The 144,179-nt window shown below is 33.3% G+C and overlaps 1 protein-coding gene across 1 annotated transcript; it reads right to left on the reverse strand.

The window, feature by feature from the left end:
• Positions 1-24,321: 24,321 nt before the first annotated feature.
• On the reverse strand, positions 24,322-86,796 carry CNBD1 (cyclic nucleotide binding domain containing 1). Its single transcript, XM_082363211.1, has 2 exons — positions 42,648-86,796; positions 24,322-41,218 (listed from the first exon to the last, which is right to left on the reverse strand). The coding sequence occupies exons 1-2, from the start codon at positions 42,806-42,808 to the stop codon at positions 40,822-40,824; spliced, it is 558 nt and encodes a 185-aa protein (XP_082219337.1). The 5' UTR covers positions 42,809-86,796; the 3' UTR covers positions 24,322-40,821.
• Between the last annotated feature and the right edge of the window lie 57,383 nt (positions 86,797-144,179).

Here is a 144,179-nt window from a genome sequence, read left to right on the forward strand (position 1 = left end):
TGTAGGAGTTGTTCCACATGTAAATGTATTTCTGATGTATTTGTGGGGAGGAAGGTGATCTCCACATCTTACTCTTCCTCCGTCTTGAAGCTCCTCCCCAGTAACAGATGTTTGTTGTTTACCAGAGCCAATCTTTTCAGTGGTGAAAGAGATATCAATAATTCTAATATTTTTAATGTGAATCACAATAAAATCTGAGATAGTTTCAAATGTCTGAAATAGTGACTTGGGTGTATCAGCCAGAAAATTGAATGTAGGCTTTCCTTCTGCCATTGATATTGTTAATCACATTTCATGCCCAAGTAAATTGTTATATCTCAAGAATGGAGTTTTCAAAAGGTGCATAACATGAGTAATGCTGATGATGTCTCTCTTTCTTTATTCCTTCCATGTGTTACTGTTTTAGAATATAAACCATGCAGTTGTTTACTCATTTAGGTATCTCACAAAATCATAGATTAAGAAAATCTGTAACCCTGTTTTAGGCAATAATAAACCATTAACAAATTATTACTAAATACATGCCATATACATTTGTGATATTTTAAAAAATCAAAGAAATGGTTGTATCCCATAATCTTACAATGTTTCTCTCAGGCATATTACCCTAAAGAACATTATATTCTCTTCTTTAATGCCCTTGCCCTCTGCTCAGATTCATCCCCTATACTTTTTGACATAAAAACTTCCATCAGAGTGGCCTTCCTGCCCTGTTCTTCTTCCCTGTTGATCAAATACCCTCCCTGATGCTGGACTTTTGTCAGACAGTTCTGTACTGGATCCATCACCAGAAAGCTGACAGCAATCCACTCCCTAATAGGACTCTTGGTTGATCTGGACATTTGAGGTATATACTACAAAACCAAACAAAAAAAACCTTGTCAATAAATCATGGTCATTTACTGTTGAAATAGTACTATTTGTCCTGTAAGTGAATCACATGATGGGGGTTGAGCAGGTGGCTTTCACACTGGGTCTGATACCCTAATCACTATTGACAACAAATTTTTCCTTAGATTAAATGCATTCAGGGATCCAAAAGAACTGTGAAAACACAAATCGTGTGTGCTGCAGCACATAAAAAACACACCTTAAAATTGTGGTCGAGATATTCACTGGATTTACTTAGAAAACACACAGTCCCTTACTCTCAATAGTAGTTGGAGGAGGAGGAGAAGGAGGAGGAATAAAGATAACAGTGATAATAATTTTTAAAACATACTTCCCTTCAGTGAGGGCCTGTGTTGTGTGAGGCGTTGTGCTATGTAATTAACATATAATATTTCATTTAATTGTCAGAAGAATAAGAATATAGGACATTAAAGCCTCATTTTATTTCAATATAATTATCTTTAAAACCTCAATAAGCCTCCAATATATTTGTTTCTGGTTTATCGAGTTGACTAGAAACCACACCCAAAGATGATATTTATGCACAGTTTTTGAATGTGGGACTTTCTGCTTCCTCACAGCAAGACTTTCTGCACTAAGCACACTCTAGTTCACAAATTAATAGCTTCAAACCGAGATAAATCAAAACGTAGAATATGATTCTATTCTCCAGGCTACATTCCAGAGACTTCTTCAATGAGACAGAATTATTCTTCAAGAATTACGTAAGGAACATTTAAAAAAAAATGCTCAAACTACTTTCTAAGAAAAATTAATTAAATAAGAATTTCAGGGGCTGGAAGCAAAGCATCATTATTTTTTAAAAAACAATGTGCAGCCAAAGTTGAAACCACTGGGTTAACCAGAGATATTTGAAAGAGGCTTAAGTGTTCAGACTTATATTTTAAGTAATCTAATCTTCTGAGAATTCTGTCTCAGTTATCAGACATTAAATTTGGATTACAATGTATTTCCCAACAATTCAAAGAATCAAATTATCAACGGTGAAAATGTTTATTATAAAAACTGTCTTTTCTTTATTCTTTGTGTCCAGAGAGGCCTAAGCTTGTCTCTTTCTTGGAAAATATATATGATGGTCATAATAATTAATCAGCACATTGCAACATCCTGATATTTTCCTAACAAGTCCTTAAAGACATTGCTTTTATTCCAAATGTACAACAAACCATAATTTAATCAAATATGGAAAAAAATTTCAATTTTCTACCAGGAATAATAGAGTCCTTCAGCAAATCAATTCTTCATGGAAGGATGTATCTCTGCCAGCCATGGTACCAGATTCTTTAACAGCATTCTCAGTTGTAAATGAGAGAAATTAAATCTGGTTAGCTTAACAGAAAAGGCTTGTAGTGAAAGAGTAATTGGTAGCTCATAAAATCTCTGGGAGTCCTGGAGAATCACTCCAGGTAGGGACAAAGGAAGGTAAGGTTTAACTGGAATCTTGCAACAGGAACAACCTACATAAGATGACATTGCCAGTGCCATGATCACCAATTATTAATTTGTGAAGTAGAATCTTTTCTTTTATTCTTTTCTGACATCATTACTCTTCTCCCTAGAAAAATGTATCTGGAAAAGGTCTGATGTAAATAATTTAATATCAGTGAGAATTAGTTATAGATTACTCCAGTTCAGCTGAACCAATTATAACATTGAAATATTTCCTCACCAACTGAGTTAGATAACCATTGTAAAAGCACCCTAAGTATCCTACAAGCACCTCAGCTGCTCTAGACCCCAGATCTCCCACTACTAAATACATGATGATTGGCATGTCAAGGATCCTTCAAGATCCTGCTCTGAGTACTTTCTTCCGAACCGATCAGGGTTGGGCTCTTCCAAGTGTTAAATATTTGAATAACACTCCTTCTCTTCCCATCTGACTGAATCTTTGGCACTGGGAGCTGAAGAGTGATTCAAGACAACACAGAATGTAAGTGTGAGTCCAGGGTTTGGAACCTAGCAGGCTCATTCTAGACTCAAAGCTCTAAAACACGAAATCCATATTATTTACTTTCTTCTAGATAAGTTTATATCACATTAAGTGAATTTCCCTCACAAAAATTACAGATTGAAGAGGGGGGAGGCACTGGGGAAAACTGGAAAGGGTATTAGGAGGACTGTTTAAGTGACCTTAAAACCATATCATATATCAACATATACATACTGCCGAAGCCTAACAATGCCTTAGGACACAGACATCCTTTGTCCTAGCATCCTTAAGACTAGTGCATATTTGGCAGCTGCTTTAAAATTCTCACTTAATTTTCATGATTTATATTTATACATAAAAGGAACACCAATAACAAAAATAACTGTTGTCTATTGAATTATCACAGGTTAAACTAGTGAAATAATTAAAATGAGGCATGAAAAGAAAACAGAAATATATTTGCTCCATTTTAATAAACAAATAAATGGAAATAAATAATTTTATTTTAGTATCTTTAACATCAAGGGGGGGAAAATCTCTTTGATTTAATTAAAAAATTAATGATTGAAGAATAACAATCTGACAAGTAGAAAAAGTATCCCACTAAGGGAACAATTTTCTCCTCATAGGCGAATAAGTGGGTTTGAAAGTACAGCAGTAAAATCTGTAAGTCTGTTTTAGATTTACTGTCATTCTTGGTCTAAAAGAATATTAATGATAGAATTAAAGCCTGATAAGTCATAAGAAAAACTTTAAGAAAGGCAGGTAGAAGCCTTCAGGCAAAATATGTTTACAGGTTAATGTACTGAGCATGGTTGACATGGTGAATTTAAACTTCTAAGACAGGGGAATTATATACAACCCTATAGCCCTCCCTGAGACTTAGAGTGATGAAAGGCATGCTTGATATACAATAAAAGGAGGATGAATCAGGTTTAAAGAAAGACGGATTATGTCAAGAAATCTATAGTTTTATGGAAATGTTTGCAACTGAGAGTAAATCTATGTTGAACAGCACTTTAAAAAATTGAGAAGGATCATAAGAATATATACTTGATGCATTTTAACTTAACTCAAACAGGTAGAGAAAGTGTTTATTACATTTTTGATACAGATAAACAAGCTGGCTTACAAACAGGCTCACATAGAACTAGGTAATTTCTATTTTCTCTGGCAATCTATTTTCTCTAAAAAAAAGTGCCCAAGATATGTCAACACATAGGGATAAAATGAGGTAATTCCAGAAATGGAAAAACAGTTTAATTATTACAAAGTTTAACTAACAAAATCCAAACATAAATATTTAGACTTCTCCAGGAAATAGATATTTAAGAAGATATGATAATATTTCAGATTTATTACTATAACAAGGGAATACTTGAAGAAATGTGTTTGCCTATAACACAGGTATAATCCAGACCATAAAATAAAGACATTGGCATCTAAAAACTTAGAGGATATTGATGATTATAACTTAATCATCAATTTATGATGATAGTATAATTGAAGCCATGACCACATTTGCATCTATGAAGTTATTCTATGTTTCAATAAAAGGAAGGAAATCTACATGGAATTCTGAGGACTATGAATGCAAAATGTAATTTTGCTATATTGTAATTTTACTATATCTTCAACACTAAGCAAGAAAGAGATAAGGTCTGTTTGTTGCCATGAACTGTCTGGTAAACTACATAAACTGTAGAGGTAAACTCTGTTTTGTGGCAGAGTTATGTTTCATTTATATTTCCCAGCACTGAGGCATAATAGCTTTTGAATATCATTTATTTTGCTCTGATTTCACTTTTACACTCTTACAAAACAAATAATAGTTTGGCTTTATAACAGCACAGTGGCAAGAGCATTGGATCAAAGTGACAGATCAAATAACACATACAACTAGGAAAGTGGGTACACTAAAGGAGTTATGCCAACATTTCTAGTCATGGGATGCAGTTTACTACTCTGACTTATACAAATATTATTAACATTACTTGCTCAATTCATGGGTAAGTAAAATTTACAGCTCTGGAAGAAATAATGCACAAGAATAAATAAAATATGTAGAAAATGAAAAAAAAGAGGATGAAGTGGCCCTGACAAATATAGAGTTGCACTATAAAATAAGAGTAATTAAAACAGAGAGATAACTTTTCAAATAATAAAGCAACAAATCAAATAATCAAGAGTCCAGAAACAGACAAAATATATATATTTTTAAATATTTTCACCTAAAACCGTGATAAAATAATGGGCTATTAAAATACACAATACTAGGGCAATTAGCTATACGTGATTGTTGGGGGTAGAAATGATCCCTGCATTACATGAAAAGAAATTCTGGATGATTCAAAGAACTAGGTAAACAAATAAAAACTATAGCACATTCATTACATTAATAAAAGGGAGTGGTTGAAATATCAGAAAAACAACAATGGATGGTCTGGAGAAAATATTTTCAGTATATAAAACAGGAAAACTTTCAGTACTACTAATATAAGAAAAATTCATATGAGTATGAAAAAGAGACAATCTAATGAAAATAGACAAGAACTATAAATAGGTAAGAGCAGAAAAAGAACTACAAATATCAAATGCATGTATAAAAGGTGTTTCACAACATTAATAACTAAGGGAATGCAAATCAAACTGGTAGACATTTGATTCTTATTATTCACAGTATTTATGTTCTATAAAGTTGCCACATAAACTGAACAATTACTCCTCAGGGAAATACAAGGTTAGGTTTCTGTGAACATCTAGTCACAACATTTTCAACAACTCATCAATATATAACATTGTTTTATGGATATTTCTGTTTAAAGACATATTATTTAATAAATATTGTTAATTGATTCATTAACATTGAACTCACAGCCAACAGCACGACAACTCATGTATTACTGAAGCTTATCTAACACACATATTGTCTCCCTAAGGCACATCACAGCCTTCTTGCACTTAGAAGCACCAAATATCACGTTAGCACTACACTTGGGGGCCATTTTAAACAACAAAATCACCAAGAAGCACAAAATATGGAAAACGTGGCACTAAATAGACTGCAAAAATTACACTTATTTGCAGTATGAGAACTGAGCATCATCTTGTTCCTCCTCAGCTGGGAAAGTGTATGTTGGGTGATTCCAAATTTCCATTGCCCTGAGTATGTCTATGAATAATCCCAAAATCACCATGAATATTGATTTAGGGGTTAAAAATTAATTTTAGTGACCAGGCAAGTTCACAAATAGGGAATATAGGGATAGTGAGAATCATTTAAAATCATCTGATGAGCAATGCCTGAAATAATTATATACTCAATATTGCATGGGGAAACAAGGATCTGAATACTGTGCTGGTGGAGTTACAAATTTTATAATGTGCATGCAGTATGACTAAGTAACACCACTTCTAGATCTTGCCTATGGAAATATCAATGTATATAAAACATAAATATGAGTGCTAATATCAGGAACATTTCTAAAAGCAAAATTTCATAAACAAAATAAATGTTTAGACAAAAAAGAATATTAAAATGAATTATAGTGCACCCATCCATACTATGGTATATACTGTAATCATTTCAAAAGAATATCTTCGATCTATATATACTCAAAAAGTAAGACATCTTACATATATCACTAAGAAAGGAAAATTGAAGAGCAATATGTATAATTTATGTTAATGAACCTAACTTATGTTAATATTTAAAATTTTGAATATACAGTTGACCTTTGAACAATGCAAGGGTTAGGGGTATCGCCCCTCATGCAGTTGAAAATCTGCATGTAACTTTTTTTTTTTAATTAATTAATGAATTAATTTATTTATTTATGGCTGTGTTGGGTCTTCGTTTGTGTGCCAGGGCTTTCTCTAGTTGCGGCAAGTGGGGGCCACTCTTCATCGCGGTGCGCGGGCCTCTCATCATTGCAGCCTCTCTTGTTGCGGAGCACAGGCTCCAGAAGCGCAGGCTCAGTAATTGTGGCTCATGGGCCTAGTTGCTCCGCGGCATGTGGAATCTTCCCAGACCAGGGCTCGAACCCGTGTCCCCTGCATTGGCAGGCAGACTCTCAACCACTGCACCATCAGGGAAGCCCTGTATGTAACTTTTGACTCCCCCAAAACTTAACGACTAATAGTGTACTATTGATGGGAAGTCTTACTGATAACATAAAGAGGTAACACATATTATGTATGTTATATGTATTATATAATATATTCTTACAATAAGGTAAGGTACAGAAAAGAAAATGTTATCAAAAAAATCATAAACAATGGACTTACATGGTGGTGCAGTGGTTAAGAATCCGTCTGCCAATGCAGGGGACATGGTTCGAGTCTTGGTCTAAGAAGATCCCACATGTTGTGGAGCAACTAAACCCGCAAGCCACAACTACTGAGCCCGTGAGCCACAACTACTGATCCCACGTGCCACAACTCCTGAAGCTCACATGCCTAGAGCCCATGCTCCACAACAAGAGAAGCCATCACAATGGGAAGCCCACACACCACAACGAAGAGTAGCCTCAGCTTGCTGCAAATAGAGAAAGTGCATGCGCAACAATGAAGACCCAACACAGCCATAAATAAATAAATAAATACATAAAAAGAACATCATAAGCAAGAGAAAATACTTCACAGTAGTGGACTGTATTTATTGATACTGTAAATTTACATTGTCTGTTTATAGGATGAATTGTGTCAGGACTTGCTTTAATATTGTCTTATATGATACAAAATATTATAGATTTTATACATATTACTAACACTATACATCAAAAATGAAAAGATAATGTGAAAAAATTCATATTTATTTACAGTTTAATGATTCATGCATTGATAACAAAGAAGCAGCAATGTGATTGCTTTATTGTAGCCTAGTGTGATCTATATGATTGATTCACAGTAGCCTTGCCTAACACTAATGAATGAATTGTTGTAAACTTTTATGGCATAACAGTATATTACATTCGTATTCATAATACAGTATTGGAAGCTATGTTACTTTTTTTTTAAAAAATCTCCTGTGATGATAGGCTGATACACAGTTTCTCCAGTTACGAGAGAGAAAAGTATCATGTAGACATAGTGTAATTATTTGAAAACCAAGTTATAAAACATTAAGAAAACTAATACATTATTAATTTACATTAAATATCACTCACCTTATGCCTAAGTGTAGGCTATCCACTTCAATACAAATGTTTCACATGATGTTCTACACTATTAATACTTAGGTGATGATGATGGAAAAAGTCTTATACAGTTCTTGCCACACAGTTATTATATTTCCACATGAAGACATACATATACACAACAGATAAGTGTATTCACTGTATGGCATGATGATTATTTACTAACCATTAAGTGGAAATGGATCATCACAAAAGTCTTCAGCCTCATGACCTTCACACTAAGTAGGCTGAGGAGGAAGAGAAAGAAGGGTTGGCCTTGCTGTCTCAGGGGTGGCAGAGGCAGAAGAGGTGGAGGAGATGGAAGGGGAGGCATGAGACGCAGGCACACTTGGTGTAATTTTACAGAAATACATCATAGTTTATGTCTGACTTTTTGCTTTTTCATTTCTCTAAAAATGCTTCTATATGGTACCAATCCCTCTTCCACTGTCTGTTTTAGTTTCAGTGCTCATATCATAAAAGGATCTATGTTTAAAAAGTCAAAAGCAGTCTTGAATAATCAGAACTCTTCTATCAGACTATCCAATGTCAATTTTTTGTTCCTGGCACGGCTTCTACTTTTCTTCAGCACTGGTTCAGAAGCACTTATCTCCATCAGGTTGTCTTCTGTTTATTCCTTTAATGTGTTGTCTATTAGCTCTTGAATTTCTCCAAGATCCATGTCTTGAAATGCTTCACCCCCCACATTTTTTTGCAAACCACATGATTCCTTGATTGGCTCTATTGTAAATCCTATGAAGTCATGGACAACATCTGGACACAGTTTTCTCCAGCAGGAATTTATTGTTTTGGGTTTGATGGATTTTACAGCTTTTACTATAACAGTGATGGCATCTCCAATCGTGTAATCCTTCCAGACTTTTATGATGCTTCATCAGGGTTCTCTTCCATAGAGTTGACAGTCCTTTGTAAAGAGCCTTAAAGGTCCTTATGACCCCCTGGTCTAAAGGCTGAATTAGAGACATTGTATTTGGGGGCAAGTAGACCACTTTGATGTCTTCAGTGTTGAACTCATGGGGTTCTGGGTGACTAGGGACATTGTGCAATGTCAAAAGAACTTTAAAAGGCAATCCCTTACTGGCAAGGTATTTCCTGACTTCAGGGAAAAAACATCAGTGGAACCAGTCCAGAAAAAGTGATCTCATTGTCCAGGCCTTCTTGCTATACAATCAAAAAACTGGCAGCTGGTGTTTATCTTTTCAAGGCTCAGGAGTTAGCAGCTTTTTAGAAAAGGGTAGTCCTGAACATAAACCTGACTGCATCTGTACAAAACAGTAGAGTTGGCCTATCCCTTCCTTTCTTAAATTCTGGTGCTCAGTTCTCTTCCTTACTAATAAATGTCCTTTGTGGCATTTTTTTTTTCCAGAATAGGGCACTTTTGTCTGCATTAAAAACCTGTCAGGCAGATATTCTTTCTCCTCAATGATTTTCTTAATGGCACCTGGGAACTCATCTGCTGCCTCTTGGTCAGCAGAAGCTTCTCTTCTTATCTTGATATTTTTAAGCCAAACCTCTTTCTAAAATTATCAAACCATCCTTTGTTGGCATTATATTATCCAGCTTTAGATCCTTCACCTTCCTTTTGCTTTAAGTTGTTCATATAATGATTTCACTTTTCTCAAATCACATTAGAGTCCACAGGTATTCCTTCCTTAGAGCAATCCTGCACCCACATCAAAACTGCATTTTTAATATGAGATTTTGAAAAGTAGTTTGCAAAAGTACAAGATTTTCAAGCCTGCTGGCAAGGCAACAGCAATGGCTTCACTTATTTCCTTTTCGTTTTTATACGATGGTCCTTATGCTGGATTCATTTATCTTGAAGTGGCAGGTAACCTCAATTGCAGACCTCAATCTATGGTACATATCAAGAAATTCAACTTTTTCTTGTAATTTCATGTCTTTTCTGCACTTCTTGGGAGCACTTCCAGCATCACTAGAGACACTTCATATGGGTCTCTTGGTGTTATTCAACGTTTACAGTGTTGTGCTAAAAATGATAAAAAATACACAAGAACCACTAGAGATCACTTTTTACTGTGATACCAATTTACTGGTGAGACCAACTGCTCACGTGGAGATGATTAGTATCACACAGCGTTTTAAGCAGATACCCGCAACAGTTGAGCTCATCGTAACAGCAACAGGAGATGCCTATGAAATTATGACAGCAGTACAATAGGTACTGCAGTTAATTTTATGCAGTTTTGATTTGACATTGAATCTGCACATTTGTTTGCATTTCTCTTGACTGTGAATGGCACCATGTATGATCTGTGTTTGTATGCGTAAGTTTTGATAAATTTTAATTTTTATAAGAGATTTGTGAATATTTTATGGTATAAATGATAAAATAGACTAGTATCAATATATATTTTGTGCACTCAATGCATACCTAACTTTTTCTTAATTTTTTTCAGTATTTCCAAGCTATGAAATTCTTCTGCAAGTTTTTTCAACTTGTTGCAAATCTCCAAAGAATTTTCCAATATATTTCTTGAAAAAACTCCGCATATAATTACATCCACACAGTTCAAACCCATGTTGTTCAAGGTTCACCTCTCTATATAGAATCATATAAATATGTGTTTAAAGTCGTGGAGAAAATAAAGAAAAAGAATTGCTTATCTCAAAGGTGGAAACTGGGGAGATTTAAAGAGAAATTTTACTACTTTTAGGTATGTTATTTATTTTTACTATTTAGGTAGTACCTTGTTGATTTTTTTCCCACAATAACAATTTTAAAAATAATTTTTGCTATTTAAAAATATATTACAGAAAGGAGGACTTACAAGGAATAAAAAATTATTTTTGCCCTTGAAGACTTTTGCTATAAAATTTAAAATTACAAAGTATTATAAGACAAATATCTAAGATGCCATGAGAAAGAGCAGCTGATTCTAAGTTGAGCATGGACATTTCAATGAAAGGAGGCAACATCCCAGGTCTAATAGAGGTTTGCTAAATGATTTAAAGGAAATTTCTATAGTTCTATAAAACTTATAATGTGGTGTTTGGAGAAAGTTAATTTATATGACTGCATAGATTATCATGTCACATTATAGATAAACACTCACAAAAGATTGAAGAAGGTTGTTGTATAACATAACTTCAGAGCCCTAAGGAAGGAATAAGCTGGGGGAAAATATCAATACACTTAGGCACCTCAATATGTCTTCTTCCATAAGCCTCCCTTTATTAGACTATGAGGTTTTTATCTGCTTTCCATTAACCTCTATGAACTCCTAAAATGTATGGAAAATGCTCTGTGGGCAAGCCTATGTAACATTCCTGCCTTGCCTCTGAGGAGAATGATCACTAGCTGTCATGAGATTCTGAAAGGGTTAAAATGACACATGCACACACCAAGGCTTTACACCACTACTTTACACAAAACAATTCTTTCCTTTTGCTATGTTCATAACTACGTTGTAAATGTTGATTACAGCATTTTAAAAATTGTTTGGCACTATTAGGACATCAATAAATGTTTCTTAAATGAGTGAACAATTCAGTATGTTATATTATGTATAACATAGTTTTAAAAAATGGATCCTCTCCCTTTTCTCTAGAACTATTCGAAAAGCCATAGAATTGCAGCAAAAAAAAAAAAAAAAGTTATTGACAAAAAAATCCTTGCCGATATCACAAGCATGCAAACAACTATGTACTGTATCTGCAGAATCTTTAAATTCACTTATAACTATTTTCATGCTAAATCTTTATCTAGAAGGAGTCTATACTCATATATGCCAACTTCAAAGAATATATTTAATTTTATGTTGTCATAGTCTCAAGTGAGAAATCATTAAGCAAAGTACTCTGAGCTGTTGATCTAAGTTTAGCAAACAAAGTGGGAACAAGGTTTTAAAACAGTATCATTTTTACTGTAATTCAATTAATTGATTTGGTGGTTTAATGTCCTTACTGAAAAGGAAATAAATAATACCTCACCTTGATTTGCGTCATCATGGCAGTAATGAAAACAATAGAGGTATTTCTTTATCCCTAGTAAAAAAATTTTCTTTTTTACTGAGTTAGCAGAGAAAGAGCCATAAAAAATTTAAAATCAAGATGGCTTAATCAAATGAATAATGAGTTTAATTATCTGAAACCTAAGCTAAATGTTTTAATTAAAAAATAACCAAAAAATAAGAATTTATGTCCCCTTTTGATATATGGATAGCCACTCACAAACTGGAAATGTAAAACACAGAGGTTCTTAAATCTTATAATATACCATCTAGGCAGGTTTTTAATCATCAGAGCCTTGGTTATACAGATAAGAGCAGATAAAAGAATATAAATTATTATTCTAGACTTTCCTATTAGCCACAGAGAGGAAGAGGGAATAAAAGGGAGAATGTAAATTGTAACTGCAAACAAGATTTTTAAAAAATAGGTCTGAATACACATATACAAAGTTAAACAATCCAACCACTTTTTACTCCCCAGCTCATAAATGATCTCTTCATTTAAACAGGTATTAGTTTTAGAGTTGGGAACAATTACTTGGCACTTATCAGTGCTTTGTATTGTTAAAAATCTTCTTATTTTATAGCACTAAGCTAGAATGTAATTATTCAAAGCAATTATGATTTTAAATAGTCCCCAGTATAGTAGCATATTCATAATATACTCAGTACAGATGATTATTATGTCCAATCAACAGATGAAAAAATACACACTTTGACCATGCCCACAAAAATAAACATGTAGTCTATAATTAGATATCATTATTATTATTGTTGTTATTATTATTTTAATTATTATTTTTATTTTTATTATACCTTTAACCTAGAAGTGGTTGTTTAGATCCTCTTCTCCATTCAGCTGGTCATTTATTCAAGTAACTTTATTACATATTGGGCTATAAGAAATCTAGAAGACAATATCTTTTACTCACTATTCCCTAATAGTCAATGTGTAATCCAGCCTTCTCACTTGTACTTACAAGTGCTTCACTGAATTTTGGTTATCTTTCTCTCTCCCGTCAGTGTATTCACATCTGCTGTCTTCGGGGTCTGGAAAAAGTCATACTTATTTTATAGCAATTCTATGATCATGCCAGTCCACAAGTAGTTTTCTTTCCCTCTTCCAAGGTATAGTACTTATGATTTCCACACTCATCTTGGCACTTACCATTTAGTCTATTATATCTCATATATTGATCCCTTATTACTTTTGAACTTCCTGTTATTTAGGTGTAACTGGCATTTTCTTCCAAATCATACTTACTTTCTATGAACCTCACAATCTCTTTGGGGAAAGAAAGGATAGTTTATATTTCTTTGAAATTCTCAAAGACTAGTTCTGATTATATATTAGATGCTGTCTAAAAATTTGAATTCATGTTAGGTAAAACACATTAATAAATAATAATTTAGTGTGTATGTCTACTGGCAAACCCTCATTTTTGTTATTTTAGGAAAGAATTAAGACTACTTGATCATATCGTATCTAATTAACAGCCCAGATGAAATGTTTCTGGAGGTAGAATATTACCGGAAGAGCAAGAAAAGTTGTCTAAGTCACAGTGTGAACTATGCATGAGTCTAATCTTGTCTTGCCACTTTTTCCTAAACAATGAACTGCTGCCAATCTGCTTACTGGAATTTGCTCTTGATAATGCCTAGTGTCTGTAGAGTTAACCTGCGTAGAAATGAATTCTTGATTCCATCCCCAATCTTACTCTACTCCCAATCTTCTAGATTCCAGTTAATGTCATCCCTATCTTTTCAATTCCTCTGCCCAAGAACTTATAGTCATTTCATAGCTCTGGCATCAAAAAAACCTGTAGGAAGAACTTCAAAATATGATGTTGAACATTTTTAAATGGTCATTTTTAGATTAAAAAAGTTAAAAGCCAGCAATAGATGATGTCTACCCATAACGTGTCCTGAATCAGACCATTTCTCATCACATTCAATGTTACCATTCTAGGCCAGGCCATCAGCATCTCTTTAAAAACAAAATAAAATAAGCAAATAAACAACAAATACCTAAGAGCTTTATTAAGATGTAATTCACATACCACACAACTAATCCATTTGAAAGAGAAAAATTCAGTGACTTTTACTATATTTACAGAGTTGTGCAACCATACCACAATTTAATTTAGAATATTTTTTATCACTACAAAAATAATTTATATCTTTTAGCAGTTACTCTTCATCCTTCCCCATTTTCTCTCCCAGCCCTAACAACCACTAATCTACTTTCTATTTCTATAGATTTGTCTATTCTGGACATCTCATACAAACAGGATTATATAATATGTGGTCTTTTGTGACTAGCTTCTTTCACTTAGCACAATGTTTCCAAGTTTCATCCATGTTGTAGCATGTATCAGCTCTTCACTCCTTTTTATTGCTGAGTATTCCATTGGAAGGTTATACCACATTTTGCTCCTCAGTTGATGAAAATATGAGTTGTTTCCATGTTTTGGCTATTATGAATAATACTGTTACAAACACCTAAGAGTGAAATTGCTTAGTCATGTAGTAAATATATGTTTAGCTTTGTGAAGAATTGTCAAGCTGTTTTCCAGAGTGGTTGCACCATTTTATATTCCCATCAGTTGTGTATGAGATTTCCCATTTCTTCATATCCTTGACAACATTTATTGTCTGTCTTTTAAAATTTTTGCTACCCCAGCAGGAAAGAATTGTTATCTCATTGCAGTTTTGATTTGCATTTTCTTAATCATTAATTACGTTGAGCGTCTTTTTATGTGCTTATTGCCCTTTTGTATCTCTTTGGAGAAATATTTGTTCAGACTATTCACTGATTTTTAATGGTGTTGTTAGCACTCTTTCAATATTCTGGTTACAAACACCTTATCATAAAAATTATTTCCAATATTTTATTGCATTCTGTGGATTGGCTTATCACTTTCTGGATAATATAATTTGCAACACAAAAGTTTTTAATTTTAATGAAGTCCAATATATCTTTTTTTTTGTTTGTTTTCCTTTCCTTGCTTGTGCTTTTGGTATCATAGCTAAGAAGGGTTTGCCTAACCCAAGATCACAAAGACTTACTCCCAAATTTTATTTTAAGAGTTTTATTAGTTTAGTTATTACATTCAATTCTATGGTTCTCCATGACCCATTTTAAGTTAAATTTTGCCTATAGTGTGAAGAGGGGTCCAACTTCATTTTGTGTGTGTGTGGATATCCAATTATCCCAGGATCACTTATGAAAATACTATTCTTTCCTTTTGAATTATTTTGGCATCCTGTCAAAAATTGACCATAACTATAAAAGTTTATGTCTAGATTCTCAATCCTATTCCACTGATACATATGTCTTTCCTTATGGCACTACTACACAGTTTTATAGTAAGTTTTAAAACTTGGAAGTCCTCCATATTTCTTCTTATTAAGATTATTTTGGCTATTCTGCATCTCTTGTGTTTCCACATGAATTTTCATAACAGTATGTCATTTTCTGCAAAAAATCAGGCTGGGATTTTGATAGGGATTTTGCTGAATTTGTAGGTTAATTTAGAGAGTATGCCTTTATTGTTTTCTACATGGACTTTCTAATGCCTTCGTAACTGATCGTTTTGCTTCAATCCTCGCCCTTCAAATCTGTTCTGCATATGGAACTAAAGTGATTTTTTAAAAAACTTCTCAGGTAATAGTCCTCATCTTTTTATAAACCCCCAAAGCCTCACCCAGAATAAAATCTAAGGTCTTTACCATAGTTTAATGGCCCCACATCAACTTTTCTCCTGCTGCTACTTTGATTTCATTTCTTACAATTTTCCCACTTGGTCACTCATTTGAACTACACTGAACTTACCAGTAATCATTCTATGCAGGCTCTACTTTAGATTTTTTATACTCCCCATTAACTCTGCACATATTCTTCCTCCTCCAGACATCCTGCACTTTCCTAAGGTCTCAGGTATATTATCATATTATTAGGGGGTCCTTCTTGATCTTTTTATATAAAATAGCATCTCTCCATCCATCTCTATCTTCTGATCTGCTTTATTTTTCTTCAGAGCCCTTACTACTGCCTGACATTTAATATATACATACTGTTTTTTTTAGTATTTATCTCCCCCAGTAAGTTTCGTGTAAACAAGATTTTTGTTTTGTTCATTATTTTATCTTTAGTGCTTAGACTAGTACCTTCCACAAAGCAGGCACTCAGTAAATACCTGTTGAAAGATGAACAAAATATTTTAAGACTATCTAATGGCTACAGATGAAATAGCCAATTTTATGAGGATTCTGTTAGACAATGTTATATACAGATAATACACAATTAAAACTTCTCTCTCTTACATTCAATATTATTGTATTATTCAAGCAGTGTGTACTTTAAAAGACGTGTCAAATGAATTTGAAGACTAAGTGAATGAGTCTTATTTGAATCTGATTTTCAGTAAGTCAGAAATACTAAGGTCTCATAATCATTACCAGTCTTGGCAAGCAATAAAATTTATATCACTATGTTCTAAAATCAAAGAATCATTGGTATCTCATAAACAGTATTTAGACTAAGAAGCCAAAGAGCCCTTAACTTCTTCAAAATTCTTCAAATTTTCACTTTGCATGATTTGGGCTGTACCACTGGACAAGTCATTTATCTTTTCTAACATTAGGTTGTGTTTCTTTAAAACAAAGATGATACAGCTTGGTGCTATTTATTCTCTCATATGCATTTGACAATATTGAAAAAGGTGACATAATTCTAAGCACAGGTTAATTTTTCTTGGGAACTGCCACTCAAAAAGGAAGAATTCCTGCAGTATAAAGGTTTCAGTGTACATAAAGAAGGATATATTAATGTTATAGTGTGAAAAATAACAGAATTATAAATGCATGAGAAGCATTGTGGGAAAGAAGGAAAGAATCAGGAGTCAAGAAGACCTTAGTTTAAATGCTGACTCTTTATTTTCCTAATAATGAAAAAGTTAAGCATAAAGGAACCTTACTTCTTTTTTTCTAAAAGGGGAATAGCAAACACTTTTAGAGCACCTAACAAAGTGCCAGGCGCATGGTATGTGCTTAATAAATGTGTGGTTCAACTCCTTTAATAGAACTCTCAAAAGGGCATGGCACCAGGTATCAAGTCATGGGTCTGATGAACAGATAGACTGAAACAAGTATCTTTATATGAGGCATGTGGGTTAACTTCTGAAATGAGTTGTTGAGAATTCTATTATTATTTTTAAATTAGCTGGTATCTCCATAATATAGTTACATTAAAAATGAATACTTTTCTACAAAATTGAATGTTAAAATAAAATGAAAAATTATGAGGCTTTTGAAGATCTCATAAATTGGGGATCAAATCAGCTATTCAATATTTATCTTTTTGCCTTTTAAATATTCCTTATAGGTTTTTTAAATTTCAAAAGTCAAATACGCTACTCAGTCCACATCCTGACAACAGAAGTTGACAACCTGGTGAATATCTTTCCACCCATTTGTGTATATTCATATAAATATTTACATAGAATTTTTATATTTTGTTTACTCTTGCTTTATATATATCTATATATATATATATCTATATCTATATCTATATATATATATATATATATATCCTGAAGTTTATTTTGGAAAATTCTTAGTATCAACAAATAGTATGACTATAATTCTTCATCCAAACCTAGAAAGGCTATGCTATTAAAACTCATATTTGGACAACAGTTCTAAACTGAGACTGTCCTGAGAGAACCAGAATGTATGTTCACAATAGATTGAACTCATAGTTGATAGTTCCATTGTGCTCTATAATACAGTTGTTCTGTAATTTAGCCACTGTTATTAACTGATGTTCATTGAGGTTGCATCTAGTTTTAGGCCACTTCAAAAAATAAAACAAACAAAAAGAAGTGATCTAATAAATATTCATTTTCCATTAATTATTTTCCTTTAGGAGAAAACCTTAAAATTGCACTGCTGAGTCAGGAGGTTTATGTTTTAAAAGAAAAACACTAACAATGTCAGATCATATTCTAAAAAGTATCTCACATTCCCTGCAATAGTATATGAGAGCACTTATTTCTCCATAAGGAAAGTCCATATTTCCATGGATTGATTTCTTGATCCTTTCTTCTGATTATTGTATTTTCTTGTGGTAAGATCATATCCCTTTGCTAAAAATATATTTTAAATTATTAATTCTTTTTCTAAATTTGAGTTATTCATTATTCCATACAAACATAAAATCATTTTATCTCATTACTAGCTAGTGGGTAGTTAGATATTCTTATGGAAATACTAAAACGCTGAACAGACCGTATTTAAATTACATGTATATTTTAGAAATGGTCACACTTTATGAAATTAAATTTTGCCTTCAAAACACAAATGATGTGTCTTTTTTTTTTTTAACATCTTTATTGGAGTATAATTGCTTTAAAATGGTGTGTTAGTTTCTGCTTTATAACAAAGTGAATCAGTTATACATACACATATGTTCACATATCTCTTCCCTCTTGCGTCTCACTCCCTCCCACACTCCCTATCCCACCCCTCTAGGTGGTCACAAAGCACCGAGCTGATCTCCCTGTGCTATGCAGCTGCTTCCCACTAGCTATCTATTTTACATTTGGTAGTGTATATATGTCCACGCCACTCTCTCACCCTGTCACATCTTACCCCTCCCCCTTCCCATATCCTCAAGTCCATTCTCTAGTAGGTCTGTGTCTTTATTCCCGTCTTGCCACTAGGTTCTTCATGACATCTTTTTTTTTTTTTTTCCTTAGATTCCATATATATGTGTTAGCATATTGTATTTGTTTTTCTCTTTCTGACTTACTTCACTCTGTATGACAGATTCTAACTCCATCCACCTCACTACAAATACCTCCATTTCATTTCTTTTTATGGCTGAATAATATTCCATTGTATATATGTGCCACATCTTCTTTATCCATTCATCTGATGATGGACACTTAGGTAGCTTCCATGTCCTGGCTATTGTAAATAGAGCTGCTATGAACATTTTGGTACATGACTCTTTTTGAATTATGGTTTTCTCAGGGTATATGACCAGTAGTGGGATTGCTGGGTCGTATGGTAGTTCTATTTGTAGTTTTTTAAGGAACCTCCATACTGTTCTCCATAGTGGCTGTATCAATTTACATTCCCACCAACAGTGCAGGAGTCTTCCCTTTTCTCCACACCCTCTCCAGCATTTATTGTTTCTAGATTTTTTTGATGATGGCCATTCTGACCAGTGTGAGAGGATATCTCATTGTAGTTTTGATTTGCATTTCTCTAATGATAAATGATGTTGAGCATTCTTTCATGTGTCTGTTGGCAATCTGTATATCTTCTTTGGAGAAATGTCTATTTAGGTCTTCTGCCCATTTTTGGATTAGTTTGTTTGTTTTTTGTTATTGAGCTGCATGAGCTGCTTGTAAATTTTGGAGACTAATCCTTTGTCAGTTGCTTCATTTGCAAATATTTTCTCCCATTCTGAGGGTTGTCTTTTGGTCTTGTTCATGGTTTCCTTTGCTGTGCAAAAGCTTTTAAGGTTCATTAGGTCCCATTTGTTTATTTGTGTTTTTATTTCCATTTCTCTAGGAGTTGGGTCAATAAGGATCTTGCTGTGATTTATGTCATAGAGTGTTCTGCCTATGTTTTCCTCTAAGAGTTTGATAGTGTCTGGACTTACATTTAGGTCTTTAATCCATTTTGAGTTTATTTTTGTGTATGGTGTTAGGGAGTGTTCTAATTTCATACTTTTACATGTACCTGTCCAGTTTTCCCAGCACCACTTATTGAAGAAGCTGTCTTTTCTCCACTGTATATGCTTGCCTCCTTTATCAAAGATAAGGTGACCATATGTGCATGGGTTTATCTCTGGGTTTTCTATCCTGTTCCATTGATCTATGTTTATGTTTTTGTGCCAGTACCAAACTGTCTTGATTACTGTAGCTTTGTAATATAGCCTGAAGTCAGGGAGCCTGATTCCCCCAGCTCCATTTTTTGTTCTCAAGATTTCTTTGGCTATTTGGAGTCTTTTGTGTTTCCATACAAATTGTGAAATTTTTTGTTCTAGTTCTGTGAAAAATGCCAGTGGTAGTTTCATAAGGATTGCATTGAATCTGTAGATTGCTTTGGGTAGTAGAGTCATTTTCATAATGTTGATTCTTCCAATCCAAGAATATGGTATATCTCTCCATCTATTTGTATCATCTTTAATTTCTTTCATCAGTGTCTTATAATTTTCTGCATACAGGTCTTTTGTCTCCTTAAGTAGGTTTATTCCTAGATATTTTATTCTTTTTGTTGCAATGGTAAATGGGAGTGTTTTCTTAATTTCACTTTCAGATTTTTCATCATTAGTGTATAGGAATGCAAGAGATTTCTGTGCAATAATTTTGTATCCTGCTAATTTACCAAATTCATTGATTAACTCTAGTAGTTTTCTGGTAGCATCTTTAGGATTCTCTATGTATAGTGTCATGTCATCTGCAAACAGTGACAGCTTTCTTTTTTCTTTTCTGATTTGGATTACTTTTATTTCTTTTTCTTCTCTGATTGCTGTGGCTAACACTTCCAAAACTATGTTGAATAATAGTGGTGAGAGTGGGCAACCTTGTCTTGTTCCTGATCTTAGTGGAAACGGTTTCCGTTTTCCAGCATTGAGGACGATATTGGCTGTGGTTTTGTCATATATGGCCTTTATTATGTTGAGGAAAGTTCCCTCTATGCCTACTTTCTGCAGGGCTTTTATCATAAATGGGTGTTGAATTTTGTCAAAAGCTTTCTCTGCATCTATTGAGATGATCATATGGTTTTTCTCCTTCAATTTGTTAATATGATGTATCACGTTGACTGATTTGCGTATATTGAGGAATCCTTGCATTCCTTGAATAAACACCACTTTATCATGCTGTTTGATCCTTTTAATGTGCTGTTGGATTCTGTTTGCTAGTATTTTGTTGAGGGTTTTTGCATCTACGTTCATGAGTGATATTGGCCTGAAGTTTTCTTGCTTTGTGACATCTTTGTCTGGTTTTGGCATCAGGGTGATGGTGGCCTCATAGAATGAGTTGGGGAGTGTTACTCCCTCTGCAAAATTTTGGAAGAGTTTGAGAAGGATAGGTGTTAGCTCTTCTCTAAATGTTTGATAGAATTCGCCTGTGAAGCCATCTGGCCCTGGGCTTTTGTTTGTTGGAAGATTTTTAATCACAGTTCCAATTTCAGTGCTTCTGATTGGTCTGTTCATATTTTCTATTTCTTCCTGGTTCAGTCTCGGCAGGTTGTGCATTTCTAAGAATCTGTCCATTTCTTCCAGGTTGTCCATTTTATTGGCAAAGAGTTGCTTATAGTAATCTCTCATGATCCTTTGTATTTCTGCACTGTCAGTTGTTACTTCTCCTTTTTCATTTCTAATTCTATTGATATGAGTCTTCTCCCTTTTTCTCTTGATGAGTCTGGCTAATGATTTATCAATTTTGTTTATCTTCTCAAAGAACCAACTTTTAGTTTTACTGATCTTTGCTACTGTCTCCATCATTTCTTTTTCATTTATTTCTGATCAGATCTTTATGATTTCTTTCCTTCTGCTAGGTTTGGGGTTTTTTTGTTCTTCTTTCTCTAATTGCTTTAGGTGCAAGGTTAGGTTGTTTATTTGAGATGATTCCTGTTTCCTGATGTAGGCTTGTATTGCTATAAACTTCCTTCTTAGAGCTGCTTTTGCTGCATCCCATAGGTTTTGGGTCATCGTTTCTCCATTGTCATTTGTTTCTAGGTATTTTTTTTATTTCCCCTATGATATCTTCAGTGATCACTTCGTTATTAAGTAGTGTATTGTGTAGCCGCCATGTGTTTGTATTTTTTACAGATCTTTTCCTGTAATTGATATCTAGTCTCATAGTGTTGTGGTCGGAAAAGATACTTGATACGATTTCAATTTTCTTAAATTTACCAAGGCTTGATTTGTGACCCAAGATATGATCTATCCTGGAGAATGTTCCATGAGCACTTGAGTAAAATGTGTATCCTGTTGTTTTTGGGTGGAATGTCCTATAAATATCAATTAAGTCCATCTTGTTTAATGTATCATTTAAAGCTTTTGTTTCCTTATTTATTTTCATTTTGGATGATCTGTCCATTGGTGAAAGTGGGGTGTTAAAGTCCCCTACTATGATTGTGTTACTGTCTATTTCCCTTTTTATGGCTGTTAGTATTTGTCTTATGTATTGAGGTGCTCCTATGTTGGGTGCATAAATATTTACAATTGTTATACCTTCTTCTTGGATCGATCCCTTGATCATTATATAGTGTCCTTCTTTGTCTCTTGTAATAGTCTTTATTTTAAAGTCTATTTTGTCTGATATGAGAATTGCTACTCTAGCTTTCTTGTTATTTCCATTTGCATGGAATATCTTTTTCCATCCCCTCACTTTCAGTCTGTATGTGTCCCTAGGTCTGAAGTGGGTCTCTTGTAGACAGCATATATATGGGTCTTGTTTTTGTATTCATTCAGCCAGTCTGTGTCTTTTGGTGGGAGCATTTAATCCATTTACATTTAAGGTAATTATCAATATGTATGTTCCTATTCCCATTTTCTTAAATGTTTTGGGTTTGTTATTGTAGGTGTTTTCCTTCTCTTGTGTTTCTTGCCTACAGAAGTTCCTTTAACATTTGTTGTAAAGCTGGTTTGGTGGTGCTGAACTCTCTCTGCTTTTGCTTGTCTGTAAAGGTTTTAATTTCTCCATCAAATCTGAATGAGATCCTTCGTGGGTAATATTGCTTGTAGGTTTTACTCCTTCATCACTTTAAGTGTATCTTACCACTCCCTTCTGGCTTGCAGAGTTTCTGCTGAAAGATCAGCTGTTAACCTTATGGGGATTCCCTTGTGTGTTATTTGTTGTTTTTCCCTTCCTGCTTTTAATATGTTTTCTTTATATTTAATTTTTGATAGTTTGATTAATATGTGTCTTGGGGTGTTTCTCCTTGGATTTATCTTGTATAGGAGTCTCTGTGCTTCCAGGACTTGATTAACTATTTCCTTTCCCATATTAGGGACGTTTTCAACTATAATCACTTCAAATATTTTCTCAGTCCCTTTCTTTTTCTCTTCTTCTTCTGGGACCCCTATAATTCGAATGTTGGTGCGTTCAATGTTGTCCCAGAGTTCTCTGAGACTGTCCTCAGTTCTTTTCATTCTTTTTTCTTTATGCTGCTCTGCAGTAGTTATTTCCACTATTTTATCTTCCAGGTCACGTATCCGTTCTTCTGCCTCAGTTATTCTGCTATTGATCCCCTCTAGAGTATTTTTAATTTCATTTATTGTGTTTTTCATTGTTGCTTGGTTCCTCTTTAGTTCTTCTACATCCTTGTTAAATGTTTCTTGCATTTTGTCTATTCTATTTCCAAGATTTTGGATCATCTTTACTATCATTATTTTGAATTCTTTTTCAGGTAGACTACCTATTTCCTCTTCATTTGTTAGGTCTGGTGTGTTTTGACCCTGCTCCTTCATCTGCTGTGTGTTTTTCTGTCTTCTCATTTTGCTTACCTTACTGTGTTTGGGGTCTCCTTTTTACAGGCTGCACGTTCGTAGTTCCCGTTGTTTTTGGTATCTGTCTCCAGTGGCTAAGGTTGGTTCAGTGGGTGTGTAGGCTTCCTGGTGGAGGGGACTAATGCCTGTGTTCTGGTGGATGAGGCTGGATCTTGTCTTTCTGGTGGGCACGTCCACGTTTGATGGTGTGTTTTGGGGTGTCTGTGGCCTTATTATGATCTTAGGCAGCCTCTCTGCTAATGGATGGGGCTGTGTTCCTGTCTTGCTAGTTGTTTGGCATAGGGTGTCCAGCACTGTAGCTTGCTGGTCATTGAGTGAAGCTGGGTCTTGATGCTGAGATGGAGATCTCTGAGAGATTTTCGCCATTTGGTGTTACGTGGAGCTGGGAGGTCTCTTTTGGACCAGTGTCCTGAAGTTGGCTCTCCCACCTCAGAGGCACAGCCCTGATGCCTGGCTGGAGCACCAAGAGCCTTTCATCCACACGGCTCAGAATAAAAGGGCGAAAAAATAGAAAGAAAGAAAGAAAGAGGATAAAATAAAATAAAATAAAATAAAGCTATTATAATAAAAAATATTAAGAAAAAAATTTTAAGAAAAATTTGTTTTTAATTTTTAAAAATAAATTTATTATTTTTTAAAATAAAAATAAGAAAAAAAATTAAGGAAAAAATTTATTAAATTTTTTTTAATTTTTTTAAATAAAAAATAAGAAAAAAATTACTAAGAAAAAATTCATTAAGATATTTTTTTTTTATTTTTTCAAATAAAAAATAAAAAAATTAATAAGAAAAATTTTTAATTTTTTTTAAAATAAAAAATAAGGAAAAATTTATTAAGAAAAAAATTTTTTTAATTAAAAAACAAACAAACAAACAATAAAAACAGGCGGACCAAACCCTAAGAGAAATGGTGAAAGCAAAGCTATACAAACAAAATCTCACCCAGAAGCATACACCTATACACTCACAAAAAAAGGAAAAGGGGAAAAAGTAATATATCCTGCTCCCAAAGTCCACCTCCTGAATTTGGGATGATTCGTTGTCTATTCAGGTATTCAGCAGATGCAGGTACATCAAGTTGTTTGCAGAACTTTAATCCACTGCTTCTGAGGCTGCTGGGAGAAATTTCCCTTTCTCTTCTTTGTTCGTAGAGCTCCCGGGGTTCAGGTTTGGATTTGGTCCCGCCTCTGCGTGTAGGTCGCCTGAGGGTGTCTGTTCTTCGCTCACACAGGATGGGGTTAAAGGAGCAGCTGCTTCGGGGGCTCTGGCTCACTCAGGCCGTGGGGAGGGATCGGTACGGATGCGGGGCGAGCCTGCAGTGGCAGAGGCCAGTGTGATGTTGCAGCAGCCTTAGGCGCGCTGTGCGTTCTCCCGGGGAAGTTGTCCCTGGATCACGGGAGCCTGGCAGTGGCGGGCTGCACAGGCTCCCAGGAGGGGCGGTGCGGATAGTGACCTGTGCTCGCACACAGGTTTCTTGGTGGTGGCAGCAGCAGCCTTAGCATCCCATGTCCAGGTCTGGGGTCCACGCTGATATCCGCGGCTCGCACCCATCTCTGGAGCTCATTTAGGCAGTGCTCTGAATCCCCTCTCCTTGCGTACCGCAAAACAAAGAGGCAAAAAAAAGTCTCTTGCCTCTTCGGCAGCTGCAGTCCTCTTCGTACTCCCTCCCGGCTAGCTGTGGTGCGTTAACCCCTTCAGGCTGTGTTCACGCAACCAACCCCAGTCCTCTCCCTGTGATCCGATCGAAGCCCGAGCCTCAGCTCAAATGATGTGTCTTTCCTTTTTCATTCTTTAATATTTTTTTAGTTTACTTCATATAGACCCAAAAATCTGTTATTAAATTGCTCATTTTTATTTTATATTTTATCTTGTCATTTCCATTTCTAAATAGATAATTTTTATTATAAAAACTATTAAGTTTTAAGTTTAAATATTTTACTATTAAATTACTATTAAAATTTAGTATTAATTATTAAGTTATATTGATATGGTAATGTTGATCTGGTGTACTGAGCTAGTAATTAAATGAGCACCCTTATTTATGTATGTAATCATAGCAAGCATATAAAGAAAGTTGGTTCTTTTTTCCTACTATTTCATGTTGTTGTTTTATTATATTATCTAAAATCTCCCAAAAAGTACTAGTGGGTGATGCTAGACGTTTTTGTCTTGATCTAGAGTTTATCTACAATAGCTTCAGCATCCCATCACTTTTGAGATATTTCCAATTGGTTTCTGGTAAATTATCTGTATCACATTTAAGTATTTTTCTTGTATTTTCCTTTTACTAAGAATTTTTCTAAGACATTGCTACCGGATTCTAGAAAATATCTATTTGCCTTTGTTTCTATAATTCTGTTTTAGATCCCTTATTTCCTTTTTTAATATTATCTTCATTCTTCATACACAAGCAGATTCATACATTAATATAAATTCACAAATAATACATTTGCTTTTAAAAAATTCTGTTCATCTTTTGAGGGTGAAATTATCTCTAAACTAATTCAATTTAAATTTTAGGATTACTATATTATTTAGTGATTTTTTTCTCATTTTTTTCTCATTAAGTTTTGCATAGTCTGAAGAGCTAATAGTTAAGAAGATTGTTTCTTAACTCAAGCTCCACATCCCTCACAGGTTTGTTACAGTGTCACCCCTAGACCCAGGCTGGTGAAATAGCCATTTTCTGCAATATTTCAGAAATCATTATATAGAGAAAAAAGAAACATGTTGGAACATAATATGATACTTAAAACTTCTGCTAACACATGACACACATCCTTGCATTTACATTTCATTGGCCTAAGTAATGCACATGACCATGCCTGAGTGAGTGGGCACTAGGAGTGAGACATATAATCCTCCCATGGGTATGAACAAAATATAGGTGACAAGAAATACCACCTACCCATTGTAAGAACTCATTTGAATATAGAAGTTAATATATATGTATGTATATATTTTGTTTTAATATAAACCATTTTGTTATGGTATCTCTGGTAGGCAAAATGATGCTCTCCTCCAAAAAGCCCTACTTCCTAATCCCTCGAGCCTGTGAATATATTATGTTAACATAGCGATGGAGTAGGGGAGAATTCAGGTTGCAGTTGGAATTAAGGTTGCTTGTCATCCCTCCTTAAAATAGGGGCATTATCTTGTATTATCCAGGTGGGCCTATTGTAATCAGAAGGGTCCTCAAAAGTGGACTCTAACACCATATACAAAAATAAACTCAAAATGAATTAAAGACCTAAATGTAAGACCAGATACTATAAAACTCCTAGAGGAAAACATAGGCAGAACAATCTTTGATATAAAGCACAGCAATATATTTTTGGAATAGAGGCAAATGGGATCTAATTAAACTGGAAAGCTCTTGCACAGCAAAGGAAATCATCTACAAAGTGAAAAGACAACCTGCTGAATGGGAGAAAATATTTGCAAATGATATGACTAATAAGGGATTAATATCCAACATATATAAAAGCTCATACAACTCAATATCAAAAAAAAAAAAACAATTAAAAACAGGCAGAAGAACTGAATAGAAATTTTTCCAAAGAGGAAATGCAGATGGCCAAGAGGCACATGAAAAGAAGTTCACCATCAACTAATTCAAAAAGATACATGCACCCCAATATTCATAGCAGCATATTTACAATTTCCAAGATATGGAAGCAACCTAAAAGTGCCCATCAACAGATGAATGGTTAAAGAAGAGGTGGTATATATATATACAGTGGAATACTACTCAGCCATAAGAAAAGACTGAAATTTTTCCGGAATATGCATGGACTTGGAGGGCATTATGCTAAGTGAAATAAGTCAGACAGAGAAAGACAAATACTATGTGGTATCACTTATATGTGGAATCTAAAAAATACAACATACTAGTGAATATAAAAAAAAGAAAGAGGCTCACAGATATAGAGAACAAACTAGTGGTTACCAGTGTTGGGGGAGGGTCAAGATAGGGGTGGGGGAGTGAGAGGTACAAATTATTTGGTGTAAGATAGTTTACAAGGGAGTATTGTACAACATAAGATATATAGCCTATATTTTGTAATAACTGTAAATGGAGTGCAACCTTTAAAAATTGTATAAATAATTTATAAATAAATAAATAAAATTCCTTCTGTAATTAAAAAAAATGTGGAAGAATGAGACAGAGTGTCAAAGTCAAAGAGACATTTGAAGATAGGACACTGTTGGCTTTAAAATGGAAGAAGAGACTACAAATCAAGGAATGTAAGAGGCCTCTAGAATCTGGAAAAGGGAAGGAAACATTTTCTCCTGGAACCTCTAGATGACATAAAAGCCTTCTGACACCTTGATTTTAGCCTAGTGTCACCTATTTCAGAATTCCAACATTCAGAACTGTAAGATAGCAAATTTTTCTTGTGAAGCCACTAAGTTTGCAGTAATTTGTTCCAAAAACAATAGGATTTAATACCTGGAAGTGAGTTGCTATGTTAAATATCTAAAAAATGAAAAGAGAAAAGAAGAGGCACTATTAAAGAAAATTTTGAAAGATTTTTTTTTACTGCCAACTCTACATAGCATCTAGAATTTTAATTTTTATGTTTGCAATAAGATAGAGATGGTTATGTTTTTATTTTCTTCCAGATTAAGTCAGCTATTCTAGCAACTTCAAGTTTCTTTCTTTCTCTAGTTATTCTACTTCCACTTCTTACATTTTATTTTATTTTCTTTCTTCTTTTCTCCTCTGAGCTAACCAAAGAATCATATTTGTCAGATCAGACTTATATGTTTACTAATAGTTCAATGATACAAGCTAGTAGCAAGCACAAGTAGAGCAGGGAGAGATTTGGACATCAATGACGGTTCCCCAGGCCATTATGTCATTCATTAGACATGTAATTTCTAACTCAGAATACCAGATGAGTTTTCCATATAAGATATGTCAGTTATTCCACAGAGCAGGAAGCATTAAGATTATGAAGAATTTTTAGTTTATATCTAGATAGGTGATCTTATTTAATATTTCCCATGAAATTAAACCTCACATATCCTAGGTTTGTTTACCATAAGCAATCTTAGCCAAAGACATCCTTCTAAGAGCATCCCACTGATAAGGACTCTTCCTACCAAATATCAATAGTTTATTTCTTAAGACCTCCAAGGAGATTAGACTGGGTCATCTGCCTTCTTTCTTTCCCTTAAATCGTCTCTCCAATAAAGATAAATAGATTACACGGCAATTGTTTTACCTCCTTCCTCCCCACAACCCCAGAAAACTCCTAAGTCTGTTTTGTTTTTCAGAACTGTCACTCTCTTGATACAATTTAGTTATAGCTGGATAAACACAATGGCATTTCAGGTACAGAAATAGAAATTCCCATTCAAACTACTGTTTGTTACATGAATTTGGTTACAGTTACCTCACATGACAAAAGTAATTCCTAGCAATTCTGTTTCAGGTGAACTGAGGAATGGCATTTTTAGACATCGTTATCTCCACTGACATAATTATATTATTAGAGCACTACGATTTCCCCTTATCTGACTCATATGCAAACCCATTCAGAAATATTTGTAAAACTCTCAACTGTTCAAGACACAGATGTGTGTAACAGAGCTCAAGTTCTTCTGCCATGAGTACTTTTCCTACATTGTACACAATCATTAACTATTTCCTGCTTTCTAAATATTATCTCATCCACCAGCCTTACTAGATACTTTCATGCTTATATCTGATTTCTTCATTTACCATTGATACACAATAATTCAAAATTTATATTTCTCAAAACTTAACACATTGGCATCTGCATCATTAGGCTAAAACCGGACTGCATCTTTGCTTCTTATTTCTTACCTGTATATACAAACCAGTGCTCTCTGAAGGAAGGTGTATGCTCTGGTTTCCTACACAAGATCATCCAATATGGTATGGAAAGAAAATATTAGAATTTCCTTTTGTTTTTACTTTAATCTCATACTTTAAAACAATCTTCTTTGTGTTTTATTATGACCATGATATATTAATACAAGAGCATATACATATTATATATGACTAAGTATACATTTATTGAAGTACACCTTCAAAACATATTCCCCTGATAAAATTGTGCTTTCAAAACAGTTTGAAAATCATTGCACCAAATTATTCCTATTTAAAAAAATAAATATATGAACAATCAGAAAGTTTTTATTCTGGAACATTTTTTTCCCCCAAAACTTCTTAAGAATTATGAAATATGTTTTATCTATTATTTTATTTTGAGTAAATTATCCCTAAATAGACAAAAATGAGTATTTTTCATAAAAGTTATATATAATTGGTATATCAATGTTTCATTGATTTTTCCTTGTTTAAAGAACTCCTCTTTAATATCTCTATATTAAAGCTGCTCCTCTAAACAAAAATTACTTTATTTCAAAATCTTTTACTTATTTATATTTTTTTTACTATAAAAACCCACTTTACTCCCATAAATAGTATTTAATATAACATGTATTTTTGTATTACATGCAGAGTAGAATGATACTACTTCTCAGGGCTATTCATACATAAGTTAAATGAATAAATACCAATGTTTAGTATTATATAACTGTGGGCCTAGAAAGCTGGTATCCAAGATGTGCTCTGACACATGTTAGACATATGTCCTCAGTTAAATTTTTTACTCTTTCTAAGGTTCCAATTTCTCCTCTATAAAATGAGAAGCCTAGTTAAGAGCATGGGCTTTGGACAGAACTGGGCCTGGATTCTGGTTCCATCACTGCAAATTCCTGTTTATTTGTACAAGTGGCTTACGCTTTATAAGCATTAGTTTCCTCTTCTGTAAAATTGGTTTAATAAACTTAACTCAAAGCATTATCATTAGGATTAAATGAAATAATGCAAATAAAGCAGTTTAATTTAGTAAATAATCACTAGTGTTAGCTATTTTGATTACTAATATGCAGATTTCTAGTAAATTATCCAAATATGACTATGCATGTCTAAAATGTGTGACACTTTTCTAAGCGTTTTTACCTGTGTCAGGATATTTCTAGAAAATAATTATTTCATACCAAGTTTTACTGTTAGAACGTTGGGCTCTAAGGGTTAGGGTAACTTCTTACAATCATAATTCACAGTAGATGATAGAACACAAATTAGAGCACTGAAGTTTTAACTGAAACACTCATGATATTCTTACCATATCATACTGTCTTCATCAAAGGAGAAAATTAATGAAGTGATTTTTATATAGGTCATAGAGGAGAGAAGATAGATATGATTTTGATATGAAGTTAGGAGAGAAAAAGGTCTTTTAGCATTGAGCAAAGGGTTATAGCAATGAATGGGAATGTCTGCTATGGGGGAAGAGACATTAAGGGTTCAACCTGATTGGATCAAACAATATGCTTTGAGATGGAGAGAATACATAATGCAGATAAGTAATAACAAATTGTACCATTCTCAACTGGAAAGTCTAGACTTCATTAGAAACAAATGGGTTCTTAATTTGAAAGACCCTGAGTTAAAAGTTAAATAGTTTCTTAACTAATTTTTAGAGCCTATAATATGATAATTTGAAATATATCTCTACAGCATGTGAAGTTTCCCAAGCTTATTGATCACAGTTCCTGTAGAAACCCTTCTTAAACTCTCTTAGAGCCTTTCCCTTACAACTAGAAAGTGATCCTATACCTTATCATGGTCTGGTGAACCTTACATCTTCTTACCACTGTCTACCTCTCCAGTCTTCTCTCTTTACTCCCTCCTTATAACTGCTTCAATCTTCTTTCTGATATTCATGCCATAATTGTTCCCTTCTCAAAACTTTTGTGCCTGTGCTTCTCCCTTCTGCTTAGAATGCTCATCTCCAGATCTTCATGCTACTAACTAGCTCTTTTTCAACATGCAGGTCTTACCTCAAATGTTACCTTCTCAGAGAGGAAGAGGACTCCACAGCTAAAGAAGTATCTCTAAGCATTCTCTAGACTATCACCTGTTATTTTTTTCTCACTCATCTGAAATAATCATTGGGTTTCCCATTTCTGTGTTTACTTGTGTATTGTCTATCTCTTCTCGCATCATAATATGAACTGATAGGATTGGGGTTCTTTTCAGATGTCATTCCCTTAGCACCTGGAAGAATGCCTGGATAATGCAGGTGCTCAAAATTATTTCCTAACTAACCAAATGATAGATGGATGAACCGATGGAGGGATGGATGAATTTGGAAATCCTTTACTCAACCCTCATTTGCAAATTAGAAAATGGCAAAAGGTGTCTTTCTAATTTTCCCTTGAATTACTCCTTCTGACCAGGTGACAAGAACATCTTCTGCCTGCAAAGTTACATTCATTCACCTTTTGAATTGGAAGCTGACCATACTCTGTAAAAATATGTAGACAGCATCTCAGTCACCAAAGACTTCGGCAAACTACCAAATTCTGTTTTATCGCTTTTGCTCCATTTTGATTTTTCAAGCCCCTTGACAAGGTATTCACCCACTTTTCCACATCATTTTAATCTCATTTCCTGATATTGTGCTTCCCAGATAATCTTCTCTGGAGTCCTAACTCTTATTCTCTTATTATGCATTCCTGATTCCTGCATCTGACTTCTCTGATTCACCAACTGAGTATCTGCTTTCTCCCTATTCACTTTCTGACTCAATCTTCTCTCAAGTCCCAGCAAAGCCTACATTCCCAGAGCACCTTAGTTCTAAATCCCTGTAGAGAACATTTGTTTATATATTTGTTAATTTATCTTTAGATATTCTGGTTTTTTTTTTTTAAATTTGTCTTATTTTACCAGTTCCAATAAAATACCAACACACCAGTGTTGTTGTAAAGATTGAATGAACCTATCAGAAAGATCTAGCACAGCAGCACAGCACAACACACAACACAAAATCTCAGCAGCCACAGAAATATCATCTCTGTTATTATTTGATGTTATGATTCCTTTCCTTACATAATTTCCTACATTTTCAGCCAACATATAGTTAAATGATAAGCTAGTAAATGTTTACAGAGAAAGAACAATTTCTCCTTCAAGAAATCTACATATCTCTTACCAACACCTTTCCAGTAGATCTAAGGCCTGAAAATAGATGGACATAGGATCATGAATGTATTTCCTACAAGCAAATCAGGAAAGTATGAAGGAAGAAATCAAGTACGGTTGTGGAATGAACCTTGAAACTTTTAAGTCAAATTTTCCTTCTAATATATGGTAACTATAAGCAATTTTGTGGGATTTTATATGCACTAAGACATTTAAAAAGTAAATAACGGATGAAAGTTTTGTCTTGCATGTTATAATGTATTTCATTTTCTTCTTTGAGACTTTGGAATGGTTTCTAAACTGATATTTCAATCTAATAGCTTTAATTCAGTATTTAAGATATAACAGCCTAAGAAAAGAGAATCTGTGTAATAACTATACTGAATATAAATACTTGCTTACAGTGAATTCTATGCCTTGGAAAAGATGACATTCATGAACATTCTCAGCAGATTTACAGATAACTTTGCCTGCAAGTATTTCTAGGTCATTTTCTATTAAACCTTGGTGGATGTTTATCTGACATAGTCTATTGGGGTTAATTTTGATTATTGATTTGTCTAACTTTTTGCTTTCTCTTTGAAATGTACTAAATTCTACTTACCTCTCTGTGTGTTAACAGACACCACACAGTATACTCTAGGGCACATGTTATGTTCTGGAAATATGTAACTAAATGATAAGCTGATTTAAAAATATTTTGTTAGGGGATTTTTAAGTGTACTAATTTTTTTTAAAGAGCTGAATTTATGTTTCCTCCGTCTCTTGTATATACAATGTTCTTATTATAAAAATATACCAAAATAATTCTAAATCTTATTCTAAAACTTAGCATATATCTTCTTTATGTACATACATTTTCTTATTCCTAAATGTGCCTTGAACTTATTTTTGAGTACATATTTAAATGCTAAGCATAAAAGAATTATAATGAAAGACATATTCATTTTATGTCCTAATTTGGGAAATTTTACTTATCTAAGAACTCCTCAGAAAATATTGCATTGTTGTCAGTTGTAAGACTCAGGGTAGCACTTGCTAGTTGCTATAACAAACTAAAATCTGGTTGCTTAATTCAACAAATATTTGTCACTTGCACAAGTCTAATACTGATGTTCCTGACTGAGCTATTCTTATGGGCAGCTCCATCCAAGAAGAGGATCCTAGAGTACAAGTTCCCACCATCATGTGATTCTGATATCTTGGAGCACTTCACTTCCAGACAGTGAGTGAGATCATGAAAGATAATATCTTTCATGACCAGGCTATAACAATTTCCCTCTATTTTATTAACCAGTTACATGTCTCCAACCTAACTGCAAGAGAGACTCTGGAATTTGACCTTCCTCTATGCTTAGAAAGAGAAAAGGGAGATTGTTAAACCTCTAGTCAAACTCTGCCACACAGGCATATTGTTCTAGAACATGGTAAAAGAAGTAAATATTGGCAATGAGAATAAAAATCCTCAGTGATAGTTTCTTTTACTGAAATTTTCCTTATTAGGATGTTGGTTTAAAAATCAGATTTTAAAATGTAGTATTTTCATTATTTGTGCATAACTGTACATAAAAGTGATTTTATCGAATTACTTACAAGACATATTTTACTCAATTAAATGCTTTCCTGAAAAATGAGTGACAGCCAATATTTAGTAGACAAGATGTAATATCAGAAATACTTCTGAAAAACACTCTGAAACAAGACATATAAAATGCAAAATAACTCTTCACTTTAATTATTATATTTCAGTGGCTATAATACATGTTGGATATAACTGCCTTGTACATATTGATAAAGCACAGTATTGCCTATATTTTGATTTTCTTTTTCATGAATTATTTGTAAGAGATCAGTATTTTGTAGGGGATTAGTTTTGCCAAATAATATAAATAGACAAAAGGTAAAACTACTATACTATGAAAGCATGTTTGGAATTATCAGAAGCTGTAACACTGAATTAATCAAGTATAAACTATTTTGTTTTCCAATAATTAAGTAAGCTTTTGCAATATAAATATTAAGACATCAGAAATGTAATCCAATTATAAGTTTATAAAATTACATTTGTGTATATGTAGATTTGGAGCCCTTCTAAAAATATTGAAGCATACGGTTTATGGAAAAACTAGGCCTGAAATTTTATGTGAACTAATTTGAAAACTATGTTTAAAAAATACAGGACTTTCATCAGTTTTGGGGTAGGTTTGAACTTGATATCTGATTAATATTGTATTATCTGCTAAACCAGCGAGGCACTCTGGCAAGGTTTGGTAATTTCCTATTCTATTAGCAAAAAATTTGTAATAATATCCTTTAATTTACAGACAATTACAATTCAATTATGAAGCATACAAAACATTTTCTATGCTAAGACAATACACTGCCTAAAACTTTATATGATCTGTCAAATTTTTGCTGAAAAGAAATTCATGTTTAAGGTCTTATATAATTATAAGATTGAAGGCTCAAAACCTATGAAGGTTAAAGACTAAAACTGAACTAATTATTGTTATCAAAATGTTTCATGTCCAGGTAAGCAAAAGATGCATGATGAACTCTGTTTGTGATAACGCATTAAAGCCAAAATTCTGCCTGGCTTCATTTCAAATTGTTATTTGTAGTCAGGGTCAATTATTTCAATATCACCTATGTGGTTGGTGGCTTCACCTAAATCTATTGAGCTGATACTTCTATAATTCTGGGTCAGTAGAAGTAGTACTGGTCATTAATCATCATCTTCAAAAAAATCTAGTTTCCAGTAACACTTGTTTTTTTCTTGAGAGAAAAATACCAACCAATATACAACCCCATTAATCAAAAACATATGTAAATTCTGCCTTTTTTACTATTGAAATAATTCATCCATCTACTTCTATATAAGATACTTGATGCATTTATATATTTTTAAATTAAAAATATATTTAAATTATGTTATCAGGTAAATACGTAATCATAACTAAAATTGATTAAAGTAGCAGAAATGAAAAATAGGGAAAGTAATGAAGAAATAATAACATGAGTTTATCTAGGTAAGGAAGCTACCACAAAGTCAAAAGTGACAAAGTGACATTGTTCTTTTTTTTTTTTCTTTCTTTTGGCCATACCACGCAGCATGCAGGATCTTAGTTTCCTGACCAGTGATTGAACCCATGCCCCCTGCAGTGGAAGCATGGAGTCTTAACCACTGGACTGCCAGGGAAGTCCCAAAAGTGACATTGTTCTTTCTGGGAATCTAGGAAAAGTAGAAATATCATGAATTGCACTGTCTCTAAAAAGGAAGCATGCCAGTTCACAAAATGAGAGGAACTTGTTCTGAAAATCTAATGAAAAATTAATGTAAGTAAATTAACTGAACTTAAATCATTAAAATATTAGGAATTTTAATAATAGGATACATTATTGATATGTAAGAGTATCAGAGATGAAAGAGACCACATATTTGTGGAGAAATAAAGTATTATGGGGACCAGGGGCAAATGGCAGAGGAGTAAGACATGGAGATCACCTTCCTCCCCACAAATACATCAAGAAAACATCTACATGTGGAACAGCTCCTACAGAACACCTACAGAACACTGGCAGGGGACCTCAGACTTCCAAAAAGGCAAGAAAATCTCCACGTAACTGGGCAGGGCAAAAGAAAAAAGAAGAAAAAAAAAGAGGCAAAGGAATCAGGATGGGGCCTGCCCCTCTGGGAGGGAGCTGTGAAGGAGGAAAAGTTTCCACACACTAGGAAGCCCCCTCACTGGCAGGGATGGGGGGAAGCTTCAGAACCTTGGAGGAGAGGACAGCAACAGGGGTGCAGAGGGCAGAGCGGAGAGATTCCCACATGGAGGATTGGTGCCAACCAGCACTCACCAGCCAGAGATGCTTGTCTGCTCACCTACTGGCCAGGGTGGGGGGTTGGGGGCTGGGTGCTGACGCTTGGGCTTCAGAGGTCAGACCACAGGGAGAGGACTGGGATTGGCTGCATGAGGACAGCCTGAGGGTGTTAGTGTGCCAAAGCTAGATAGGACGGAGTCCGGGAAAAAGCCTGGGCATCGTGGAGAGGCAGGAGACCTTTGTTGTGGTGTGCTCAATAGGTGGCCCACCATAGGAGCTTCCTGCTGTGTGCTCACAGATGGCAGGGCAACACCTACGTGAGCACAAGCACTAGCCACGGCTGTTATCTCGGACAACAGAGGCTGCCACCATTGCCACCAAGCGTCCTGTGTGCAAGGCAGGTCACTGCCAACACTTTCCCAGCAGCCTGTGCAGCCCGCTACTGCCAAGGATCCTGCCATCCAGGGCCAACTTCCCTGGGTGAACATATGGTGCGCCTCAGACTCTTGCAACTTCACGTCGGCCTCTGCTGCCGCAGGTACTCCTCGCACATCCTAATTGTGACTGCCATATCCCTCCCTCCCCCAAGCCTCAGTGAGCAAGTGAGCCCTAATCCGCCACTGCTTTTGCCTCCTCTTGCCTGGGAGGGGAACAGACGCCTGAGGGAGGCCCACACGCAGAGGCGGGGTGAAAACCAAAGCTGAACCACAGGGGTTGTGCAACCAAAGAAGAGAAACGGAATACCGCTGCATGACCACTGGATTAAATCCCTGCAATCGGCTTGGTAAACCCTACATCTATGGAATATCTGAATATACAATGAGAGTTCCCAGAGTTGAGGCTGTGGACTTTGGGGGCAAGTACACGCAGGTGTAAGGCCAGATCAGAGTCTGAGCTGAACCCACAGTGGCCACAGCAGGTGCATAGACTTACCTAGAAGTATTGGAGGACTTCCTGTGTAGGTAGGGATTGGCTGTGACTCACTGACGGGGCAAAGATACTGACAGCTAAGGCCACAGGAAAATATTACTACTTCTTTTTTGTTGTTGTTGTTCTTTTTTTATTTTTCTTTTAATTTTAATTTTTATTTACTTGTTCTTTTCTTTTCTTTTTTATGCTTTATTTTTAATTTTTTTTAAAAAAATCTTTATTGGAGTATAATTGCTTTACAATGTTGTGTTAGTTTCTGTTGTAAAACAAAGTGAATCAGCTATACGTATACACATATCCCCATATCCCCTCCCTCTTGCATCTCCCTCCCACCTTCCCTATCCCACCCCTCTAGGTGGTCACAAAGCACCAAGCTGATTTCCCTGTGCTATGTGGCTGCTTCCCACTAGCTATCTATTTTACATTTGGTAGTGTATACATGTCAATGTCACTCTGTCACTTCGTCCCAGCTTACCCTTCCCCCTCCCCGTGTCCTCAAGGCCATTCTCTACTCTGCGTCTTTATTCCTGTCCTGCTCCTAGGTTCTTCAAGACCATTTTTTTTTTAGATTCCATACATATATGTTAGCATATGGTATTTGTTTTTCTCTTTCTGATTTATTTCACTCTGTATGACAGACTCTAGATCCATCCACCTCCATACAAATAACACAATTCTGTTTCTTTTTATGGCTGAGTAGTATTCCATTTTATATGTGTGCCACATCTTTATCCATTCATATGTTGATGGACACTTACGTTGCTTCCATGTCCTGGCTATTGTAAATAGTGCTGCAGTGAACATTGTGGTACATGAGAATTCCAGATATCAGTAAAATTAAGGTAGTTGGTATGCATAATTTTAATCTAAATGACGTGAGGTATAAATTCTGCATCTGGACAAAAATATATTACCTTCATAAAAATAGTGATCAGATAAACTAAATTACCAGTGACATTATATGAAAAAAAAAGAATATACTTATATTGATTAAACTTAATAACCCTGTTCTCATTTTTCTTTAGATGCTCAAGGTAGTATCTGAGAAGCATGTACACAGATTACAAAACAAGTTATTTCCTATTTTCCAAAAGTTAACAACTAAATGAACAAAGGAATCACTCTTCAAGTCCTTTTAAATACTGTCAAACTAATTATTGAACATCTTCTAAGATTATATATAAATAGTTGTATATATAATTCTCCAGATACAATATGTAACATTTATGCACTCTTTTATGTTCCTTGGATTCTGTTCTACTTATCCCAGGTTGAAGTATAGTGAATTTATTGCTTCCTTTAGGTATTTTCTAAATATTATTGATAAACTGGATCATTTAAGTGATGTTAACTCTTCAATGTATTTTATATAGGTGCAGATAGAGTGTGAACTATATACCTGAGAAAATGTCTTTTTCTCATATGTGGATTACGTTGCCTGCACATTCTAATCTATAAAAGATTGTTAAATACAGTAAAAAAAATTTTGGAATTGTAAAATGGATTACTAGAAAACTAAATGTTTAATTAGTCACAAAACATGTCAGTGGCTTTATAACATCTGTCCCAAATGAATAAAATATAGAATGGAATTTAAAATATGAACAACACACACAAAAATGCAACTGAAGCTTATACTACACCATCTATTTGAATTTTAGTTTGGCGGATGACAAAGAAGATTCAGATACATGCTTGAAAGAAGCACTTTCATTTGTGAAATGTTGGTTTACATAAAAGAGTCCACAGTGTATTTATTTACCTTGCAGCAGTTAACATAATTAGTACAGGAAAAGAAAAACCTAGCCTATGTCAAGTGAGAATATTATAAATATAACTGGTGGTCTGTAATTATTTTTAAGTGATATGTACCTTGAGGGGTTTGGTATTTGAATTTCACAGAAGGAAAGAATATTAATCAATGCTATTTCAAATGTATACCTATTAAAAATGGATACATGAATTTGAAGTTAAACAAAATCAGAGTTAAGAAGGTAGAGCATACATATTCTCTGAGACATTAAAATTAAAACAAACCTTGAAATTCAGAAAAGAGAATTCAGTCAAATCATACACAAGTAATATGGAAAAATTTCTAATTGAGCTTATTTAAAGCAAATCTCTCACCCATGTTAATTTCTATACGTTTCTAGATCTTTTAACCATTTATATTTCATATTCAATTGCATATCCTATTTGAATATTTATAATGTTTGGAGGGTCAATCACAGGTGACTGCACAATTATTATTCTAATATCACTAGAGCTCTAAAATTTCAACATCATTTATTATTAGAAAAATGCAAATCAAAACTACAATGAGGTATCACCTCATACTGGTCAGAATGGCCATCATCCAAAAATCTACAAACAGTAAACACTGGAGAGGGTGCAGAGAAAAGGGGCCCCTCCTACACTGTTGGTGGGAATGTAAATTGGTACAGCCACTATGGAGAACAGTATGGAGGTTCTTTAAAAAACTAAAAATAAAACTACCTTAGCACCCAGCAATCCCACTCCTGGGCATATACCCAGAGAAAACCATGATTCAAAAAGATACATGCATTACAATATTCATTGCAGCACTATTTACAATAACCAGTATATGGAAGCAACCTAAATGTCCATCAACAGAGGAATGGATAAAGAAGATGTGGTACATATATACAATGGAATATTGCTCAGCCATAAAAAAGAACAAAATAATGCCATTTGTAGCAACATGGATGGACCTAGAGATTGTCATACTGAATGAAGTAAGTCAGACAGAGGAAGACAAATACCGTATGATAGTGCCTGTATGTGGAATCTAAAAAGAAAGGATACAAATAAACTTATTTACAAAACGGAACTATGGTTACGGATGTAGAACACAAATTTATGGTTACCAGGGGTTAAGGTGGGGAGGCAGATCAATTGGCAGATTGGGTTTGACATATACACACTACTATATATAAAATAGATAACTAATAAGAACCTGCTGTATAGCACAAGGAACTCTACTCAATACTCTGTAATGGCCTATATGGGAAAAAAATCTAAAAAAAAAAAAAAAGAGTGGATATATGTATATGTATAACTGATTCACTTTGCTGTACACCTGAAACTAACACAACATTGTAAATCAACTCTACTCCAATAAATTTTTTTTAAATAAAATAAAATTTCATATAAAAGTTTAAATACTGCAATCCATGGAGCTTCATATACACTTGACCAATTGGAGGAAAGTACACACTTGACCTGAACCAGAAACACTTAAGCAATGATTAAAAAAAAAAAAAAAAAAAATTCCAGAAAAGGAGAAAATGTTGCTATTAATGGTAACTTGGGAATTGGCAGAGAGATTTTAGTAATTTAAAATCAGTCTTTTAAAATATTGCTAATATATTCTAAAAGTAGCACAATTAAGTCAGATAGACTATGAAGTTATAAAGGCAGTTATCTGTAGATATGCTGTCTCTGTAAATAATATACATACACCCATACTTACTTGAGTGTCCCAATTTGTCTGCGAAATATGTCTACTCTTACCAAAAACTCATCAAATAAAATGGTATAACAGTTGAAATAAAAGACATTTATGTATTTACCAAGTAGGTCCTTATCTTCAATAATTGCCATCTCAACGTCTTTTCCAGTAACTATTGTGTATGTGAAAGGAACTTGAAGAAGAACACTAATCTCACCAAAAGACTCCTTCTCCTTAAGTTTACCCATATACACAAGTCTTCGTATTTTTTTCTGTAAGAGATATAGATAACTGATGTTTAATGAAACCACTTCCATATAATGGATAAATAATTTTGGTATATGGTATTTAAAATAAATTAGCAGTTTCAGGCAAATCAGAGAACATTTATTCATACATGTATTTAAATTATATTAGAAAAATAATAGATTGATGAGAACTTCAGCATATCTAAGACAGCTGAAGGCACTGTACTTTAGTGATCTAGAAATTAAATTGTGCTAATACACCAAGATGTTTATGAAATCTTGAACTCATTCCATTTTTTAAGGTCCTAGGATACTGTTTTGTAAGCATAATTTAGTATGTTTTGTGAACCACCATTTGTTACCTCAGTTCCAGCTGCAAGGCACAGTTGTTGAACTAACAGAGAATAATGAAAATAAGCAGAGAGTGCCAGGAATGACACTGATGAGATGATTAACTGCAAAAGATGAGATTCTACCCTAACTTTTTTGTATAAATTAAAAAAAGGAAAAATGGAAAGTGAGTTTGACTCAGGGAACTAGCAATTTAAGTCCAAATAAGGAATTTTGTGGAAAGGAGCTGACAGTAGTTTCAATATGTATAGTTCTGGAGAAAAAATTGTAACTCCAAATTATCTTTTCAGGGAGAGCCCAACAGTATTAAAACAAGAATGAGCTGCTGAGCAGTAAGATAAAAAAAAAAAAAAAAAAAAAGAATGTAGCCCTCAGGGTAGGACAGTGACAGAACTCAGAACAGGTGAAAGCCTTTACTAAGTACCCTGGGGTCAAAAGCCAATAACTAACGAATTGATATGCCACTTATATAAATGACAAATCTTTACACTGAATATGACTAGTACAGCAAAATTCAATGAAGTTTGCATATTAAATTGAATTACATTGAAGACTGCCTAACCAGCCAAAATGGATTAGTTCTAACTTTTCTGTCACTATGTATTAGTGTTTTGCCTATTCTAGAACTTCATAAAACTGGAATCATACAGAATGCACTGTTCTGAGGTTTACCTTTTTGCCCAACTTAAGGCTTTGAGATTCATCCATATTCTTGTATGTATCATAAATTCTTTTTATTGAGGCATGACATTCCAATGAATGAATATACCACAATTTTTCTATCCATTCAACTGTCAATGGATATTTGGATTACTTACAGTTTCTGGCTTATGAAGATTCATGTAAGTCTTTTTGTAAGCATCTATTTTATTTCTCTTGAGTAAATATCTAGAGTGGAATTTCAGGGTCATATATTAAGTGTATTTTAACCAATCTAATATGCTTATAGAAGTGCTTTGTTGTAGTTTTAATTTGCATTTCTCTGATAAATAATGATGTCAAGCATCTTTTAATGTGCTTCTAGTTTTTTCCTAAGTCTTACAATTCAATATATCTTACAACTTATTTTACATTCCTGCTTCTTACAACTCAGTAAAAAGAAGAAAATAAATGCAAGAAAAATTAGTCAAAAATTGAACAGCTATTTCACAAAAGAAGACAAGTAATAAATGACCAATAAACACAAGAAAACATGTTCAGTATCTCCTATTCATTAAGATAGGCTAATTGATTAAAAAGAATACATAAGTTTAAAACTTACCACTTTTCTTGATTGTGGTTTTGAAAGTCCTACAATACTTCTGTAAACCTTACAATATCCAGAATTAATATAAGCCACAAAAGAGATTATATTTCCACTTTCCACTATCACTGAAAACAAGAGACAATTCATTGTTTCACACATTTTTATAAGAAATTATTTTAGATATTATGACAATAAAAGTTGACATTTAATTCAACAACTATTGAGTAAATTTCTTAATGAATGACAGTTTATAGGCAGTCCTCTGTATATGATAAAAATTTACATCTGATATTTATATCAGCAACTAATATAGAAGTAAATATTGACAAGAATTTGGCAGTAAAATCAATGGTGTGCTAGTAAACTGTATGGTGGGGGAGAGGAAGATGAGTGTGGGGCAAGCCCCAAGCCGTAGCATTAGCTGATTTTCACGGTGTAGTTATTTCTACCATAGCTAGTTTGAAACTGCCAATGGTTTAACAACTGGCTCAAAAAAATCTCTGAATATTTATCATTTGGATCTTCAGAATTCAAAGTGTATAATAAAAAAATAAATAAAAGGTTATTTAATTGTCACTAGTCATTTATTTTGCTTAAATAAAAATTTATGGTAACTCTTCTACTGTCTTATATTTTGTTTCTTACAGCCAAACAATAATAATATAAAGTTATCTTCAAATATCAAAGTATAATATAGCTGTAGAATTATGTTTAAATTGTATAGACATGGGAATTTTTTCATAGATCCTACTCTTAAAAGTAAAGAGTAGTGTTTTGCCAAGATGTTGTATGATAGTAGAGGCTGTTTTACTTCTTTTAGTCAATCAGCAGGACATAAAGGAAGGTATAGAGTCTACTGGCAATTGTTACAGGTAAGAGAAGCATGCACTTAGAGTAAAGAAGCCCATTATTTTTAACTTTTAGAGCTGCACTACTGTAAATCTTTTCTTGAAAGTCAAGCCTTACATAGATCATAGAGAAGTATACATAATATCAAAGTGAATAAAGATCATGGGAATTTGTATTAAAAGTAAGGCAACAATGGAAAAGCTGAATCACTGCAGCAAAATCTATGAGGCAGTCTCACTCCTTATAGGGGACATTTGCTGCCTCAGTAATTGTCTATGGTCTCTGTACTAATCATAGAAAATGTTTATCTTAATGAAGACAACACAGCAAAACCGTTTTCATCTAGGTAAGCAGGCTGAATTTAATGACATTAAAAAAATGTCTCATCACACTTAAGAAATTTTAAATATTACTTTTTTGACTAGAAAAAGAATCATACCAATGCCTGTAAAGACTTAACACCTTTCTCTTGTGTTTCTTAATTTTATGCATTCAGCCTCTGAACCTGTTTCCCATTACAAAGAACTTATGCCAGTGATGTCAAGATAAATGTTGTCCTCTCCATACCCTTTCCTCTTGGGATGCATAGAAAACTATGAACAACATAGAAAGATCCAAAGGATTATAACAAAATTTTAAATGAAAATATTTAGTCATGGACTATATAAATGACATTTTATTCATTATTATTTAAAGGTAATATTCAGGAAATAAAGTTGATTTATATTTAAAAACAGAGTTTCAGTTTAGGAAGGTGAAAAATTTGGGAGATGGATGATGGTGAGAGTTGCACAACAATGTGAATGTAGTGTCACTGAACTATATGGTTAAATATGGTTAAAATGGTATGTTTTATATTATGTGACTTTTACCACAATACAAATAATTTTTTAAATAAGGTTTTAAAGAATCTCATCAAAACTCAAACTCATATTCTAAAACCTGAAAGCATTAGACCTTTATGAAAAGAACAAACTTGACTTTATCTTAAAAGTAAATTAGAAAGAGAAGAAAACCAGAAGGATTCATAGAAAGTGAATATCATGTATTGTTCTTTTCCTTCCTGTTGTTTTTCATGTGCCAGGAAATAGTCACAAGTCTAATAAAACTATTTTATTCCAATTTTCAGATCAGTTAGAAGAAGTCATGATAAGAAGGATAATTCCCAACTGGCTATTAGCATCAGCACTGGGACAGTTAAGGTCTCAGTTTAAATGGAAACTAGTGATTAGAAAGACTGTTAAAGGACATCTTCTTAATAAACTTAATAAACTCAAGTCCATTAACCTAACAGACCAAAACACAGTTTTGGAGCAGAAGTGTGTCTGAGTATCAGCAAGACTGATGCAGCTTCAAGCAGAACATGCATTAGCTTAATGGATACCAGTTCTCCTTGTAAAACTAGAGTACTAGAAAAAGAACAATATAAAAAAAAATAGTGCTAATGAATGCTATTTTTGAATTTTAATGTCAATTTGGGGAAGCATTTTTGAACATGTTTTCCTTATGAATATATTTTTTGCTTTCCTAATGTGTTAAGAAAGATCTTGGTTAGAAAGGACCTTGCATTTACTGAGTATTTCTATAAGGGTCCATACTAATGAAACTTTAACCAATATTAAACACTACTTATTTATTATTTTAAAATATATATTTATATGAAGATAAATAGCATTTATGGCTAAATGGAAGCAAATCCTGAATAGAAGTGCGTATCAGAAAAATTGAACACTGATTAATTATCTAATTTCCATTTATACTACACCTTCTGAATTCATGGCACATTAAGATAAGTCATTCTTCTAAAGTATGAGTACTATATGTAAAATACTGTCATGCATATTAAATACCTGCCACTTTGCATAAGAAATTAAAAATAAGTGAGCATTTCTCTAATCACACAAACATGAGATTTGGAAAAAAGTTGTACTAATTATTGATAGAGGAAATCCAGAGAAATATGGGTGGAAGAAATTTAAATTTTGAACACACCTCAGAAACTATTCCAAGAAAAGAATTTACTAATATAATACATTTATAGAATTTCACAGAAAATAACAGAGTATGACTTGTTACTTATTGAAAATTAGGGCAGATGAAGAAGGTCCAGACTTGGTGTTAAATTCCCTACACCCCTCTCTCCTTCCCCTTCTTCCCCTATTTTCCCCTTTCCTCCATCCCACGCTCCAAGATAGGACAAATACTGGGGCTTAGAGCCTTTTACAAGTCAGGGCAGAAGGGATTATGGAGATCTGATGCCCAGCCTGATAGCCAAGAAAGCCATACCCTCACCTCAACTCTCTTACCAGATTCAAATCTTCATTCAAATCTCACCCTCTCATGACTCTGCTAGTTTATCCTACAGTTTAACCTGCTCTTTCCAGCTCCCTTACCCCACTCTGCTTTTTTTCCTCATGGTTTTGTTATCATCTAACATACTATCTAATTTACTGATTTATTTCTTGTGCTTACTGTGTATTACATCTTCTAGCCACTAGAATGCAAGCTCCATCAAGACAAGGATTTTTATTTTTATCTTTCTTTCACTCATGTATTTGCAAAGTAGCCGTTCAATAAATATTTGATGAACAAATGCAAGGTCTCAATATTAAATTGCAATTTCCTCAAAAGGTTAACTGAGCACGAGAGGAAGCTCAGAATATGGTAGCTTAGGTTTTTATGGAACCAACTTGCACAACTAAAAATTCTGGCTGAAATACTTTTAAATATATGAGGTGGTAAAAGGCAAAAAAAACCAAAACAAAACAAAAAACCCCCAAAAAACCCTCAAAAGCCAGAAATAAAAGGAAAGTGCAGTCACAGAGGTAAGAAAGCCCTAGAACCAATGGCAAAGTCTGTCTGAGAGATCAGATGTGGACATCCTCCTTCATAAAACCTTCAAGAACAATATTCTTGGGGGGTGAACTTGAAAAAGCCCACCTTACAAAGAGAGTTCCTGAAGATATTTTCCTCTCTTACTTGTGGTGCTAAAAGGAATGGAAAAAGAGAAGAGAAAGTCTCTCTGAAAATTCCTAACCATAGCTCATGATATTGGGGCTAGAATCTACACCACCTGCGAGGCATCAAAGATTTATTTTTAAATTATATTGTTGATTTGCAACTCTAAATGCCTGGGAAAAAATTCTTTCTGGATAAATTAATGTTTATCCAGGCTTCAAAGAAGTCTAACAGATATGAAGATACTATTTTACGGAAAATGAGCCCTTAATAAAATATGTGTTACCAAATATGTTAGCAAACCAGCACCATTAATTATAGTCACCATACTGTTATAAACATAACTATACATATACTTACATTACTATAGATATTTTTATGTATTTATGTACACATGATATATACACATTTATAGCAACATCAGAATTAGGAAATATAAAATAAAACTATATTTATAAAAAAGCAAGAGACAGAATTAATCAGTTTGATTACCAAAATTATCCAGTGCTTTTGGAAAAACTATAATCAATCCAAACAAAAATATTAAATTAATTAAATATTAAACTAAAAAACTAATGCTATATCCTAAAATTTTATTATTAAAATTTAGCATTACATGTTTTTTTTTGCATTATAATTAAGGTCACATTTCAAATGGCCATGAATTTAAATATTAGTTTATTTGAATCAAAATTTAAAAATTAAAACAGTCACCTCTTCAGGCAACGTACCAATAGTCCTTAACTACTCTTTATCTTCAGTAGTCAACAGATTTAATTAATCTCTCCTGTTCTTGACACACTTTTTTGCTCTTCTCATAAGAACTTCCTTTTCTTAGTGCTGAGGATACCCTCAGACTATCCTCTATGTACTGTACAGAAAGAGTCAGTTTTTTTCTTCCCTAAAAAATGTCTCTTCCATTTTCCCAAAAAATGGACAAACTGGTATTTTTCTGGTATTAAACATCAATTCCCCTCCCTTAAAATATTGTATTAAATCTTAGACTTATTTAATTAAACTGGTGTTAGTGTCCAACTTTGAATTCTCTTTACTTTTCCATTCTCTCTCAGTAGATGATAGATGGATAGATAGATAGATTTTCTATAGACATATTTATGAACACAGATATTCAAAACGAGGGGTATGAATATATGGATATGGGTATATAGGGGTAGGGGTTGTGTATATAAAATATTTCATGGAATTCCATATTTCTCTGTTTCTTCTTTACATATACTCTGTCTTTTCATGGTATTTTGCATGATGTTCAGAGATCTGCTATACAGATTAAGGTTAATGTTACTACTCTCCTTACGTAGACTTTAGTGAGCCTGCTGTTTTCAGAATCACACATTTAGTTTTCTCTTTTTATTTGAACTTGGAGCACTAATTTGTAATACTGAATTTAATTTCCATCATGCTTGATGATTACTTTAGTAAATATAGGAAATGTATTTAACTGTGTCTACCACAAAGTAAATTCTGTATACAAGTTTGCTGCTTTCATACTAAATTTTGACCCTCAGGCTTTCCAGATATTCCAACCATATCTGGGCTCTCAAAAAAAATCTCTAAAGGAATGAAAGCACCATGAGCAAGAGTCAGCATAAACTCAAAACTATAAAAACAGACCTCCAAATACCTCAAACACTAGAATTACCATAATGTAAAATGCTTATATACGAAACGCTAAATAATACAAAGGTAATTTCTGGAAGGACTTGTGTAAAATAGAAATTTTTCTTACAAGTTTGGGAAAATTCATTAGATCAACTGACGGAGTGTGTTTTTGGTTTTTTTATGATTATTACAACAATTCCTTTTGGTATTTTCTAGTTTTCTAATTCATACTTCTCTTTCATTTGACATTTTATATTTTCTAGAGATGTATTTTTTCCATCTAGTTTTTCCATACGTTAGAATAGACTTGTTTATGACACATACTTCTGAAATCTTTATTGTGTCTTTATTATATTTCATGTGCTTATAATGCTTTTTCCAAAATGATTTTTTCTAAATGGCATTTTATTTCACAGATAGCTTGTTTCTGTGTAAATATTGCTTCTTAGTTCATTAATCTCTGTCTTTATTTCATTATTTTTTAAAATTCTTTTTTCTTGTTTTCTAATAAATGTATTTAACCCTACACATTTCTTCTCTCTACTGGCCTAACTATACCTCATACGTTCTGAAATATAGTGATTTTATTATGATTTGGTTGAGAGTTATTCTTAATTTCCTTTTTTAATCAGTGGGGTACAGCAACATGTATTTATTTCATTTCCAACATTTGGGACTATACTTTTTCTATTCTTTTAAATCAATTTTAAGTTTTCTTGTTTTGTTTTGTTTTACACTTGACTCTGTGTGACCATTATATACAATATATTTTTGTAATTATTCCTTATTTTTTATATGCTGGGGAAAAAGTTCTGTTGATGTGGAGTTCTTCATGTATATAAAATTTTGACTTTTTAAAATTGTAATGTTCAGTTTACAGTTGTTAATCTATTTGGTCTCTCATTTCCTGACAAAGTTGTGTAACCAAACTACAATGATTATGATTCTTTCTCTTTTTTTATCACAATAGTTTTACACTGCATTCTATCCTGCTATATATTACGGTTCTTTCATCAGCTTAACACACATAATTTAAATAAATGCATCATACCATTAATATTTTTCTGTGGCAAGATCTTCTATTTTAATTTTTCCTCTTTTACACTTGTCAGTATTTCCTAGTCAGCTTTCCATTTTAGTATGTATAAATTAATGTCATTATTTTTGAAAGACTCCATAGTATGGAGGTATCATAATTTAGGTCATCATTTTTCTTAAGTTGAGGTTTTAAACGGTTCCAAGTCTTGCTATTTAAAAATATGCTACAATAAATTTCCTTCCTGGACATCTGCAGATAAGTGCACAGTTTTCTATAAATTAAATTCCTTATAAAGCATGTAATAATAAATTCTGATAAATTTTGCTAAATCAGAAAATGAAATCTAATTATTGTTTTAATTGGCATGCCTTTGATATTTACTGAGGATTAAAGTTCATTTATTTATGTATTTACCACTTGCATACTTTTATGAATTTTCGCTCATACATACTGTCCATTTTCAATTTTGACACTTTTGGCTTTTTTATCTGTAGTAAGTCTTTATATATTATGGTTCTTTAATCTTCATCATTATATACATTGCAAATATTTACTTCTGGTTTCCTAAGAATGATTTTACTTGTTTACAATTTACCACATAATTTTTATGATTTTGTTTGTGGTCAAATCTGTTAAGAGTTTCTTCATAATATATGGATTGAGAAGATTATTACTAATAAAAATGATTATATATGGTTTCAATAGATTTATAGGATTTTGCATTTAAATACTTCCTATAATTTACAATTTGAATAATGTATGAACTAAGAATTTTCATCTCAAATGGATAGAAGTCCCAAAAACAATTGTTGAAAATTCTATCTTATCCTCATTGATTTGAAATGTCCTTGATTTCATGTATAAATTGATATAAAGTTATGAAGGTTTTTCTGAACTTTATTGTAATGCACTTTTTAAATTATTTTACTATTAGAGTATGTTTTGGTAACTGTGAGATAACTTTTCCCACTGAAATTTTACCAGATTTTCTTGGAACATATTAAATGTTTGCTCTTCCAGACAAAATTATGATGCTGAATATTTATGTTTGTCCCCTTCAGATTCCCTTTCTAACTTTCTCTACTCTGTTGGCTTTTTGTTGAATTTGGCCAATGAGAGGCAAAGGAAGGAGATAATAAATGAGAGAATTTGAGGTAGTTATTTCCCCCATCTTCCATTTTGATGGACTACTGTGTAGCAGAGGCTGAACACCTGTACCGAAGACCCCAATTGCCACAGTAAAAACCTGTAGCTACAATGTGTAGTCAGATGCTGATAATTCCTCCCTCCCCTTTCCCCTTCAGACTTAGACTTTGTAATGATTTCCTACTATTGGAAGTTCCTAGGTGCTTCACCATCTTTCGCTAGTTTCCCAAAATCTTACCCTCACTTTTGTAAGTAGTCCATTCCTTAGACTCTCTTTCATCATTCCCATCTAATATGCTGTCTATTTACTGCCAGAAGCCCAACTGATACCTAGAATTTTCTTTTCAAGTCCCATAGAGTATTCTGACAACATTTTCATTTCCATTCTATTCAATTCATATATTAATTTAGGTAGAAATATATGTTTATCATATTCCAGTCTAGTTTCTATTTTCCCAGTCTTTTTAATACCGTCCCCCCAAATTATATAGTTTGTCTCATAAAGGGTTTGCATTTTTCTCTTAGTTCATTTCTGGACATTTAAAAGTCTGTTGATATTTTAAGTGATGTGTCCCATTATTTTGCATAGTTTTTGTTGCTTATATAAATTATGAATTGTTGACTTAAGAAATGGAAATTGATTCTTGTTGATGTAGTAAAAGAGAAAGTTTTGAAGAAAGGATTGACATTTAACCCAAAGTCAATTACATTTATGGTGCCAGAGTCAGAATAAATCAAGCTTCATAATTGCCATACTTAGGATTTTTATTCCACAAAAGTAGTAGTGAGCAAATTTGGGTCAGGTGCCAGATCCACAGAGGATTTCTTTCTATGCAGTAGGGGTTGATCACCAAAGAAGAATTTATATGACATTACCAATGATTGACTATATATATGCTAAGTAAACAGAAACATTAAAAGAAAACATTTCAAATAACATAGTAAATGTGAGACTATCATCTTCCAAAAATATTTCTGATTCACTGATACCATTCTTTCTTTTACCTAGCACCATGATGCTAGGAAAAACATGCATATATATATATATGTGTGTGTGTGTGTGTGTGTGTTCGTGTGTGTGTGTATGTGTCTAGCTTGACTTTCAGAATCAAATTCTATTTTCTGCTGAAATGGCAAATTGACGTTATCTCACAGGGTTCTTTAGAGGACCAAAGAGATAATCTTTATAAATAGCAATAAATTAATAGAAGAAAATTATTTTCATATTTGTGTAGAAAAAGTTTCTTCGTTTTCACCTGACAATCAGATATTTTAGCCATAAATTATAGTTAACCATGGTAATTGTCCATTTAACAAGGATACACTGATTAGTGACTTCATTCTGACACTACCTAAACATCTACATTGATTTCAGTTCAATTACTTAAGCAATATTATTTTAGAGATGAATAATCACACACTAAATGGACTGGCCAACAAAGTACATGAATAGTATGATGCATTTAACATTTGTACATAGTACAGATTATAATTAAATTTATTCATTATTTGAAATACTGATTTACCTCATTAATTTCACAATAATTAATTTTGATTCAAGATAATATTCCATTTGGTATATCTTAATGTAATTTGGACAGTGTAGGTAAATTGTTTGAGTAAAGAAATTTATTTTATTACATACCTTCAGAACACCGGTTATTTATACTCAAATTAGTTCAATCACTCTATAAGATATTTATGCAAAAGTACATTTCAGTACACCTACTGGTGATCCAGCTTCATTTTTGTACACACTATTCTGACAAGAAAAATGTGTGAAGTTATTATTTAATATTTTTCAAAGCAACTTTAAAAAGATGTGATAAATCCTATTTTCATTTTTTTTAAATGGAATATTAATGTTTGATAATTAGGTTTTGTGAATTCTTTATATTAATCCTCTTTTATAATATCATTTGTTGATTTTTCTGAAACTATTGTTTTCCTCTTAATCTCATTACTTTCACATGTTAGACAACTCAATATAAATTTCATACCCATAGTTTCTTCTTATTGTTATCTCTATCTTTAACTTAATAATTAATCCATCTTAAATAATTTTTGTCACATGATGTCAGGTTAAATAGCTGACTAAAGTTTTCTCCCATGTGTACAGATTATTTTCTAACACTTTTTGTTTTTTTACAGAATTTCCTTTTTTATTTTGTCAGATATATTCAACATACTCAAAACCTAACTTTTATCCTATGCCATATTTGAATTTTAGAATTGGTAGGGTCTGATTAATATATTCTACATAATAAGTTAACAAATCTGTTTTTCTAATAACACTTTTTATTTAAAAAAATACTAGCCTTTCCCCACTGATGTATGATACTTCTTCCATTATATACTATACACTATTCTCCTATACACTGGGCTCTTTTATAAGCTAACAGTCTAAATGGAAGGAAATGAAAAAGTTGTTAGAGCTTTTATAAGAAATAAATTTACAGCATGTGTCAAAAATGATGTAATCTTTTAAACACATTGATGAAATGTATCTAATTCTAAGAATTTTTCTTAAGGAAATAATCAGGTAAGTATTTAAGTATATAAGTATTCAAAACCCTGTGTGTAAAATATTTTATGCAACTTAAATGACAATCAATAGGGAAATGTTTAAATAAAGTATGATAATCCATTGGATATATTATGCTTCCACTAAAATTCATAACTTTTAAAAACTGTTACTGACATGGAATATGCTAATTTTATAACGGCCAGTGGAAATGAGTTCCATTAACTCTATAGTATTCAACTTTGGTTAAAAATATGCAAAAGCCATTTGTTTCTGAATTAAAAACTTGGAAAAATATAGGAAAAGGTTGACGTCTGTAACAGTCAATGTTTTAAGAGTATAATTATAAGTAACTTATGCTTTGTAATCTTCTGTACAATAAATGTACACATTGTTTATATATTATTTTCATAATCACATTAAATAAAACATTTTCTAAAATAATTTTAGAACAACTGATTCATAATGTGGTCTCTGGTAGAGGTATACCATAATTACAGAATAAAAATACATTGCTTTTGAGCAATATGGTATAATAGGAAGCCTGAGACCCTCCTTTCTCCCACAGAGACACTGATTCTACAACAATCCATGGACCAATTCCATTTGTGAGAAATCCAGAAACTAAATAAGAGGCTCTTGTACTCCAGGTGAGCACAAAACCAGCTGCATCAAAGCTGGTAAAAAAATTCATGGCACCCTCGTGCCATAGTCTCTCCCCACCAGTAAAGCTCCATACAATCAGGAGAAAACTCCCAGCTCCTGATTTCTTCCTAGGAAGGGAAAGAGAAGGCTGGACTGTATGTACAAAGTTCTGACCTTTACGGGGAGCTGCCTGAGGGATTGGATTCTGCCTTGTCTCTCTGAGATCACTGACAGAACTCAGCATACTCTAGATGCCTGGTGGTCTCTGAGAACAAATAAGAGCTGGGTAGCATGCCGCTTCTTCAGAACACACATGGTACAGCAGACAAAGTCCAGAACAGCTTGATGGCCTCTCCCTCAGGAGAAAGAGAAGAGTGGTGCATGCATACAAAGTTCTGGCTTTTCAGTGGGTTGCCTGATTTATATCTTGCCTGAATCTAAGCACTAACAGGAATAGGATGCCAGGTTGAGGTCCAGTGAGAACAAAAATTTTTCAGTGTGCACCAGAATCTACAGTACCATGTATAGACACTATGTGGCACTCCTGATTAGAACTTGGCCAACAAGGCGATTAGACACACAAGCCTAAACAGAACACATCCCCAGAAAAGGCTTGAAAAATCTCTAGACTATCCAGCTGGGCTGACTGAAGAAGTTCCTCCCTGTGCAGAACCATGCCACAAAGACTGGGAGAAATAGTGGATTTTTCAAATTCCAAAGTTCCAGCAGAAGATAACAAGACATACAAAAAGCAGGGAAATATGGGATATTCAAAGGAACAAATTAAATCCCAAGAAAATGACCCTAAAGAAATGGAGAAATATGAATTAGCAGACAAAACATTTAAAATAACCATCATAAAGGTTTTTAATAAATTAAAAGAGAGCACAGACAGATAACTAACAGAAATTGGGAAAATGATGTATGAACAAAATGAGAATATCAACAAAGATAGAAACTATGAAGAAGAACTAAATAGAAATTCTAGAATTGCAGAATAAAATAACTGAATTGAAAAATTCACTACAGGGCCTTAACAGCTCTTGACTAGACAGAAGAAAGAAAGAATCAGCAAACTTGAAGACAGGACTTTTGAAATTACTGAGGCTTAGGAGCAAGAAGAAAAAGAAGAAAAATAAAAAAATGAAGAGAGCTTAACAGACTTGTGGGACATCATCAAATAGAATAACATATACAGTATAGGAATCCCAGAGGAGAAGAGAAAGTGGCAGAGAACCTATTTGAAGAAATAATGGCTAAAAACTTTTCAAATTTGAGAAAAAATGGACATACAAATTCAAGAAGCTCAATTCACTCCAACCAGGATAAATCTAAGAAGACCTACACAAAGACACATTATAATAAAACTGTTAAAAGTCATAGGCAAAGAGAGAGTTTTGAAAGCAGCAATAAAAAGCTACTCATCACATACAAGGAAGTTCTAGAGATCTGTTGTACAACATTATACTTATAATTAACAATAAAGTACTGAAAAATTGTTGTGTAGGTCTCATGGTTTGTGTTTCTTACACAATAAAAATATAGTGTTTTTAAGATTTAGCCTCTGAGTTACTAACAGTTTTTTTATTACTTCTCCATCAAAATATACCCTGAGTAATATGCAAACACACACACACACACACACACACACACACACACAAAATCTCCAATGAACAAAAAGTCTCAATTGAGATCTTGTTAATCAATCATTGACCTAAGGTAGATGGCATGTAATTTTAACTTTTGACAAAATAGTTTTCTCTGTTGCAACTCAAAAATTATGATTACATAAGATGTGTTTACAGAGACAACTGAAAATAGTATCAGAAATATTTTAGTCAAATTTCTAGAGGTATTGAAAATATGTTTTTTTCTAAGTTTGAAGACTCATCCTTCTATCTAAAAATGCAACTGTAGAAACAAAACTAACCAGTTAAATTATTAAATTTAATTAAATGATTAGCTTGGACCTCCTTTCTTGAACAAACACTTAAGTTTTTTAAAACGTCTGAAATACAGTTGACTTGACAAGGCAAAAAATGAAAAGTAAAGTAAATATAAGAGAAATTTACTGGATTCTAATTCAAAATATTTCATTTATGTCTTTAAGAGTTAAAAGAACATCTACACAGTGCCACATATGTAAAAAGCAAGCAGCAATCAAAATTTTTTGTTCACATCATGTGAAACTTGAACTTGATTTAGAAGGTGTCATTATTCTAAGAAACTTTCAAGCTGGTAGACATTTTTTTTAAATTTTATTCAGATCATTTTTAATTTTATTCAGATCGTTTTGAGTAGTGGAACTACTACTCAAAAAGAAAAAAGACTAAAAACCTGAAAGGACATCAAAATAAATTATACAGATTCATACACATTAACCTTATCACCTATTTCAGTGTAATACAAACATTTATAAGCTACGCAGAATCTGTTTCCTGATTGGTTGATTCACTCTCTATTATTTTCAAACTCTACAATTTTTACTGTTAATTTCTTTCTCACAGAGCAATGTTATTTTGCATCAGGTAGAATATGCAGAAGTTTTGCCTCAGTAGTGGGGAAAAATTAGACCCAAGCTAAATCTAAGAGAGATTAAAAGCAAGATATAAAAATATTGAACTGCTGTCAAGTACTGAGCAAAGTTCAAGAAAATTTGGAGAAATAGAAACAAAAATTCATCACTGAAAAAGTAAAATTTAGAATACTTGAAATACAATGCAGAATTACAAAACATGCATGCAGAAAAAGACAATGAGTATATAACTCATAATGAAGAGAAAAATAAATTAATTGAAAGCATACCAGAAGTCATATAAATGATAGAATAAGAAGATAAAGACATTAAAACCCTTATTATATATGTATCCTATAAACTAGTGGAAAGAATGAGCATTTTAAGTAGAAACATGGACAATATATAAACGATGCAAATCAAATTTCTAGAGATGAGAACTAAAATGTCTGATATGAAAAATATAATAGATATAATTTATAGGTTAGACACTGCAGACAAAAAGTTTAGTAACCTTAAAGACATGACAAAGGAAATTATCCAAAATGGAGCAGAGAAGACAAAAAGAGAATCAAACACACACATACATACACACACACACAGAACAGAACATATTGAGACATATGATAGGTTTAATTCATCTAATATACATGTTATTTGCATATCCAAAAAAGAATGAGTGAGCACTTGAAGAAATCATGTCTAAAATATTCCACATTTAATTAAAACTAATATTCCACCACATAATAGCAAAATAATTTTTTTTTACAAGTGTACATGGAACATGTACTACATAGACCATATTCTGGGCCATAAAAAAAAAAAAGTCTCAATAAACCTAGAGATTCAAATCATACAAAATATGTTCTTTGACCAAAACAGAATTAAATTTAAATTCATTAGCTGGCAAAATCTATAATATTTTGAAGCTTAATAACATATTTCCAAATAAACAATGGGTGAAGGAGAAATAAAAATGGAAAGTTAAAAAGAATTTTGAATAGGATGAAAACAAAAAGAGTAACACACAAAAATTTGCATATACATCTAAAGCAGTACTTAGAGAGAATAGTATTAAATGGCTATATTAAAAAAGAAGAAAGATCTCAAAACATAAACTTCAGCTTCTGGCTTAAGATACTAAAAGAATGAATTAACCACAAAATACACAGAAGAAAGGAACTAATAAATGTAGGAATAGAAATCAATGAAAGAGAAAACAGAAAAACAATAGGGAAAATCAATGAAAACCAAAGCTGGTTCTTTGAGAAGATTAATAACGTTGAGATATCTCTAGCCAACAGAGCACAAAAAAATTATCATAACAACCCTCAGATACGTACTATTATTACCTCCATTTTACAAACGAGAAAAATAATACACAGAGAAGTTACATGATTTGCTCAATGCCTCACAATTAGAAAGTAGTACATCCAGAATTCAAACCCAAATTATCTTCCTCCTCCAGCCATGATTTTAAATATATATTTTATTTTATAATGTATATTTATATAATTACAAATTCTATCAATATTTGTATAGCTATATCATTGTATATAGATATGATATAGTAAATAATTATACACAAATAAAATAAATCTCTACCCACTTTCTGGCACTTTTTCACTTTTCAATGTATCTTGGATATCTTTATGCATTTGCACATATGGTATCCCTCATTCTTTATATTAGTGGCAGACTCCCACCATAATTTATTAATGTTCTATAATTTATTAACCATCCCCTTATTGATGGATATTTGCTTCCCAGAGCAAAAAAAGTACAATAAAAATTACTACACATATATCTTTGAATAGACAAGAACACATTTACTGGTAGTATACATTTTCAGAAATAAAATTTGTTGTATAAAGATTGTTATTTTTTATAGATTTTGCCAAATTTGTCTTGAAACATGTTGTACCAACTGATATGCCTATCTAAAGTGCATAAGATTCTTGTTTACCAATGCTAGAAAATCTTCTTTATTAGTGAAATTTTGAATGTTTACAAACGTGACAAGTGAAAAATGTTAATTAAATAAAAATGAATATTTGAAATGATTAGTTAGCAAAGGTAAATTATGCAGGATTTTTCATTCCCTTATTGAGAACTGTCTTTTCATTCTCTTTTCTTCATTTTCCCTCTCTTTCTCTCTCTCTCTCTTTGACCACTCGAGATTTTACAATTGATTGGTAAGAGTCATTTTATATTAAAAATAACTTTTGTATAAGGTGTACAACAACTTTAACAGCTCTCTGTATATTAATACTTTATGGATCATATTCATGCAGAATACTGAATTTTTATTACTCTGAAATTAATATTTCAATATAAATTTTGAAATTTCAGTTTCAAAAAGGTATTTTACCTTTTTCTTTAGTCATGTTTAAAAGAGCTTCCCCCACCAAAGGTTAGGAAATACATTTGGCAATGTTTTCTTTTTTTTTTTTTAAACTAACATTTTATTTATTTATTTATTTATTTATTTATGGCTGTGTTGGGTCTTCGTTTCTGTGCGAGGGCTTTCTCTAGTTGCGGCAAGTGGGGGCCACTCTTCATCGCGGTGCGCGGGCCTCTCATTATCGCAGCCTCTCTTGTTGCGGAGCACAGACTCCAGACGTGCAGGCTCAGTAATTTTGGCTCACAGGCCTAGTTGTTCCGTGGCATGTGGCATCTTCCCAGACCAGGGCTCAAACCCGTGTCCCCTGCATTGGCAGGCAGATTCTCAACCACTGCGCCACCAGGGGAGCCTGCCAATGTTTTCTTATAACAGTGTTATGATATCCTAGATAACACAGAGGATTTTAATCCACCTGAATGTATTTGCCTCTGTTTACTACTTGTCCAACAATCAGGCATTTAATAAACTATATTTTCTCTACTCTTTTTCAATAACTCTTCTATATTATACTAAATTGCCCTATTTTTTCTACATCCTTAGTTTTTTGATTAATCTGCTTACCTAATAAAATATTTGATTTATATTACATTCAGTATTTTAAATGTATCTAAGTTTTTACTCGTTTAATATTTTGTAGACATTAGTATCAACATAATCAGCTTTCAAAAAAGTCTTACTGCTATTTTTTATTAAGTTCACATTGGGCTAATAAATTTACTGTGATTTGCAGTGATGTGTTTTCCTATTCAAGTACAAGTTATGACTCAATTATTCTTATTCTTATTTTATGTAACACAGTTGAGATTTATTTTTTTATAAAATACCTTCATATTTCTTATCTATTTCTATACATTTAATATTTTGATTATATATGTAACCTCTTCTTCATTTAAAATTTACAAATAATATGAAATAAATTTTAAATATTAATCTTGCAACTAATTACCTCACTTAATTCCATGTTTTCTAATGATTTTCTCATTGACTCTCCACAAATATTCAACTATATAATAATATGAATAAATAATAGTGATTTCACCTTCTTTTTCAAGTTCATGCTTATTATTTACTTTACTTAAAAATGTTAGTAAACTCATCAATTTAATGAGAATGATTCTGGTATTTACTATTAAGAATATACCTAACTTCTTTTTTGAGACAGATAATTTTATCATGTTGTGGAAATATTCATATATTCTTATCTTATTAAGAATGTGTGTCAGAATTTCCTCAAATGCTTTTTAACTGCCATGAAGATATTATGGTTTTTCTCCTTTGATCTATATTTTAGTGAAATACACTAATATCATTTTAAAAAATATTAAGCTAGTTCTCACTGAATTCCTAGAATGAACCAATTTTTTTGATGTATTATTCTTTAAAGTACTGCTAGATTATGTTTTACAATTTAACTTTTAGGGTTTTTATATTGATATTCACATTTGAGATCCCTACATAGTCATTTTTAAAAATTATCTTTGTCAGTTTTAGCTTCCATGTTATACTGAATTTGATAGAGAGCATTGGTATCATCTGCTCCTTGAAAACTTAATCTAATTAACCAATTTTAGGCATATTAAAATATTCATAATATTATTACAGTGTGCTTCTGGTACTCAGCAAGGATCTCTCCAATATTCTAGAAGAGGCTGCTATGATCAGTCTTTAAAAAAAAAAAAAAAAAGACAAAACAAAAACAAGAGTTTATACTAGACAATGCATAAAACAAAATGGAAGTTAAGACTTTTTTTTTTGTTGATGTATATTACTCAAATTATTTCTATTGCTGACAAATCTTTTCTAATGTCATTATATAGGAAAAGTGACTAACCTGTTAAAAATGTTAAATTTATATAACTAATCTATTTTTCTATCTCTTTCCATTTAAAAAATAATTTTTAAAAGCTGCATGTAACTTTTTTTAATCTAGTAAAGAGAACATCAGAACAAAATATAAGGTATCAGAGCTCCCTGTGATAAACAAAAATATCACTTTCTTCTTAAAGATATCCCAGGTTATGCAAGACACTGAATGAGTAGTTTAGGTGTTTTTTAAGTGATACTCTTGTGGTTCACATACATTAAAAACTATTGATAGCACCTTCATGATTGAAAGATTTGTTCAAGTATTGTATATTATATTTCTACCCTTTAAAACTGTGTCTTAAATATTTGCATGAATTAAATTAAATTAAATATTTACATTAATTAAATTAAATATGCATGAATTAAATAAGGGGCCAAAGTACTTCTTGAGACTAACTGCTTATGCACATAAAATTGTTCTGTGTAAAATGCCTGAATAATTATTGTCATATTATTCAAACATATGTCATTCATTCTTGAATAGCAACGTAAATTTGATTTATATTTTATATTCTCTGGCCAATATTATCTCCAGATAAGTTTCAGCAATATTTTCTAAAATAATATTTGTCAAGCAAACATAAGTGGATTAATATTAATATAGTATGTCCAAAAAGAAGCAAGCCTCTCAAGTTCAATAACACTTAGTTCTGTCTAAAATAGAAGTTAGGTACATGGTATTTTAATATAAAGCCTATCCAAACTTTCTGAGTGAAGAATTGACTACATGTTACAATAACACATTGGAAAATGGCACTTTCCTCATAAGCATGGTGAAAATTTAAATAATAAAAATAATTTTTAAAAAAAGTATGCCATTTGAGAAGTTTAAGTAGAACCGCTGTAGCATTTAAGCCTAAATTTATATTTTTCTCAGAGCAAATATTAATCTCATAGCTGTAGCTATCTCCTAAAAGCTCCTGTAAAATTTGGGAACCTAAAGAGATCAGACGAGAAATACAGGTCTTTGACATGGCTGCCCTCTACTGATCCAAGATTTGTCTTGTTTCAACAAAGGACTTTTATGGAGTATTTGAAACTTCTAAGTCTTCTAGAATTTTAGGTTTAATAAAAACATACAAATAACACTCTTTTTATTAAAGTTTGTAAATCAACATATGGACTTAAAGAGTAATTAATTGCCCACGTGGCTGTCATTGGCTGTAGAAATGCCAAAAATTTAAAATAGGAAATAAGAATACTGTAGTCACAGGTAGATTGTCCCTAGCAGTCTTATTTTTCTTTCTTTTTACAAGCCAATATCCACTATATTTCATAGGAGCTGAAGATCTGATCATTTTTTCATTAACTAGTAGTTTGGGAAACCTTGAATAAACATTTGTTTGGGATCCAAAGTATATAGCAATACCACAGATATAAATTCAGTAGTGTCAATATTTAAAGAGATAAAACTAATCATGTGGTTATTATCCTAAAAGAATAGAGAAGGTTGTGCATGTGTAACTCACACACAGGCATGAGAAATAGTTAAAGCAAAAAGACTGCAACCTTGGAGTAAGGTATCAATTTGTTAAAAATAGATTATTATCTCAAAGCCCTGATATGGCGCTTTGAGGAGGTAGAAAGTACAGGAGAGTAACTTGCTTTTAAAAAATGGGGAAAATCTTCCAGTCATCACTCACTCCAAGAAATAATATAGATGATAGATGTAGATTTTTCCTTTGTTGAAAGCATGGAAGCTTACAAAGCTCTTCTTATAATAAGCACGAGTAAGAGTCATTCTAGAGATTCCAGAAAATTCATGCAGGGGATTACATTTCGTGAAATCATATGAAGGCAGTTGCAAATATAAATACATGAAGCATATCACTAGAAACATGGCCTCTGAGAAATTTGGAGGAAAGTTTGTAATTTAAAGACGAAACCTAATAGCAAGATAACTCTTTTTTTAAGTACCAGGAAATGATAGGTCTTATGGGGGTTACAGGGGGATGAAGAAGCAGAAACGATTTGGGATCATGAGGAAATAGAATCACAAAGAAGACAAAGCATAGCTGGGCCCAAAATGAGGCAGTTCTCACTAATTCTGCCTGAGTGCTGCATAAATACTTTAAAGAAAGTTATGTAATACCACACTCCCACTTGGATGAAGCATGTGTTTTTGTTGTCTCAGCAGCTCTGTAGAAACACACTTATCCCCTTTCACAGTCCAAGTGGTTCAAGGAGGATTTTACCATTTTCCAGGGGCAGGGCTGTGATCCAGCTCCAGCTGAACAATAAATTCCAACCCCTATCCAGAGTGAATTGTTCAGAGCGTACATGCAACTCAAGCCCAGCCAGTGAGTCATACCAGATTTTTCCTGGAACAATCAGGAAAAGAGACTTTTTCACAGGGATTGTTGGCTGTAACAAAAATGTATCCTGTAGCTATTTTTGCCATAACATGAGAAACTTGCTAGAGAAGAAAACAAACAGAAAGCAAAACAGAATGAGGGACTAAAACAAATAATCACAGTGAAATTAGTTCAGATCTTGGATCCAGGTATTTCTGAAAAGAAAATTCCTGACTTCCCAGTTATAAGTATCAATAAATTATTTTTTGTTTTTTACTATTTTTTACTCTTGATTCATTGAGTTTGATTTCTGTAATTAAAATGCAAAGATACCTAATAAAATATATTAAAGTTAGAATCCATAATGTCTTCCTGGGCACTGATCTTCCTTGTTAGGCTCTGATCACTTAAATTTGTAACCAAAGTTCTCTTAAACAGACTCCTTTTAACATGTGTGCCAAGCTAAGTGACTCTGTAAACATGACACATGCTCTTGTCTAATTGAATATCTGTGGCTAGTAAGTGGTACTTTAATAGCCTCATGTGCTTCAATTACCATCAAATGAGTTGTTCTCTTGACAACAGTCAATTGTGTTTGTTAACAAATGCTGTTCATATTATTTGCATTTTTCATTGTAATTAAAATTTTATCAAATATTAAATCAATAAATATTCTATGTGTGAAAGAGTTCATGTTTCTATGAATCTATCTATCTAAAGATGAATCTATCAGAAATACTAACAGTTGTGAGTTGCAAAAGAAAATATCCTAATTAGATGTAGATAAGAGCCTGAGTAAAGCAAAACAAAATTTACTCTTCACAAAAGATTTTATTTCTTGTTCCTCTTTAAATGAATTAATACTAGAATTCATGGGTGTACAAAAAACATGCACATCTCTAATGTAGATCCATATTAATATGAAGAGGCCTTCTCCCTCCATCAAAACATGAGAAATAGGGACTATGTGGTAAAAATTTTAAATGAAATAAAAGGCTTAAACTGCTGATAAGTCATTTTATATGATTCTCTAATTTTGTTTCAATTAAATTACCACTTACTGGTCCTAACATACCAGTACATCTATAAATTTTCAGCCTCTTAGAAGTTAATATGCCTAGCTTTCAATTCAACAATTTACTGTATAACTTTAAATAAGTGTTTTCAGTTCTTCAATATGGATTCTAAACTCAGTGAGGACAGGTACTACTTCTAAAGACTCTAAAGAGTTCTGGGTTTTATATATTGTAAATACTTACTGATTCAGATATGAATCATTTTCATTATAACATTTTTTATGTCTAGTCTCTGTGCATGAAGAAATAAATTTTTGTAAAAATAAGCTTCCTTTCTTGAGAATAATATTAATAAAATTAATCCATAAATATTTTAAATATTTTGACATAAAAAGTATAATTATATTGAACTTTTGATGCATACCTATATTTTTTAAACTGCAAGTAGTGCTGACTTGTAGATGACTGATTTACATATGTTCTCTACATATTAACATTCACATAGTTAAATCAAGTGTCCAAGGGGCTAAGAAAATGTCTTGTTTCACTTCCACAATTTTTTTCTTCTAGTTTTATTGAGATGTAATTGACATATAGCACTGTGTAAGTTTTAGGTTACAGCAAAATGATGTAACTCACACACATCATGAAATGATTATCACAAGTTTAGTGAACATCCATCATCTCATATAGATACAATATTAAAGAAACAGAAACAAAAATATTTTTCTTGTGATGAGAATTTTAGGATTTACTCTAACAACTTTCAGTGTTAATTATATTTACATATCATACATTACATCCCTAGCACTTATTTATCTTATAACTGGAAGTTTGTACCTTTTGATTGCCTTCATCCAATTCCCCCTCCCCTTCCCCCACCTCTGATAACCAGAAATCTGACCTCTTTTTCTATGAGTTTGTTTGTTTGTTTTAGAATTATAATTGACCTACAACACTCTGTTAGCTCCTATTACACAACATAGTGTGATTTGATATTTCTATACTTTTCAAAATGATCACCACGATAAGTCGTTGTGATATGTCACCATATAAAGATATTACATAGTTATTGACTATATTCTCCACACTGTACATTTCATAATTGTGACTCATTTATTTTGCAACTGGAATTTTGTACCTCTTAATCTCCCTCACCTATTTCTTCAACTGTTTTTTGTTTCTCATTTTTTCTCCATATTAAGAGCCCTCATTTTTCCCTAGTTACAATGCTAATCCAAGATCAGGTCTATGATGCTGTGATGTTACAAGTACAAGGAGAAAAGGAGGGAGGGGTGGAAGCCCACTGCCACCTCACTGCAGGGGTTAGTGTGGCTGAAATCCATCTCATGTCTCCATCACCATGCTGTGTGCCCTGGCATAGGGCTGCATCTGCCAAGAGAAAGTTGTGCCTTTTTTAGTTTACACAGTGGTGACCTATGGTCTGGGGTAGTTTCCGTAGCTAATCGTCACTCTGTCTCATATTTAGACTGAGCCTTCTGTCCTCATTCTGGTCTCAAACAAGCCAGGGACCCAATAATCTTTACCAAATATACAATCCAAACTCCCTTCAATCTATTGTTTTCTGGGTAAAGTATTTGAGTCTAATTCAGGCTTGTGCGTACCCAAAGACTTAATAGTTTCATTTACACTACACTCTTAAGGCCTAAATGAAAAAAAGAAGGGGATAGAATGTTATGAGGATCTTTTTAACCATATGTCTATTTCTCAGTATTTATTACAGCAATAAAAGTTTCTTAAAACATCAGTTTTGTGTTTCCTTCTGAAAGAGAAAACAGGGTACATTCTATAAATGGCATGTGATCTAACCAGAGCATGGGTTCTAGAGAAGTCTGGCCAGAAGCAGATGCAGAGTAGTAAACATTGATGAAGGGAGGTTAATCCCCAGAGCTCACAATCACAAATTTTGTGCTGCCTGGAGTCTGACACACCTAACTCTGCTAGCACATAGGCAGTTGATTTTGACTTTTCTTAACATCAAAACACATCTTGGAGGAATAACGTAATATAATGGAAAGAGGATTCATTTTCTCATTAATCCATTCTGGATTTCAAATATGATATTTACTAAAAGTCTAATCTTTGAAAAATACATTTTTGAAATTTAGATTTCCTTAATATCAGTTTCCCTTAATAAAGTTTCCCTTTATTTAAAAATTATTTATAAAATGTTTTGAATATTCTTTTCTCAAATAAAAGATGCCTTTATAATTGTTATAGGATGTTATAGGATGCCTTTTAATATTAAGTTCCCTGATGCTTATAGAATACAATTTCATTTGTATAAATTCTACATTAATAATTTTAGAAATATTATAAATATCACTTTATCAGGCCATTAACATCTATGAAGATAAAGTTTTGTGGTATCTCACTAGATCTGTTTATTAGCATAATATAGTCTTTAAAAATGAAAATACAATATTACATGTAAATATATTTTCATTTTCCTGAGGTAATCTTACCTCCCCCACACACATGCACATACACACACACTTTCACTCATCTGTAAGTGTGTAATTCCAAAGAAATTTAGGACATTCAAATGTCACAGTTAGGAAAACAAACCTATAATGACATGGTTTACCTTCTTAGCTATAGTCACTTTTTTGGAAGTAGTCATAATGATTTATAAGATCTTTTAAAAAGCAGCCATATAGTTCATCTTTACTGTCAGTAGTTTTAAAAATCCAGTTCTGTAAATCTGTTACACCAAGATTTTTGCCTCTTTTCATGTTTTGCAATAGCAGGAATGGTATTGCATGTTTTGAATCTGTGCTGTCCAACATGGAGGCGCTAGCCATGGGCACCTGTTGAGAACTGGAAAGCAGAGCGGCTAAGCAGAGATTTGCTGGAAGTGTAAAACACACAGTGGATTTTGAAGATTTCATATATACATTTATTCTTAATAAAATGATGTAAAATATATAATCAGTAATTTTATGTTGATTGCCAATTGAAATTAGATATATTTAGTTAAAAATATAGTAGTTCACCCTTATCCATGGTTTTGCTTTCCATGGTTTCAGTTACCTGTAATCGACAATGGCCTGAAAATATTAAGTGGAAAACTCCAGAAATAAACAATTCATAAGTTTTAAATTGCACCTCGTTCTGAGTAACATGATGAAATCTCACACCACCCTGCTCTGTCCTGCCCAGTATGGGCGTGTCCTGCCCATTAGTCACTTAGTAGTCCTCATGCTTATCAGATCAACTGTTGTGTTATCATAGTGCTTGTGTTCAAGTAACCCTTATTGTACTTAATGATGACTCCAAGGTGCAAGAGTATTGATGCTAGCAATTCAGATATACCAAAGAGAAGCCATAAGTGCTTCCTTTTGGTGAACAGGCAAAAGTTCCTGAATTAATAAAGAATGAAAAAATATACTATGCTGAGGTTGCTATGGTAAGAACGAATCTTCTGTCTGTGAAATTGTGAGGAAGGAAAAAGAAATTTGTGCTAGTTTTGCTGTCACACCTCAAACTGCAAAATTTACAGCCACAGTGTTCGATAAGTGCTTAGTTAGGATGGGAAAGGTATTAAATTTGTACAGCAAGATATTTTGAGAGAGAAAAGCAACACTCACATAACTTTTATTGTAGTATATTGTTACAATTGTTCTATTTTATTATTTGTTATTGTTGTTCATCTCTTATTCTACTTAATTGTTAAGTTAAACTTTATCATAAGTATGTATGTATAGGAAAAAACATAGTATATATAGGGTTTTGTACTCTCCACAGTTTCAGGTATCTATTGTGGGTCTTGGATTTTATTCCCCCATCGATAAGGAGAGACTACTGTATATTAAATTTAATTTCATTTGTTTCTCTTTACTTTTTTTAAAGGTCACTACTAGAAAATTTAAAATTTATATGTCTTCTATTATATTTCTATTAGACAGTATTGTTCTAATATTTATACTTCTTCAAAATCCTATATATATATGATTCATGTAATCATATATATATGAATCACATTATAACCCTTTATGAATTATATGCTCAGTTTTACGTTTTTTAAATCCTATTTCTCTTTATATAGCCATCGGGAGTACAATGGAAAAGAATTCAGTCACCATTGGTCATTACAGTTTTACCAAACTATATAGATATTTCCACTGATTTCTACTTCGAGTCATTCTTACTTTTTTATTTCATCTTGTTAGACATACTCAGGATCTCACCATACACAAAAGGAGTCCTTTGGTCTAATCCATGTTCTTTTCCTGGATAGACTTATAGAAGAATTGTGGTTTGCTTTCATACAGTAATGAGGTGGGCCTTAGAATTTGGAAGTAAATAAATAACCTCTTTTTTTTCTTTTTTAATAGATCTTTATTGGAGTATAATTGCTTCACAGTACCATGTTAGTTTCTGTTGCACAACAAAGCGATCAGCCATATGCATACACATGTCCCCATATCCCCTCCCTCTTGAGCCTCCCTCCCATCCTCCCTACCCACCTCTCTAGGTCATCGCAAAGCACCGAGCAGATCTCCTTGTGCTATGCTGCTGCTTCCCACCAGCCAACTATTTTACATTGGTAGTGTATATATGTCAATGCTACTCTCACTTCACTCCAGCTTCACCCTCCCACCCCATGTCATCAAGTCCATTCTCTATGTCTACCTCTTTATTCCTGCCCTGCCACTAGGTTTATCAGTACCTTTTTTTTTTTTTTTTTTTAGATTCCATATATGTACCTTAGCATATGGTATTTGTTTTTCCCTTTCTTACTTACTTCACTCTGTATGACAGACTCTATGTCCATCCACCTCATTACAAATAACTCAATTTTGTTTCTCTTTATGGCTGAGTAATATTCCATTGTATATACGTGCTGTATTTTCTTTATCTGTTCATCTGTCGATGGACATTTAGGTTGGTTCTATGCCCTGGCTATTATAAATAGTGCTGCAATGAACATTGTGGTGCATGTCTCTTTTTGAATTATGGTTTTCTCAGGGTATATCACCAGTATTAGGATTGCCAAGTCATATGGTAGCTCTATTTTTAGTTTTTTAAGGAACCTCCATACTGTTTTCCATAGTGCTTGTATCAATTTACATTCCCACCAACAGTGTAGGAGGGTTCCCTCTTCACCACACCCTTTCCAGCATTTATTGTTTCTAGTTTTTTTGATAATGGCCATTCTGACTGGCTTGAGGTGATACCTCATTGTAGTTTTGATTTGCATTTCTCTAATAATTAGTGATGTTGTGCATCTTTTCATGTGCCTCTTGGTCATCTGTAGGTATTCCTTGGTGAAATGTTTCTTTAGGTCTTCTGCCCATTTTTTAACTGGATTGTTTGCTTTTTTGATATTGAGCTCCATGAGTTGTTTGTATATTTGGAGATCAATCCTTTGTCTGTTGTTGCATTTGCAAATATTTTCCCCCTTCGTGAAAATTGTCTGTTTGTCTTGTTTATGGTTTCCTTTGCTGTTCAAAAGCTTTTACCTTTAATTAAGTCCCATTTGTTTATTTTTGTTTTTATTTCTGTTACTCTAGGAGGTGAGTCAAAAAAGATCTTTGCTGTGTTTTATGTCAAAGAGTGTGTTTCCTATGTTTTCCTCTAAATGTTTTATGGTGTCTGATCTTACATTTAAGTCTTTAATTCATTTGGAGTTTATTTTTAGGTGTCGTGTTAGGTAGTGTTCTAATTTCATTCTTTTACAAGTAGCTATCCAGTTTTCCCAGGACCGCTATTGAAGAGTCTGTCTTTTCTCCATTATACGTTCTTGTCTCCTTTGTCATAAATTAGGTGCCCATATGTGCGTGGGTTTATCTCTGGTCTTTCTACCCTGTACCATTGATATATTTCTGTTTTTTTGCCAGTACCATACTCTCTTGATTACTATAGCTTTGTGGTATAGTTTGAAGTCAGGTAGCCTGATTCCTCCAACTCCGTTTTTCTTTCTCAAGATTGCTTTGACTATTCGGGGTCTTTTGTGTTTCCATACGAATTGTAAAATTTTTTTGTTATAATTCTGTGAAAAATGCCATTGGTAGTTTGATAGGGATTGCACTGAATCTGTAGATTACTTTGGGTAGTATAGTCATTTTCACAATATTGATTCTTCCAAACCAAGAACATGGTATATTTCTCCATCTGTTTATGTCATCTTTGATTTCTTTCATCAGTGTTTTATAGTTTTCTGAGTACAAGTCTTTCTCCTCCTTAGGCTGGTTTATTCCTAGATATTTTATTCTTTATGTTGCAATGGTAAATGGGAGTGTTTCCTTGATTTATCTTTCTGATTTTTCACTGTTGGTGTATAGGAATGCCAGAGATTTCTGTGCATTAATTTTGTACCCTGCAACTTTACCAAATTCACTGATTAGTTCTAGTAGTTAACTGGTGGCATCTTTAGGATTTTCTATGTATATTATCATGTCATTGACAAACAGTGACAGTTTTACTTCTTCTTTTCCAATTTATATTCATTTTATTTCTTTTTCTTCTCTGATTGTTGTGGCTAGGACTTCCAAAACTATGTTGAATAAGAGTGGTGAGAGTGGGCATCCTTGTCTTTTTCCTGATCTTCGTGGAAATGCTTTCAGTTTTTCACCATTGACTATGATGCTTGCTGTGCATTTGTCATATACAGCCTTTATTATGTTGAGGTAGGTCCCCTCTATGCCCAATTTCTGGAGAGTTTTTATCATAAATGGTGTTGAATTTTGTCAAAAGCTTTTCTGCATCTATTCAGATCATCATATGGTTTGTATTCCTTAATTTGTTAATGTGGTGTATCACATTGATTGATTTGCATATATTGAAGAATCCTTGCATCCCTGGGATAAACCCCACTTGATAATGGTGTATGATCCTTTTAATGTGCTGTTGGATTCTGTTTGCTAGTATTTTGTTCAGGATTTTTGCATCTATGTTCATCAGCAATATTGGTCTATGATTTTCTATTTTTGTGATACCTTTTGCTGATTTTGGTATCAGGGTGATGGTGACTTCATAGAATGCATTTGGGTGTGTTTCTACCTCTGCAGTTTTTTGGAAGAGTTTGAAAAGGATCCATGTTAGCTCTTCTCTAAATGTTTGATAGAATTCTCTTGTGAAGCCATCTGGTCCTGGACTTTTGTTTGCTAGAAGATTTTAAATTATGGTTTCAATTTCATTACTTGTGATAGGGCTGTTTATATTTTCTAATTCTTCCTGGTTCAGTCTTGGAAAATTGTACATTTCCAGGAATTTGTCTATTTCTTCATGGTTGTCTTTTTATTGGCATATAGTTGCTTGTAGTGTTCTCTTATAATCCTTTGTATTTCTGCAGTGTCAGTTGTGATTTCTCCTTTTTCATTTCTAATTTTATTGATTTGTGTCTTCTCCCTTTTTTTCTTGATGAGTTTGGCTAAGGGTTTATCTATTTTGTTTATATTCTCAAAGAACCAGCTCTTAGTTTTATTGCTCATTGCTATTGTTTTCTTCATTTCTATTTCATTTATTTCTGCTCTATCTTTATGATTTCTTTCCTTCTACTCACTTTGGGTTTTCTTTGTTCTTCTTTCTCTAGGTGTTTTAAGTGTAGGGTAGATTGTTCATTTGAGATTTTTTTGTTTCTTGAGGTGAGATTGAATTGCTATAAACTTCCCTCTTAATATCACTTTTGCTGCATCCCATAGGTTTTGGGTCATCATATTTTCATTGTCATTTGTTTCCATGTTTTTTTAATTTCTTCTTTGATTTCTTCAGTGATCCCTTGGTTATTTAATAGCACACTGTTTAGCCTCAATGTATTTGTGGTTTTTACAGTTTTGTTTTCCTGTAATTGATTTCCAATCTCATAGTGTTGTGGTCAGAAAAGATGTTTCATACAATTTCAATTTTCTTAAATTTTCCAAGGCTTGATTTGTGACCCAAGGTGTGATCTATCCTAGAGAATGTTCCATGTACACTTGAGAAGAAAGTGTATTCTGCCACTTTTGGGTGGAATGTTCTATAAATATCAATTAGATCTATCTGGTCTATTGTGTCATTTAAAGCTTGTGTTTCCTTATTTATTTTCGGTTTGGATGATCTGTCCATTGGTGTAAGTGGGGTGTTAAAGTCCCCTACTATTATCGTATTACTGTCGATTTCTCCTTTCATGGTTGTTAGCATATGCCTTATTTATTGAGGTGCTCCTATGTTGAGTGCATAAACATTTATAATTGTCATATATTTTTCTTGGATTAATCCTTTGATCATTACGTAGCATCCTTCCTTATCTATTGTAACAGTCTTTATTTTAAAGTCTATTTTATCTGATACAAGTATTGCTACTTCAGCTTTCTTTTGATTTCCATTTGCATGGAATATTTTTTTCCATTCCTTCACTTTCAGTCTGCATGTATCCCTAGGTCTGAAATGAGTCTCTTGTAGACAGCATATATATGGGTCTTGTTTTTGTATGCATTCAGCCAGTCTGTGTCTTTTGGTTGGGGCATTTAATCCATTCACATTCAAGGTTATTATCAATATATATGTTCCTTTTACCATTTTCTTAATAGTTTTGGGTTTGTTTTTGTGGATGTTTTTCTTCTCTTGTGTTTCCCGCTTAAAGAAATTTCTTTAGCATTTGTTGTAAAGCTAGTTTCATAGTACTGAATTCTCTTAGCTTTTGCTTCTCTGAAAAGCTTTTTTTTTTATCATCTTTATTGGAGTATAATTGCTTTACAATGGTGTGTTAGTTTCTGCTTTATAACAAAGTGAATCAGTTATACATACACATATGTTTCCATATCCCTTCCCTCTTGCATCTCCCTCCCTCCCACTGTCCCTATCCCACCCCTCTATGTGGTCACAAAACACTGAGCAGATCTCCTTGTGCTATGCAGTTGCTTCCCACTAGCTATCTATTTTATGTTTGGTAGTGTATATATGTCCATGCCACTCTCTCACTTTGTCACAGCTTACCCTTCCCCCTCCCCATAACCTCAACTCCATTCTCTAGTAGGTCTGTGTCTGAAAAGCTTTTGACTTCTCCATTGAATCTGAATGAGATCCTTGCTGTGTAGAGTAATCTTGGTTGTAGGTTTTTCTCTTTCATCACCTTAGGTATATCCTTCCACTCCCTTCTGGCCTGCAGTTTTCCACTGAAAAATCAGCTGATAACCTTATGGGGATTCTTCATATGTTATTTTTTGTTTTTCCCTTGCTGCTTTTAATATTTTTTCTCTGAATTTAATTTTTGTTAGTTTGATTAGTATGTGCCTTGGTGTGTTTTTCCTAGGGTTTATCCTGTATGGGTCTCTCTGTGCTTCCTGGACTTGGGTGACTATTTCTTTTCCCATGTTAGGGAAGTTTTCCACTGTAATCTCGTCAAATATTTTCTCAGACCCTTTCTTTTTCTCTTCTTCTTCTAGGACCCATATCATTCAAATATTGGTGTGTTTAGTGTTGTTCCAGAGGTCTCTGAGATTGTCTTCAATTCTTTTTATTCTTTTTTCTTTATTCTGCTCCTTGGCAGGTATTTCCACCATTTTGCCTTCCAGCTCACTTATTCGTTCTTCTGCCTCAGTTATTCTGTTATTGATTCCTTCTAGTGTATTTTTTATTTCAGTTATTGTGTTGTTCATCTCTGTTTGTTTGTTCTTTAGTTCTTCTAGATCTTTGTTAAACATTTCTTGTATTTTCTCATTTCGTACTTCCATTCTATTTCCAAGATTCCGGATCTTCTTTACTATCATTACTCTGAATTCTTTTTCAGGTAGATTGCTTATTTCCTCTTCATTTATTTGGTCTTGCTGGTTTTTACCTTGCTTTTTCATCTGTTACATATTTTTTCGCCATCTCATTTTTTTTTTTTTTTTTAATGAGTGAGATTGTGTTTCTGTTTTACTGGTTGTGTGGCCTGAGGCTTCCAACACTGGAGTTTGTCTGCTATTGGGTAGAGCTGGGTCTTGATGCTGAGATGAGGACCTCTGTGAGACCTCACTCTGATGAATATTCCCTGGGGTCTGGGGTTCCCTGTTATTCCAGTGTTTCAGACCCAGAGTTCCCACTGCAGGAGCTTCTGCCCGACCCCAGGCTCATGAACCAAGGTCCAGCAAGCCACTTGGGGTGGCGAAAAAGAAAAGAACAATAGCAAAGTAAAAAATAAAATTAGACTAGGAAACTAACAGATATGTTAGAAAGAATGTAAAAATAAAAATATAGATGAATCAACAACCAGAAGGTACATCAGTACCACAGTAGTAAAAAGGAGGAGGAGGGAAAAGAAAAAAAAGGTGGGGGGGACGACCTTGGCTGTGGAGAGTGGGGCTTAAGCAAGGGTGAGGTTTGAGCAGTTGACGGGGCCAATGCTCAGGACCCACAGGGCTGGAAGAGATGCTGGGGGCTGTGAGGGGTGGGGCTTAGGCTCAAGGAAAAGAAGGGGCCCAGGCTTGCCCTGCACCCTGGTCTCAGAGGTCAGGGGACATCACCTGGGAGCCCAGTAGTTTTCCTGGGCTTGATTGGACAGGGAAAATGCCTTCCTCTCCTCTATTGCTCCTCTGGTCTGGGGTGTGGGAGGGCCCCTCCTGCTTGCCCCTCTTGATCTCCCTGGCCTCCCTCCTATGTCCCCAAGGACCCACCCAACCTGGAGTGGGTTTTGGAGGGCAGAGGATCGGCCTGGGAGCTCAGCAGTCTCCCTGGGCTCGACTGGGTGGGATAGTTGCCCTCCAGCTCTTCTCTTGCTCCTCCCAGAGGGCCCCTCCTGCCTGCCACTCCTAATCTCTCTGGCCTCAGGAGCACCAATCTTGTCTGACCTTCAATTCTCCTCACCCCTCAGTGTCCCTACATCTTACCATTTCACTCTGGGGTTCCTTCCATCTCCTTAGGATTCAGAGTTCCCCACCAGTGGCCAGCAAATGCTCTAGTTGTGGGGAGATGCTAACTCTGTGTCTTCCCACACTGCCAACTTGACTCCTCCTCAATAACTTCTTTTTTATTTTCACTTCTCTTCTCCCTTAAAATCTATAACACATCACACACTAAATACCTAACTAACTACTTCCATTACTCTGGTGTCTTGTCTATGTTCTTCATATCTCTCCAAATGTGAAAGAATCTTCCAAACAGAAGTCATTCCATAAAACATATATTTTCAAATATAATGAAAACTGGCAAGGACTTATATTAATGCACTCCCTCAGGTGGGGAGATTGGATGGTGCATCACAAGATTTAATATAGATTGCTTTTTATTCATTAGATTGATTTTGGTTTTTAGAAAATAAATTACAATTATTTTTATTTATTTATTTATAAAAATAACTAGGTATCATAGAATATATTTGATATACTGAAAAGTACAAAAAAATCAATACTTTGAAGCATTGGTTATAAATAATATTTATATTACAGTACAAGAGTTAGTGTTTAAAGAAATTCTGCTCTGAAATTTTTGGAGATAATTTTGATTAAAGCAAATAGTATTATAATTCTGCATTTCTATAGATTTAAGTGTCCACATATTTGGTTTGCTTAGAGGAAATAAAATTTATTTTCATATACTTGATTTACTTAAAATGTGAGAAAATGGAGCTAGGTCATTTTTTTTTTTTTTTATGTGGAGCAAAGTACAGCTTTACTGCTAAATGTCATGAACTAGAATGTCAAAAATTAATTTGTGTTCATAGGAAAGATTATAATTTTGTAATGACAAAATAGAAAATACAATGGTCATATATGGGAAGTAGAAAGAGATAAAGTATTCCATAAAGAGCTCCAGCATTGCCTGGGTTGTTCATGAAGACTTCTATTTACTTACCGGGAATGTGAATAGAATTGGAATGTTTTATTATTAAATGATGTTTAATTGAATCCTATCTATTTTCAAGGATTTGCATTAATTAAATAAATGCTTGATTTATTTTTATTACTATCTAGTAGCTGGATAATTATTTAAATCAGCAGTAATTGTTTTTTTACTTTACATAATTGTTTAACATATTGTTCATCTTTATCTTACCATAATTAAATAAATTCTGAGTAAAAAATTAAACTAAATACTTCCTACAAAGTTTGTTTGGATTTATTCTGTGGGTATTAATATACCTTTGTCAAACTGCAAAATCAATTAAGAACAAAATCAATGTTTTTTATGATGTATAGTTGTACTAGTTTCCTGTGGCTGCTGTAACAAATTGTCACTAACTAGGTGGTTTAAAACAATATAAATTTATTCTCTGGTAGTTCTGGAGGCCAGATGTCTGAAATCAAGGTGTCAACATGGCTGTGCTCCCTCTGGAGTTCCCCTTTGAGGATACTCCATTCCTTCCCTTTCCTAGCTGGTAGTTGTTGGTTGGCATGCATTGGCATTTAGTGCCTTCTGGACACATCACTCCAATCTATTTGCATCACCTTCTCCTCTGTTTATATCTCTGTCAAATCTCCTTCTGCATCCTTCTTATAAGGATACATGCGCTGGCATATAGGCCCCACCTGGATGATCCAGGGTAAATTCCTCTCAAGAACCTTACAATTACCACGTCCTTTACCATATAAGGTAATATTCACAGGTTCCACAATTAGGAAGTGAATATATCTTTGGGGAGTTATTTTTATTCCTATCATAATAATAAAAGAAATAGTCTAACTGCAATATTTAAATTTGTATTGATCAAGCTGTTCAAAATGTGCGCAACGTTTTAAGCATGAGTGTTATGTCAAACAAATAAGAACTTCTCCGAAACGATTTTTTCAAGCAACAAATATCTTCGGATTTTAATAGCAGTGTGTTTTATTTTCTATTGGCAAAATTTTCAGAATATTGCATCTGGAATCTAATAAACTTAAAGCTTAATTTCAAAGATCTCATCTACATGGAATTAGATTCACATATATTTTATATGGGTAAATAGTTATGAAATAAAAAATTTTTCATAATAAAAATATTAATAAAATTATATTTAATGATATGCTAGCCATAGTATTTTTGAGGTAAATTATTAAAGCTTCTATGATAAAAACAGTAAAAGGTTTTTTCATAGAATGTTAATAAAATTAATAAATTTTACACAGTCATTACCCATTTCCATTATTAATTATTACTCTAACAAACAAGTGTATTATGACACCATGAGGAAACAATTTAAAAAAAAAAGAGGCAGCAGCTTCGTGGAAAAGAAGTTTCTTGAATTGTGAAAGAAATTATAACATAAAAATTTTGGATTATACTTAAGTGATCTTGACAAATAAATTTATGTAATGAAAATGCACATATTCTGAATTTGTATCTTTAGATGATCAATATCAGTTTAAATCCTTTAGTAGAAATACAAATTAATAATGAAGCTTAAAAGTCAAGTGGTAAGCAGGTCCTTCAGCAGCTTTAGGAACATTTGCAGATGGCAACATCCTATGAGCTTGGGCTTTAATGATCAAACTTAGAGGGAAGGAAAATTTTGTGCTTTTACAAGGTAGTGAGTAAGAACAAACACCGTACATAATACCAAGATTCTCAATGATAACATGAATTAAAACTATCTGTCCAAAGATGCAGCAAGTCATTTAGAAAGTTATGATTAGCTTGGGTTCTGGGTAGGAAAAGAAAGCAACTGTCCCATGAACATTTAAAATAATGGCTTATTTACATTCACAAATGTCTTGGGAGTGGGGATGGGATGGTCTGCATTTAAATACCTCTGGGAAATACTAGAAGAACTTTGTTCTACCTGTGAGGTGTTGGGTGAGAGCACAGGTTCATTTAAATCCATGCTTGAGAATACTGCCTGGTGACTGGAGTAAGAACATAGGCTAACATCCACAGATATACATATGCAGCAACAAAGTATTCTGGTTGAAATTAAAAACAAAAAAACACCAACACAAAACAAAACATGGTGTAGAATTCTAGCAGTGCTAGGGAGTACTGAAAATGTACTTGAAATGTTATATTCCATTCAATACCTAGAACAATTAAAATATCACTCACATAAATTCCTTCCATTAATAGTGTCACTACTGCCTTTTGTCTCTTTCCCTTGCATACCAAAATAGACTTCTACTTGTTTTCCTGGTTTTCTAGTGCCTCTCTCCTTTTAACCATACTTCATATTTCTCTGCCTGATTCACTCCTCTAAAATTTTTACTTCTTCGGACCTCTTCTATTCAAAACCTTTAATGATACCACATTAGCAATAAAATTAGGCACATGCACATGAATATGGCATTTAAAATGCATTGGATTCTCTATAGTTTTGACTGTGTTCCCAATGCTGATGAATAAGCACCTTATTAACTTATGAACTTGAATTGGGCTATTTGAACTGCTCTCTTGAATCAAGATGTGCAAACCCTGTATTGACTTATGTTATTTTTCCTGCCTGCAACTATCACTCCCAGCTACTGTCCAACCATGTCCAAACAATCCTCTCTCTCATTTAGTTTCTATTGCATCTGTTGGAAAATAGTAATTTAAGAATATTTTCATAGGTAATATATATGTCCATGAGACATTGAAATGTATTGTAATGTGTGATATTTGTGATGCATCTTATTAATTTTTGGGGGGTAAATCATATAAATCTATTTGTGGGTGATACACTTTGTATATTATAAATACACTAGGGGAGATATACCCATAATGATATAAAATAATTATTTTATATCATCTTATTAATTTAAAAACACACTTTTAAGGGGAGACCTTCAAGATGGTGGAGGAGTAAGACGTGGAGATCACCTTCCTCCTCACAATACATCAAAAATATATCTACATGAGGAACAACTCCTACAGAACACCTACTGAACGCTGGCAGAAGACCTCAGACTTCCCAACAGCCAAGAAACACCCCACGTACCTGGTAGGGCAAAAGAAAAAAGAAAAAAACAGAGACAAAAGAATAGGGATGGGACCTGCATTTCTGTGAGGGAGCTGTGAAGGAGGAAATGTTTCCACATACTATGAAGCCTCTTCACTGGCAGAGATGGGGTGGGAAGGTCGGTGGCAGGTGGGAAGCTTCAGAGCCACGGAGCAGAGCACAGCAACAGGGGTGCAGAGGGCAAAGTGGAGTGATTCCTGTACAGAGGATTGGTGCTGACCAGCACTCACCAGACTGAGAGGCTTCTCTGCTCACCCACCGGGGCAGGTGGGAGGTGAGAGCTGAGGCTTGGGCTTTGGAGGTCAGATCCCAAGGAGAAGACTGGGGTTGGCTGCGTGAACACAGTGTGAAGGGGACTAATGCACCACAGCTAGCCAGGAGGGAGTCCAGGAAAAAGTCCAGAACTGTCTAAGAGGCAAGACACCATTGTTTCAGGGTGCACGAGGAGAGGGGATTCAGATCACCGTCTAAAAGAGATCTAGAGATGGGTGCAAGCCACAGTTATCAGAGCAGACACCAGAGATGGACATGAAATCCTAAGGCTGCTGCTACAGCCATGAAGAAGGCTGTGTGAAAGCACAGGTCACTATCCACACCTCCACTCCCAGGACGCTGTTCAACCCGCCTCTGCCAGGGTCCCATAATCCAGGAACAACTTCTCTGGGAGAACACACGGTATGCCTCAGGCTGGTGCAACGTCACGCCAGCCTTTGCTGCTGCAGGCTTACCCTGCATTCCGCACCACTCCCTCTCCCTGACCTGAGTGAGCCAGAGCCACCTAATCAGCTGTTACTTTAGCCCCATCCTGACTGGGCAGTAAAGAGACACCCTCAGTTGACCTACCCACAGAGGCAGGCCAAATCCAAAGCTGAACCACAGGAGCTATGCAAACAAAGAAGAGAAAGGGAAATTTCTCCCAACAGCCTCAGGAGCAGTGGATTAAATCTCCACAATCAACTTGATGTACCCTACATCTGTGGAATAGCTGAATAGGCAACAAATCAAGCCAAAATTGAGATGGTGGGCTTTGGGAGCAACTGGAGACTTGGGATTTGCTTTCTGCATCTAATTTGTTTCTGGTTTATGTTTATCATAGTTTAGTGTTTAGAGCTTATTATCATTGGTAGATTTGTTTATTGATTTGGGTGCTCTCTTCCGTTTTTGTTTTTGTTTTTTAACTTTTGGGTTTATTTATTTATTTATTTTTTGGCTGTGTTGGGTCTTCTTTTCTGTACGAGAGCTTTCTCTAGTTGCGGCAAGTGGGGGTCACTCTTCATCATGGTGCACGGGCCTCTCATTATCACGGCCTCTCTTGTTGCAGAGCACAGGCTCCAGACGTGCAGGCTCAGTAATTGTGGCTCACAGGCCTAGTTGCTCTGCAGTATGTGGGATCCTCCCAGACCAGGGTTCGAACCTGTGTCTCCTGCATTGGCAGGCAGATTCTCAACCACTGCTCCACCAGGGAAACCCCCATTTTTTTTTATATGTATATATATTTTTTCCTTTTTCTCTTTTTGTGAGTGTGTCTGTGTATGCTTCTCTCTGTGATTTTGTCTGTATAGTTTTGCTTTTACCATTTGTCCTAGGGTTCTGTCTGTTGTTTTTTGTTTTTTTAGTAAGTTTTACCACTTGTTATCATTGGTGGATTTGTTTTTTGGTGTGGTTGCCCTCTTTTTTCTTTCTCTCTTTCTTTTCTTCATATTATTTTTTTATTTTTTTAATAATTTTTTTTCTATTTTTATAAATTTATCTAATTTTGTTATTATTTTTTCTCCTTTCTCTCTTTCTTTCTTTCTTTCTCTCTTTTCTCACTTTTCTTCTGAGTCATGTGGCTGACAGGGTCTTGGTGCTTTGGCTGGGAGTCACTTCTAAGCCTCTGAGGTGGGAGAGCCAAATTCAGGATATTGGTGCACCAGAGACCATCCAGCCCCAAGTAATATCAAACAGCGAAAGCCCTCCCAGAGATTTCAAGCTCAATCCTAAGACTCAGCTCCACTCAACAATCAGCAAGCTAAAGTGCTGGACACCCTATACTAAACAACTAGCAAGATAGGAACACAAACACACCCATTAGCAGACAGGCTGCCTAAAATCATAATAAGTTCACAGACACCAAAAAAAAAAAAACCATCATAGGACATGGTCCTGCCCACCAGAAAGACAAGATCCAGCCTCATCCACCAGAACACAGGCACCAGTCCCCTCCATCAGGAAGCCTACACAACCCACTGAGCCAACCTTATCCACTGGGAGCAGACACTAAAAACAATGGGAACTATGAACATGGAGTCTGTGAAATGGAGACCCCAAACACAGTAAGTTAAGCAAAAGAGAAGACAGAGAAATACACAGCAGATGAAGAGGCAGGGAAAAAATCCACCAGACCAAACAAATGAAGAGGAAATAGGCAGTCTACCTGAGAAAGAATTGAGAGTAATGATTGTAAAGCTGATCCAAAATCTTGGAAATAGAATGGAGAAAATACAAGAAATGTTTAACAAAGATATAGAAGAACTAAACAGCAAACAAACAATGATGAACAACACAATAAATGAAATTAAAAATTCTCTAGAAGGAATCAATAGCAGCAAAAGTGAGGGAGAACGGATAAGTGACCTGGAAGATAAAATAATGGAAATAACTACTGCAGAGCAGAATAAAGAATAAAGAATGAAAAGAATTGAGAACAGTCTCAGAGACCTCTGTGACAACATTAAGCACACCAACATTTGAATTAGAGGGGTCCCAGAAGAAGAAGAGAAAAAGAAAGGGACTGAGAAAACATTTGAAGGGATTATAGTTGAAAACTTCCCTAACATGGGAAAGGAAAGAGTTAATCAAGTCCAGGAAGTTCAGAGAGTCCCATACAGGATAAATCCAAGGAGAAACACGCCAAGACTCATATTAATCAAACTATCAAAAATTAAATACAAAGAAAATATATTTAAAGCAACAGGGAAAAGCAACAAATAATATACAAGGGGATTCCCATAAGGTTAAGAGCTGATCTTTCAGCAGAAACTCTGCAAGCCAGAAGGGAGTGAAAGGACATATTTAAAGTGATGAAAGGCAAACACCTACAACCAAAATTACCCTACCCAGCAAGGATCACATTCAGATTTGAAGGAAAAATTAAAACCTTTACAGACAAGCAAAAGCTGTGATGATTCAGCACAACCAAACCAGCTTTACAACAAATGCTAAAGGAATTTCCCTAAGCAGGAAATACAAGAGAAGAAAAAGAACTAGAATAACAAACCCAAAACAACTAAGAAAATGGTAATAGGAACATGGATATTGGTTACTACCTTAAATGTAAATGGATTAAATGCTCCAAACAAAGGACATAGACTGGATGAATGGATACAAAAACAAGACCCATATATATGCTGTCTACAAGAGACCCACTTCAGACCTAGGGACACATACAGGCTGAAAGTGAGGGGATGAAAAAAGATACTCCATGCAAATGAAAATCAAAAGAGAGCTGGAGGAGCATTCTCATAACAGACAAAATAGACTTTAAAATAAAGACTATTACAAGAGACAAAGAAGGACACTACATAATGATCAAGTGACCAAACCAAGAAAAAGAGAAAACAATTGTAAATATTTATGCACCCAACATAGGAGCGCCTCAATACATAAGGCAAATGCTAACAGCCATAAAAGGGGAAATTGACTGTAACACAATCATAGTAGGGGACTTTAACACTCCACTTTCACTAATGGACAGATCAACCAAAATGTATATAAATAAGGAAACACAAGCTTTAAATAATACATTAAACTAGATGGACTTAATTGATATTTACAGGACATTCCATCCAAAAGCAAAAAAATACAATTTCTTCTCAAATGCTCATGAAATATTCTCCAGAATAGATCATACCTTGTGTCACAAATCAAGTCTTGGTAAATTTAAGAAAATTGAAGGTGTATCAAGTATCTTTTCTGACAACAACACTATGAGACTAGATATCAATTACAGGAAAAAAACTGTAAAAATACAAACACATGGAGGCTAAACAATACACTACTAAATAATCAAGAGATCACTGAAGAAATCAAAGAGGAAATAAAAAAATGCCTAGAAACAAATGACAATGAAAACATGATGACCCAAAACTCATGGGCTGCAGCAAAACCAGTTCTAAGAGGGAAGATTATAGCAATACAGTCCTACCTCAAGAAATGAGAAACATCTCAAACAACCTAACATTACACCTAAAGCAATTAGAGGAAGAAGAACAAAAAAACCCCACAGTTAGCAGAAGGAAAGTAATCATAAACATCAAATCAGAAATAAATGAAAAAGAAATGAAGGAAACAATAACAAAGATCAATAAAGCTAAAAGCTGGTTCTTTGAGAAGATAAACAAAATTGATAAAACATTAGCCAGGCTCATCAAGAAAAAAAGGGAGAAGACTCAAATCAATAGAATTAGAAATGAAAAAGGAGAAGTAACAACTGACACTGCGGAAATACAAAGGATCATGAGAGATTACTATAAGCAACTCTTTGCCAATAAAATGGACAACCTGGAAGAAATGGACAGATTCTTAGAAAAGAACAGCCTTCCGAGACTGAGCCAGGAAGATATACAAAATATAAACAGACCAAACACAAGCACTGAAATTGAAACTGGGATTTAAAATCTTCCAACAAACAAAAGCCCAGGACCAGATGGCTTCACAGGCAAATTCTATCAAACACTTAAAGAAGAGCTAACACCTATCCTTCTCAAATTCTTCCAAGATATAGAAGAGGGAGGTACATTCCCAAAATCATTCTACAAGGCCACCATCACCCTGATACCAAAACCAGACAAAGATGTCACAAAGAAAGAAAACTACAGGCCAATATCACTGATGAACATAGATGCAAAAATCCTCAACAAAATACTAGCAAACAGAATCCGACAGCACATTAAAAGGATCATACACTGTGATCAAGTGGGGTTTATCCCAGAGTTGCAAGGATGCTTCAATATACGCAAATCAATCAATGTGATAAAACATATTAAGAAATTGAATGAGAAAACACATATGATCATCTAAATCAAAAGCTTCTGACAAAATTCAACACCCATTTATGATAAAAACCCTCCAGAAAGTAGACAGAGAAGGGACTAAACTCAACATAGTAAAGGCAATATATACAAACCCACAGCCAACATCGTTCTCCACGGTGAAAAACTGAAACCATTCCCAGTAAGATCAGGAACAAGACACGGTTGCCTACTCTCACCACTATTATTCAACCTAATTTTGGAAGTTTTAGCCACAGCAATCAGAGAAGAAAAAAAAATAAAAGGAATCCAAATCAGAATAGAAGAAGTAAAACTGTCATTGTTTGCAGATGACATGATACTACACATAGAGAATCTTAACGATATTATGAGAAAACTACTAGAGTGGATCAATAAATTTAGTAAAGTAGCAGGATGCAAAATTAATGTACAGAAATCTCTTGCAGTCCTATACACTAACGATGCAAAATCTGAAAGAGAAATTAAGGAAACACTCCCATTTACCATTGCAAAATAAAGAATAAAAGAGTTAGGAATAAACCTACTAAGAAGACAAAATACCTGTATGCAGAAAACTATGACACTGATTAAAGAAATTATAGATGATACAAAGAGATGGAGAGATATACCATGTTCTTGGATTGGAAGAATCAATATTGTGAAAATGACTATAATACCCAAAGCTATCTACAGATTCAATGCAATCCTTATCAAACTACCAATGACACTATTCACAGAACTAGAAAGAAATATTTCACAATTTGAATGGAAACAACATAGACCCTAAATATCTAAAGTAATCTTGAGAAAGAAAAACAGAGCTGGAGGATTCAGACTCCCTGACTTCAGACTATACTACAAAGCTACAGTAATCAAGACAGTATGGTATGGGCACAAAAAAAAGAAATATAGATCAATGGAACAAGATAGAAAGCCCAGAGATAAACACATGCACATATGGTCCCCTTATCTTTGATAAAGGAGGCAAGAATATACAATGGGGAAAAGATAGCCTCTTCAGTAAGTGGTGCTGGGAAAACTGGACACCTACATGTAAAAGGATGAAAAGGGAACACTCCCTAACACCATACACAAAAATAAACTGAAAATGGATTAAAGACCTAAATGTAAGGCCAGACACTATCAAACTCTTTGAGGAAAACATAGGCAGAACACTCTATGACATAGATCACAGAAAGATCCTTTTTGACCCACCTCCTAGAGAAATGGAAATAAAAACAAAAATAAACAAATGGGACCTAATGAACCTTAAAAGCTTCTGCACAGCAAAGGAAACCATGACAAGATGAAAAGACAACCTTCAGAATGGGAGGAAATATTTGCAAATGAAGCAACTGACAAGGGATTTATCTCCAAAATACACAAACAGCTCATGCAGTTCAATATCAAAAAAACAAAAAACCCAATGCAAAAATGGGAAGAAAACCTAAATAGACATTTTCCCAATGAAGATATACAGATTGCCAACAAACACATGAAAGGATGCTCAACATCACTAATCATTAGAGTAATGCAAATCAAAACTACAATGGGGTATCACCTCACACCAGTCAGAATGGCCATCATCAAAAAATTTACAAAAAATAAATGCTGAATAGGGTGTGGAGAAAAGGGGACCGTTTTGCACTGTTGGTGGGAATGTAAATTGATACAGCCACTCTGGAGAACAGTATGGAGGTTCCTTAAAAAACTAAATATAGAACTCCCATACTCCCCAGGAATCTCACTACTATGCATATACCCTGAGAAAACCATAATTCAAAAAGAGTCATGTACCACAATGTTCATTGCAAGTCTATTTACAATAGCTGGGACATGGAAGCAACGTAAGTGTCCATTGACAGATGAATGGTTAAAGAAGATGTGGCACATATATACAATGGAATATTACTCAGCCATAAAAAGAAACGAAATTGAGTTATTTGTAGTGAGTTGGATGGACCTCAAGACTTTGTACAGAGTGACTTATGTCCAAAAGAGAAAAATGAATACCATAGGTTAACACATATATATGGAATCTAAGAAGAAGAAAAAAAAAAAGGTTATGAAGAACCTAGGGGCATTACAGCAATAAAGACACAGATGTAGAGAATGGGCTTGAGGACTTGGGGAGGGGGAAAGGGTAAGCTGGGACGAAGTGAGAGAGTGACATTGACCTATATACACTACCAAATGTAAAATAGATAGCTAGTGGGAAGCAGCTACATAGGCTACAGGGAGATAAGCTCCGTGCTTTCTGTCCACCTAGAGGGGTGGGATAGGGAAGGTGGGAGGGAGATGCAAGAGGGAGGAGATTTGTGGATATATGTATATGTATAGTTGATTCGCTTTGTTATACACCAGAAACTAACACACCATTATAAAGGAATTATACTCAAATAAAGATGTTAAATAAAAAAACACACCTTTATATATTTTTTCTAATTGTTAATTCTTTGAGATCAAACCAAAACCTTACATTTAGTTCCGCAAATACTTGAGTTTATTTGATTTTAAATCCATTTCTTTTCACCTCCACAAAGCAACTACTTTAGTGTTTTGCACATAATAAATGTTTAGTAAAAATATTAATTGACTAAATGTCAAGAAATTCTGTAAAAGCACTTATTTACAAAAGAGATCATCTTTGATACAATGCACAACCAGGGCATTTCTCTTGGTTTCTGAGTACAGGCAATAAACTATTTTTATCTAAATTTAAACAGAAAAAGTTTTATTAGAAGATGTTAAAAGGCTATAGAAGAGCCATGGAACATGGTTTCAAAACTATAGAGTCAAAAGAACATCAGCCAGTGCATAAGTCCACCCACAGCATGGAGCTCTTAGAAGAAATCTGTCTCTTGCCAATCATCGGTAGTAATGCTAAGGGTGAAATCAGAACCACCATGCTTATAAGAGGAGCTGCTCCCTGACTACTTCCAAATGTTGTATAAGCATATCTGCAAAGCAAAGCTCAGGCCATAATCAAAATTAAAGTGCCACATTGTATCCAGGACGTGTAGTCTTTAGCTTTTCTTAGCCTTCACAGTAGAGGAAGGCAGATTAGAAGTGTCTGGAAGAGGCATTGAGGAATATAATCTGCAGAATCTACCATACTCAGAAATTATTTCTCGCAGAAATATTTATAACAACAATGTGTATTATGACAAATTTTAAAAGTAAGAAGGAGATTACACTTATAGTTTTCAGTCATTATCCCATTTCCAACTGCCTTATATTATAGAAAGTTGGTTGCATATATAGTGAGAGTTGAACATAATGACTAAAAATAAAAATGATTAGTTGATAGATTCAAAATTTTTTACTCCTGGTGATTTCTTGAAAAGAACAGACTTCCAAACTGCCTTTAATTAGTGTTGTTCATAGTACCATGCTAATGTTTGTCTTATTTAATGGCCTATCAAATTTAAACTGGCTTTTATTTTACCTAGATTATGAATTGAAAACACAGTGTTCTCCCATAATTCTTAGTGTTTGACTGATTGCAATGATATAATTTCCTTAAATTTCTACTCGATGATAGTAAAGCAAAAAATTTTGTTTTAATCAAAATTTAACAATGAAAGTAAGTTTAAATATACTAAGATTAAATCAGCAAATACTATTTCTCTCAATTAAAGAAAATATATGGTAAGTGTTAATGCAAACCTTTTATACTGAGCAGTAAAGAGTTAAATTATTTACTTCTGGAAGTAATATGTGATAACTTTGGTCTAAAGGCACACACCAACATCAAAACATTCATTCATTTTTTTCATTCAACATATATATCAAGCACCTACAAAGTCTAAGCACACCTTTGGACACTGAAAAATAAGATGAACACATTCCAGAGGGATTTTACGTCTATTGGGAAAACTGAGTCTTAAGTTATTAATTGTGACATAGCATGATTAGTGTTAAGATAAAACAGAGGTTAGTAAATTTTGGCCCATGGGCTAAATCTCGCTCAAGGCTTATTTTAGTACAGGTCTCCAGCTAAGAACATATTTTACATATTTAAGGGGAGGAGGAGGAGGAGGAGGAGAAACAGATGAAGGAGAAGGAGAAGAAGTAGAAGATGAAGCAGAAGCAACAACAACAGAGACTGTACATGACCAGCAAAACATATACTTACTACTTTTTTTACAGAAAAAGTTTGCTGAATCCTCAGATGTGGGATAAACAGAGATCTCTAGAAGCAAAGATACAGAAGTATAACCTAATTGGTCTTGGAAAAATTGTCTTCACAATAAATAAATTTGGTGAGATGAAGGTTAAGGAACTTCTCCAGGAAGTGGGAACAGCATGTGTAAAAACCTAGAGGAGGAGAGCACCACTAGAACTGATGAAAGTATAGAACGTCTGAAACATGAACAGAAAGGAGAAGAATGATTCAATGTAAACTTGGAGACTCAGACCTGGCCCAGATGCAAACGGACTTTTAAACAATATTAAGGATTTTATATTTTAATCTATTGATGATGGGAAGAAAAAATATTGGTAAGGAGATGAATGATAAGATAAATTTTACTTTAGTACCAGTTAGTATAGCTGAATGTATAGGGTATAGTATAACCGAGGAAAAGGAGAGTGGGAAGAGAGGAGAGGAAAAAAAGAATTTAAAGTGGTGACAGAAATCTGGTTCTGGGTAAGATGGAATAAGCACACAGGCATATCATAGTACAAATCCTAAAAGCCAAAGACAAGGAGAATATATTGAAGCAGAAAGAGAAAAATAACTCATCACTGACAAGTGAACCATAATAAGATTAACAGTTGACTTCTCATCCGAAACTATTTGAAGCCAGAAGACAATGGGATAATATATTCAAAGTGTGCCAAAAATGAAACAAAACCGTTTCAACAAAGAATTCTATATCTAACAAAAATATCTTTCAAAACTAAAGAAAAGCATTTCTAGTTAAATAAAACCTGAGATTATCCATTGCTAACACATACTCCTTAAAAGAAATGCTAAAGGAAGATCTTCAGACTGAAAGCAAAGAACACCAAACAATAATTCAAATCTGCTTGAAAAATCAAAAAGTGACACTAAAGGTAAATATGTAATTACAGAAGGTGGCATAAACATATATTTATTATCCTTCTTCTCTTACCTGTCTTAAACAATGATTTGTGAAATAACAAGTGCATGATTCTGATTTGGGTCTATAATATAAAAATGTAATATACTTGCCAATAACAGCACAAGGAGGTAGATAGGAGAAACTTATAATGGACTAAGGAAATGACATCAGATGGTAACTCGAATTTACAGGAATAAATGAAGATAACTTGATAGAGTAAATAAGGTGTTTAATATAGCAAACACTATAAATACATACTTGCCCTCTCTTTTTCTCACAGTTTCTTTAAAAGACATAAAACTACATAAAATAATAATGATAATTTATTGTTCAGTTTGTAACATATATGAATGCAATATGTACAATAATAGTGCACAAAGAAGGAAAAGGAAATAGAGCTATATATTGTAGCATTTCTACATCTAACTGGAAATAAGTTAGTAAAAATTTGAAGTAGGTTCTGATAAATTGAGATGTATATGGTTAGCCCTAGAGCAAATATTAGAGAAATAACAAATATAGTAAATTAAAAAATCAGTTTTTCTAGTCCAGCAAGTAAGGAGCTTAGGAGACACAACTGCATCCTAACAACAAGTAGAAAGCTAAAAAAAACTGAAAAATCAAGAATTCTTAACTCATAAGAGATATGAGGTCATAGGTCAAACTGCTGCCCACAAAATTGAAGAGACTAACAAGCAAATACAGAGAATCACAACTTACTAGAGCAGAAACCTCAATAAAAACCAGGATTGAGGTAGAAAGATCAGAACTGTAATTGACAAAATGCTGAAGGTTCACTGCAGACAAATCTGAGAATTAAAAACTCCAAGAGGACCCAGACAACAGAGAATCCTCATTCTTTTATGACTTTTACCTCCTGGATCTCTACCAGGTTCCTACAGTAAATATATAGAAAAATTCCTCATGCTTCTGGCATGAAATAGGACAGCACACTTTGTTCTTAACAAGACCTGCCTTTAGGAGAAACCTAGTTTGGTCGAGCTTAACCTAACAGGGTTTTATCAAAGGTTAACTGAACTGAAGAAAGGGAAATTCCTAACTCCAGTCCACTCTGGCCAACCTGCCCTATCTAATGGGGGCGGGGGGGAGGGAGGACTGAGAAGTATGTATGAAGTTCACATTCCAGAGGCATAGGCTTGCTATAAGACTGAGACCTCCTCCCCCTACACCTTACGACCATATTACTAAAATATATAATAGCAATCTGGTACCCAGTATATCATGCCTAGCTATCAAGAAAAAAATTTTAAAACATACTAAAAAGCAAAAGTCACAGATGGAAAAGATAGAGTAAGCATCAGAATGAGACATGCCAAGGATGTTGAAATTATCAGATTGGGAATTTATATACTAAGGGTTCTAATGAATAAAGTAGACAGCAAGCAAGAACAAATAAACAATGGAAGCAGAGAGAGGGAAGTCCTATTAAAAAAATAATAAAAATAAATGCTTGAATTAAAAAGAAATATAACAGAAATAAAGAACACCATTGATAGGGTTATCAGCAGACTGCACACAGCTGAGAAAGAATATGTGAGCTCTAGGATATCTAATCAGAAACCTCAAAAAGTGAAAGGCAAAGAGAAGAAAGACTTAAAAATAAATAGAGTAATCAAGAACTGTGAGACAACTGCAAAAGGTACAACATGCCTAATGGGACTATCAGAAGAAAAAAAAAGAGAGAAAGGAACAGGAGAAATATTTGAAACAGTAATGACTGAGAATTTCTCTAAATTAATAGTAAACACCAAACCATAGATCAATCCAGAAGCTCAGAGAACACGTAGCAGGATAAATGCAGAATAAATGTCCCCCCAGAAAACAAAAACAAAACAAACAAAAAACCAAACAACTACACCTCAGCATTTTATTTTCAATTTATAGAAAAGCAGAGATAAAGAAAAAATCCTGAAAGAAGCCAGAGGATAAAGCATCTTACATGTAGAGGATCAATGATAAAAATTACAACCAACTCCTCAGAAATTATGCAAACCAGAAGAGAGAGGAGTGAAATATTGAGAATGTTAAGAGAGAAAATCCATCAATGGAGAATTCTTGACTCTGCGAAATTATCCTTCAAAAGTGGTGGAGAAATAAAGACTTTCTCAGGCAAAGAAAAATTTAAGGAATTTGTTGCCTCTATATCTGCCTTGCAAGAAATGTTAAAATAAATTCTTTAGAGAGAAAGATAATTATATAGGCCAGAAACTCAGCTCTATATAAAGAAAGGGAAAGTCTCAGAGAAGGAATAAAGTGAAGGTAACATAAAAACTTTTATTTTTCTTCTTCTTAATTGATCTAACAGATAACAGTTTGTTCAAAATAATAATGACAACACTGTATTTGACTATGTATGCTTAGGAATATATATATATATATATGCCTAGCTATGTTACATATGAGTACAATCACTGACAGCAATGCTACAAAAGATAGGAGGGAGGAATGAGGATTATTTTATTATAAGATAGTCACACTACCTGTGAATCAGTAAGTGTTATTTGTAAGTGGACTTGGATTAGTTATAAGTGTACATCCTAAACTCTAGGGTAACCACTAAAAACAGTAAAAAACTTTTACTAAAAACAGTATAACTGACATGCTAAGAAAAGAGAGAAAATGGAATCATATGAAATGTTCAGTTAAAACCACAAAAGGCAGAAAATGAGTAGAAGCCAAAAACAGAGAACAAAGAACAAGAGTAACAATTAGAAAACAGTAACAAATATGGCAAATTTTATCCAAATATATCAATAATCACTTTGAATGTCAATGGTTTAAATGTACCAATTAAAAGACAGAGATTGTCAGAGTGTATAAAAAGAAAAGAGACCCAACAATATGTTATCTATAAGAAACCCACTTTAAATATAAAGACACATATAGATAAAAAATAAATGTATGGAGAAAATATACCATACTAACACTAATCAAAAGAAAGTGCAAATAGCTATATTAACTTCAGACAGAGCAGACTTCAAAGTAAGGAATGTTATGAGAGATAAAGAGGGCATTACATAATGATAAAGAGGTCAATTGTCCAGGAAGACATAATGATCCTTAACATATATTTGTTAACAACAGAGTGTCAAAATATGTGAAGCAAAAATTATAGAACTTCAAGGATAAATAGATAAATCCACTATTGTATTTGGAGACTTCAACTCCTCTCTCTCAAAAAGGGAAAGATCCAACAGGAGTTGAATTCAATACCACCATCGGTGAACTGAATAGAGGATATCTATAGACTACAACAACAGCAGATGACTCATTCTCCTCAAGGTCACATGGAATATTCACCAAGAGAGACCACATTCTGCACTATAAAACACGACTTAAATTTAGAAGGATAAAAATCATACAATGTGTGCCCTTAGACCACAATGGAATTAACTAGAAATCAATAACAGAAAGATAATTGGAAAATTTCAAAATATGTGGAGATTAAGCAACACACTTCCAAATAATACATGGGTCAAAGAAGAAATCTCAAGAGAAATTTAATAATATTTTGAATTAAATGTAAATGAAAACACAATTTATCGAAATTTGTGGGATGCAGTGAGAGCAGTGTTTTAAGGGAAATTTATGGCATTGAATGCATTTATTAGGAAAGAAGAAGTAGCTAACATAAAAAAAAATCTAAGCTTCCAACATAGGAAATTAGAAAAAGAAAAGCAAATTAAATCTTAAGTAAGCAAATGGAATAAAATAAAAAAAAATAGGGCAGAAATCAATGAAATTGAAAACAAAAATCAATAGAGAAAATCAACAAAATCAAAAGCTGGTTCTATAAACAACAATGAGCAAGGGGAATCTGAAATTTAGGATGCAATCCTATTTACCTTAGCATCCCCCAAAATGAAATACTTAGGTATAAATCTAATAAATATGTATACGATCTATACAAGGAAAACTATAAAACCCTGATGAAAGAAATTAAAGAGCTAAATTAAAGGAGAGATATTCTATGCTCAGGATAGGAAGACATTATCGTCAAAATGTCATTTCTTCTCAACTGGATCTATAGATTCAATTCAATCCAAATTAAATTCCCAAGTTTTTTTGTGAACATTGATTAACTGATTCTAAAGTTTATATGGAGAGGCAAAAGATCCAAAAGAGCCACCACAATATTGAAGGCGAAGAACAAAGTTGGAGGACTGGTACTATCTAAGTTCAAGACTTGTTATAAAGCAATGGTAATCAAGACAGTGTGATATCGACTTAATGATAGACAAATACATCAATGAAACTGAATAGAGTGCCGAGAAATGTACCCCATAAATATATCTAACAGATCTTTGACAAAGGAAGAAAAGTAATATAATAGAGCAAAGGTAGTCTCTTCAACAAATGGTGCTGGAACATCCACATGCAAAAAAAATGAATCCAAACACAGACCTTACACCTTTCACAAAACTAACTCAAAATGCATCATAGACATAAATGTAAAAAGGCAAAATTATAAAACTTCCAGAAGGTAACATAAAAAAAATCTAGGTGACCTTGGGTATAGTGATGTCTTCATTAAAGTTAAAGACTTCTGCTCTTCAAAATACACATTAAGAGTATGAGAAGACATGGAACACATTGGGAGAAAGTATTTGCAAAAGATACATCTGAAGAACACTGTTATCCAAAATATACAAATAACTCTTAAAATGCAACAATAAGAAAAATAAATCTGATAAAAAATGGGCCAAAGACTTTAACAGACATTTCATCAAAGAAGATATATAGATCATAAGCACATGAAAAGGTGCTCCAGTCACATGTCATCAGGGAAATTAAAATTAAAACAACAAAATACCATTGCAAATCTATGTGAGTGGCCGAAATCTAAAACACTGACAACACCAAATATTAGCAAAGATATGGAGCAACAGGAATTCCCATTGCGGTGAAAGTACAAAATGGTACAGCCACTTTGAAGTAGATTATTTTGCAACCTTTTTTAAAAATTTTTATTTATTTTATTTATTTACTTTTGGCTGCGTTGGGACTTCGTTGCGGCATGCAGTCTTCTCATTGCAGTGGCTTCTCTTGTTGTGGAGCACGGGCCTAGGCACACAGGCTTCAGTAGCTGTGGCTCGCAGGCTCTAGAGAACAGGCTCAGTAGTTGTTGGGCACGGGCTTGGTTGGTCCGCAGCATGTGGGATCTTCCCAAACCAGGGATTGAGCTCATGTCCCCTGCATTGGCAGGTGGATTGTTAACCACTGAGCCACCGGGGAAGTCCTGGTACAGCCACTTTGAGAGACAGTTTGGCCGTTTCTCCCAAAACTGAACATACTTCTATCATACTATCCAGCAATTTCATTCCCTGATACTTACCCAAAAGAGTTGAAAACTTATGTCCACACAAATCCTGCATGCAAATGTTTTTAGCAGCTTCATTCATAATGCTAAAAGCTGAATGCAACTAAGATGCCTTACAGTAGGTGAATAGTTAAATACACTGTGGTACAGCCAGACAATGGAATATTGTCCAGTGTTAAGAAGAAATGAGCTATCAAACCATGAAAAGATTTGGAAGAAACTTAAATATTAAAGTGAAAGAAACCAATCTGAAAAGGCTACATATATATTGTATGATTCCAATTCTGTGACAATCTGGAAATGGTAAAATCAAAAGAAAGCAGTAAAAAGATCAGTGGTTGCCAGGGGTTTAGGGAGGAGAAAGAGATGAAAATGTGGAGCACAGAGAATTTTTAAGGCAGTAACTATTCTGTACAATACTATAATGGTGGATAAATATCATTATACATTTGTCCAACCCACAGAATATCTAATACCAAAAGTAAGCCCTAATGTAAGCTATGGGCTTCGGTTGATGATGTTTCCATGTAGGTTCATTAATTGTAACAAATGAACCACTCTAGTGGCGTATGCTAATAGTAGGGGATAGTGTGCAAGACTGGGGTCAGGGTTTATATGGGAAATCTCTGTACCTTCTGCTCAGTTTTGCTGTGAACTGAAAACTTCTCTAAACAATAAAACCTATTAAAAATAATTAAATGAATTAATATGCTATATTACAAACTATTCACTTATGCAAAAGAAGAAAGGAGGAAGAAAAACGCATCATGATCAATGGCACCCCTAGACACAAACCTGTTTCTGGGATGCTCAAGAGTGTCCTTGGGGCTAAAAGTTTTGATACCCTGCAGAGTTAATTGATCTAGAAGGACTGATGTCAAAAAGTTGGGATTTAGAGCCTAGAACTTCAAATTTCCATTTTGTATAAATTCTGTGACTGAAACTCTCCATTTTTGGCTTGTGAAGACTAGAAAATTTTTTACAATTGCTATATTTGCATATTTTATCTTTTAAAACTAAATTTATTACTACATTTTTAGTATCTCTAATGATTATGTTTGCTATATTGTATCCAACCTGGAAAAGATGGAGCATACTGACATAAGCAGGATAACAATAAAATGTATACAAATGGTTCATTAATGTCGTTAATTTACCATTTTTTCTTATACACATGATACACATAGAAACAGGTTGATTAGTGAGATCAACTGGTTTCCATTTTCCATCCAGTCACACCTGGAAAAAATATCACCTGTGCAGACTTTAGCTGGTGTGATACAAACCAGACAGACCCAAATAACAAGCAACATTGTACACATCCATTAAACTCAATCTCCCTTTGCATATGAAGCAAAAGTAAGAAGACTTAAGAAGTTAACAGAGGAATAGTGTCAGAAATAAGTTTTATTTATTTCATAGATTTCCAGGTATTAATCCTAAATTCTATCAATCTTTTGAATAATTTCCTAGATGTCTCTGAAACTTCATCCAATATATTTTTCTAAAATAAGATCAAAACACAAGTAATTATGCTTTGGAAATCATACTACTGCTAATTTTAAGCCTATCAATAGATAATGAAAGTATAATTTGAGCTATGCCCTACATTTTCTGATAAAAATTCTAAATAAATCTTGAGTAAAGTGAAGAAGTATTATGTCTAATGTTTCTCTTTGATATATCAAGTTTGTCACCACCATAAAAGAAAATTAGTTAAGGTTGAAAGAACTTATTCTTCACCTAGGAATGTTTATTTATAAGAACATAGTATTTCAGAGCTGAAAGAAGCCTTGAGAATCATCTAGTGAAACTGCCATTCTTCCCTAAGGAGATTAAATGGTTTTTTAAACTGTATACGTATAAGGACCAAATATTTAAACAACCGGGAATCAGTGGAAGAATTATGTTACTTTTGACTTATACGATATAATCACAGATTGTTCAATGTGATAGTTTCCACCATTACTTTAAAAGCATTTACCAAAAAAGAACTTGAACCCAGCATGTCTAAGAAACTATGTGCCCACATTTTCTTAACTTTTTGATGCTAAATTTAAATATTTTAGATTGATATTTCAGACCGAAACACATATTATTCATCATTAGTAATCAAATACATTAAAACACATAATTATTCCCCTATTCCAAATCCCATATTCTTTTGGTTTACGTAGTTGAAAAAAATCTTTGATTATGGTTTCTTTCTTCCTCTAAAACCATCTCAAAAATATTAATGTCCTGATAAATTGGCAAGTTTCAGATTTTTTTTTAATAAAATAGCCCTGGAACTGAGGCATGGACCAAGAGTTAATATTTCAAATACAGAAGGGAGACCCATGGTAAATCCAAGCACCCAATTAAAAAAAAAAAATTCTATACAATAAATATACTGAGTTTAGAAATACTAATTCCCAGTTTTTTACATGTCAGTTTACTATTTGTCTTCTAAGTGTACTTTTGGCCAAAAAATGAATACAGCATTAGGAAAAATGTTTCATGAACAAAAATACAACATGACATTCAATTTTTATAAGCAAGAAGAAAATATATATTTGGCTAAATATGGGCTACACACTGTATTTCAAAAGATGATAAATAAAATATAAAAACAAGCACAGGAAAGAAATTTGGAACAAAGTCAGGAAAGGGTGCATAGTCTCACTAAACTGAACACGTTTATTAGGGAGTCTCAGCTTTTGAAGCATAGTTATTTATTTTTTCCAATAAATGAATCTTCTGTATGGTGCTATATTAACCTCACTTTTCTATTATATAGCGGCTCCCTCAAAGGATAGCTTAGCCAGATTCTGTAATTTCTTCACCATATTTTTATTGTTAGAATAGTCACATTTTGGAATTTATAACTTAGACTCATTCTTTTTAGAACTTTAATTTCAAACTTAATTCAGAAATGTTCTCCTCCTCCTGGTACCACATCTCTCACCACAATTATGGATCTGCAGGTTTGAGGTAGGGCACTATAGTGATTGCTGACTGAAGATTCTGACACACCTACCATAGTTCCTCTTGTGTTGGTCTTAGTTTTGGCTACTATAACAAATAGCATCAGCTGAGTTGCCTTAAACAACAAACATTCCTCACAATTTTGAAGGCTGGGAAGTCCAAGATCAAGGTGCGAATAGATTCAATGTCTGATGAGAGCCCTCTTTCTGGTTTGCAGATAGCTGTTTTCTTGCAGTATCTTCACATAGCCAAGAAAGTGAGATCAACTCTTTCTCTCTCATCTTTTCTTTTAAGGGCACTAATCTCATTCACAAGGACTCCACTCTCATGACTTAATTGCCTGCCAAATGTCCCACATCCAAATAACATCACCTTAGCGAATAAGGCTTCAACATATGAATTTTGTGGGACACAAACATCAGTACATAGCAGTTGGCATCTCTTATTTAGTATGCTTCTCATAAATGGAAATATTGTACAAAATGACTCAACACCATCTACACTTTTTGTGTATACATAACCCAGAAAATGCATGTGTCATTGTCATGCTGAATATTGGAAATGTAGGCAGCTTCACTGCTGCTACTCCTTATCTCAGTCTTATCTATTCTCTATAATGATATTTTTCCCTGATAATGTGTACAGATAAGCAAACATGCAGCTTAGGTAGGTGTTCTACCAGGAGAAAAGAAAAAAATAATGACTGTAACTTCTCACTGCCTTTATCCTTTATAGTTTGGTCTTTACATTGACTGCTAGGGTGGGGCAAGAAGGGTAGGGGCTGTGGGGAGAAATAGGAGGATGTGGAAGTAAGTCTACTTCTGAGATCACTCTTCAAGTCAATACAGAATGATTTTTAATTAAAAAAAACAACAATCTAAATGTCCAATTGAAAGGTAACATTAAATATATTAGAGAAATACATGTGAAGAAATATTATATTAAATATTAAATCTATGACAAATTACAAATTCCAATAATGTAATATAATATAAAGAAAATAATCCAAAATTGCTTTAAACTCACCATGACCTGGAGGAAACTTTTTCTATTTAGTGAGTGTAACTAGCTCATATATGGATAAAGTAGGCCACTCCACATAATATGGACACTTATGGATTAATTTCACCTTATTTTTATTTTCCAGTTTTGTTTTTTCCTGAAAAAAAGTCATTATCAAAATTTATATTACATAATTTTAAAAAAAGAGAGAAAAATATAGAAGATAGATAAATGGCAGTAAAAGAAAAATAAAGGTTATATGGATATAACTTAGTATAAAATGTATTTGAATTTTATAGGAGCATGACCACATAACCATATTGAAATTTTAATCTTCAGATTTGTTACTAAAATATTTTCCCACCTTTCAAAATATTTTTAGGCTCCTTTAAATGTTTTAGCATTTAAAAAAAAAAAACCTTATCATAGTCAAGACTACACTCAAAAGTTGTGTTTGATAATGCCAAATAAATGATACTGACATTTTGAAAATAAAAACAAACATATGAAACTTTTTTTTAAGCCAGCCACTCTGAAACCAGAGATTTGGAAGGAAGTTGAATCCTGGGAAAGTCTTCTGTATCACCAACACTGAGACCACTCTATCTAAAGAAATCCCAACTATTAAAGACCTAAATCAAGAAGATGGATGTCTCCCCATCTCCCTCCAGCATGAGCACCTCACTGTGGCTGATGCCAGTGCTCTGCAGCACCTGCACCATAGTTAAACCCTATCAAGAGGAGCTGACAGAGCATGACCATGGTGGGCTCCCAATCCGTCATTTATACAAACTTCCTCTTCCATCCAGGGGAGAAGAAATAGAAGAGAGGGGAATTTGGGGATTTGACTAAAAGAGAATATTGTTAAAATTGAAGAAAATAAGTTATCCTAATGCAGCAGAATTAGGGGCTCAGAATTAAGTTGTGATCACCTACTCATGCAACTCTCGGTCTTGATGTATGTTATACATATGAAATAGTGTGCAGATAATTCTCAAGTATTTGTTCCTCCTAAGGTAGACTGTAGAGGTTTAGAGATCTCTGATCATTCTGGTATCCCTCATACATGACATGCTGTTGACACCCAAAACATACAGTTGTTGAATGAATGAATAAGTGAATGAGTGAATGAATGGATGAATTTTAAATTCATGAAAAACCAAATGCACTCAAACATATAACAAATTATATCCATAGAGACCTTTCCACTTCAACTACTCATCAGAGGCTTAAGTGATGTTCATCAAATAAATAATATTTTTATGGTCTCCAGTTCAAGACAAATTAAAATATAAAAGAGATATGGACATCTTCTGCCTAGAGAGGCAAAACTTAGTGTTAATTTACACCCATATTGTGTTAATAAATAGATTAGATATGGTCATACCGATTTTAACTTTGCATAATTCTTTGCAGGGATTTTAAGAATTTCACAATCTTCTTCTGCCACCACTGAGAACGCCTTTGTTTCTGATTCAGTCTGAGCTGTAACTTCCAGGGTTCCAAAGGTACTCCATTGTCCAAGCTGTAAAAACACCAAAAGCTACTTAAACTTCATTATCATTCGTCAACATAAAAATACCAATGATAGTGAAAGGATCAATCTAGGAGAGCCAGCAAAAGGGTAAATGGTAGATCACGCTCCTGCTCTTTGAAAGAAGGGGATCTAAACATGCTTGTATGGATGTCATACTTCTTTTGTCCAATGTCACTTTCCCAAAGCAAGAAAATTTTTTTAATTTATTTTTTCATTAGCATAAAATAAATAAGTTATAAGAATAGATCTTCTGTTTTATTCACTGATTCATTTTAAGTGCCTGAAATTGTGCTTGGTACATAGTAGCCATTCAAAAAATATTTGTTGTTAGAATGAGGAAAATAGTGTACTTATATCCATGGTCTTCCATTTATTTTATTATACTCATATGTTGGTAAGTAATAATGGAAATGAATACAGTGTTAGGCAGGTGTAAATCACTGACATATATATGTATTCATGTATGTCCTAATGTGTCTCCTAATTTACTATGTTAAAAATAAATATTAAGCATGGCAAAAATGTTACCACTAGAATACATATTGTAAGTTATTAGGATGTAGTGAGAATGTGTACAGTTACAAAGAGGATTTGTATTCATGTTTGCCTGGGAAAATTGGAGGACATCTAGAAAAGCAAGGGAAGCTTCTCAGAGAAAACATCAGGTCAATATGGCTATCTAATGATGATATAGGAAATCTTCCACTCTTCCACTTCATATCCTTAAAAAGGCTGAATACTTTTCTTTTTAGTTGAATGAATAGCTGAGATTGAATATTTGGAAATAAAGGACTTGAAACAATTACTGCTGAAGCCAAAGTGGTCCACAGTGATATCAAACTAGGAGGAGGGTCTAAGGGATTGAGTTCTGGGGTTGTCAACCATATTAGAATAGGAAACTCAGGACTATACAGGTGAGGAATTGGAGTTGGACCTTTTTGCCTGAAGCCTAGGACATTGAAGGATTGTCCCATATATTAAATGGAAACAACAAAAACTCTACCCATTAATCTAGCTGTGGAACTGGGTAGAATTGTCATAAAATCAGGATCCTAGGTCTGCAACTTGTGTGGGTGCAGAGTATACATTCACACATAGTACAGGACCCAAAGCTAATGTAAAGCCTGGTACACAACTGAAAAAACCCTAGGATCCAGGAAGGTTCAATTTTAAAACTCTATGTATGAATTCAGAAGACAAGGAACTCCCACGGAATGCAATCCCTGATAATAACAAAATCACTATAGAAAATTGCAAGCCACACAAGTGAACAAACCCCTGTGAGGAAAGTCAACAAAAAAAAAGAACTAGAAAAAAATGAACAACTTAAAAGAAGTTGTACACGTTTAATATATTAAGACCATAAAACCAGAGCATGACATTATGGAGGCAAAAAGAGACATTTTGTGAAATAACAAAATTAAATTTCTATAAGTAAAAAATAAAGTTATTGAAAGAAAAACACAATGAATGTATTAATTAGTAAATTTAAACTAAAGAAAGAATTCAGAACATGGACAAAATATGAGAAGAACATCCAGAATAAACTATGAAAAATATAGAAGGAATGGAAATAAGTGGGAGATTTTAAAAGATATAGAAGATAAATGAAGACCATTCAGCCTATATCTACTAGGATTTCCAGAAGAAAGCAAAAAAAAATGAGAGTGAGGTGATACATAAGTGACAATGGCTGCAAATTTCCAGAACTGAGAGAAGAGTTGAGTCCTGAAAATGAAGGAGGACACAAAATCTAGATACATATTTGTATTTTATATCACTGCTCAAAATTTTGTATACTTCCTTAACCTTTCTCCTCCAAATCCCCCTTCATCATCGTATTAGTTATCAGTAATTTCAAGCAGATGTTCTCTACATATTTTTCCAGATTTTCTAATTTTTTTAAGTATAAGACTTAGTCTGAGTTACCTAATAAATTATTATGAAAGCATAAGTCCTCCATGATTTTGAACAACCTTCTTAAGGCTTTCTTTCTTCATTCATTAACCAATATCATCAGACAACCTAACAATGTTAGGACAGTATTCAACTTCCAATGCTCTTTACATACCCACTTATTTTAGTTGAATTAATTTTAAAATTAACATTTATAACATTTCCATTCTGTTCTATAACTATGGTCATCTTCAAAATGCTAGGAAAAAGAACTTTCGAAGAACTAGAATTGTGTATTTACTTAAAATAACAATAATATAGAGTGAGAGTAAAACAAACAACAAGATGATAATTTTAGGCAGCATGTGAAACAAATTACTAAAAGATGAATTTTAGCTGGAAAAGCATTGAATCCAAAGAAAAGGGATGCAAAGAAGTTGATAAAAATTGGTAAATGTAAATAACATTTACTTATATATAATAATTTTTAAATGACTAATATAGAATGCCTTTAAAATGAGATAAATTTAAAATAATTTTACAACAGAAACTCCAAAGAAAGGAGCAGGAAGATAGAATTAAAATGTCTATGCTCTGGAACTAGGAAAGAAAAAAAGATTTATGCAACTTTTCTTAGTTCAAATTACAAATTTAATATAGGAATTAGAACTTTTTAAATGGAGAAAAGAAAATAAATACAATGATATAAAAATAAAGAAATGATAAAAAATTTTATGTACCTAAAATGTCTAATAAACACCAATAATTTGACCTAAAAAATAAAAACAACAACAAAGGCAAATGATTATAAAGATGACAAAAATATTTGTAAAATTTCCAGAAGAGAACAGCCAAATGAACCGCACACACACAAAAAAATGCTCAACCTCACTAGAAAACAGAGATGTACATGGTACACACATACATTCATCCATCCGAATGAAAATATTAAATTACTCTAACCTATGAGACTGGGGAGATACTTTAATACATAACTCTAGAAACTGTAAAAATCTTCAAAAATGGAAAATAAATAATAAAATAAACAAAGAATGTGTGAAATACTTTATCCAGAAACCCATTCCCTAGGAATCTACCTTAAATAAATAAATACTTTCTTAAGGATACATTTAAAGATGTTAAGGCAGTACTTTTTAGCAGCCCCTGACTGGAATATTCCTTAATGTTCACCTACTTAGATCAATATGTGTGTGTGTTTGTGTGTGTGTATGTAGTGTGTGTGTCTATGTATGTATGTATATATGTATGTATATATGTATATATATATGTTTGTGAGTAAATTATACATATATTCAAACAACTCTAAGTTTTAACATACTGTTAATGATTTGTAACATTTATACATCTTAACCTAAGATTCCTTATAATGAAAAAAACGTCAAAGGTGAAAATTTATATTGAAAATCTATTTTTATAAAGTGAACATTTACAGAAACAGTAATTTGTATAAGTGTATACAATTGTTTATATCCTGGTGTCAGTTCAGGGAAACATATACAAGTGTAAAAGGCTATTCAGAGGAGAGATGGAGTGAAAATGACAAATGATTTATTAAGTTTTTCTTCAAACTTCCTTGTATTTTTTTCAATGATAATAGGGAGTATGGATTAAATTTTAGACATTTTTGAAGACATTTAAAATGCAGGTTCAAAACAACATTCTCTGTCTCCTAAGACAATAGAAATAAAAGCAAAAATAAATAAATGGGACCTAATCAAACTTATAAGCTTTTGCACAGCAAAGGAAACCATAAACAAAACAAAAAGACAACCCTCAGAGTGGGAGAAAATATTTGCAAATGATGTGACTGAAAAGGGCTTAATTTCCGGAATATACAAACAGCTCATACAACTTAACAATGAAAAAACAAACAACCCGATTAAAGAATGGGCAGAAGACCTAAATAGACATTTCTCAAAAGAAGACATACAGATGGCCAAGAGGCACGTGTAAAGATGCTCAACATAGCTAATTATTAGAGAAATGCAAATCAAAACAACAATGAGGTATCACCTCACACCAGTCAGAATGGTCATTATTAAAAAGTCTACAAATAATAAATGCTGGAGAAGGTGTGGAGAAAAAGGAACCCTCCTACACTGCTGGTGGGAATCTAAACTGGTACTGTCACTATAGAGAACAGTATGGAGTTTCCTCATAAAACTAAAAAATAGAGTTGTTATATAATCCAGCAATCCCATTCCTGGACATACATCCAGAAAAGACAAAAGCTTTAATTTGAAAAGATACATGTACCCCAACATTCATAGAGGAACTATTTACAATAGCCAAGACATGGAAACAACCTAAGTGTCCATCGTCAGATGAGTGGATAAAGAAATTGTGGTGTATATATACAATGGAATATTACTCAGTCATAAAAAAGAGTGCAAATGCCAAGATCATCATACTAAGCCAAATAAATCAGAAATGTATGTGGAATCTAAAAAATTGTACAAGTTAACTTATTCACAAAGACTAACAGACATAGAAATCACACTTATGGTTACCAAAAGAGGAAGGAGGGGTTGGATAGGGATAAATTGGGAATATGGATTAAAAGATACACACTACCATATATAAAATACATAAACAACAAGGGTCTACTGTATAGCACAGGGAACTACATTACATATCTTGTAATAAACTACAATGGAAAATAATTTTAAAAATAGATATACATATATGTATATGTTGAATCACTTTGCTGTACACCTGAAACTACACAATATTATAAACCAAGTATATTTCAATTAAAAAAATTCTGTGTTATTTTTCATGCTTGTATTATCTCTTTTAATATCTTTATATTGATACATAAAATACCTTAAATTATACACATCAAATGTTTATGGCTGTTATCTCTAGATGATGGAATTTCAGATAATTCCCCTTATTATTGTGTACCTCTCTGCATTTTCTAAATTTTTCAATAAATATAATTTAAAACTAGACAACATTTTGAAGTTATTTTAATGACCTACAACTCAATCTTAATTTTTTGGAAAATATTTATCAAGGTTATGTTGATAATCCTATTTTGGTGGGGATAGTTAGTAGAGTTGCACAAAAGGAAACAGTCTCTCTCACTTCTAAACTCCCATGTTATTTTACTGACAAATAAATTGATAGATAACTTTATTGGGAAATAATATATTCACATGATTTAAGAATTAACTTCTCTAAAAATGCATAACCCAAACAACTTGTCTCTGAATATTATGAGTCGGTAAACCAATTACAATTTCTTTTGAATAAAAACATCATGTTAAGTTTTGTTTTAAACTGCATTTTGCAAGAATAAACTTTTCTGAAAAACAGAAGACTTTTATAAGTATAATTTTTGTTTTTGTATTATTTTTCCATTGCTTCTAGCTTCCAGACACATTAAACAAGATCAATGATTAAAACTACAGCTGCTATTTTTAAGCCAAGGAAGGGTCTTGTTCTTAACACTATGAAACATTTTCTTTTTTCTAAGGGGCTGAAGAGGCAGACAGAGAAAATACAAAGCCTCTATAGATCAGGGGTTCAAGGCTGAGGTCTAAGGACTGACTTTTAAAGACTCTTAAACTCCTAATATGTTATGCCAGTATGTGATTATTTGTAAATTTCCATTTTTCTTGAGTTTCTATCGCTTTCATTAGATTTTCAAAGTTGTCTGTGTGCCCAAAGACGGTTAAAAAGAACTGCTCTAAATAGAAAAATATTACTTTTCCCCTATGATTTTAAAAGGCTTATGTAGGAACTGCTTTCTTATAACCAATGTTATACAATAAGAGAGGGATACAAAGATGTTGCATTTTATAATATTTCAGAGGATTTTGGCCATATTTGGGTTGAATTGTGATATTTAGAAGGTAGAAGCAGGCACAAACTTAAGGTGAGGATAATTTGCTTGGGAACTCATCTCACTGGCTGAGAGATTGGACTGGGTGATTCTGTAGGAATTCTCTGGGTACAGTTGTTCCAAACCTGTATGCTGAGTCAAACAAGATGTTTCCTATAATAGGAAAAGAATTGATAATTTAAGATTATATTAATAATATTGCAGTCTCTAAGTGAAACCTACAAACCAAGTCGATTTTTAGATATAGTCAATAAATTCCTCTTTAAATTTGGCTAAACAAGACATCCTTTTATGTCCCCTCACACATTTTAGCAAGAAGAGTCTAGACATCATAATGAATAAGAGAAGTAGAAGTTCTTTTTATTTCCTCTAAAACAGAACGGTTCTTTCAAACACCCTCAGGGTATTTCCACCTCTTTAATTGTTCACATGAAACACTTGTCTGAAATATCTAGCACACTGACTGCTTGTCAATACTACCCAGCTTCAAGGTCCAGTTTAAATCTCATCTTTTTCGCAAAGTCACCTGGTTCATCACAGTCACCCCTCTGATTTATAATAAACTATGTACTCTATTGTTTTTTTATATAACATGCAATGCTTTCCTAAGTAAGGGCACTCTAAAAATTAATGATACTATTATATTACTATCTTAAAACTGTGAGGATAAAGAAACTTGTTTCCTTCCCCCTAATATAGGGAGATTTTTCAGCAGCAAATGAGCCTGAGTTGCATAATCATCACGTGTTGCCATTTTAAGACCAGTAGTATTCTAATCAAATGTCCTTAATTTTAAAAAGTCCAGTTGTAAAAAATTAATTGCTCTATAGGTAAATCTTGAACTTGGTAAAAGTTTATCTGATTCCTTCCTTACGTAATTTCACTGTGGTTATAGAAGATTTCAAATTTAAATCATTTGAATCAATCATTTGAAATTTGTTGAGACTCAACCTGTGACTTAGCACTAAATCAATTTTTACAAATGTTCCATGACCATTTAAAAGGAATGTGCATTCTGCAATTGTTGTTTGCATTGTTGAATACAAGTCTATTAGATCAAGTTTGTTGTGTTATTCAGAATTTCTATATCTTTGCTGATCTATTTTTTTGTCTAGTTCTTTATCCGATTCTATTAAAAAAAACTCCCACTATAGTTGTGAATTTGCTTATTTCTTCTTTGTGCCCCATCAATTTTCACTTTATATTTTTTGAGGTCATAACTTTAGTGCACATAAACTTCACACTCATCGTGAAATATTCCTCTATCTTAAATGATGCCCTTGCAATAAAATCTACTTTACCTACTATTAGTATAGCTACCCCAGCCTTCTTTTGGTTAGTGTGATCTTATTTATTATCTTCCATTATATTTCTTTGAAAATTCTGGTATATTTATAATGAGGTGTGTCAGCATACAGGGTTTTATTTTACTTAGTCTGACAATCTTTGTTTATTAATTGAAGTATTTAGTCTGTTTATATATGATGTAATTATTGATATATTTGTGTTTAAATATGACATCTTAATATTTGTTTTCTATTTTGCTATCTACTTTTGTGTCATTTTCTCTCATTCATTGCTTCATTTTAAATTAATCAAACATTTCTCTATTATTTTATTATGTCATTTTTTAGCTTAGAGTATTTTTTTATTCTTTTGGCAGTTACTCTAGTAATAATAAAATGCATCCTTGTCTTACTGGAGTATACTCTAAATTATTAATTTTTTTCACTTTCCAGAAAGGCAAAGACAAAAAATCTTTAACTCCATTTACCCTATCCTCTTTTTTGGTTTTATCACTTTTGATATATTTTATTTCTATATACATGTAGACCTCCACAGGTAACACTCTTACACAGTCAAAGAACATTTAAATCAACCACATATTCACCAGGTTTCTTTGTTCTTCAATCCTTTCTACATTCTTGTAGTTTATTTGGAATAATATTTTTTTTCTGCCTGAAGTTATTTGCCTTAGGATTCCTTTTTACACAGGTCTCCCGGCAATGAGATATCTCTTTATTATTTGTCTGAACACATGTTTATTCTGTCTTTATTTAAAGATATTTTATCTGGTTATAGAAGTCTAGATTGACATCTATTTTTATCTCAATACTTAAAGAATTATCATTCCATGTTTTCTGACATAATTATTTTTTGAGAGAGCATTAAAATTTACTTTTGAACATATTGTGTCCTTTCCAGCTATTTCAATTTTAAGATTTTTCTTGGACTGGTTTTCATTACTTTCTAATGTGTCTAGGTGTGATTACCTAGCTTGTAATTCATACAGAAACTTGAATCTGTTGCTTGATGTCCTTCCACAGTCGGGAAAAAATTTCAACCAGTTCTACTTCAGGCAATGCCAAATATCGTTTCTGTCCCATTCTTATGCTTCTTTTTCTTAAACATTTTATTACAAACTTGTCAGAATTTTTCATCACCTCATATATATCTTATGCTCTTTTCTGTATCATTCATCTTTTTATCTTCATATTTACCTGTAATATTTTCTACTAATTTATTTTCCAATTCAGTAACTCTCCTGTTTTATCTAATCTGTTGATAAACACATCTGTTGAGTTATTAATTTGTTATTATATTGTTAAGTTTCAAAGTTACAATTTGGTTTTTTATTAAAATTTCAGATTTGTAATGAAATTCATCCCCTCATCTATTTTCTTCAAAATACAATCAGTTATTTTTAACTTATAACTTCAATAGCTGTATCACCTGTGTGTTAGTTTTATTGCTTTTTTCTATTGATTTTTTGGTATTTTGTCCTATATATGGATATTCTTGGCAATTTTTTATTCAATGCCGGATACTGAGTACAAAAAACTGTCATGGCTCTAGATGATATCATCTTTCTCTTAGATGTTTTACTTTTGTGCTGACAGTCAATTAGTATAGAGCAGATTAACATAATCCAATCAAGAATTGAGGTAATTTGAGGCTGATTTTAGTTCTGGTTTTCTACTGATAGACTAATATGTTTATGAGAACCTCTTATTCTTTGCAGATACAGAACTCTTAATTTCTATCTGTCAAGTGTTATGAGACTGATGACAATTCTTCTGTTAAAGTTGTAGCTGCATAATTTTACTTGGGTTCTGTGATGATTAATTTTATGTGTCAACTTGATTGGGTCATGGAGTGCCCAGATATTTGATCAAGTATTATTTTGGATGTTTCTATAAGGGTGTTTTTGGATGAGATGATCATTTAAATTAGTAGACTGAGTAAAGCAGATTGCCTTCCTTAATGTAGTGGACTCATCTATTCAATTGAAGGCCTGAGTAGAACAAGAGACTGGCCCACCCCCAAACAAGGAAGAATTTTCCTGCCCTTTGGCTTTCAAACTGATCTTCCTGAATATCAGCAACATTGGCCCCTTATGTCTTGACTGCCTAAGTAAACTGAACTCAAGATTTTGTCACTTTGGTACTCTAAGACTCCTGAAAGTTCTGATTCACTACTTTCTTCTTAGTTGTTCATCCTTATCATGCTTACAAATTGCCAGATGCCTCAAAGAATAAGCAACAGGAAATGTCTGGATCAAAACAATGTATTTCTCTTCTTGCTTGAATCATGGCCCTTCAAATCCTGGTTCCTTTGGTTGCTCTCAGATACCTTCAAAACAGTTGTTTGCTTGGTTGGTTTTATCCAGATTTTGTAATTGTTCTCAGCAAGGAGATTTGTTTGATGCAAGCTTCTCTTCATGGTCAAAAGCAGACAGAGGTTAAGCAGACTAAAATGACTGCTTTTTTTTAAAGCAAAATCTACTTCACTTTCTATTGTCTGGATTTTATTTTTTTTTGGTCCTTATCATCCCTCTATGAAGGGAGTGACAAAATCACTCAGAATAATCAATTGGACAATGATATCCAAATCTTTTTAGAAGACAGAGGAAGAGTGGAGATTCTGGCAAGAAAATCCAGAAACTGGCACATAAGAATTAGAATCTGTAATAGGAAAAGTATTAAGAAGAGCTTGATCCTGATTTTGACTTTCTTTTCCCCAAATAAAACAACAGAGAGAGATATCAGATGATAGCTTCTTAAAAGAAGAAAGGAATTAGTAACATCCAAGCAATATATCTATATATCCATATATGGTAGTTGATAAGCAAGTCAATGAATAGTGATATATTTATTAATAACAGAGAATCTCCAATGCCTGAACTATTCATCTATTCATAGACATCAGACACTAATGAGAGTGAGTACTTAGTATTGATTGTACTTTGCAGGTTATATTTCATAAATGTGTGTGTGTCCTGTTTACTTCTCTCTTTGAGTTAAATTTATTTTCAAAGTCTTAGTTACACATTTTCTAGTTCATAACAGATACATCTAGGAGTGCAGAAATGGAGTAAATCAGCAAAGAAAGCAAGTGCCTGGAGAACTCATAAGAAATGTGTTCTTGATATGTGTCACACCACTCATAATGTAAATTCTCCTGAACAGCCCAGACTGCATTCTTTAAGCACATGGGCACAGCTCAGCTGATAACCATAAACTGTACCTCAAGTGGATCCCAGTTATTTCCTTGTGCATTAATTTTTTTATGTTTCCAAGAGACCAACTCATAGAATATCTTCAGCACTGACAAGAACAACAGCCTCCTTTTTCTGTGTTGTTAGATTTGGACTTCTGACTTTATGCTTAGCAGATATGACTTTTTTTTTTTCTATGTCCTCAGAAGGTCCTAGTTGACTAAACTGAATTCAGAAGGATTCACCCAGTATGATTCTGCAATTTCACAAACCTAATTTGGAAATACTGAGTTCATTTCAATCAGAAGTATTTTTCAAAAATTAAACCAATTAATTAAAAAATAACATTTGGACAAATAAATATAGTTTGTAATTTTCTAAACACTTTTGATGTGTAATTAATACTGCTGACTAGTTACAAATGAGAAAATTTTTATACCTCTATTATTTCATATTTTTAAATTTTCTTATTACAAGAGAGAAATTAATCTATCTGATACGTAAGAGTGCACCATTCAACCACTAGAAATAATCATTTCAACATGTTATTTAGTAAAAATTGCTTTTCTATACTGAGATATTATACTGCAAAAAAATATGAGTGACATAGTCATAATAATTTGAGTAAGCACTAAGAACTAAAAATATTTCTGTATTGTACCATGAAATTCAATGTCAATTAAAGAAAATGTTAACTTCTACTTTAGTCATAAACTTCTGAAAATTAGCATGTAAAGCTTAGAAAAAAACTAATAGAGCATATGTTAAAATAAATATTTTATAGGTATTCATACATGAGTGCTCATCATATGTCCAGTAGCTATTGTAGGTATAAAATCTAGAGTGCCCTAATGAGTTAATATCATTCATGTGTTATATGGTTTATCAATTTTTAAATTAATTGCTTTGATGTGATTTGAATTTTATATAAAATATGATATATTTTGGTAGCTTTCTATAGTAGACTTTTTTTTTAATAAGCTGGAAACACTGCTTCCTGATTTTATATTCAAAATAGGACACTTCCTCCACATAACGCTGAATTCAATTGTTCAAATATCCCTTTATTCTGAGTTTAATGTGTTCTTACAAAGAAGATTCAGTTGAATAAGCTTAGATTTGAAGTGAAATAATTGTGTCAGCTTAATCTGAAAATGAAAATGATTTAACATCTACATTTTTCCTTATAGTAAAAATAAGTACTTTGAATTGCATTTTGGGCTTTTCCATATTTGTTTCAGTAAATATATTGGAAAATTTGGGGGAGATTTGTGACAATTTGAAAAACTCACAAACCACATAACCTAGAAATATCAAATAATTAAGATAAAATTAGGTATGTCATAAATGAATAACATATATGTAGATACTCAACTATCCTTACATAGGTATAAGGTGAGTGGTATTTAATATAAAATTAATAATGTGTTAGGTTCTTTTTTTACTGTTTTATAACTTTGCTTTCAAAGAATTACATTACCATACAATATGCCTCTCTCATAATTGGAGAAACTGATACATCAGCCTATATCACAGGCAAGTAGTTTTTTAAAAAATGTAACAGTGTTTCCAATCCTCTATCATTAATATGAATTTTATACTGTATGCCATAAAAAAATTATAGTAATTCATTCATTAATGTATAGGTTAGGCTACTGTGAAGCAATTGTATAGATTAACTAGGCCACCCTAAAGCAACCATATTGCTGCTTCTTCATTATCAATTCATGAATTTTTGTACGTGTAAATAAATATGAATGTCTTTTTCACATTATATTTTTATTTTTGAGGTCTAGTATTAATAACGTATATAACATCTACAGTGATGTAGGTACTGACAGATGATACATCTTGTAAGATGATGTAAACTTATGGTATAGATAAATACAGTAGAGTAGGGAAACGTATTTTCCCTTTCTTATGATTTTCCTAATAATATTTTATTCTCTCTGGCTTACTTTATTAAAAGAATACAGTATATAATATATATAACATACAAAATTTGTGTTAGTTGGCTGCTTATATTATTAGTAAGGTTTCCAGTCAACAGTAGGCTATTAGTACTTAGGTTTTGGGGGAATCAAAAGTTATACACGGATTTTCGACTGCACAGGGGTCAGTGCCCCTAAGACCCGCATTGTTCAAGGGTCAACTGTATAGTAATTATATAAAAATTGTGATAAAATGTTTATTCCCAGGTATTTTATTCTTTTTGATGAAATTTTAATTGGGATTGTTTCCTTGTTTGGTCTTTCTGATAGTTCATTATTAGTGTGTAGAAAATAACAGATTTCTCTATATGAATCTTGTATCCTACAACTGTACTGAATTCATTTATTAGTTTTAATAGTGTTTTGGTGGAGACTTTAAGGTTTTCTATATACAGTACCAAGGCATCTGCAAATGGTGACAGTTTTACTTCTTCCCTTCCGTTTTGGATGCATTTTAGTTGTTTCTCTTGTCTGATTGTTGTGGCTAAGACTTCTAATACTACGCTAAATAGAAGTGGTGATAACAGACATCCCTGTTTTGCTCCTGATTTAGAAGAAAGTCTTTCATTTCTTCACTGTTGAATACGATGTTAGCTGTGGGTTTGTCATAAATGGTTTTTATTATGTTGAGATATGCTCCCTCTATACTGACTTTCATGAGTGGTTTTATCATGAATTGTTGTTGAATTTTGTCAAATACATTTTCTGCATCAATTGAGATGATCATGTCATTTTTGTCCTTCCTTTTGTTAATGTGGTGTGTCACATTGATTGATTTATGAATACTGAAAAGTCCATGCATCTCATATGAATGGGTAAAGAAGATGCAGTGTATATGTGTGTGTGTGTGTGTGTGTGTGTGTGTGTGTGTATATATATATATATATATATATTACTCAGCCATAAAAATAGCATAAAATTCTGCCATTTGCAACAATGTGGATGGACCTAGAGAGTATTACACTTAGTAAAATAAGCCAGACAAAGATAAATACTCTTATATTATCACTTATATGTGGAATCTAAAAATAAAACAAATTAATGTATATAATAAAACAGACACAGACTCAGAGCTATAGAGTAAAACTAATGGATACCAGTGGGGCAAGACAGGGGTGTGGAATTAAGAGACACAAACTACTATGTATAAAATAGACAAGCAACAGGGATATATTGTACAGCACAGGAAAATATAGCTATTGTTTTGAAACAGCTTTAAATGCAGAATGATCTATAAAAAATATTGAATAACTATGCTGCACATTTGAAACTAATATAAAATTGTAAATCAACTATGTTTCAATAAAAATTAAATTAATGATAAAATGAACTTTCGTGTTCCAATAGAAAGTCAGTCATTTATACTAATTATCAGGATATTAATTTCTAAACTTTATATTGGTACAATTGTATATAACCCTAAAAAATAGATGGTTTTATCTATTTCTTCACATTATTTAAAATAATATTAGAGTAAACCGTATTCTGTGTTTTTGCCAAATATTAAGTTTTGAAATGCAACCATGTTAATGCAGCTTATTTCTTTTTTCACTGCTGCGTGACTATACTCAAATTATTTATTCGTTCTTTTGCTGATGAACATTTGTGTTGTTATCAGTCTTTGGCTATAAAACAGTGATGATATAAGCATTATTGTTCATGAGTCTGAATTTCAAATATTACTATTTCTCTAAGATATATACCTAAGGAAGCAATTTGTGTGCTGTAGGATGTGTTAGCATTTTAACATCTAATATCAAACTCTTCTAAAGTGCAAGTTCTAACTTACCTGCAATATAAATGCATGCAACGTCTGTTTCTGCACACCTTCTCCAATATTTCATATTGTCTATTTTTTTTAATATTTTCCAATTTGGTAGTAAGTAATACTATTGATTGAACTTTTTGTTATTTAGTTGTATTTATTTTTAAATGTAAAAATTATTTGCTGTGTATTTCCTACATTGCTAAAATGGTCAAGCATCCTTGCATTTGCTTAATCTTTAATTCTTAGTTTCTCTTCTGTAAAAGATCGATTTATATGTTTTGCATTTTTTATTATATTTTCCCTTTAGACCTGTGGATCATTATATATTCCAGATATTAATCTTTTGCCTTTTATGTATGTTGAAAACATCTTATCCCAATGTATGCCTTGTCTTTTCACTTACTTAGGGTATCAAGAGATGAATAAAAAGTTCTTGATTAAAAAAATATATATTCTTATAGTTTACTTCTATAAGTATCTTATTTAAAAAGATACTTAAGTTTTTGCTATCATGACATCATGAAGAAATTGTCACACCATCTTCTAAAATATTTGAGCTTATTCCTTTCACAAATAAGCTTGTGATATCAAATTACTTTTTATGTATAATGGGAAATAAACATGTAGTTTTATCCTTTCTATCCATGTAGATAACTATTTGCCTTAGCTTATATTCATGAATCATCCCACCACTTTCCCCACTGCTCTTCATGACACTGTTTCACCTGAGTGCTAATATATGTGCACCTATGTTTTGGACTCTGGCTGTCAGTATGTCATCTATGAGCCACTATTTGGCTATAAAAGCACTATATTGATTATATAGCTTTATTTTAAGTCTTGATATCTGGTAGGACAAGTATCCTTTTCCCAACCATCTTCTTCAGGATTATCTACCCTAGGCTTAGCCTTTTGCTCTTTAGTATAATTTTTAGAATCACGTTGTCTAGTTCCACAAACAAATTGGATTTTTTCATTGGAATTGCATGAAACTTATAGATCATTTTGGGAGAACTGTCATCTTAAAATATTGAATGTTCCTGTTTGTGAACATAATATAACTATGTTTAAGATTTCTCTACCATTTATGATAAAAACCCTCCAGAAAGTCAGCATAGAGGGAACTTATCTCAACATAATAAAGGCCATATATGACAAAACCACAACCAACATCATTCTCAATGGTGAAAAAGTGAAACCATTTCCTCTAAGATCAGGAACAAGACAAAGTTGCCCACTCTCACCACTATTATTCAACATAGTTTTGGAAGTTTTAGCCACAGTAATCAGAGAAGAAAAAGAAATAAAAGGAATCCAAATCGGAGAAGAAGAAGTAAAGCTGTCAGTGTTTACAGATGACATGATACTATACATAGAGAATCCTAAAGATGCTACCAGAAAACTACTAGAGCTAATCAATGAATTTGGTAAAGTAGCAGGATACAAAATTAATGCATGGAAATCTCTTGCATTCTTATACACTAATGATGAAAAATCTGAAAGAGAAATTAAGGAAACACTTCCATTTACCATTGAAAAAAAAAAAGAATAAAATACCTGAGAACAAACCTACCTAGGGAGAAAAAAGACCTGCATGCAGAAAACTCTAAGACACTGGTGAAAGAAATTAAAGATGATACAAATAGATGGAGAGATATACCATGCCCTTGGATTGGAAGAATCAACATTCTGAAAATGACTATACTACCCAAAGCAATCTACAGATTCAATGCAATCCCTATCAAACTACCAATGGCATTTTTCAGAGAACTAGAACAAAACATTTCACAATTTGTATGGAAACACAAAAGATCCCAAATAGCTAAAGTACTCTTGAGAAAGAAAAACAGAGCTGGAGGAATCAAGGTCCCTTACTTCAGACTATATTACAAAACTACAGTAATCAAGACAGTATGGTACTGGCACAAAAACAGAAATATAGATCAATGGAACAGGAAGAAAGTGCAGAGATAAACCCATGCACATATGGCCAGCTTATCTTTGATAAAGGAGGCAAGAATATACAGTGGAGAAAAGACAGCTTCTTCGATAAGTGGTGCTGGGAAAACTGGGCCGCTACATGTAAAAGAATGAAATTAGAACACTCCCTAACACTATACACAAAAATAAACTCAAAATGGATTAAAGAACAAAATGTAAGGGCAGACACTATCAAACTCTTAGAGGTAAACATAGGCAGAACACTCTATGACATAAATCACAGCAAAACCCTTTTTGACCCACCTCTTAGAGAAAGGGAAATAAAAACAAAACTAAACAAATGGGACCTAATGAAACTTAAAAGCTTTTGCACAGCAAAGGAAACCATGAACAAGACAAAAAGACAACCCTCAGAATGGGAGAAAATATTTGCAAATGAAGCAACTGACAAAGGATTAATCTCCAAAATACACAAACAACTCATGCAGCTCAATATCAAAAAACGCACCACCCAATCAAAAAATGGGCAGAATATTTAAATAGACATTTCTCCAAAAAAGACATACCCAGCCAAAAAGCACATGAAAAGATCCTCAACATCACTAAGCATTAGAGAAATGCAAATCAGAACTACAATGAGGTATCACCTCACACTGGTCAGAATGACCATCATCAAAAAATCAACAAACAATAAATGCTGGAGAGGGTGTGGAGAAAAGGGGACTCTCTTGCACTGTTGGTGGGAATGTAAATTGATACAGCCACTATGGAGAACAGTATGGAGGTTCCTTAAAAAACTAAAAATAGAACTACCATATGACCCAGCAACCCCACTACTGCACATATATCCTGAGAAAACCATAATTCAGAAAGAGTCATGTACCACATTGTTCATTGCAGGTCTATTTACAATAGCCAGGACATGGAAGCAACCTAAGTGTCCATCGACAGATGACTGGATAAAGAAGATGTGGCACATATATACAATGGAATATTGCTCAGCCATAAAAAGAAAAGAAACTGAGTTATTTGTAGTGAGGTGGTTGGACCTAGAGTGTGTCATACAGAGTGAAGTAAGACAGAAAGAGAAAACAATTACTCTATGCTAACACATATATATGGAATCTAAAAAAAAAAAAAGGTTCTGAAGAACGTAGTGTCAGGACAGGAATAAAGACGCAGACGTTGAGAATGGACTTCAGGACACGGGGAGGGGGAAGTGTAAGCTGGGATGAAGTGAAAGAATGGCATGGACATATATACTCTACCAAATGTAAAATAGATAGCTAATGGGAAGCAGCCACACAGCACAGGGAGATCAGCTCGGTGCTTTGTGTCCACCTAGAGGGGTGGGATAAGGAAGGTAAGAGGGAGATGCAAGAGGGAGGAGATATGGGGATATATGTATATGTAGAGCTGATTCTCTTTGTTATACAGCAGAAACTAACACACCATTGTAAAGCAATTATACCCCAATAAAGATATTTTAAAAAAGACTTCTGCAATATCTTTTAATGAAAATGTATAGTGTTCTCTAAAAGTACTGCCACAAAATTTTTGCTATTTTTGAAGTTTTTTTATTAATGATATTTTCTGATTATTACCTATAATTCTGTGAATTTTTAATTTTATTTTCAAATCAACAATGTGTTTAAATGATGTTTTATTTTATTTTGATCTGTTCTTTAGTATTTTCCATTTAGAGAAGGGACTGATCAACCTTTTCTATAATTGACTAGAAAGCAAATATTTTCAGTTTTGCAGGTCATTTAGTGTCTGTCACAACTACTCAACTCTGCCATTGTAGAGGAAAGTAGTCACAAAACAGTATATAACAAATGGGTGTGATTGTGTCTTAATAAAACATTATTCACAAAAAAAGGCTGTAGTACAGATTTTGCCCAAGAGCTTGAGTTTGCCAACCTCAAAAATAGAGCTTCATTCATATTATCAAGTCCCTATATTTTTTGTTATTATTATTTTGAATTTTAAACATGTATTATATAATTATGCTGTAATATTGTGAAAATGATCTTTAATATTTAACATATAATAATGGTAAGATTTTCTATGATATGCTATATAATATAAAGGAGTATTACTAAGATATGACATTAGTGTAATTTTAAATTTTAAAAATTACAGTATCTATTTTCTCCCACTCACTTCACCAACTTCAGATTGTCCCTTGGCTCCTTGGGTCACAAATGTTATGCCCCAAATACCTTTTTTGAGGCTTTTTATTAGAACCATTTTAGGTTTACAGTACAACTGAGAAGAAGGTACAGATTTACCATGTACCCTCTACCCCCATACATGCATACCCTCCCCCATTATCAACATCACTCACAAAAATGGTATATTTCTTAGCAAAGATGAATCTGAATTGGCACATAATAATCACCCAAAGTCCAAAATTCACATTATGGTTCACTCTTGGTGTTGTACATTCTAAGGGTTTGATCAAATATATAATGACATCATTATATATTATTATTATAGCATAGAGTATTTTTACTGCCTTAAAAATTCTCTTTGCTCTTCCTATTCATCTTTTCCCCTCTCACCAACACCACTGGCAACCACTAATTGTTTTAAGGTCTCCATAATTTTATCTTTTCCAGAATGTCATATCATTGGAATTATACAGTATGTAGCATTCTCACATTGACTTCTTTCACTTTGTAATATGCATTTAAGCTTCTTCCATGTGTGATCATGGCTTAATAGCTCATTTCTTTTTGTCACTGAATAATATTCCATTGTATGGATATACCACAGTTTGTTTAACCATTTACCTACTAAAGGGCATCTTATTCCTTCCAAGATTTGGCAATTATGAATAAAGCTACTATAAACATTTGTGTAGGGTTTTGTGTAGACATAAGTTTCCAGTTCCTTTGGGTAAATACCAAGGAGCACAATGATAAGACTATATTTAGTTGTGTAAGAAACTGCCAGTCTTCCAAAGTGGCTGTACCATTTTGCATTCCCACCAGCAATGAATTAGAGTTCCTGTTACTCTACATCCTTGCCAACATTTGGTGGTGTTAGCATTCCAGATTTTGGCTATTTAAATAGATGTGTAGTGCTATCTCATTGTTGTTTTAATTTGCATTTTCTTGATGTGGAGTAGCATTTCATATGCTTATTTCCCATCTGTATGTCTTCTTTAGTGAGGTGTCTGTTAAGGACTTTGGCCTATTTTTTAATCAGGTTGTTTTCTTATTATTGAGTTTTAAGAGTTCTTTGTATATTTTGAAACAGACCTTTATCAGATGCATCTCTTCCATACATTTTCTATCAGTGGCTTGTCTTCTCATTCTTTTGATATTATCTTTTGCAGAGCAGATATTTTTCATTTTAATAAAGAACAGCCTATCAATTATTTCTTTCATGGATTATGTCTTTGGTGCTTTATCTAAAAAGACATCATCATACCCAAAGTCATCTGGGTTTTCTCCTGTCATCATCTAGGAGTTTCATCATTTGTGTTTTACAATTAGGTTTGTGATCTATTTTGAGTTAATTTTTTGAAGCATGTAATGTCTATGTCTACATTCATATTTTTGACAGTGGTCATCCAGTTGTTCCAGCACCATTTGTTGAAGAGACTATCTTTGCTCCTTTGTACTGACTTTGCACCATTGTCAAGACCAGATGACTATATTTATGGGGCTGTATTTCTGGCCTATTTTCTTCCACTGATCTATTTGTCTTTTCTTTCACTAATACCACACTGTCTTTATTACTGTAGCTTTATAGTAAATCTTGAAGTTGGGTAGCATCAATTCTCCTATTTTGTTCTTCTCCTTCATTATTGTGTTGGCTATTCTGGGTGTTTTGCCTCTCTATATAAACTTTAGAATCATGTTGTTTATATCTATAAAATAACTTCCTGACAATTTGATTGGGATTGCATTGAATTTACAGATCAAGTGAGAAGAACTGACATCTTGACAATATTGAGACTTCCTACCCTAAACATGGATTATCTCTCCATTTATTTAGTTCTTCTTTGATTTTATTCATTAGAGTTTTATTGTTTTGCTTATACAGATCTCGTATATATTTTGTTAGATTTATACCTAAATATTTCATTTTTTAAAAGTATTTGTTTATTTATTTATTTATGGCTGTGTTGGGTCTTCATTTCTGTGCGAGGGCTTTCTCTAGTTGTGGCAAGCGGGGGCCACTCTTCATTCTGGTGTGCAGGCCTCTCACTATCGCGGCCTCTCTTGCTGCAGAGCACAAGCTCCAGATGTGCAGGCTCAGTAATTGTGGCTCACGGGACCAGTTGCTCCATGGCATGTGGGATCTTCCCAGACCAGGGCTCGAACCCGTGTCCCCTGCATTGGCAGGCAGATTCTCAACCACTGCGCCACCAGGGAAGCCCCAATATTTCATTTTTGAAGATGCTAACATAAATGGTTTTGTGTTTTTAATTTCAATTTCCAGTTGTTCACTGTTGGTATGTAGGAAAGCTATTGACTTTTTAAATTAACCTTGTATTCTGTAACCTTGCTGTATTATTAGTTCCTGGAAGTATTTTCATCAATTCTTTCAGATTTTCTACATAGATAATCATATCATCTGTAATAGACACTTTTATTTCTCCATCTCAATCTGTATACCTTTTATCCTTTTTTCTTGCCTTGTTGAATTAGCAAGGACTATCAATACATTGTTTAAAAAAATTGTGAAAGGGGAAATTTATGCCTTATATCTGATCTTAGTGGGGAAGTTTTGAGTGTCTCATCACTAAGTATGATGTCAGCTTTAAGTTTTGTAGGTAGTTTTTATCAAATTGAGAAAGTTCCTCTCTATTCTTAGTTTACTGAGAGTTTTTATCATACAGAGGTGTTGGGTTGTGTCAAATGTATTTTCTGCATCTATTGATATGATCATGTAATTTTTCTTTTTTAGTTTGTTGATGTGATGGATTATATTAATAGATTTTGAATGTTGAACAAGCCTTTCACACCTAGGACAAATATTACTTGATTGTGGTATGTAACTCTTTTTATCCTATTTTGGATTTGGATAGTGTGAGCACCTTATAACACCAAAATAATCCTAATTCCTTCCTCTCATCCTTTTTATTATTGCTGCCATCCTCTTCACTTGTGCCTAGACATAGCTAAGCATATATATATACTCATAAACATACATAGTCAAATACAATCTTGCTATTATTACTTCAAACAAACTCTTATTTGTTAGGTCACTTAAAAAGAAGAAGAAAAAAAGTTTTTATTTTACCTTTACTTATTCCTTCTCTGCTGCTATTCCTTTCCTCCATGTAGATCCAAGTTTCTGACCTATATTATTTCCTTTCTCTCTAAAGAATTTCTTTTAAGATTTATTACAAAGTAGGTATCCTGGCAACAAATTCCCTCCATTTTTAATTTGTCTTAGAAAGTCTTTATTTCTCCTTCATTTTTTTTTTTTTAAACTTTTTGGGTTTATTTTATTTATTTATTTATTTATGGCTTTGTTGGGTCTTCGTTTCTGTGCAAGGGCTTTCTCCAGTTGCGGCAAGCGGGGGCCACTCTTCATCATCACGGTGCGCAGACCTCTCATCATCGCGGCCTCTCCTGTTGTGGAGCACAGACTCCAGACGCGCAGGCTCAGTAATTGTGGCTCACGGGCCTAGTTGCTCCGCGGCATGTGGGATCTTCCCAGACCAGGGCTCGAACCCATGTCCCCTGCATTGGCAGGCAGACTCCCAACCACTGCGCCACCAGGGAAGCCCCTCTCCTTCATTTTTGAAGGATAATTTTCCAGGGTACAGACACCTAGGTGGGTGGTTTTTTCTCTCAACACTTTCAACATTTCACTCCACTCCTTTCTTGCTTTCACGGCTTCTGAAAAGTCAGATGAAATTATTTATTCCTCTATATACATAAGGCTCCGCCCCACCCTGGCTTCTTTCAGAACTATTTTTCTTTATCTTTGATTTTCTGTAATTTGAAACTAAAATGTCAATGTGTAAGGTTTTCTGTTTTGTTTTGTTTCATTTTTGTGGGAGAGCATTTATCTTGCTTCATATTCTCTGAGATTCTGGATCTGTGATTTAGTGTCTGACCTTAATTTGGAGAGATTCTCAGTCATTATTACTTCAAATATATCTTCTGTTCCTTTCTCTCTTTTTTCTCCTTCTGTTATTTCCATTGTGCATATATTATATCTTTTGTAGTTGTCCCACAGTCCTTGAATATTCCCTTCTGTTTTTCTTTTTAAGTGTTTTCTTTGCTTTTCAGTTTTGTAGATTTCTAATGAGACATCATCAAGCTCAGAGAGTCTGTCTTCAGCCATGTCCAGTCTGCTAAGCCCATCAAAGGCATTGTTGATATCTTTTTTTAAAAAATAAATTTATTTATTTATTTTTGGCTGCATTGGGTCTTTGTTGTTGTGCACTGGCTTTCTCTAGTTGTGGCGAGTGGGGGCTACTCTTCATTGTAGTGAACAGGCTTCTCCTTGCCGTGGCTTCTCTTTGTTGCCGAGCAGGGGCTCTAGGAGCATGGGCTTCAGTAGTTGTAACACGTGGGGTCAGTAGTTGTGGCTTACAGGCTCTAGAGCACAGGCTCATTAGTTGTGGCACATGGGCTTAGTTGCTCCGTGGCATGTGGGATCTTCCCGGACCAGGGCTTGAACCCGTGTCCCCTGCATTGGCAGGTGGATTCTTAACCACTGCACCACCAGGGAAGTCCAACATTGTTGATTTCTGTTGCAGTGTTTTTGACCTTTAACATTTTTTTTTGTTTCCTTCTTATGATTTCGACCTCTCTGTTTACATTGTCCATGTATTCTTACAAGCTGTCTATCCATTAGAGACCTTAACATATTAATTGTTGTTTTAAATTCCTGGTCTGATAATTTCAACATCCCTCCCATGTCTGGTTCTAATGCTTGCTTTGTCTCTTTAAATTGTATTTTTACCTTTAGGTATGCCTTGTAATTTTTTTTTTTCTCAGCAGTTGGACATGATGAATTGGGTAAAAGGAACTGCTGTAAATAGATCCTTAGTAATGTAGTGGTGAGGTTTGGGAGAGAGGAAGCATTCTACAGTCTATAGTCTATAATTAACTGTCAGTCTTTTAGTGAACCTGTGCCTCTGGGTTGTGAATTTCACAAGTGTTTCTCTATTCTTTTCTTCCCACAGGATGGCTAGAGGGTGCTATATTGGGTATTTCCCTTTCCCCAGTTCAGTTATATTCTGATAATACTCCAGCAGGTTAGGCTCTGGTTAACTAGTTTCCCCTGAGGTCAGGCGTTGTTAAGATCAGAATGCTGTGGTGTATTTCAAAATGGTTTCTCCCCTGACCAGAAGCCCAAGGAGAGTTTTCTCTGATATTTCCTATGGAAACCTGGGCAAGATCCTGGAGGTAAATCTCACGATGCTATGGAGGTCCCCACAAGACTGGTTCCCCGGAAGAGTTGTCTGCACTGGGCTTCCAACAATTTGTCAGAGTTCAGCTTTTTGTACCCTGGCACTGATTCCCAAGGAGGTTCCCACTCCTGAGTCTCTGTTCTGGTAAACCCTGACTCCGTGTATTTGCTCGTCTCCAATCTTGCAGGCTATTGTTTGTCCTTTGCCCTTCCTTCTGTCATGGATACAAGAAGAGCTGTAGATATTACAGTCTGTTCACCTTTTTACTTGCTAGGAGAGTGGCTTCCACACTCCTCACATGCAGAACTGCCCCTGCTTACTTTCTACTATTCTGTGAAGTAGATGACATAATCTAACTACAGCTCCAAGGGTTTTAAGTGACTACCCCCCAGAGTCCTGTAGTTCACACTAATTCTTTCCATTTTAACATATTTCTTTCTCTTCTATAGATTTAAAAATATGTTTGTGACTATTAATCTTTGATTGAATGAAGAAAAGTAAAATCAGTACTAACCTGTGTAGAGAGACTTGTCCTCTGCAGAATACGATTGCATCATTATGATCTATAATCCAATGCCTGCTCAGACTGTAGATGCCTAGGCCATACTGAATATATATAGGATCAGGTAGTAAACATCTTGTCTTAATCAATGCAGCAGAGATTTTTTTTTTTTTTAATTGGTCACTGAAATGTGACCAGAGAGAAAAAGGTATTTTATTTTTATTTCTTCTAAGAAAAAAAAAAATCATGTAATAATTTTATTATAGTGTAAGTTACTATCGATTATAACAGAAATTAAATTGATTAAACAATATGGATAAGCTAGACAGCACTGAAATAGGCTTTTTGTTAAATTTTAGCCTCTGGGTCCTTTTCCAACTATCTCTCTGGAATCTTTTTCTCTGTTTCTTTGCCTCCTCCTTCTGCTCACACTGGGTGGGTAGGAGCTTTTTCTAAGGATTAGTTTTCAGGTCTCCACTCTACACATTAGGTAACTCTACTATCTGAGAATTCAACACTAATGGCATGGTATCATCACTATTTAGAATATTTCTACAGTGCTCTCCATTTCCGACCTATATCTGTAATGCTAATCACATCTCAAAGTGCCTACTGGACATTTCTCCATAAATATAATACATGTAAAACTCATAATCTAAACTCATAATTTAAATGTCTACTCTAATTTAGAGATTCTTATTCTTTTCTGTTTTGTGTATGATAAAATATATTTACCGATGATTCAAACAAAACCCTTGATTTGTTAACATCCCTATTTAACTAAATTCTTATTCCCTTCTAATTCCCATATGTTTGCAATCCTCATGACTATTCAATTCATATTTAATATTTTGTTATCATCTTTATTGTCCATAACTTTCTGTCATTACTCCTTTTATAGCAGTTATGTATATTTATTACCTGAATTTGTTCATTAATTCTCTCCACAGTTCTAGTTTGCCAATCTATTTCTGATTCCCTGCCATAATATTAATCTCCCTAAAACAATTAATTCAATATTTACCTCTTTATCAGTCAGGGGAGAGATACCGTATGCCACTTGGGTAACATGAAAAGAATGTAATGAAGGAACTAGTTATTAAGGATATAGGCACCTAAAAGTTGCCTAGACAGAAGTGGTCAATTCAATTTCTAAGAAAGAATCTCATATTACAAAAGCACCAGCCATGTTCAACACTCAAAATATTAGGAAGAGAATACCACAAAACTAAAGAACTGAAATTACGTTAATGGTCTAGAGGGTCTTGTTTTTATGGAGAGCTTTGCTGATCTGCAGAATTATGAAACTGTCTTACATAACGTCAGATTAACTCCTGAGAATTTTGTGTCAGAAACATATTCATCTTCTCAACAGCACTTCCTCACTCCTGCCTTTCTTGCTAACAGAGCCTGACTTTAAGGCAAGAAGCTGCAAAGTACCCTGAGATCATGGATTAAGCCCTTGGTGCTGAATTCTGATTGTTCTAAGCTAATAATGGTGATCACATTCACCTCTATCAATTTTGAGTTGAAAGGTGGACTGTCTTAATCCATTCAGACTGTTGTAACAAAGTACCATAGACCGTGTGGCTTATAAAGAACAGACAAGTATTGCCCCAGTTCTGGAAGCTGGAAGTCCAAGATCAGGGTGGGAGTGAAAACCCTCTTCTGTATTGCAGACTTCTCCATGTCTCCTCACATGGTGGAAGAGGGGTGAGAGATCTCTCCGGAGCCTCTTTTATAATAGCACCAATATCATTCAAAGGGCTTTGCCCTTATAACCTAAAGACCCTACTTCCTAATACCATCACTTTGGGAGTTAGTCTTGATATTTCAACATATACATTCTGAGGGGATACAAACACTCAGACCACGGGCCTATGACCCAGTCTGGCCAATGAGAGAGAAGTGGAAGTTTGTGTCTTCTGTGGATTTTGTGGAAATGTTTTCTTCACTGATAAAAGGGCACATTTGATACCCCATCCCAAGTCTGGAATAGTGACAACAACTGAGATGAAAATTTGAGGAAGAAAGGCAGCATTCTAAGAATGGCGGGATGGAAATATGGGGAAGGCCCTGAGTCAGGTAACATTGTTGGGGCCCTCAATTAATGAATCCATGAGCCATCTATTTCCAGACTTCCTTTATGTGACATAATAAATATACTTATTGCTTAAGCCGTTATTGATAGGGTTTTAGATTACACACATTCAAAACTCTCTTGAATGATACAGAGGTTAAGATCAAATTCTCTAACCAAGTTTTATGAAATAGACTTCAACTGTAAGAAAAATAATTTATACATTCAAATGTTACAGACCATATTCAAAATTTATGTTAGTGTAAAAAACTCGACAGTTATTGGCATCATTTAGTTTGTTAATAGCTAAACGCAAAAGCTTCCCATTCCCAGTATGATCAATGACAGAAAGAAATCAGAGAAATTATAACTTGGAAAATGGAAAAGTGTAAATAAGCTTCTTCTAGAAGTAATGGAAAAATTACACATCAGGCTTGCCAGTGTATTTACCATCATCATTTCACCATTTTCTGTCTGTTAGAAAAATTTAAGAATCAAAATAGTGAAAAATCCCACTGTAATTGCAAAAAAAAAGAACAAATTGCAATCTTAAGGTAGTAGTTCTAGAAAACTTTCTAGAGATGAAATAGGCACTAAATTAAAGCAAACCTATAGGAATCTGTTGGACTTTTAAAAAATGAACATTCTGATTTTTTAATTACTTTGGCTTATTCTACTATAAAATAAGATAAAAATAATAATATCTACTTCACAGTTGTATTTTCTATTAATATGATCAAAATATTTAATTAATCCCTATCAAGATTTTTAAATAAACTCTTGGCACTATGGTAAGCATTCAATATTTAATAGCACCCTTATAATCATAAGTAATATTAATAATGGGAAAGTAAACATTATCAAAATAAATATAAATAGTAATTCTTCCAAAAGTACTTGGGAGAAAAGAAAAAAATTTAAATGTTTAATTTAAGAGTGTATAATGTAAGACAAAATCCCTTAAAACTATGAGCACAGTTTCATTAACTCACAATGTAATTTGGATAATTCTAATAAAATTATTCGAGAAATTGACAAATCAAGCAGACAAAAATGCGTAATAATAGCAAGGAATATAAAGATGCAACTGACATTTTAAAATGTTTTAAAAAATAATTTCCAATTCAATTAAGGAAGTCAAAGCAGAAATTACAATTATTTCAAAATTTAGTAGTAGTGTTGGGTCAGTAGGACTCCCAATTGAAAAACCATAAAGCTATATGGCAAACTACATGAAAAATATATTTCAGATGTTTAAAATCTTCTAATGTAAAAATAAATTAATAAAGGTATGGATTTTTTTAACATATTTTTATAAAGTAATGGTGACAGAGAAACTTAGAGGCCTTTAAGGTAGAAACCAAAGACATTTGACTACATAATATATTATATAACTATAATGATAAAAGAGCTATAAATTAAAGCATAAACAACATAATATATTGAAAGCTCATATTTGCAACGCATGTAATAGAAAAAAAAGTTGAATCTCTACAGAACTATACTCAAAGATCTCATAAGTTAATAAGCAAAAGCACAAAGAAAACCTGCTAGTAAAACAAGCACAATGTGAAACAGGCATTTCACAGAAAATGGGCAAACATCCATAAATCAGAAACTACACTTATTTCTCTACCTCCAAATAAGTGTTATAAGATTAATACCTATTTTAAATCATATATCAACTTGAAATTCTTTATCATTTAAGCTTCTTAAAGCCAGTATTTGAAAAGGTTAGAAAAACAATAACATACTTGAATGTATTTTGGTGTTTTCAAATAAATAAAGTAGTCAAATAAGAAACAGTCCTTTTAAAAAACCGATTGGGGGAATATAAAACAAATTGATTGAAAGCTTTAATTCTCTTAAGTGTCTGTTTTGGAAATAAAATATATCTGTAATGCTTACACATGAAGTCCTTTTATTTTAAGATGCTATTAAAAGATTATTGATAAACAGGCAATATGTACCAAAACATTTCTTCTTTACTGCTTTTATATTAAAAGAGCCATAAGAACAGCTTATAGACAGTGTAATTTTTAATCTTTTTCTATTTATTTTACTCTTCAATCTATTTATTTTCAAATGATAGTAAATTTTCTATGACCTAAGGCTTATTTTTAGTTACATCACACATTTTAACTCTGTGAAAATAAAAGGTCATTACATGTAGTAGTGATAAGAAATATCTTCATGTTTCAAATCCATCACAGCTATTTGTATTGAATTTTTAAATGACTGGAGAAACAATTTGATGCTAAGTTCCAATTCCATTATTTATAGCAAAAATATTTCTTGAGTGACTTTCTGGGTTTTAACTTTTAAATATTCTAATATTTACATTTTATTAAAAAGTTTTTTTTTAATTTTATATTGGGCTATAGTTGATACACTTTATTTTTAAGAACAAAATATTGCACATATTTTAAACATACCAATTTAGATAAAATAAATGCAGTACATAAAAACAGCAGCAGTAAATACAAATTAAATTATATTTATTCTTATCAAACACCTTAAAATTCCTTGAATACTAGGCATCAGAGAAAAATAAGCTCCCCAACCTCAGGAGGTCACCTTCACATTGGGAGTTGAGACAGGCATTCAGAGAGATCAACATCTAAGATAACAGCAGAAACTCATCCAAGACAGTCTATAGATAAATGAAATAAGATATGGAAGGGATCAGTAGAAGTGTGGACAAGGAATGAATCCTTGAGGCGTGCTTTGATATGGAGAGGCAAGAAAAAAAAAAAGAGGACAACTAGCTTAGAAAACAGCATACCCAGAAAAACAGGCAACTTTCCTTCTCAGAATTCTGGAGGCCTAGGAATTAGATATCCTAAAGATAAATTCCTTATGTCTATCAAACATGACATTGTCTTTACTCTTCAGGATATCCCAATATCTTCTTGATCATAGTTTAAAATTAATTGGAATAAGTTCTCATTTGAAATTATTGGTTGAGTTTTGATCTAGAGATGAAATTGCTATTCAACTATCATATTTAAACGATGTATTATTTCTCCAGTGGGAGCAACCATTTATCAATGTTTCTGAAGGCTCCCCAAATTTATCTAAATACCTGATAAAACATGAAATGTATTGGGCAGTATGAATAAGATCCTCATGGCTCAATTACCCTCAGATGCAAGAAAGATACAATCTATGCTGATAACACAGATTAGAAGTACTTAGGAGTTGGGAGATTGAAAAAAATGGGATTCAGTGATCAAGTAATTAACTTGCTCAAAATATTTTCACTCTAACTTAAGGATACATACATACTGACAGCAAATTTTTATCAATTTTTTATCAATTCCTACCTCCACCCCATCCCCACCACCTAATCCTCACTCACACAGTTTGTTATTGACTGACTAGCTAGCAACTGATACAAGCCAAGAAAGAAGATCTTTGAGAAGGGATTTATTCCCATAAAACCTAGGAATTAATGTAAATATCAATAATTAAATTTATGCAGCAAGCAATTAAATTATGCACGTGTCTATTATCTCTGGTTACCCAATTTATTCCATGACGAAGGGAGGTAGACCCATTGCCTTCTCCTAGTTTAACAAGAGTATAAATGGTATAATTATAGCTCCTAAAATGATTGCAAATAAACATCATTTTTTTCCTTTATGTACTGGTAATGGTATCATATTATTTACAGTGTTTGATTTACACAGGCACAAGCTAAGAAATTAACCACTGTGTATTTCAGCTGTTATAATATTACTACTGAACCACAGTAGTGATCATTTAATTATTCTTCTTTCTTCATCTACCAGATACCATGTTAGATACTTCTATTGTTATTTTTTCAAAAACATACCACAGATAAATTGTTGTGTTAAATGCTGTTGTGCATATAAGCCAATGTACATGATTTCAAGCAGTGTCCAAATAAATACAAACTCCTTAAACCTCAAATTCAAGATCTTCTACTCTCCTACCTATTTTCAGCACTATTTCCAAAATATGCCCTTAGATGAATTTATCATTTTAGTCACATAGTTTATTCATTGACACCAAAAACATTTTGTGAATTTTGACTACATTTTCTTAGCAGCCCGTTATAACCACAGAGAATGCCTTCCTTAATTTGTTCTATCCATTTAAAAATTAACTTTTTCAATCTATCTTCTTTACCTATTGCTTTCAGAAAACTACTACTCTTTCCTTTAAGTTTAAATATTAATTGCTCGCTTACAAAGCTTATTTGGCAATTCATATCTATTACTAATACATAATAATCAAAACAGAAATGTATTGAGCCCTTGTTTTGTGTTAAGCACTTTCATAAATCATCTTATTAATCCTCAAAACTTTGCTATGAGGAGGATATTATTAGTACTATTACTACCACTAAATCTATTTCACAGATACAGAAACAGAGTTTTAGAAAAATTAAGGAACATATCCAAGGTTAAATGACTAATAAATAGCTGAGCCAGGATTCAAGCCTAGGATTGTCTCATACCAAGTTCTATGCTCTTTTATCATTATTTTTATTATTTCAAACTGCAACTAGTAATTCCCTTGTTTTTTTACCTTCTCTCTTTAACTGGATATATATGAGTGTCCTATGCATTCTGGTAAGCATACAAGTTTCTACAACATAGAGATATATACTTCTATTTGGTAAGTAGTGAAATGAAATTTTGGAGATTATAACAAAGCTAGATAGCTATAGCAAAACTAAATTGTGGACAGAAAACACATGTTAATTAGCAATGATGGTTACACAGAATAACCATATAAAACAAGATCCAAAGGTGAATTTCAAGATCATGTGTTAGCCAGATACCCCCCATTGGAAAACTGACAAGCTTTCATGTAGTCTAACCAATAAACTAGAAGTAAATAATTTCTAATGAATTAACTGGTAAAGTGAGATAGTACATGCTATGTACCTGACTCAATAAAAATGGGAGCATAGGAAGGAAGATCTGTGACATGATTTGGAGGCAAGAAAGGAGAGGAGAGGAAAAAACAGAGTGTTTCCATACTGTATATACACTTCTCCTCCTATGCTTATAGCTCCTGAAAATGTTACTCAAGAGGCAGAGATTCTCAAGTGGGAATGAAAATGAAAATACCTAATTCCTGACACACTGAGTAAACTCACTGCTGAGGAAGACAGGCTGCATGTATCATACCTGAGAAATGATCTTCCTAGTAGAATCTGATTTGGTAGAAATGTTTTAGGAATGTTTAGCATACTGACTGACTCCAGCCTAATAGCCATGGTAAAAGTTGGAGAAGAGTTAATTATCCTGCATTATGCACCAATATTCTTAATATTGTTTTCTTAATTTGATTCAATTGCAATAATATAATAATACACTATTATTTATTAAACTTATATTCTATGCCAGAAACAGGGTGGTATTTTCTCATTTAATCTTCACAAAATTTCCTAACGTAGATATTATTATTATTCCCACTTTACAGATGAAGCAACTCAGTTTCAAGTAACTTGTCCAATGTAGCACAATTAGTAAGTGGTCAAACAAGGAAAGCTTGTTTTAAAAAGCTGGTCTCAAAAAATCTATGCTACACTACCGATCTTATGATGTAGGTCTGTGCTGCTACACACACCAGTGGTGGCAAAATGAAAGGTAAAATTGTGGTAAATTAGCCCAGTGCAACTAAGCATGGCCGTTTGAATCACCATAATGGCTTGTCATTAACTTACAATCATAATATTAAAGATCTAGTATCATATAAAAGTGTCTGCTAAAGGTGTATATTCATATATCAGCAAAGATATATTTTTTTCTGGTTTCTTAGCACTTAAGTGATGCCAGCTTCTGGGGCTAGTGAATTTATTTAGATGTCCGAAGGTTAATAGTCTAACTTTAGCCAAGTCCTTGATGACAGCATTTTCAGCCACTGCAACACAGGACAAAGAAGCAGCATTTCTACTTGCTAGTATTTCATAATTCCTGTTTGTCACCATATGTGTGCATATTTGTCACTCAGTGACCTGGAACTCTTATTTTAAAGTCAACTCTAAATGTTATTTCTAATTATTTTATTTTAAAATTTCACTCAAGAAAGCAATGTTTGCTTAGAAAGACAGGAAGTCTTGGTCATTAAAAGTGTGAGCTTTAAAATCAACAAGACTGAGTTCTACTTTGGTCTAATTTAGTGTTTACCACCTATGTGACAAATAATTAAAGTGTTACATTTCTCAGCGATAAAATTATATACTTCATAATGTTTTTGTGGAGATTATCTGAAATACTCTATAAAAGTTTTAACTTAGTCTTAGTGCAAGTACATAGCAAACACTCATTAAATAACAGCTGCTATTATTATTTATCATCTTTCTGATCATTATCATCATCAGGCTTATGACTGTACTGTTAAGTATACTTCTTAGTCTCATCTAGCACTGTAATCAAGCCAATCCATATATTATATTTTTCAAGTTATATTTAGCAATATAAACAACAAAATGTTAGGTCTTATGTTTAACAATAACAACATCATTTTAAAACCTATATTTTAATTTATTTTTAATGTTGCACACTTTAATTAACATACAAATTATCTTAATTAAACCAGCATTTTCCATGAGTAACAATCTCACATACAGGTTTGTTCCCTTCTCCAGTAATTGTAGAGGAGGTGGAAATGTCCTGGAGTTTTTTATATAAAATTCCAGACTCCCTTTTGAAATTCCAGACTCTCCTTATTCAACCTCTCACTGTAGCTTTTCTCAGTTTCTAGGACTCAAGTGACCAAATGCAAAATCCATGTTTCCTCTGAGCTCTAGGTGAGCTTGTGATCCTAAAGACAAGTCTTGCCATTTAAAAAATATTTCAAATAAAAACCCATATCATCCTCAAAGGTCTAAATTATGTCTCTATATGTTATCCATTCTTATTACCTCCTTCATTGCACTTAGCATTATGAATAAATAACAAAATGTTAAGCCTTATATTTAACAATAACAATATTATTTGTTATACTCTACTTTTTATGTTACAACTTCTTTGGACAAATGTTTAGCAATTTCATAACAAGTTAAATGTATCTTCTCTATGAACAAATAACCTCATTCCTAGGTACAAGGATAGGAGGTGATTATAATGTATTGACCAAAAATAATAAGAGCCTGAAAGTAAAAATTGGTAGAAGGGATGGAATGAAAAAAAAAAAAAAAAATCATTAACAATAATAACAGTAGGTAAAAATTGAGCTCTCACAATATGCTAGGAATTGTTCTGTGTTTTATATAATCTATCTCATTTAATACCAACAATGATGAATGAGGTGGGTACTGCTACTAGCTCAGTTTTTACATATAAGGGACCTGCAGCCTAGAGTCTTAGTAAATTGCTCATGTTTCTATAGCTGTAAAGTGTATGCTCTGACTCCATCACTTGTGCTCTTAAAAATGGGGCTATCATGGTCACACAGTGTGGACAGGGCACAAACATAGCTCACTACTTCTTCAGTATATGCTATAGTCTATAGAAGTCTATAAAATAAGGGGACAGTGCCTTCTCTTAACTCCATGGCCGCTCTAACCCACAATGAACTTGCTCTTCTCCAAATGTCATAGTTCACCTTGTCAGGACCAGCTCCCACCTAATCATCTAATTCTGGACTGTCTTCCCCGTTTTTGTAACAAGAGTTAGTTCTGTTCCCCTGTTAAGGACAAGGAACATTTCTTACATTTTATTTCAGTGATGCCCTGCCTCCATCAAAATGTTGTCAAATAATAGAGTGTGTGTGTGTGTGTGTGTGTGTGTGTGTGTGTGTGTGTGTGTGATTTTTTATGCCTGTTTGGAGATGTGCTTACCAAAATTCAAAAACAAAGGGCCAAATCTGTAAGAGACATGAATAGCATATAATTGTCTCAATATTTACAAGAGCAGGAGGATGGGAAAGAATACATATTTTATGTTTTATTATTTTTATTATTGTGAAATATTAATTTTGTAAGAAACATCAAGGCAACAAAGGATCCAATCTGCTAAAGGATAACGAGCAATTAGTTAAGTCAATCATGTTTTATTTTTAGAGTTAACGAGCTAACTTGATAAAGTAAAACACAAAATATTCTCAGGTTAAAGGTTTTAACTTTATATTATATTGCTCAAAGGAAACATATTTTCTCCAGTGTAGGATGTTATCAAGTCATATAACACATACTCACAATGGTTCACAAGATCCAACCAGGCAAAAATAGGGCTTCATGCAAAGTTCTCAATGTAAAAGGAAGGGCCTCAAAATATCAGTATCTATTTAATCACCTCACCTTTGGGGAAATTTTCTTCTTGCTGTCGCTATTCTAGTTCCGCTCCTTTGCTCTTTGGTGGCTACTTCCCTTTTTCCCAAATGTGGAATTTACTCAAGATTTGCTCCTTGAGTTTAGCTTTCTTTTTAATACTGTTTTTCTCAGACTTTATTTATATTTTTATGGATTTAATATCACATTTCTATGTAGACAATTTCAAAATTGATACCTCTAGTCATTTCAAGATTATATTATATACCCACCACAGCACTTAACACACACACACAAAAATTCTTACATAGTAAGTACTTTATAAAACTAGTCAATTTAACTGATTCTGTAGCATCACACACACACACACACACACACACACACAATAAAAAGAAAAAAAATTTCTTTTTAAAGCTAGCTTGTTGAAACTGAGTTTTTGTGTGGCAAAACCCAAGTTTAAAGAGGTATATTTCAATATCACAATTTTTCCCAAATTGGGGGGTTTCAAAAATAAATAAATAAAGTTATATGTAAGATTTCGCATGGAAACAAATAATATATATAATCTATTACATTCTATGTGTCATGTGTATTCTATATGTATACAAACAACATGCTATTACATACATATAGACATATTACACATATAAGCTATATCATAGGATCCATACATTACATGGGATGTGTTATACCCATAACACATAGAATATTAAGTGCAATTTTTCCAGTTACTCCAAGATGTTAAACTTACATTTATATAAATTAAAATGATATAAAATAGAATATATATACATATATGTATATATATAAAGATTAGATAGATTGATATATAGATATTTATGTAACAGAGTGCTCTGTGTAGTTTTCCTACTGTAAAAGTGACTTTTCCTGTTGCTTCAGAGTTTTAGAAATTAAAATTTCCAGGGCTTGCTTGCATAGAGATTTAGAGATTATAAAATTGGTTTTGCGAACTTTAGCTCATTTTCCATCTCAAGAGACTATAAACTGAGGTCAGGCAATTGATGGAAAAGATTGAGAGAAGTCTGTTTAGTGAGGGTTGCCAGCGTCCTGCAGTCATCTCCCTTCCTCTTTTTCCCCTTTCCCCAAAGCTCAAAGTGAGGATTGAAAGAATCTCTTTTCCCCATTTCCTGTCTGCCTACTTTTTTGCCCTCTGACTTTAAAAGAACTTAATTATAGGAATGAGATCACTAGCTAATTTAACCTAACTCCTGACCAATGCCCCACCGAATGCACAGGATGCCTTGCTAACCTGTTGATTCTTTTCCTAGATTGAAAGAAGTAAGAATGTAGAATTAAGTAGTTAAAGAATGACTAGCTCTCTACTCCCAGAAGCCTGCTTCACCATCCTGCCGGCACACCACGAGGGCAAGATAAGATCTGAAGAAAGATCATGAAGAGTCAGCCAGTCTGCATAAATAGAAAATGATGCAGAACACAACCTCCTGCCTTGATGAGTCACTGAGATTCTTTAAAAACAGTCACGGCTGAGCAGACTCTTCGGAGTTGGTCTGGGACACGGAACTACCTTCCACCAGGTTGCTGGAACTCTGAATAAAGCAACCTTTAATTTCTACCAAAACCTGTCTGCTTTTATTTCTATTATTTTTTCAAAATATTCTATCAGAACTAAGGAAAAGAATGATTTAGAGCTGTGAACTACTTATCATCCAGCTTGCAATAAAAATACATCACTGTAGCACTAATAGTTCCTGGCATGCTGTGGCAGTGATAAAACTTTTAATGGCGTTGAACAGGCATGGGGTATTGTCAGAAGAGAATGCTCAGGAAGCTACAGTATCTCAGACCTTTGAAGCAGGTGTTGGGGAATAAGTATTAACAACTATAAAAAAGAATAACAATACACAATATTGTTATACAATAACAATATCAATACAATGGGGAGAAACAATGAAAGTTTAAGGAAAATCAGTCATCAGCTTAAAGTGATGTAATCCAAGAGCTCCATGGCAGCATATAAAGAAAATTTCCTATAGTTGGAAGTCAGAAAAGTTGAGGATTGGACTCAGTAATTATAAGGATACCATAGCACCAAATAACTTTGCACTTACAATCACAGCAAATATTCTACTGAACCCTGAAACTTGGGATAGAGACTTTAAAACCTAGGACATAAAGTATCATAATTGCCACTTTTCAGTGAGAAAATATATGAATGCATTAAAAAAATTGAGTTTGTCCCATGTCTGCTTCACAGTAGCTCCACTGGGTTCATAGACCCACCTCATGGCAATTTCCATGGATTTTAAACGTGTAATTTGAATGGATACTTGATGGAGGCCCCACACTGGTTTCTAGGCCTTTGCGGTAAAAACTATCAGAAAGGAAGATCAAGTGGAGACCTCTGAAATTGCTCTCTCCCTACCCTCTTCCACCTTAGCCAAGATAGTAAACCAAAACAATATCACACACATCAGCAAGATGGAAGAAGTTACAACCCAGCCCTCATCCCTCACAAAAGTAACAGTTTAATAACTATCCACAAATAAAAATAGAGTGTTGGAATACAATTTTTAAAAGCCCACAGTAAATGTCATAAATGATGTGGTAAAACCTAAAAGCTTTTCCTCTAAGATCCAGTACAAGGCAAGGATGCCCACTCTTTCCACTTCTCTTCAAAATAGTACTGAAATTCTAGACAGAGTAATTGTACAAAAAGAAGGAGGAAAAGAAGGAGAAGCAGAAGAAGGAAAGAAAGAAAGAAAAGACACCCAAATCAGAAGGAAGAAGTAAAATTACCTGTTTCCACGTGACATGATCTTATATGTAAAAAACCCCAAAAACTCCACAAAGAAAATGTTAGAAATAATAAATAAATCCAGTAAAGTTGCAGAATACAAAATCAACATGAAAAATCAGTGGTTTTTCTATACACGAGAACAAACTACACAAAAAAGAAATTGAGAAAACAATCCCATTTACAAGAACAACAAAAATAATAAAATACTTAGGAATAAACTTAACCAGAGAGATGAAAGACATATATTCTGAAAATTATAAAACAGTAATGAAGAAATTAAAGAAAACACAGACAAATGGAGACCTTCTGTGTTCATAGATAGGAAAAAATTAATATAGTTAAAATGTACATGCTACCAACTAAAATTCAACAACATATTAAAAGAATTATATACATTGACCATGTGGAATTTATCCCTGGGATGCAAGGATGGTTCAACATATGCAATCAATAAATGCAATACACCACATTCACAGAATGAAAGAATAAAAATCATATAATCATCTCAGTATATACAGAAAAAAAATCTGACAAAATATAACAGCCTTATCTTATCCTTGTTTGTTTTTATTGGTTTTATCCATACTCATTCTTCTTGAATCTGAGAATATTCTAAGTTTCCCTGACTTCAATCCATGCTGCTAAATAATTTGATTTTAATTGGTTTCTTTGGCTCTTTTCTCCTCTGATCGTCTTGACCACCCTAAATCCAAAATTGTATTTTTTAGCCACAATTCTAGTTGAACCAGACCTGACCCTCATGTGGGGTATCTAGACATTCAGAAAGATATTAAACTTTATTTTTTTTTACCAGCTGATAGTCTTGAAACACATATAGGCAAAGGATTTTCTTCAAGCGAGACTTTCTGATTGTAACAGAATCAACACCTTGATTACCTTAGCATTGCCCTTGAGATAAACAGCATAAGCATACTTTCTTAACTTGATTTAAAAGGCCCTTCATGATCTGTCCTTTGTGTTCCCTTTCTCAAATCACATGTTTCCTTTCCCTTATCTCAAAATAACCCTCCTTCTTCATTCAGTCATCCAACTACATTGGCCTTGTCTCAGTAGTCAAACATACCACAAAACACCAGCCAGTGGGCAATATGTTTTGGAAGGCATCCCTCATTAAATTGTTTTAAACACATTTCAAGTTGTGTTAAGAGTATAATTTTTATTTTTAAAAGCTGTATTATCTTGAATATTTCAGGATACACTGAGGGATATATTTAGATTTAAATATCTGGAAGAGATAAAATTTTACAATAATGATACATTGTTGCTTATTGAAAAAGCAAATATTCATTTCTTACCATTGGGTCCATTGAAGGTATGTGTATCCCAGCCAGTATAGAGTTTCTGAAGTCTTCACTGAAAACAAAGCTGTGGAAACTCTGAGGTATGAAAGAGGTTGTAGACTCATTTTCTTCAATCAGATTTTTATATATCTGTGTTCGTGGTCGAGCTAGGCCTTTCAGTATCACATAAAATCCATCATTTCCTATCACTGAAAGAAAACAAAACCAAACAAGATATACTGTAGACTTTATTTCCCAGACTCTTTGATATAAGTATGACTACAATACAGATTAAAATTGCTTCGCATTTAGCAGATTTCTTTTAGTTTAATCAATAACAGTGACTTTAATGTGGCACTTAGGCATCACAATAATTTAGTCAAATAACAAATATAACAAAGACATGTCTACACATTTAGAATACTATTTTCTGACAGTTATTTATAGTAATAAATCCTCTTATGTAACTGATAAATTCTAGGAAAGAACCATGGTGCCATATCAAGATTAATAGATTTAAGACATCATGAGAAAAACAGGGCCAGAAAAGTCCTTGAACTTTTTAAATGCCCCCCACCCCACAAAAAAGTGCCTTTCTTCCTATTTTATATAAGTAACAATATATACCTACTATTAATCTTCATTTATCTTTGTTCTGGACAGAATGATGATCACTCATAGAACTGAGTAAAGAATATAGTATGAAAAGGGAAATTGTTCATTAGTAGGAAAAAGGTTTGTTTTCAGTATATCTCCTACTTCATATTGTTACTCTCCACAATCTGTCATCTAATCCCATTACATAAAGTTCAACTATGTGACTGTAGGTCTGACAGATTTATTCACTTGTGAGTATTTTGAATGAAACATAAATCAGTTTTTGTTCTTCTGAAGCCTGTCATTTTGGAGAAGAAGATCGTGGGAACTGGATGGTGTTTCTCCATTTCTCAGTCCTTTACATTTCTTCAAAGGATCAGAGCAAATTGTTCAAGCGTTGTGAGAAGATCTTTTCTTGCAATTTGCTTATTAACTTGCTGTAAATAGAAACTTTACAAATTGATTTTAATGGACAGTTGTGTTTCTTTTTATGCCCTATGACATGCCAACTTCTTGCCTTCTCTGCTTTTTTCTAAACTGAGTCCTTACTAGTGGGTTTCTTTTGGTTACCATCTATACATCGTGACTATAGATTGATTTTTTTTTTTTTTGTCTTCTCTAAAGCAAGGGTTGTGTTTGTTTGGATGCCGGGGCTTAAAATAGATTCTTCCTGGGTAGCACAATATCACTTCTTATTAAACTTCTAATGTGTGTGGCAAGGGCACTGTGTAAACATCACTTTTTAAAAAAATTTTTATTTAATTTTATGTTTATTTTTTGAGAAAATAATATATTTTATTTTATTTTTTAACATCTTTATTGGAGTATAATTGCTTTACATTGTTGTGTTAGTTGCAGCTGAATAACAAAGTGAATCAGCTATACGTATACATATATCCCCATATTACCTCCCTTTTGTGTTTCCTTCCCACCCTCCCTATGCCAGCCCTCTAGGTGGTCACAAAGCACCGAGCTGATCTCCCTATGCTATGCAGCTGCTTCCCACTATCTATTTTACATTTGGTAATTTATATATGTCCATGCCACTCTCTCACTTCATCCCAGCTTACCCTTCCCCCACCCTGTGTCCTCAAGTCCATTCTCTACGTCTGCATCTTTATTCCTGTCCTGCCCCAAGGTTCTTCAGAACCTTTTTTTTTTTTTAGATTCCATATATATGTGTTAGCATACTGTATTTGTTTTTCTCTTTCTGACTTACTTCGCTCTGCATGACAGACTCTAGGTCCATCCACCTCACTACAAATAACTCAATTTCGTTTCTTTTTATGGCTGAGCAATATTCCATTGTATACATGTGCCACATCTTCTTTATCCATTCATCTGTCGATGGACACTTAGGTTGCTCCCATGTCCTGGCTATTGTAAATAGTGCTACAATGAATATCTTGGTACTCCAAAGAAGATATACAGATTGCCAACAAAAACATGAAAGGATGCTCAACATCACTAATCAATAGAGAAATGCAAATCAAAACTACAATGAGGTATCACCTCACACCAGTCAGAATGGCCATCATCAAAAAATCGACAAACAATAAATGCTGGAGAGGGTGTGGAGAAAAGGGAACCCTCTTGCACTGTTAGTGGGAATGTAAATTGATACATCCACTATGGAAAACAGTATAGAAGTTCCTTAAAAGACTAAAAATATAACTACCATATGACCCAGCAATCCCACTACTGGGCATATACCCTGAGAAAACCATAATTCAAAAAGAGTCATGTACCAGAAACATTGCTTTTTAATAGCTATTGTGTGAGCTGTATGAGAACTACATTGTAATAAGTACACTGTGTAGGGAAAAGATAATAATAGTTAGTAAGACTAGTAATGGTCTTGAGAAATTACATAGAGGAGAAAACAAGTTGGGGAAAGGGTGTATTCTAATACGTACATTTATATTCTGTTTTTTTAAATAGAGTAACTGACACTTCTTAGTATAGAATAAGAGCTATGGAAAGAAGTCCACTGTGGGAAATAATTTTATTGCAAGGGTTGCTAGTTGCCTACCCAATATGAATTCTCTCCTTTTCCTTTAGTAACAAAACCACAATTTTATGGGGTGTTGTATGTGCCAGTTTAAAAATTGCATTTCCCAGAAACTCTTACTTGTGTGGCCACGTGACATCATTCTGATTGATAAAACATTGAGAGTATCTTTGCTTTCCACATACGCACACCATCCCTTCTTCCCTGCTACCAAGAACAATGATAGGATATTGGAGCTGAAGCAAGCATCTTACCACTAAGGAAAATGCAAGGAGAATTTCAGAGGCCTCACCTGAGACCATGTGACCTCTCATTATGTAACATAAACAAACCTGAAAATTTTTATAAACTAGTGTCCTCTAGTTCTCTATTACTCACAGCTGAACACAATTTCTGTGTGGATATTGTCGGAATTTCACTTAACTCTATCCATAAAATATGTTCACCTTACTGAGGAATATAACTATTCAGTTCCTCTAGAGAAAATCTTCCTTCAGCCTTGGCCCAGTGACAGTGAATTTGACTAAATTTCTGCTTACAATGCATTAATTTTCTCATTTACATTATAAAAATATCTATAATATTAAGGAGGCCGTTAAGGAATGTAAGTAATATAGGGAATTTGAGATCCATAGAAAATATTTTTGGTCAGAAAATATCTCATGAATATTCAAGTTACTTTTAAAAGCAGTCAAATAAAGCTATTCTGGAAGCTGCTAACTCCATTTATATAAAAGATGATGCCTGTGTTTGAAATGGCAAAGGGGGCTGTATTTTAAAAGAAAAAATTTTATTAATATTAGATAACATTTTTCCTTTTTTATTGAAGTATAGTTGATGTACAATATTATATAAATTTTCAGATATACAGCATAGTGACTCACAATTTTTAAAGGTTATATTCTATTTCTAGTTACTATAAAATATTGGTTATATTCCCTGTGTTGTACTATATATCCTTGTAGCTTATTTATTTTATACAAAGTAGTTTGTACTTCTTAATCCCCTATCACTATCCTATCTTACTGCTCTCCCCTTTCTTCTCCCCAGTGGTAACCACTAGTTTGTTCTCTATATCTGTGATCCTGTTTCCTTTTGTTATATTCACTAGTTTGTTTTATTTTTTAGATTCCACATATAAGTGATATCATATAATATTTGTCTTTCCTGCTCTGACTTATTTCACTTAGCATAGTAACCTCCAACTACATCCATGTTGTTGCAAATGGCAAAATATTATTTTAATGGCTGAATAGTATTCCACTGTGTGTGTGTGTTTGTGTGTGTGTGTGTGTGTATATATATATATATATATATATATATATATAATCACATCTTCTTTACTCATTCATCTGTAGATGGACACTTAGGTTCCTTCCATGTCTTGGCAAGTGTAAATAATGCTGCTAGGAACACTGGGTGCAGGGTTCAAATTAGTGTTTTCAAATTAGTGTTTTGGGTTTTTTTTTTTTTTGGATAAACACTCAGAAGTGGAACTGCGGGGTATTACAGTTTCTTGAGAAATCTGCATGCTGTTTTCCATAGTGGCTGCACAATTTTGCATTCTTACTAACAGTGTACAAAGGTTCCATTTTCTCCACACCCTTGCCAACATTTGTTATTTCTGGTCTTTTTAATGATAGCCATTGTAGTTTTAATTTGCAGTTCCTGACAGTTAATGATATTGAGCATGTTTTCCTGTGCCTGTTGGCCATCTGTATGTCTTCTTTGGAAAAATATCTATTCAGGTCTTCTGCTCATTTTTTTAATTGGGTTGTTTTTTTTTTTTTTTTTTTGATGTTGAGTTGTATGAGCTGTTTAAATATTTTTAATATTTTTTTCCCATTTTTAATCCCATTCAGTAGGTTGTCTTTTTGTTTTGCCAGTTGTTTCCTTTGCTGTACAAAAGCTTTGAAGTTTAATGAGGCTCCATTTGTTTATATTTGCTTTTATTTCCTTTGCTTTAGGAGACAGATTCAAAAAAAAAATTGCTACAATTTATATCAAAGAGTGTTCTGCTTATGTTCCCTTCTAGGAATTTTATGGTTTCCAGTCTTACATTTAGGTCATTAGGTAGATACCATTTTAAATGGTCTACTATATATTGATTACTTTTTCTTTTCAAAATAAAGTACTATACATGGATCAAGTGCTGGTTTAGGAGGCCTGGATTTAGTCCAATTTTTGTGTTCATTATGTAATCTTGGGAGAGTCATATATTCCTAGGTTCAACTTCCAATTTAAAAATTGTCATGCTAGGTCAAATTATCTACATGTATTAAATGTTTTATTTTGCCAATTATTCAGTGAATATAATACATTTTTAAGTTGTTGGAATTACTATTAAAAAGCTTAAATAAATTATAAATTTCAAAACAAATATAAATAATGAAAATTTTACCAATGGAAAGATTATTTGTAAAAATTTTGGCTAACTTTAATTAATGAACTTTTTGAAATACAGGTGAAAAAGACTTACCTAATTACAATATTTAAATTAGTTTAAAATACTTTAAATCTCATATTAAATCTCCAGAGAAATGTTTTAAGTGTTTATCTGCATTTTGAGGTCCCAATTCCATTTCTACTTTCCCTTATCCAAGAGATGATTGTGAAGTTTTGAGAAAGTTAATGCAGCTTTCAAGGATGAATCTTCATGAACCGTAGGGAACACCTTAGTGCAGTGAAAGCATATGCACACTTTAGAATCAATATACACTCTTCAAGGCCATGTTTGCCTTTAAGGGAGCTATGGTCTTTACAGTAGGACTAAATGTTTTATTACTTCTATTGTAAAAGCATGTTGTTTGGACTATGGTTAATTTATAGATGGAAAAGATGCCCACTAAATTTTTCATGAGATTTAGCTACTGTATTTTTATATGTTATATGAAATTTAAACCATGACAGAAAATAAAGTCTATGCAGGCTAAGAAATGTTAAAGTTTTAGTAATCAAAAAATATTTTTCAACATTAAAAATAAATATAGTATTTTTTTAAATGAGGAGTTATAGCATTTTTGAGATATAACCTCATAAAAACGTAAGAGTAAAATGATAAAATGAAAGAAATAGGAGAGAAATAACACTGCAAGACTCAGTGGACTTCAAGTAAAGAAAACAGTAAACATGACATATATATATTAAAAGACAAAAACCCCTATTCAGTCATTTCATAGAAATATTTCAAGGTTAATATAAAGGCAGATATTAACAGATTTTTTTATCTGGCATCTAATTCCTGGTTCTAATTCCTGATTCTTTTAGCTTTCTGAGTTTTATGTTATCAATCATAAAAATACCCTCTGCCCAGGCCATAAAATGAGATCCAATGGAAAACTCTTGAGATAATTTGAATTAAGTAAGCTATATCTATATCTATACATCTATATGGCATATAGAGTTTACCATATGTAATATACACTGTATAAAGTATTTTATTATAGTGATATAAGTGAGCTTTATATATAGTGATCTTATAGTAATCGTGTTTTAGTACCATTTTCACTTAAACTAAAAATATGTAAGTGTGTTATTCAGTATTTGAAATCATAAAATTGTTATCCTTGTTAATATTTTATTGTTTAAGAAAACAATGCACGAGAGGCTGAGAAATGGTAAATTTAAGATGCTGCCTTAAATAATGAAGGTCCAAAGAACTTATGGCCAGAAAAGAGACCAGAAGGTGCAAACAGCTGTGTGGAATTTCAGGAAAGAAACCAAAGCCTCAGCAGCAGATTGAAAGTCAGCAGCATGGTGATGAGGAATTACTACGGGGAATACTTTAAATAACAGCAGAGGGAGGGAAATGCACACATGAATAAAGAAAAGGGAAAAAGAAAGACACCTGGTTAGACTTGTTTTTTAAGTTGGATGAACAAGAGATTTGCAAAGGTCAGATATTTAATGAATTGACTGCTTTGATAGTGAAACAGATCTGAGCTGTCAGAATTAGATGTCTTAAAACTCAAGAGA

The sequence above is a fragment of the Balaenoptera borealis genome, assembly GCF_965194805.1.
Source record: "Balaenoptera borealis genome assembly, chromosome: 17".
Classification (NCBI taxonomy): domain Eukaryota; kingdom Metazoa; phylum Chordata; class Mammalia; order Artiodactyla; family Balaenopteridae; genus Balaenoptera; species Balaenoptera borealis.

Excerpts from the sequence above, each read along its gene's own strand:
- CNBD1 (XM_082363211.1), bottom strand. The coding sequence starts at position 42,808 with ATGTGTGAAACAATGAATTGTCTCTTGTTTTCAGTGATAGTGGAAAGT. Across the intron at positions 41,219-42,647 it reads GTGGTAAGTTTTAAACTTAT|ATATAATTTAAATACATGTA; the intron begins GTATTCTTTTTA and ends ATTATTTTTCTA.